The sequence below is a fragment of the Populus trichocarpa genome, chromosome 1 (assembly GCF_000002775.5).
Source record: "Populus trichocarpa isolate Nisqually-1 chromosome 1, P.trichocarpa_v4.1, whole genome shotgun sequence".
In the NCBI taxonomy this organism is placed as follows: Eukaryota; Viridiplantae; Streptophyta; class Magnoliopsida; order Malpighiales; family Salicaceae; genus Populus; species Populus trichocarpa.
The window spans coordinates 16,384,836-16,529,014 of record NC_037285.2 but is presented as its reverse complement, the minus strand read 5'-3'; the positions used below and the strand labels follow the sequence as shown (position 1 = coordinate 16,529,014).

The window sequence follows — 144,179 nt, the reverse complement described above, 5'->3', positions numbered from 1 at the left end:
AATTTTAATAATTAGAAATCAGTTTTGATATTTATCCTTTATAATAAGATATCATTCCATTAATAATCTCAATTTATTGAAAATTAATCTTTTATAACTTCTCCATAGAAAATACCTTTTCAACTGTAATAAGTATTTTCTTAAAACAATCATTTTAGAGTCTTCTCAACAAACATGTTTTTAGTTTTTTTAATAAATAGGAATTAGTTTCATTTATAGTTTTTAAGAAGAGATATCTCATTCCATTAATTATCTCAACTTATTAAATTGACTCTTTTATAACTTCTCCACAAACTTTATATATATACTAGCTATATGCCCGCGCGTTGCCGCGGGCATTGCTGCGTATATAATATTATATAATAACATTAAAAACGATAAACTTATAATATAAAAGTTTAGAACTACAATATAAAAGAGTTTGTTTTGTAAACATAGGTTACATCTTTTGGTATATACATAGTGTCACAAAAGATGACAAAAGAGTGCTAATTATACAATTTGTACATCAGTGCAAAATAGAGGGATGTTGAGGTGCAGAACGAAGTGAAATCCCTCCTTCGAAATGAGACATATCATTTTGTTGCTAATCTTCCTGAAAAAAATAAAATTCGCAAAGTAATAAATAAAATGATGAAGAAATTAAGTCATGCATTCAAAAATTTCAGCAAATATTATGGAAGAATAAATGCAGCAAATCAGTAAAGAAACAATTAAAAATTAATATCATATGCTGTAAAAATCATTGTAGACATTAGAAAAAAGGAAGAGAAGACTTGGATGTATAGATAAAACATACATACATATATGTACTTGGAGAAAGCGAATGGGATGAATGATAAAACAATTCAAGTAGATGTAACATAAACATTTAGATGAAAACAATGAATATCAGAAAATGAATCATTATCAGTAACAACCCTAAATTTTTTTGTCCTAGGTGTTTAATTTGTTTAATGTTTCCACTTATAAAAAGAGTAGATGAAGTATGGGAATTTTTTTTTCATATCGCCGAAATTTTTAACGAAATTTTGGCAGAGTTTCCCCTATATCGGGAGATCCCAAGTTATTTATAACACAACCTGCACACAATCTGAGTAATATTTCATCCATAATCACATCCATTTTCAATACAATCAATTGCATAATTCAATCTAGAATATGTTAAGGATTATATTCATTCCTAAAGTCCATTATAAGATATAGTAAAACAATTAATACACAATTTTAACAATAATAAAAACAATTTAGGCAATAATGTCAATTGCAGAAGAGAAAAAATCATCAGTGTGCATCTATAAGAAAAAGAAACATCAATCATCAGTGTATTATGCCTTTTTAAGTAAGTTTAATAATAATCATGCATCCTCAGTTGCATTGTTCAAAAAATTCAAAGCTAATCATATAGTATATATATTGAATGTATCATGCATTTTGAATGAACTTCAGTAACAAAAACTAAGAATGCATATGTGTTTTAAGTAACAAAAATTAAGAATGCATAATTGGTGTGCAAAACGACCTCTGATGATGGAGAAAGGTTGTTTTTGTTTCTTTTAGTTGGTGGTTCATCTTCTTCATCGAGAATGATTGATTTCTGTTTTAGATGACTGCAAAATTAAGGAACAGAGAATATTATTTTATAAGGAAGTTTATTTATAGGGAATGCAGGTGATGCATGAAAGTAAAGGCATGAAATTGTTTAGCAATGATTAAAAGTATTGAATATGAGAATATAAATATATGTGTAATAAAACGAAACTTACATTTTTTCTGAATGAGGATCGGTGAAATCTAAACTTTTCTTAGCCTTTAGGCGGTAACTGTCTTCTTGTTGTTGAGATGGTGGAGTGCTGTCAGGTGGTGTTATTGGAGTAAGCGTGTCCGCTTGAACTATTGATGAGTCTTCAATAGTAATGGTTGTAGGAGTGGTTGAGGACCTAGCACGAAATTGTTCTGATTGAATCTCTGAAGACTGTTTGATGCCTTCGTCAAAAACATTTGTAACAAAGATGTCACATCTGTTGATTGCTGATTTATAAGCCCCGAATCGTAGTTGAAAGATTTTCATCTTGTTCAATACTTCAGTCATTTGTGGTGGGACTGTATAAGGATCAACATATTTCTTGTCATAAACCAGATGATGTGCTGAGGCGTTGAAAAAGTTTTCAGCAGTTTTTCCAGATAAGAAGAAGTTTGTGACATCTTTGTCATCAGTTACAATGCAGTTCACTTTAAACCTGCACCAAGACATCAATAGTTATTTGTAATGGAGTAAAATATAAATGTATTAATTTCATGAAGAAATAAATCTATACGAAACAATAATGTGGGCATTGATTTTTTTTACGATGGAATTGGTGCAGAGTCTGGAGTTCCATGTTCAAAGCATCTGAGGTTGTCTGATGGTCCTGAGAGTGTTTTAGTGCATTTTGGGCATGTTTTGGACCACCACCCATTAAAGAGATCATAATCAGTAATAGATGCCATGCAAGTGAATCGCATATTCTGCGTTGATAAAAGCAGAAGTGAGAATAGAAATTAAAAAATACAGTTAAAAGAATACGCATAAGCATCAGCAATGAAACCTTATGTTGATGTGGATCCATGCATAAGATCTCTTTAATTGTTTTCCGGTTTTCATTTATTTGTTGATCCAATGACACAACAGCATTCAAAGATGGAGGAAGTTTATGGACATCATGCGGCACCTGGCTATAACTGAATTAAATAGAATTTCAAATAGTTAACAATAAATATTTATTGCTTAAGCAAAAATGAAATGGAAAATTTTTTTAGAGTAAGAGGGGTTTACAATTGCTTATATGGCAGAACTTCTGGAATATTTGGATTGAAATACCAAAGTGATGCAGCAGTCCCAGTTAAATTTGCTGCACCTGAATGCAAGTAAGAGAAAAAGAAGTAACAAATATGAATGAGAAAAAATTACAATTGGGCAACAAAGCCAAAAATGGTTTGATGCCATCGTATTAAAAACAACACAGCAAACCTCGGAATTCTGTAACTCGAAACCCGGCAAAGACAACAATTATGGGAGATTCTTGCGCATTAACGATATTATCATCAAAGCTTCGAGCAACGTCTCCCCATAAAGTAAGTCGGAGATCTTCTCCTCTGTTTGAAACTTGGAATTTTTAGATAAAACAATGGAAAACATAAGTTAGAAATGCAATTTTAGCAGTGGAAATACCTTATATTCTCAATGATGAACTCTTTTTTATCTTCAAGTCTGTGACCTTGAACTAATATCTTTTCAATTGGCTGGATTCCTTTAAGTCGACCCAGAACATCTAGAATAATTGAAAGGTTAGTGAAATAATGCATTTTTTTGCCATTTTCAATAAAAAAATCTTTGTCATACCTGTAAGAACTCTTGATCCTCTGCCTTTGGTTAAGACATGTGCAAAGTCAGTGAGGTTGAAATGGTATCGCGGCACATCATGTTTAACAGAATCAAGATGCATTATCTTGGTATCAGACTTTAAGTCAATAATTGCCTCATGATCAACAACAATATTAGCAGCTCGATTTTCGTAGGTGTAGAAGTCTTTAATCTCAATATAGGAACCTTCGATTATGTTGAGACTGAAAAATTCTGCATCTCTTGCTTTGGATGATCCTTGTATAGCTCCGCTCTACGATGCAAAAATGTGTAGAAAAACAATATTAGAATTATTAAGACATGGTTGAAATTGATGAATGCTAATAAGATAGTGTATTTAATGGAAAAAGAAATTATGACAACATGCGAAGAAAATCTAAATACGGATGGTAGCGTATTTAATGTAATTTATACATGGAAAGGAATTAAGATGATCTATATATATATTCTCAAGGAAAATTGTAAGAAAACAAACAAACATATATGCAGAGAAACATATGATTATAAATTATAAATGATATCAAGTTAAAAGTAAATAAGATGATGAACTTTATAGAGGACATCTAAGTATAAAACAGGAAAAATTGTTGAGTAAATAGTGTGTGAAATTTGAGAACCTGGTGGTCAACCAAAAGACAGTTGAAGCTACTTGTGTGTCCATTTTGCATTGGCATCCAAACACGACAAACTCTGGCTTGGATCAATGGATAAAAAAGATATTTCTTGATATTTTTCAAAGGCACCGCCATCAATCTGCAGAATAAAAGCAAAAATAAGCTGATGTGGATGATGAAGGCAATATTAAAATAATGCGCATACATCTTTAACAAATAACAAATAGGTTGCAAAAATTAAAGAAGATGCACATAAATGAAAACAAATAGCTGAAAAATAGTTGACAATATGGATATAAAAGAATTAAGCTAGAATTGAAGAAATTAGAAATCATTTTGAATGGGAAAAAGACCTTTGGGCAATAAATTGAGGACATCTTTGTAGACAATATTTTTAGCATAATCAAGCTGTTTTCCTTCTTGGTCACATGAAATGATTTTTAAACCTTTTTTAGATGTAACTCTTGAAAGAGCGACATATAGTTGGCCATGTGCAAAAACTTGCTCCTTTAAGAAAACACCAACAAATTTTAATGATTGTCCTTGACTTTTATTGATTGTCATAGCATAGCATAATCGTATTGGAAATTGTCTTCGTTTGATTGTAAATGGGCATTTGTCATCATTAATTGGGAAGATGATCCTTGGTATAAAAACTCGGTCACCAATGTGTGAGCCTGTTATAATTTGAGCTTCAATAACTCTATCAGCAAGTTGTGTGATGATTAGTCGTGTTCCATTACATAAGCCTATCATTGGACTCAGATTCCTCAGCAACATAATTGGCGCTCCTATTTTCAAAGCAAGAATGTGCGAAGGAACACCACTGAACTCAAGTTGGTTTATAAATTCCAATGGATATAATAAGTTTATATTGTCGTTATCACTGGAAGATGCATCAACAGAATCATTGCTAAGATAAATGCGTTGAGGACCATGTGTAACTCCAAGTATGAAATTATTGATTTCAGTAACAGTAATGTTTTTTGGTGTGATAATAGCTCTTTCTTTAAAGTAAAATGGTTCAAGAGCAGGTTGTTCAATGCTGGGATAAATAGCTGAAACCATAGCTTTAATTGGATCACCAGAGGTATGTAGTTGCAAATCACATGGAATTTTAATCAAAGATTCATCAAGTTCATCAAAAAAAGGTATATCACAAAGGTCTCCGTCACCTATTTTAAGAATCCATTTAGCAAATGTTTTAATTTCATTGATTTCATCTGAACCAAGACCAGCAATTGACAATCTCATATTTTGTTTTAGCAACATGATTTCAAATTTTGGCCAGAGTGGTGAACTACTTAAGGAAGCATTAATAATATCTTCTTTTGTTCCTCCAGGTATAACAGGGAGAATTTGACGATAATCCCCACCAAGTAAAATAGATTTCCCACCGAAAGGTTGGTTATGATTGGAATGACCAGTTTGGCCCATTATATCACGTAATGATCTATCCAATGTTTCAAAACAGTAGCGATTATTCATAGGAGCTTCATCCCATACAATAAGTGTTGTCGTTTCAATCAACCTTGAAAGATGAGTATTTTTTTTTATTTCACATGTTGAGTTCTCATTTATAGCAAGAGGAATCTTAAACCTTGAGTGAGCTGTGCGACCACCAGGGAGCAGAATAGATGCGATTCCTGATGATGCAACAGCAAGAACAATTAACCCTTCTGATCTAATACTATTAATAAGTGAATGCCATAAAAAAGTTTTCCCTGTGCCACCATGCCCGTAAACAAAAATAAGAGATTGTTGATTTTTTGAAATTGATTCCATAACTCGATCATAAATTTTCTTTTGGCATGTGTTAAGTAATGAAATTGATGCTTCATTATTGCTTCGAAGTTCAGAAATATCATAATTGAGTTCTTCTCTAAGGAGATTATTTCTAATTTCAGACATCAAACGATCATTTGGCAGTGGTAAATTATAGTCTTTGAGGGATGTTGCCAAGGCATTGAAAAGTTGTTCAAGTTCATAAAGAACATAATTTTTAAGTTCATTATCACTGAAATGAAGATTATGTGGGGAGAAAGATGATAGCTTGATTCTAATGTCGTCATGCATTGTGTGCCAAAATTGATCAAGCAAATCTTGGGGGTTAGCAATTTGACAAAATAGAGTGACACTGACAAATAGTTGCCTAAGTTGTGAGGAGGAAGCAGTTAAAACAGCTTCTGAAAAAGCTTCAGCCCATTCTTTGCCATCATCAAGGAGACCAAGTGCTTTGCAGGCGAGTTGAAAGGTTGGATAAACAATACCAGAGACACAACGTAGATATTCAAAGCTTGTAGCTCCTTTAACATGATTTAAAAGCATCTTTAAGAAATACAATTCGCCAGCAGCAGGATGCACATATGTTATACGTCCAAGTGAAAAACCTCTTGTTCTGTAAATCCATTCTTTCTGCCTAGCATCCCAAACATATTTGTTTGGAAATTGCGAGTAATATAACTGTGTTGCTTCAACATCTTCTTTGTTCTGATCAAACCATCCTGTGAGCATTGTCTTATTGAGACCATTTTTTCTTAAAACAGAAGATAAGTTTTGATTTCCAAAGAAAACAACAGAATGTTGCATTGGCAAATGTATTTGAAGTCTTTCAACTGCTGGGTTTCTTGAATGGATTGGAAATTGTAAGAGTCGCCATACAGCTTCATAAGGACAAACAAATCTACAATTAAGATAAGCCTGAATCTCATCGTTTGTTTGACCTTGAATAACAGCTCGACACCTATCAGATCCTTTGCTAACATATTTGAAAAGATATTTTATGAGCATTGATTGGCAACAAATTTCAACATTAACATGAGCATTATAACGGATTAGAAGCTCTTTGTTGTATGGGACAACATAGGAATTAGAGAGAGCAATTCCATTTTTCATAACAAATGACGCAGGGAAATTTCGTCGCTTGTAAAACACAAAGCCATTTTCACCGAAAACCGTTGATTGCTTAAACTTTTTAGGGAATTTTTTTGAACATTGATTTCCCTTCATACATTGGGCTTTTGGGCTAGCAATTCCGCATGGACCATGCAGCATAAATTTTGAAACAATTGCATAGCAATGAGGATCATCTGCTTTGTTTGGCAGTTCAGCCGAAATAACTGAATCGACATCCTGAGGTGATCGAAATTTGTATTCAGAAGCTAGCCAAATCAATAAATGAGTGTGCGGCAAGCCTCTTTTTTGGAATTCAATAGCACAAACATCTACAAAGTGGGAAAAGAAATTTTAAAAAAGACTACATTGAATAAAGACAATAAGAGGAATATAATAAGTACAGAAAAATACCAGCAATTGTTTTCCCGAAGGGCTGTCCTGATTTAATGAATGAAATCATATCATTAAGTTTGTATCGAAATACTCTTCCAATTATGTCAGGTTTGTCTTCAGCTTTATAATTTCGGCTTTTTTTAATTTCTCTTTGAATTTCAGGCCAATTGACATTGCAAGTGAATGTAATAAAAAGGTCAGGATTACCATAATGACGACATATAGCCATTGCATCATGATAATTGTTAATCATGTATCTAGGGCTTCCAGTTAAAGAAGAGGGGAGGATGATTTTTCCAGTACTTGAACCATTAACATCACCTCTTAAAACTGCGTCTTGGACACCTTTATAAGATTCAGTTCTCAGATTTTCTTGGTTTGAGCGAATGAAATCAAGGCGTTCTTGTTCAACATTCATAAATGCATCAACTAAAAATTGTTGATAAAGTCTTCCGCCTTTGGTAAGTGTACTACTATCTCCTAATCTTTCTTGAATGACATAAGCATAATATGCTCGCATTGTAACTTTTTGACGTTTTGAAGGAGTATAATGCTCTTGATTTGTGAATAAAATGTCAGTATGATAGCCATCTTCACCATAAGGAAATAAGAGTGGATACTGAAGAGACATAAATTTTGGATGCAATTTAGAGATCCTGCGGAGATTTCTAGAATAACCTTCAATAATAATATCTCTATCAGTTTGTGATTCTCCAATATCGCCAACAATTAAACCACATACATCATTAGAGGAAGGATCATCATATTGCTTTGAGTCACCATCTCTTTTCCCAATTAAACGAAGTTTGAAATTCGGGAATTCATCATTGTTAAGTCTATGTCTAACTTGACGAAACAATTTAACCAATGCATTGGAAGAATCAAGCATGTCAATAAGTTTGTTGACAACATTTTCATCTAAAGATGATTGACAATTATCATTATTAAAAGGGTGTAGTCGATTAGCAATTTCATTGTCTGTGTCAAAGATGTATAGTTGTGCAAATCTTGGTGATTCAGCATCAATTGGTACTAATGATCCCATAAGATGATGACATTGTCCATTTATTTTAAATATATATGGCCCTGGTTGAGAATTGACAGTATGATCAATCTGCGCTCCCATTGAAGTGAAAGCAAACATTGAATTATAAGCACGAATGTTATGCCGGAATTTGATGGACAATGAACCTTTGTCAGGATTTAAAAGATCATCTAGAAATTGAGGTGTGTTAGGAGCAGCAGGCAATTGGATTTTGCCATTAGCACAACATGATGTAAAGGAGGGGTTTTTCTTTGATGAACGTGCCAAACGCTCTGCATGCCAAAAAAGAGCATTGCAATGGTGACATTTCCATGATTTATCACCGAAATCAAGGGGTTTAACCAAGGTTCCTGAGGTGAAAAGAAATTTGAAAAAGAAAAAGAGGATTAAAATCAAAAGAATTTAGAAACTAAATCGAATTTAAAGAAAGGATTAAGAATGTTGAAATAGCTCACGTTTTCTTTTTTTTTGATAAGAAGATTGACCGATGATATTATATTGGTCAGGAATCATTGAGGGGACATTAATTGGCTGATCTTTAGCTTGACAGTTTGATACCAGAGAAGACAAATTGTCTGAAGACAAAGGAGTAATAATATTTGCATGTTCAGTTCCATGACTTTTTGATCGTAAACTTGGTCCAGAAGACGATGAGGCAATTGTGGAGGAATCTTCGTAATGAAAGCCAATATGGGCATCACGATGAAAAAGATTTTGGTGGGCACTTTCAATATCCAAAGAGCTAGAAACGCCAACAAAACTCTCATCCATAACAGGATAGATGTCATCCGTAACAGGATAAGAATCATCATAAAAAATAGCCGTTGGATAAGGATAACATTGTATGTGATGGTCGGGTTGTGGACGTTGGCGCCGACTTGTCATGATAAAGCCTTTAAGTGAAAATTGATTTTGAATGCAAATGTTAGAAAGGAAAAAACAATATAGAAAGAATAAACTTGTGCCAAGGTATTTATGAGAAGTTGCGTTAACATTTAAGGGGAAAAATTATGATAAAAGTAAAGCAGGCAATTTGATTTAAAAGTTCAACCTAAACTATAATTGCTACAGAAGAAAAGAAGGTGCAACCCTTATTCAACCAAATCATTCAACAGAATATAAAAAGGTAAGCATAAAAAGAAGAATGAAAGGCATAAGAAGAATGATATTGAAGAAGCGCATGAAAGAAACAAACCTGACTAATAGCCCAGCAAATTTTGTAGGGGAACAGATGAGCGTCGAAGCAAAAATCGTCACAGGCAACAAATGAACCCTTAAAGTAACTTTGGGAAAACAAATTTGCCTGAAACATATGAAAAGATGCATTAAGAAAAGCGAAATCAACATTCATTTGTAACGAAGATAATACAATGAGGACTTTATATTTGAAGACAAATAACAACGAAAAACGTGTGAAATATGGGTATGTGAAATGTAAAAAGAGTCAAATTAAATGAAGAAAAAGCAAATATATATTAATGTAATAGGAGAAAACAAACAGTGCAAAGGATAAAACAATCAAAGATTATTGAGAAGGAAAACTTAGATGCATGTTCATAGAGAGAGGGAAAAATGAAATAGATAGAACTTGTGGTCTTTGTTAGCTAAAAGTGGAAGAAAGCATATGCAGCAATTGTTTTGATAAATTGATGAACAAAGACTTGTAACAACAACTAATGAAATCCATAACGATAAACTTTTTTTTTATATGCCTAACTACTCCCAACAAATTTGATTAAAAAAGATTTCATGGTAAGCATAACCACTCCCAACAAATTCTCCTAGCAAATGGCAGTCTTCCATGAAAGGAAACATAATTATCTTGAAATATATAAGCACCATGTTTGCAGCAAATTGACATTCTAAGCATGATGTTTGTTCTTGTTCTAATGCTGCAGTTTGAAATTAGTTTATTAAAACTTAGTGTGTTTTATGGAAGCTTATCTTCTATTTATCTATCTGCTTTAGAAATTTCATTTTTCTTGCTCTATGTTTGTCGAATTCATCCATGCTATGTCATATTAATCTATTTGTTTAGAAGAATGTGTTTCTTGAAATTGCTATTTGTATTTTGCAATCATTTCTTGTTTAGAAACATTTGGTCCACTTTGTGATATGTCTGACTAAAAACTTCCCCTTATTTTTGGGCTAGAGCATCATTTTAGGAATTTTGTGTTTTTCTGTTTGGACTTTGGACTACTGGATAGGTTCTTGATGTTCTATAACCTTTCTAAGGGATATAGATGAGCTACTTTAGGGTGTTATATTTCTTCCTTGGCCTTCTATTATTTATTTTCTTTATTTGTCACTGTAACAATAACCTGTTAGCAAAGACAAATGGAAATATAAAGGAATTGCTATAGAATTAGTCAAAATGAGGATGGTTGATGAAGGAATCATGCACATGAAACCTCATGGAAGGATTGCAGCCAGTGGAATGATTTTTTTGTTGGTTAATTAACTAAGATGATGGGTTGCTATGAATTTGATTGACCTAAATGAATTTGATTGGTCTGAATTTATGCATTCTTTTCCTCCATGATATAGCTTCCTAATTTCCTATTTGTAGGTACACAGCTTGAAAGTTTTAAAGTATTGCCAAGCTTCTTAGTTTTCCCACATATAGAAACAGCAAGCACAATTTCAGCCTTTCCACTCCTACATAGAACCGTCATATCTGTTGCCCTTTACAGCATCTACAGTGGCGATTAATTCGAGTTCATCCATTTCTTCTGGTGATAGTTTGACAGACAAAGCCCCCATATTCTGGCTGAAGTTTTCGATCTTGGTAGTTTCAGGAATTGGACAGACATCATCACCCTGGTGGTGTACCCAGGTCAATGCTAGTTGTGATGGGGTGCATTGTTTCCTTGCTGCGATTTTATTAACCCGCTTAAATAATTGTCTGTTATGGTCTAGATTTTAAGCTTGGAACCTCGGCTGATGCTGAGGCGATTGAAACACAAATTTCAGATGCTAAGCTTATAACAACTCATCGAAAAGGAAATTATCATTGATGTACGGTTTATGCAAGGCATTCCATATGTATTTGTATCATGTCCTAATTGCTCGCTGTAAGATAATAGGACAAAATTTTCCATAATACAGCAAAATATCAAAAGCCAATATGCATATTCTCTAATTACTCATCATGATAATGTATGCTATGCAGGTTCTATGGGTGCAAACATTGGAAATTGCCTTGGTATAAAGTGTGTGGGCAGACTTTAAGGAGCCAAAAGCATTGAATTCGGACTATCAGAAAAAGAGGTATTCTACCCATGAGCTTGTGTTTCTCCAGACCTCCGTTTAGTGCATAACTGAGAAATCAAAAGATTCGAGCAAAAACATTACGCATGCAAAATTCTTTGTTTGGACTTGGGACAAACAAAAGCCCTTGACTAATTGTTTTATTTGATTGAACCTGTTGCAGGATCTTCAATTACAACACCTAAATACTATGGTTTGCAAGTTGTAACAGAATTGACAGGTTAGAAAATGGGAAAATAGGCTTCGGGTGGGTATTAGGGTGTGTATGGATTAAGGTTGTGATTTATAAGCTATCCAGGTGCTATTTGAATCAGAATATTGAATCAATTTAAGGTGGAAAACATATTTGTTGGAATCAAGCAACAATGAAGGAACTACTAACTAAAATCTCATGATCTCAAAGCGGAACTCTCCAAGTAATTCTTTTTTACAGAGTTTGACTGCAAACCATTCCATAAAATGAAGAGGCAGAGTATTATGAGGCCTGTAAGTTAACCAATATGTAACCCACCAAAGGAGAAGATAAAATTTATCACATTCCTTTTTTTTCCAAACTATAAAAATTTTATGCTGGCACAATTGATTATTTACAGCACATGTATTACAGTGAGCAACTTGGTATTCACAAAGAACAGCAGCAACGTTTCGGAAGTCACCCTCTGAAAGATTCTCAACCAACTTAGGCCCTGATGAAAAGAATCCCCGTCCTAGAGGACTGTACACAACAATTCCAGTGCCAAGTTCTTTGAGAAATTAGAAGATAAAGATCAGAATTTGCATGTCTAAGCATTCAATAATCATTTTAAGGTTTTATTTATTTTGATCTCCAAAAGAAATTAGTTTTTCTGACAACACAAATCAGCCTAGAACTAAGGGTCAAGTTCCTAGTAAGTTAAAATGATCTTGGTTTTTTTTTAATAGCATGGTTGTTAAGTTCATTATGTGTATTAAGAAATTAGCATAATTTGATTTGCTTCTATATGTTATTTCCAGAGAATGAGGAGATTCTATTTGCAATGAAGCAGTTAAAAGATGAAAATTAATTTTTTGTTCAGTATACAATAACTGGTTGCCAAAGGAAAGCTAAAATTCTGAATATGTACGTTGAAATTTCAGAAGGATGCAATAAACCTTAAGAAACATGCATGGTGGGAGGTGTTTATCCCATAAAAATCAATGAATGAAATAATTTAGTCTGTTTCTAGCTTAGTTGTGGGTTATGAATTTGGACATTTGTTGTCCAATGGGTTAAAATGATGTTGGTGGTTTTTTGAGAGGATGGTTGTCAATCCTACGATTTGTATTAAGAGATTAGCATTATGTGATTGGTTTCTATATATTTTTTCTCTTGCTAAAATCTCAAACAAAATTTGGGCAGAGTCTCCCCTATATCGGGAGATCTCAAGTTATCCATAACACAACCTGCAGACAATTTGAGTCAGATCTCATCTACAACCATATCTATTTTTAATACAGTCAATTGCATAATTCATTTAAGAATATGCTTAGGACCATATTAATTCCCAAAGTCCATCATAAGATCTAGTAAAACAGCTAAGACGCAATCTTAACAATAATAAAAACAATCTAGGCAACAATATTAATAGTAGAAGCCAAAAAAACATCAGTATGTAATTATAAGAAAAAGAAACATCAATTTTAAAAAAACATCAGTATGTGATTTTAACTTCTTTAACTAAAGCAACGCATAACACTTTTGATTATAGTTGAAATTCAGATTCATTCAATAGTGTAACTATCCAAAGCATCTTTAGAGTTTTTATATTGATGTATTATGGCAACCTATATTTTAACATGCAACAAATTGAATAAAGTAGAAACTAAAACAAAACTTAACAGCAAATGTTTTATACTATATGTCTAACAAATTTCCTAGTTATATATTTTTATACTATATGTTAAAAAAACAGCAATAACTCTAAAGCAATATGGCTATAATACATCAATGAAGTCTAATATGGCAACAAAATGTTCATTAAGAAACAGCTAAGGCGAAAAATGCAAAATCTGACCAAAACATATTCGTAATAGAAATTCCCAGTGCCACAACGAAAAATCAGCAAGCTAACTGTTAAATTTTTCGATTATGAGCACAACAAATTCCAAGCTTTTTCAAGATTCCCGTTTAAAACTTGTTAAATATGGGCATGTGAAATGTAAAGAAAGTGAAATTAAATGCAGATAAAGCAAACATATATAAATATGTACATGCTAACAATCGAAGATAAAGTCTTAATAAATAATGAACCAAAGTCTTTATGTTGATGTATTATGGCAGCAAAGAAAATGTGGGCGGCAAAATGCTTGATGAAATAATAATGCAAATGAAATCTCATGGAAGGATTGAAACCTATGGAATGATTTCTATGTTGATCAATTCGCTAAGATGATGGGTTGCTATGAATTTTATTGATCTAAATGAATTTTATTGTTTTGAAATTATACATCCTTTTCCTCCATCATATAACTTCCTCATCTCCTATTTTAAGGTAAACTTCTTGATCCTATATGTTTAACAAATTTCCTAGTTATAATTATTTATCCTATATGTTAAAAAAAAACAGCAAATCACGCCAAAGCAATATGGCCATAATACATCGATGAAGCTTAATATGGCAACAAATTGTTCATTAAGAACCAGTCAAGGCCAACAATGCAAAATCTCAACCCAAACATATTCCTATTAAAAATTCCCACGGCCATAATAAAAAATCAGCAAGGTAACTGTTAAAATTTTACGCAGCTTGGATTAAAAACTTTTTTCAAGCTATTAGTTAGCTAATGTTTTTATACAGGCTATATTATAAGAAACTGAAATATTTGAAGAAGTTATATTCTAGGTAAGTTTTAAAACATTGATTAATGAAGTGTTGATTCTAGGTTCAAACTTTCTCTAAAAATTGTCCTAGAAAAAGTCTTTTCTATATTATTCTGTGAACCTATAATCAACACAACATTAATGTTGTGAAATGTTTTTAAAAAAGATTCACATCGTTGTAAATAAAACCAAATATAACACGGTGGGTTTCTTCCTACCAAACAATACAACAACTAATCAATTTATTATTATTATTGGCTACGGTGGGTTCCTTGCTAGCAATTTCATTCCTAGCAAACAATAATTAATTTATTATTCTTCTTAGCTACTGTAACATTCTCTTTCACATCTCATCTCATAACACAATTCTACTGCGGCTTTATTATTTTCTGAAATCATATACTCTTCTGTGATCTCTGTTTTTTATCCAAAAGTGTCCTAGAAAAAGCCAACTAACCTCAAAAGTAGAATGACCAACACAAAGGGTGAGTCTTTGCAGCAATTTGTGAGATGCAACAGGCCAGAACCTCAAGAAAGAAGAGTAAAAGAAATAGGATCAATTACGCAAGAAATCCAAAGCAGAGCTGAGAAGAAAAATGGAAAGCAAAAGAAGGTACCAGACGAAATGAAACGCAAGAGAAATATGCAGGAGAGGAAACAGCACAAAAAGCAAAGATAAACATTAGGATTAGAATGAAAAAATTACTTAACAGAGGAAAGAAGGCGGTGCAGTCTACTGAGGCAAATATCATAAGAGAAGAAGTTAAAAAAAAAGCATGTCACCCTGCAAAATGCACAGACAAATTAATTAATGTGAAGTGACATGGGGCAACAGGAGTAATTGAAGCAACGAAACCAGATTGGAACAGTAACAACTATCGAAGAAAGCAAAGCAACCGGAAAAAAAATTAAGTGATCAGCCGAGAGCAAAAACCAACTCAATAATCAATTCATTTTATGTTAAGCTGTAAACCGAGAGCAATGATCCCAAATCAACACAAATTAAGCTGTAAACCGAGCAGCCGTGAGCCAAACAGCCCGTCGTTCTCTCTGCCAAAAACAAAGGAACTGAGCAGAGACATGAAATGAAGAGAGTGAGAGGAAGAGACGAAAACAGGCCCAGAGAAGAGATAAAATGCACAGACTCATTAAGGGCAAAATCGCCCGGGCACTGCCACAGTCCACAGTGCATTCAGTCTGTGTGTACAGTGCAAAATGCCACACCATTTATTTGTTTTGTAATATATATATATATATATATATAAACACATACATGAGTAATCATTGTAAGTAATCTTACTAAAAAATCTACAGGCAATTTCATAAATTTAATTTATTAATAATATTAAATATCTTTTTGAAGGATTATATTTGAGAAGCTGCCCGCAACGTGCTGTTCATCAATTAGTGTGTGTGTGTGTACATATATAATCCACATGGGAGTAAATGTAATAATATCTGCACACCAATTTATGTCGCAGGTACTCGAATCGACCATATATTAATTAACCTGCTGCATCATTTTCATTCAAATTGTGGGCCTGCTGATGTTGGAATTGCATTGTTGTAAGATTTTCTTAAGTAGTCAAAGGATTATTGCCAATAATATCCTATGATCTTCACTGTTGCATTATCATTACATTGAATTCAACTGGGACAAAAACAAGTTTTGTTCTCTGTTAAGAATTTTTCCATGCTACAAGGTAACAAATCATATGTTCCAAAATCACATGGCCATCATCTGCACTTCATTCTGTGCTTATCCTTTATACGTACTGAATATATATATATATATATATATATATATACCGATGAACGTGCTCTGGAGATCGCATTCTAATGTAATTTTCATTTCGAAAACGTAACCATTTTTTTTATTTAAAAAAAGGCTCCATTATTAATTCATGACTTAAATTGTACGTACTTTAAAAAAATAATATCGTGTCCTAACGTACAAAATGTAATTAAAGCATAAAATGTAGGTTGAGCACACAGGTAAGAAGGTGCATGAGAGATCTTTGATCTCAGAACATATAATTGTTGGTTTTGATTATACACAAATTTATGAAGATTCTTCGACTGAAACACACACTAGATCGATTAACAGTGTAAGTGTACACATATTTAAGGATTTTCTTGTCACTTGTAGATTACTTTCGAAATAACAGAACGCCCTGTCTTTTCATCTTGGAAGCATGTGCACAAAGTGCAAATAAGCAACCTCAAAACACAACAGAAAGCAGCTCAAAACATAGATATCATATGACAAGTGTGGGGGTAAAAGCTTTTGCCAGTAAGCCTTTCGAATTATTGTGGAATTGTTGGGACTACTTAGATTTGGTGTTTTTCCTTTTGCTCGCTTGCATTATTGCACTTATAAAGAGAAAGCATGACAAATACTGTTATCACACCCTAATCCTACCCTAACTCTCCTATCTCTCAAAACAATCACAATGTACTGCCCCAAATCAAGGAAGGTGGTATTAATATAAGCTTGTAGAAAACCATTAATTAGTTTATGGTCTGAAAACACAAACCGCCAGCTTTTCTTGCCCCACTTTATAATAAAGGTAAAGCAGCGAATAAAAAAAGAATACTAAATGAATGAAAGAAAGAATTGAAGGAAAGAAAAGGAAACATATGCAGAGCTCCTTAACCCCACATCTCTATAAAAATTCTTTGAGGACTCAGACTCAAAGTTTCTTCAGCCTCATCTGAGAAAGCAAACAGGACACTCAAAGCTTTAAGCAAAGGGATTTTATGGGTGCCTAAACAAGGAAATTTGACAAAGTGATCAAAGAAAGAGAAGTAAAAAAAAAAAAAGAGCAAGGGGAATTTTCTTTTGTTTTTATGATTCTCTTTTGAAGCATGAATTGAAGTGTGTTTTTTGCAGAGGCCAAGCTCATCACTGCAAAGCTAATGATGGCAGGAAACCCTAGCTGGTGGAGCATGCATCCACCTTCACAGCAAACTTCTGCTTTATTATCTTCTTCTCCATCTATCTTTCCCTCCCAATATGTATTTGGATCTTCCTCATTCTCTTCGAATCCTTTGCCTGATAATCAAGAGCTTCCACTGTCATGGAGCCAACTACTTTTGTAACTCTCTCTCTCTCTCTCTCTCTCTCTCTCTCTCTCTCTCTCTCTCTCTCTCTCTCTCTGCAGTTCATCTTGTTAATATGTAACATGCTACACTTAATTCATAAGTTCATTTGACTTTTTAATCCACAATTCATATTTCTTTTTTGTTCTCATACTATTTTTCTTATCTCCCTTTTTTCTTGTTTGATTAATCTTCTCCTTTGCTTGTCCTAAAAATTCAAAGCCTTTCACATAGTACATGAGCTAATTTCCAAGGATTTTTTTTTATCTAGAAATTTAACTCCTTACTCCTTATTCTGTGTGCGTGTCTTCTTTGGAATTTTCCTTACATATAGCTGACAGTCATGCTAATGTTTACAGATCATCTTGACTTGGGAGTTAATCTTTCAATAATTTGATTACTTGTTTTTCAGGGGTGGTTCTTCAGGAGATGAAGATAGGTACGGTATGAGTCAATTTCAGGCTAAAAGGTTGGAAAATTGGGAAGACCAAATCTTAAATCCATCTCCAAGTATTTCTGTAGTTGCTGATGTAAAGCAAGAGGTTTCCCACAATAGCAACTTATATGGTCATGGGGATGAAGACTTTCAGGCACTTAGGTCCCCAGCTTGGCCACAAGTGATGCCAGGCTCTTCCCCTAGGTCTTGCGTCACGAGTATAAGTAGTACTAATATATTAGACTTCTCTTACAACAAGGCTGATGGGGCGAATCAGCATCCCGATCAATCTTCCGAGGTAAGATATATGAAGTCGCCATGTTTCATAAAATGTGATCAACTGCTCTGCAATGAATAATTATCATGACATGATCAATTGTTCAATCATATAAATTCCAGCCAGCTAGCCTGCTTGGTGATTTATTCATCTGGGTTTCTCTAATTTCTTCTGTTTTGTTCCTTTTCTGCTAGTGTAATAGCACCGCCACAGGTGGAGTATGTAAGAAGGCTAGGGTTCAGCCCTCTTCAAGCCAACCTCTCAAGGTGACAAGACACACAGCATCTCTCTCTCTCTCTCTCTCTCTCTCTCTCTCTGTATGTGTGTGCGCCTGCCTGCCTGTGTCTGTGGGAGTTTAGTGTCTTTCTTGATTGTCTATTTCTTTGAGCATGTGTGATTCTTCTGCTATGTTTTATCTATTAAAAATATGATAGTCTTATATATATATATATATATATATAACCTAGCTAGTGCTCTATAATTTACTAATATATATTTTGTTACCACGGAGTCAGGTGAGGAAGGAGAAGTTAGGTGATAGAATCACAGTTCTTCACCAAATGGTTTCCCCTTTTGGAAAGGTAAACCATCCCCTTCTTGATCTACAAACTAAACAGAAAGAATTGGGCAAACAGTTTTTTCTTTTCTTTTCTATGTCAAAACTCATAAAGGAAATTTTTTTTTTCTTTTAAATTTTGCACAGACCAAACTTCTCTCTTTTTTACCCAAAAAAAAAAAAAAACATCGTCCTTTATGTTTAGTGATTTGGCTCTAGCTCTATTTAACATTAAAGGATAAAAAAGATGACTTGGGGTGTGGTGATCTGTTGCTCTTTTGCAGACTGACACGGCTTCTGTCCTGTTAGAAGCTATTGGGTATATCAGATTCCTTCAGGGTCAAATTGAGGTGATGTTTCTTCCACATCTTACTTATACTCTCTGCAAGCAGCTCAGAATCAGTGAGGAGCATGCAGTTAAAGTGTTCAATTATTCATTCGTTCTCTAACCTTTCTTTAGTCATGGAAGTTACAAAATCTTATTCTCTCTTGTCTCCTCCATGCACCCCCCTTGATTTTTGTAGGCTCTTAGCTCCCCTTACTTGGGCACTGCCTCACCAAATATGAGGAACCATCAACAATCTGTAAGTACCTATACATAACTGTTCCTCATTTCCCAATGCAAGACCAAGATCCCCCCCCGCTCTCTCTCTCTCTCCGCCCCCCCCCAGCATGCATATGACTGACTAGGCAAGTGTTGCGAATCGTGTTTAACTAACGAGGGGAGGAATTTCTTGTTAGGGTCAAGAAGAAAGAGTTAGTGCATTTTCTGAAGACATAGGCCAGGTATTGCTTTATTGGATCCACCACCTCTATAAAAAGCAACTAGGATGGTTTTGTTAAGTGGAAAGAAAGCATATATGCAAAAAAACTTAACAGTATTTTAACATTCATAAAATAGCAATGAAAGAACAAGGTTCTTAGCTTTATGCACATCTATCTAGTTAAAAGCATAATTTGTGACTACTTTAGAGTTAATTATTAGTTGGGAATCAAAAAAGGGCTGGGAAAGATGGATAATGTTAATATTTTTTTCCTTTTCTTTAATTTTCCATTCAGCTGTTGAATGACATCTGCTTGAAAAGAAAAAGGAGATCCTAACCAGGCACTTATTTTTCTCTGTCTAATATCTTTATGCTAATTAATAAACTTAATTTCCCCTTATTGTGCATTAATATACTATGTTTTAGTCTATATATTACTTCGCAATCATCGCGATTATCCTCCTCATTATGACTCTTTAATTATTGGTTTTGTACAAAAGCTGGAACGTCAAGTTTACATACCTTTGGACATTGGAATTAGATTGCTTGAAGAGCTTGTTTATAAGAAAATGTCATTAATTAATTAGTACCTTCGCTTCTTTTTCTTTTTTTTTCCCTCTGAACTTTATGTGTATATATGCATTTGATAATGTCTGCAGGATAATCAAGATAACCCAAAGGATTTGAGGAGTAGAGGACTGTGCTTGGTTCCTCTGTCTTGCACTCAGCACGTTGGAAGTGACAACGGCGCCGATTATTGGGCTCCGGCTATGGGAGGAGGGTTTTAATGGGTGCAATATTCCAAGGCTGATTCAAACTTTCAAAGAATGATATAACATCATGAGCAATCACTCTGCCGCAACATTCCAAGGGTAATTGCTCATGATGGTATGCAATTCTAATTAAAAATGGCCATTAATTGTTTCTGAACCCTCTAGCTAGCTAGTCTCACCCTTTCTGTCTGTTGATGTTTTCTTCGAGCTATGTTATAGAGCTCCATGAAAATTGAAGTTTAATTAGCATTTTTCTTTCATCTCAAAATGCTTTATCCAGGATTGGCATTCTTTCTTCTTATATTATTGAAGAATAGAATGGTTTCTGCCGCTATTTAATGTAACTTGTTTTCCTTGATCGTTTATGTTCTACTTAATTTCTCATTCCCATGAAGGACTTTGGAAGCTTACAAAGATTTTTCACACCCATGATTCTGAAAAGATTAATCCCACAGATTCAAAAATCCAACAAAAACATTGTTGAAAAAACTAACAATAATTTTTAATATTTGAAATGATAATTAATGGCTATACCTACAAATTTTGATATTAAATAGTCTGTCAATAACTAATTAAAATCAACATGAGATCTGAAAATTGTAAGAATTAACATAGAAAATTAAAATAAAAATAAAAAATTGGATAGATAAAAAGGGTACAATATTATGGAAACTAGAGCTATCACGAAAGGATATGCATGCATTTCAAATCACTAAAATGGCTAAGAAGTTGGCCTTTAAAGGCAATTTTAACTTCAAAAATAGCTTTTGATAGCCTTAACGGGCCTCTGGATAAAAAGTTATGGCATATCAAAGTTATGGTATTCGTTTATAAAAGGGCATTTTCAAGTTGTGTCCTAAGTTGATTATAAACAAAAATTATTTATATTTTGACTATAGATAAATTAAACCAAAGTAAAAGGAATTAAATAAAAAAAATACATTTCTTGATAAGGTTTTTATATTACTGCACATTCACTGTAACATATATATACATCTCAGCCACACCTATCTTATGGTATGCTAGTGCTTCGATCCCTAACATACATTTCTTGATAAGGTAGTGAAAATCTTTACCGAAAATGTGCTCCTTTTAGGTTGATTGAAGTGGATTATAATTGTAGAGAAATTGAGGTTCTTGTACAATGAAAAACCTGCAAAACAAAGAGAAGTCCCTTGAAATGATAGGGCAATTCTTTGATGCTTAAGTTATTAATAAGAAAAAAATGCCCTTTTATTTTAAAATAAAGTTTGAGGGAAAACATTAATAATGATAGAGGAAAACATCCTTAGAAGGTTGTGTTGTTCGTGTTTATAAAATAAAGTTTGAGGGAAAAAAAGAAACATGTTGCTTGTCCAGCGGGATGCACAACCACTCAATTAACAAGGGATGCAAGGTTAATGGAGAGAGGTGATATAGATAGAAACAACACAACAAGCACAAGGAAATTATAATTATGTTGAATAGGTCCCATACAAAAACTTTATTTTGAAATTTTATTACTAAATATTTTCTCTAATAAAAAATCTGTATTACAACTTTTTTATGCCGCTTATATATTAGGAAAACAAATTCTAAATAAAGATTAAAAAAATAAAATAAATAGAAAAAAAATTATATATCAACTAGAAAAATATTGCAAATCCGAAATAGTAAATTTTAGACCTTATTTGAAAGTCTTCCTGACCTTCAAATTACTATAAAATTTTAACCCTATAAGAAATAAGGCTTTTAAAATCTCTTGATAAAATTTTAGCTCAATCTAATTGTCAGATTGAAAGTTATGTCCATTAATATAAAGTTGGTTGTTAGGAAAAAAAGAAACAATTTTCTATATCAGTCTCTACAGGTTGTAGAATACTTGTTCTTGATTTCAAATTGCTCTAATATCAAATGACACCGTAGAAACAACATATAAGAATAGCAAGAAAAATAACACAGGATTTTGTCGAATAGGGTCACTATACAAAATTCTATTTGGAATTTTATCATTAAATATTTTCTCTTTAGGTAGTTTAATGAAATACAAAATACAAAACTCTATTTATACTAGTCATATGACCAAGCTGAATAAGAAAAAATAAAATTTCTAAACTGAATGATTCTTGAAGCAAATAAAAAAAATAACTAAGAAAATAAAATTTCAAAACTAAATATGAAGAATAAAAACACCATAAATAAAAATTTTTTCTAAAATAAATAGGAATAAAAATAACTAAGAAAATAAAAAGCTTTTCCTATAATTCCTCATATATCAGTTTCTTGAGTTAGAAAGAACTTGCCTTCGAGTTCAAATTATTCTTACATTGATCTTATGGAATTCCAATCAAGACTCTCCAACCCTTTTTTTTTTTCACTTTAGGTGTATAATAATTTTAGATATTAACATCAATCCTTTCTTATTAAATTTCTCATAAGAAACAACAATTGATAAAAGATTTCTCTTCCACTACCTTCATAAAAAAACAATAATTGTCAACCGCAAACTTGCTTCCTCAACACATAATGTATGCATTTAACCATTGAACAAATCTATCTTTATGATGATAGTAACTTGTAATAAAAATGATCAACATAACTTAAAATAATATTTTTTTTGTTGAGCACTTTTCATATTCTCTTTTCATTCAAACTCCTAACTTATCAATAAGAACACTATTGATGACATCATCACTCACATCACTATCATTGTTTATGCTATCATTATTGTCATAATTATCATTGAAATAAAAATTATAAATTAGTGGAGAAGACCAATTCATGTCTATCTTGTTATAATTAGAATCACCAAAATCTCCATGATACTTATCTTGATTTAGAGGTTGATTCCTCTAATCTGGCTTTTAAATGGGTTTTCTAGTCTAGCCATGAATCCATGATCACACTTATCATGATTCTCTAGTTTTCTCTTCTTCATCTTTGCTAAACGATGAGATAATTCTTTAACTTGCTTCTGCAATTTTATCATCGTTAATTAACAAGTTAACTCTACAATATATCCTTGCAAGTTTTTTTTATCACTAGTTTCTGAATGTCTTTTTTTCAAGAGATAATCTCCTCATCCCCTCTTACACAAGCATGTCTAGTTATGTGACCACTTTTTCCATCCATGATTATTTAACAACATACAAAAACAAAACCATTAGGATTTGTTGGGCTCTAATATTAATTGACATGGATGAAAACAACATAAAAAATACAATAAGCACAAGTAAGATAAAATTATAGCGAATAGAATCATCACATAAAAACCTTAATTCAAGATTTTATTACTAAATACTTTCTCTAATCAAAACTCTATATTACAACTATTCTAGGCTGCTTATATATTAGGAAAAATGTTCTAAAAAAGATAACAAGCACAAGTAACATAAAATTTTGTTGAATTGGATCACTACACAAAAAGTCTTATTACAAATTTTATTACTAAATATTTTCTTTTCAAGTAGTCTACCTCTCTATGAGTAGAAAACCTGATCCTGGATATAGAGGACTTGACCATGTAGAGAAGGTGCATGCTTATTCAAGATTTAGACCTATTAAGTTTTTTTAAGAAGTTTAAATTTAATGTATCGTCACTTTTATATAACATAAATTAATTAATTCATAAGAAATAAATGCTAATGATTTTGAGATCCTCTATCAACTAAAACAAATACAACTTATCAATACTTATGTTTGATAATGAAACTTACCATAAAGAAAACAATAAGAAAAAAAGAGATTAAAGCATTTTTTCCCCTTTTTTTACTTAATTGTTTGGATTTTTTTTACCTAGTATAATTGCTAGCAAAAAATAGGGGAAAATAGTATGAATGACTTCCACTTTCCGTTCAATGTATATTTGTTCCTAACAAAAAGTGTGCCAAAATAAAGTGGAAGAACAAATAAAAGCTCTTTCATAATCATCCTGAAATGATTATGAAAAAAAAATGGGAGTAAAATTAAGTTCTAGAGGGTGTTATAAGATAAAAGAGTGAATGAAGGAGAATGGATAAAAAAAATTAGGAATATTTTAGTTTTTTTATTATCAAATTTTAAATTTAGTGTTGACCTGATTAATAAGGTGTAATTTTAAAACATGGATACAAAGTGTTATATTTTTTACAATTAAACAAATATATAAAGGAAAGAGAGTCTAAGTTGAATAAAAAATTCTTCATACCCACTTGATATTTATAGGAGTTGAATATCATGAAGAGATGAGCATGCAATCACTTCCTCTTACGTGGACAAAGAAAGAAGAAAAATAAACCATAACAAGTCTATTTATATTTTTAGGGGTATTTGGCGCTACATTACATTATTTATTTCTTCTGCATACCCAATTTGTTTTAATTTTTATGGGAGATTTTGGTGTCCTTCTTTTATTAGTTTTTGGGCTTTGCATTTCTAGGAAAGAAGAAGTTGGCAAGGGGCTTATATTCACTTGTCTTGGTGGTCAAAAGTGCACACATTCTCAGTGTTTTGGGGGATTTTTGTAATCCTTTTAATTTTGAATGACAAATAATTTAGATGTAATTAGATTTTTTAATTCACTAGGATGATTACTTTTTTTTTAATTTTGTATAATTGTTAATTTTATTGCTTTATTCTAATAATGATTGATATTAGTGGGAAAACTGAAGTTTATAATGCTTCTCTAGACTATGACTATGTGATGAGTTCTAAAATCTAATATGCTTAGGAATAAGGCTGACGTGTTAGATAATTAACTAATCTCTTAGTTCAAGCAATCTAATTCATTCTCCATAGGTAAGGTATTCAGGGACTTGATATGGAAAGCCTAGAAGGTTGGCAACTGGTAACATCTGATGTCTGATAAGCCAGGTAACCAGTAGTTGATAGCTGTAAAAGGTCCCCTTTGATGGACATGGGGACTCTCCGATGGTAAAGAGAGAAAGTGCAATAATATTCTAAAGAGAGATGTTTTAAAAATATATATGCAGTAGAGAATAAAAAGATTATGAATCTTTGACTTGAAGAATTCATGGTGTATTTATAGCCCCTAAATCTTATCTTTATTGTCGAGAGAAATGGGTGGAGTATAATTTTATCATTTTGAAATTTTGAGTTATATTATATATAAAATAATACATATTAGATCAATATAAAATATTGAGGAGCCTGGACCCAAACGCATTGAGCTCGAGGCGTGCTCCAGAACCCAAGCCCACGAGGGAACTAGGGTGCACGCCCACGCTAGGTGTGCACCTTGTATGGGCTCTGGCTTCTTGCCCGAGCCCATGCTCCTTAGGTGTTAGGCACTAGCTACCATATCTGATCCCAGTCTCACTGGCCTTCTATTGTAATTTGGGCTGGGGATACTAAGCCCGAGCCCAAAGGGTGTTCTTGTTAGGTCTATTTTGGGGAAATATTTTTGGTCCATTTTGGGGTTTTTTTTAGGTTCATTTTATTTGGATCAATTAGCAGTTCCACAAGTCTTTATGGTATTAATCCGTAAAGACTTGTAAAATTACTCGATTACCATAACGAGTTCGTTGAATTTTTGTTTTACGAGAAGAGGGGTTCAAACTCCGGGTAATAAACCAAAGAGCCTTTGTGTAAGGGTGTGCAACATATTTGAAAAAAACATTATAAGTATATAAAGAGGAACTATGAAGGAACCCATACTTAGAAAAAAAAATTAAAAGGGTGAGGTGAGATATAAATGACTTCATGCTTAAAAAAAGTTTTAAATGGCTGGTGGAAACTCATGAAGAGTGAGTCTATACTTAGAAAAAATTTTAAAAGGGTGAGGAGAACCCAAAAAGGTTGGTGTTAACCTATGAAGGGTGACCCTTGGTGATACCCATACTTATAAAACTTTCTAAAGAGCAGAGGGGAAAATCCATAGAGGGTGGTTTTATTGCACCAAGAAAACTAAGTTCATCTCTTGAAGAGTGGTTGCACTATAGTATGAGAGGTATGTAACCTCTCTAGATGACACGAGGCATGAAAGCCCTTAATTGAAGAAAGGTCTCACAAAGAGTGGGAGGTCTGTAGCCTCCTTGATGATGGCATAAGGGTTTAGGAGCCCTTAAAAGGTCTGTAACCTTCTTTGTAATGGTATAGGGGCTTAAAATCCACTTACTGAAGAATAGTCAATGGTGTGGTGAGATATATGACCTCTTTAGGATGGCATGGGAAATGAGGGCCCCCCACTTGATAGTAGTGCTAGTTTGAGACTGCATTAGAGAAGTGGAAAATCCAAGATCAACCCCTGACGAATTAGTAAAAGGCTCCTAGGCAATACTTAGAGAATAGGGATCTCATATCAACCCTTGGTGAATTAGTGAGAGGCCCCTAAGGATCACTTGAAAAAATGAGATCGCAGATCAACCCCTGATGAATGAGAGGCCCCTAGAGACCTGAAGAATATATCAGTATGATATTACAATAGAAAGTGGGGGATTTGAGATTAACCCTTGACGAATTGGTGAGAGGCCTTTTGGCATCACCTGGAGAATGAGGATCTTAGATCAATATACCTGATGAATTGGTGAGAAGCCCCTAAGAATCATCTGGAGAATAGGGATCCCAAATCAACCCTTGGTAAATTATTGAGAGGCCACTGGGCATCACCTGGAGAAATAGAGGATCCCGGATCAACCCCTGATGAATTGGTGAGAAGACCCTCGGTATCACCTGGAGAATAAAGGATATCAGAGTAACCCCTGATGAATTAGTGAGAGACCCCTAGGCATCACCTGAAAAAAAAAAGAGGATCCCGGATCAACCCCCAGAGAAGTGGTAAGAGGCCCGTAAGCATCACTCGGAGGATATGGGATCCTGGATCAACCCTTGAAGAATTAGTGAAAGGCCTTTAGGCATTACCTAGATAATATGGATCCCAGATTAACCTTTGGTGAATTGGTGAGGCCTTTAGGGAGATCAAGTCAAACCCTACCTTGGAAAGTATCCGGAAGCCCTCACTAGAGATCTATAGATAGGGAATGTATGTCAGAGATACATTATTTTTATTTCAAAAATAAACTTATATTTCTATTTAGGATTATTCATCCTAAAATGATCTGAGTGATAGGTACAAGAAAGGTTTTTAGGAGTAACATGTCTTGGAGGTGGTGCCAAAGTGTTTGTTTTGACTACCCTGATAACTTCAAATGAGTGATCCTTATGATACACTAAATCACCATGGGTTAATCCCTCATGGTTCTTCCTTGAGCTTTTATTTCTACTAGGAGAATGATTTCACTTGGAAGATTCTTGGTTGTCCATATAATAAGGAAGGGCTCTATGTCGTAGCAAATCAGCCTCTTTCACTCGTATATGATTTTTCATTACTTTTTTCACTTTGAGCAAACTTGTCTCTGGTAAGGCATAAAGTTTTCTCTATATGGCATGTTCTCTTACCCCTCTTATCAAGGTCTCTAAAACTACTGGCTTAAGCATTTCTTCCATCTTATGCATCTTCCCATTGAACCTTTTAAATTATGATTGTGTAGACTCGATCTCTTGTTGGGTAACACTAAATAGTTTCGTGGAGCTTTTCTTAGTGGGTATGTTGGTGCTAAAGCATGCCACCAGTTTAACACATAGGTTATTGAACCCATCAATGGAATTTGGCTTCAAATTATTATACAATGCATACACAGACCCTTAGAAGATTGTAAGGATGATTTTGCACATTTAGTCACTATATTGGATGACCAACTCTGAGCTATCGTGTATTTTCTATACATGCTCTCTTAGGTTAGCCAAGCCATCATAATTTTCTTGACTTATTTTTATGGAAATGTAGTTCTTAGGGAGTCCATTGTTCAATACTCGTTTAGACAAGGGAGAAATCCTTCATTGATGGGGGTTGTGGTCATTCTTCTGAGTATGCTCATGTATAGATCTTTTTTTAGTCCTTTATCTATTACCCTCGTGGGAGCCCTAAGAGTTTGACATGGAATGATGGTTACAGTAACTGGTGTCAATCTTACGGTAGCTAGGGGGAGGACGTTCGGAATATCGGTTCTAAACATGAGTATCGTAATTGCGCAAACAACCCATTAAGGGACTCCTAGGATTGTTATTATGTTTAGTCTCCTTTCAGTAGTGTAATCATCTATGAGCACCTAGTGCAGCCGGTGGTGGTGGTGTTGAGGCATTGTATGTTGCCGAGGGTGTCAAGATATGATAGACTGGCAAGGTCTAATTTTGACCTTGGGTTGCCAAAATGATCTGAGTGAGATGTTGCACTTGATTGGTGAGTTGTTAAAGATCTACCTGGGTAGAAGTGTTCGTGATAACATGTAGATTTGTCATGTATCCTGACCTAGATGTGTCTTGGTTGTGTACCATGGAATGGTCTGAAAATGTCAAAAACAAGTTTTAGAAACTGATGGTGTTTTTTTATCAGTTTCCCATATACGATGTCAATTAATGAGTCCTAAAATCCAAGATGTTTAGGAATAAGGCTGATAAATTGAATAATTGATTGATCTTTTAGTTCAAGAAATCTGATTTATTCTCCATAGTTAAGGTATCTAGTGATTTAATATGAAAAGTCTAGAGGGTTGGCAACTATAGCAAGTGATGTCTGATAAGTCAGGTGCCTGGTGGCTGTAAAAGATCTCCTTTAATAGACGTGGGGACTCTCCAATGGTAAAGTCAAGAACTTTATAAAGAAAAAAGGTACAATAATATTCTAGAGAGAGATACTCTAAAAATATATATGCAGTAGAAAATAAAAAGATTGTGAACCTTTGACTTGAAGGATTGGTAGCCCATGAATCTTATCTATTTTTGTGAAGAGGAAGGACTAGAGTGTAAAATATCGAGGAACCTGCGTGGGATCTCGAAAAAATCTCTGGTGAATGTTGAGCTCGGACCCATTAGAGATGAAAAATAGGTCGAAGCACACTACCTAGACTTAAACATTTTAGACTCGGGGTGTACTCTTGATCCCGAGCACGTTGGGCTCGGGCCGCGTTCTCGATCCCGAACATGTTGGGCTTGAGTGTAGAAGCCCGAGCCCACGGCAGTAGCCCGAACCCAGGCTCCTTGGGTGTTAGGCGCGAGCTATCATGCCCAAACCCAAACTCCTTAACCCCTTTATTGTATTTTGGGCTTAGGATATCAAGCTCGAGCCGAATAAATGTTTTTGTTGGATTTAAAGGAGTTTTTTTTTTTTTTTTCTATTTTGAGAGGTTTCTGTATCCATTTCATTATGCGTTCATAATGCTTTTCTAGACTGTAACTAAGCAGTGAGCTTGAGCATATTTGGGCTTTGTTGCACCAGGTTCTTCGTGAACATGATCCACAAGGGCGAGATGTTGAAGTTTTTCACCGGCATCTGTACTCTTCTGGAAATGTGGGTCCCACCTCTAAGGGAAGTGTGGGAGCGGAGCTGGCTGATGGCCTTGTAATCAAAGAAGGGGATTATAAGCTGGTGAAGACTTGTTTAAGTGCATTCGTCGCTACTCATCTCCATTCATTGCTTCGTACCGAGGGAATTAAGAGTTTAGTAATTTCCGGTAAATGCAAATTTCGGGACTCATGAACCATCTTACTAGTGTATTTTAACGATGATTGTTGAGTACATGAGATTCGAGTGATTTCTGCATGATAACAGTTCGTGATCCCTTAAAATTGTTCATGGAGGGGTTCGAACTCCGAATTGCATTAGACAGACTGTCTTTGATGCAATAGCTGTGGACTACCAGCCTGTCACTGTCATCTTTTTTATGCCACTGCTGCTGCTACACCTGACATACATGTTGGTATGTATTCATTGATAGCTTGAATACTAACTTATATTCATTTTTTATGCTCTCTAATGAATGTTTTCAAGAATTTACTACTATGTTGTTAAATGATTGGAACAACCTTGATAGGATAAAAAAAAAAGGACAAAAGAAGAAAAGAAAGGGAAAAGGAAAACCTTAAAATCAATAAAGCACAATAAGTTGGCTCTCCATTCTTTTGAAACTGTGGATTTGAGAATAAGTATTGATTTCCTGAAGCTCGGTGGGGTCTCATAAAGAGTTCAATATCTTCTGCATTAGGAACTGTACCATGTAAGCTCGTCGAACATGCTGTTTGCCTTATCAGATTTATTGTCCAAAACTAAGAAATCATTTTGAAGGCAATAAGTATCCTTGAGACTTTTATTCTGGTTCTTGGAGTTTGGTACTATGTTAGGGTATGTATAGGCAAAACATTATTGTATCAGGCTTCTTTTGCCTCAACAAACAAAATGGATACTGAGAAAATGTAGGACTGTAGATGGTTGTTATCAGAGCAAGGGTTGTAGAATTTGGTGATTTAGGGACTTAGAAATGGAAGACGGATGAGATATGCACATGAAATAAGAGGTAAACATGATAGAAAACCACTAGCCTCATGCTATGAGTTTCAAGGAACTACTCTCTGAATGAACACATCATACTTTCATGAAACAAAAACCGAACAGCTGAATTGTTCATTAATTCACTGAGAATTGGAAAAAAATTGTCTCTGCTGGTCCCTTGTATAAATCTTAAGCTGGTTCATATCACCCTGGTATTTTAAGATCAAGGATGACAAGGGAGTTTTTATTCATTTCAGATCTTGTACTCCTTTGTGATGTTAAAAGGAATTGGAAGTAAATATGTATCAGTGAAGCTCCGTCTTGGTGGCTTTAGCCTGAAATTTGATGTAGTAGAATTTGCAGTGCACTAGGGAGGAGAGTTCAAGTCCATATATATATTTGTTAGCTGTCCTTGCTGGTTGTTCTTGCATTGGAATCTACCTTGTGCATTCAGAGTAATTGTGCTTGAAAGGAGCTATTTGCGTGTTGTCAGTGTAATGCAATCTACTGCAAAAGAGAAAAAAAAAAAAGTAGCGAAATATCCACTCTTAAATTTGCGTTCTCCCTATCATTGAGCTGTCAATGAATGGAATGGCAGGCTAATGCCTATCTGTGCTTGCAATAGTTAGCATCTTGCAACCGAACCATTAACTTCTGCTAAGCTAAAGCTTCTATGTTCTGCACGGTGTTTACAACATTATCCTGATACATTTACCCTGACAGTGCATGATATTAAACGCAAAAAGATTCTTAGAAAAAGCTCATTAATGGACGGAATTCTTCATTTCATTTTACATTGGTTTTGAAGAACTAAGATGGTGGTGGGAACGCAAAACACACACAAACACTAGAAAAATCTTTTTTTTCTCTCTTCCTACGTTGATAAAATGTATTTCGTATTGTATTGATTGACTTTTAGAGCAATGCAAGCTCAATTTCAGACTCATATTTATCTATTATATTTCTGGAGGTCAAAAGTAGTGTCCAACTTGGCGCCTACTATTACATAAAAGACATGGTTTGAAAAATTGAGATATTGAAGTTCCCAAAGGAGTACTTTTTCTTGTCAGGTCTGACAGATTGTAATGGATTATAACCTTTTTTTTTGCATGCTAGCTGTTATCTTTCTGTTGCTGATGCCACGGATTTCCGCATGAAAAGGATTATCTCTGATTGGTAGGCGTTGTTTTTCTTTAAAAAAAATATATTTTATTTGAAAATATATTAAAATAATTTTTTTTATATTTTAAAAATTATTTTTAACATCAGCACATTAAAATGATATAAAAATATTAATTTAAAAAAAATTAAAAAATTATTTTTAAAAAAAAATATTTTTAAAACACAAAAAACAAGCAGACAAAGAGCATAGATGAATGGGTTTGCTAATTGGGTTGCCAGGCCTGTTTGTAAGGTTTTCTTCACTCTCTGAATGATGCTCAAAATCTTTCATTGAATTATGCTGTTCATAAACAACGATAAAGCTATGAGCATAGATGAAATTAACGGTCAGATTACAGAGACAGACCACTGGGGTTAATAGCTTATAAAGCTATTCTCTTAGCTTTCATATTGTTGAAAATTAAGAAATATCAGGAGATTATTGAAATTAACAATCACTCTACATCAAATAAAAAAATAACAATCAGCTAAACCCTAACAAAAAAAAAAAAGAATAAATCAGCTTGTAGTAATAACAAAGGTCTGCCTGATTAGCGAAGCTATAATTATAGTAGGTTATGAAGGCTTACCAGATTATTTAGAAACATTATGTTAAAAGTTACATTTTACTAATCTCTATATTAATGTGGATTCAATTTTTCCATTAGAACTTTAGTTTATTCTAATAAATTAACTCTCATATTAATATTTTCTAAACTAATGGTGTCGAAGTTATATCAATAAAAATTAATTTAATGAGACTCGTGTTATATACATACAAGCTTTTAGTCTCTAAGCTTATGCACTGAAATATAAGATTTTACCTTCTATATACACTATTAAATTTGAGTGTATGAGCTTGGAAGTACTAAAATCTTTAAAAATAAAAATAAAAATTAATTAGTGTTTTTTTATTATTGACGAAAGATATATTTTGATTTATTTATTTTTCCACATTAGATCTAAATGTAAATTATTTTATAAACATGTTTAGATCTATCAAATCTAACAGTTAATATCAAAGCCTATTATAATACCTTTTCCTTGATATCTATATTGATATATCTGTCCAAGAATTTTTTTGCTCAAATAAATTAATTAATTTGCTTATTTATATTTGTCATAAAAAAATTTAATGGTCAATTTTTCTTTATTCCACAATGTTTTATCTGCCATGAAAATTTTAGGAACAACCTTAGTTTCCAAACTGAATTAATGATTAACTTGAGTTTATTTATTGATTGAAAGTTTAGTTTATGGTGGAATGAGTTTCAATAATTTTCATAAATATGATGCCTAGTAGCAAAGGAAATAATTGTCATCAGCCAGTAGCGTAGGAATAAATTGAAAACTATTGGTGCCATTGTTTTTATGCTTTGTATAATTATAAATCATTAGAATAACTTATTTCTAATCATTCAATGTTTGTGGCTATCACTTTGATTTTTTCACGTGGTTTATTTCCATGGCTTTATTTTGTTTTCTTTGGTGTTTCCTTTATAAATTAGGAAAAAGTAAAAATAAATTAGCATGTTATTTTATGTTATATAAAATTATGTCTTAACTTAATGTCTAGTGATATGAATAATTTTAAATAATTAGGGATTAGCCACAACATCTTTAATTAAATAAAATTATATATTATGCTATGTTAGGATCACATAAATAATTATAAACATTAATTATAATTATAATTAATTATGCTAAATATAATAAATATTATCCCACATAAATTTGTCATTATATTTATATAATTGATTAGAATAAAATATCAAATTATTTGTAGAATATACCCACAAGAATTATAAATTAAATACATAATTTGATAGTTTTATTGTAAGGTTTAGGATAGAATATTAAATTATTCTCATAATATATACCCACACAATCATGAATTAAGTGCATAATTTGATAATTTTGTCATACGATATATTTGAATCTGTTTCAATTAAAAATTTAGCCCATAAGTAACTTTTATGTCATTAGATTCAATTTTAGCATGAATTACATTGGTAAAGCATGAAATTTTATTTCTTCCTCGATTTTAACAGAAGCATGTATTTTAAATTTGTTTTTGCAATTATACAACCTACTAATTTCTTTGATGTTTATTATAATATTCATGATCTAAAGGATGATAACTATAAAGTATGAAAAGAAATAATTCTCCTTTATTTAGGGTGGATGGACATAGATTATGCAATTAGAAAAGATGAACCACCTACAGTAACTAACATCTGCATTTCAGAGGATATTGCTCCTTATGAACGATGAGAGCGATCTAATTACCTCAATATGATGTTATAAAAACTAGAATATTCATTGGTATATGTGGTTTGGTTAATTACATAAGAAAGTCTGCAATTTGCTAAAAGCAATTGATGATCAATTCGTCACTTTAGATAAGGCACTAGTAACTACCTTAATCATGAAGTTCTCATCCATGAGACTCACAAGTGTGAGAGGTGTGCACGAGTACATCATGCATATGAGAGACATTGTGGCTCAATTGAAGAATCTTGAGGTTGAAATGTTAGAATCATTCCTTGTGCACTATATCATGTATACTTTTCCACAACAATACGGACCCTTCTTGTACAACACATATAAAGACAGACAGTCAATCAATAAACTCATGACCATGTGTATTAAGGAGGAATGGAGGTTGGTAATGGAACTAGGAGAAAATATAATGCTAGCAACCCGAAGGCAAGACAAAACTTAAGCCAATAAAAAGGGGAAAGGTAAAATGCCTCCTCAAGCTGACATGAAGAAGGAATCCACGTGTTTCTTCTATAATAAAAAAAAAAGACACATGAAGAAGGAATGTACTAAATTTCAAAAATGGCTTGAAAAGAAAGGTATTCTAATCTCATTTGTTTGTTATAAGTCTAATATGGTTGATGTTAATTATAACACATGATGGATTAATTCTGGCTCTTTAATCTATATTTCAAATACCTTGTAGTGTATGTGAAACTTCATTAATTTTTTTGAAACTTTCAATTTATTTTATAGATATGATAGTGCTGGAAATGGTATTTTGTCTAATGATGTTTATTGCATTAATTTACACAACAATGACACTTATAGTTCAATGTATGTTCATACTAGCATTAAAAGATATGTTATTAATAAGAATTTCTCTATGTTATAGCACTAGAGATTAGGACATATCTTTATAAAGAGAATTAAGAGATTAGTAAATGATGTGATACTTAGTACTTTTGATTTTACTAACTTCGAAACTCGTATGGATTGCATTAAGAAAAAGCAAACCAACAAGTCAATAAAAGGTGTCAATAGGAGTTCATACAAATTAGAAATTATTCATACTAATATATGTAGTCCAGACATAGACTCACATGATTAAAAATACTTCTTCTATTTTATAGATGATTAAATCACGATATATATTTTTACTTGTTTTATAACAAGAACAAAGCATTAGATACCTTTAAGATTTTTAAGACTCAAGTAGATAAACAATATAGGAAATAAATTAAGATTGTGAGACCAGATAGTGATGGAGAAAATTATGGCAGATACACAAAGGATGGACAAACACCTAGTCTGTTCATAAAGTTTCTTTAAAAAAAAATAGGATAGTTGCCCAATACACCATACTTGGTTCACCATACCAGAATAGTGTAGTAGAAAAAAAAATCAAACATTATTGGACATGGTACGAAGAATGCTTAGCAACTTCAATCTGTCTAAATCCTTATAAACTAAAGCACTAAAGACAATAGTGCACATACTAAACTGAGTTCCAATCAAGGTTGAACCAAAAACACCATTTAAGTTATTAAAAGGTTGGAAACTGATTTTGTGACATGTGCATGTTTGTGTATGCCCGTTTGAAATAAGAATTTATAATCCATAAGAAAATAAGTTGAATCCAAGAATCATTAGTGGGTATTTCATTGGATATGCTGAAAGGTTTAAAAGGTATAGATTTTATTTTCCATCTCATAAAACTAGGATTATGGAATCAAAAAGTACAAAGTTTCTTGAAAATGACTTAAATAGTGGGAGCGATCAAATCAAGAATATAGTTTCTAAAAATGATCATTCAGAATCACAACCTTTCAATAAAATAATATTGTTAACAGCATCTCTCAAGTACAAACTAGTGTTGAACAACCAATCATTGAAGTTCCATAAGTTGTTGACAACATTCTAGTAGATTAGATTGTTCAAGCATTACTAAGAATTTATGAACAACTAGTTGAACCTATTACTTCTTAAAAAGATAATGGTACAACATTGAGAAGATCTACTAGAACAAAGAGATCAATCATTTCTAATAATTATGTTGTGTATCTAAAGAATCTAACTATAACATTGGAGCCAAAAAAAATCCTAAATCATTTTCATAGGCTATAAGTTGTAAGGAATCAGAATTCTGGTACAATTTCAAAAAGAAAGAGATGAATTCTATGAAAAGTACCAGAGTATGGGATCTTGTTGAGTTACCTATTAATACAAGAGCCATTGGATGTAAATGGATCTTTAAGATAAGGATAAACTTATTGAGCAATATTAAAAGATACATGGCAAGACTCATTGCTAAGGGATTCACTAAAAAAAAGAATCAATTACACATAAACTCTCTCTCATATATCTAAGAAAGATTTTATGCATATTATTTTGGCATTAGTAGCACATTTTAACTTGGAAATGCAATAATTGGATGTGAAAATTGCATTTCTTAATGGAGATCTAAAGTAGAAGGTTTACATAAAATGACTTGAAGAATTATCCTCTAGTGATGGTGAGTATTTGGTATGAAAGCTTAAGAAATCTATATACGGTTTAAAACAAGTGTCTCGACAATGATACTTTGAATTTCATGATGTAATATCTTCATTTGGATTTGTAGAAAACATCATGGATCAATGTATATACCAGAAAATCAGTAGAAGTAAGATTTTTTTTTCTTATTTTATACGTGGATGACATTGAATTTGCGACTAATGATAAGGGTTTTTTGCATAAGGTGAAACAATTTCTCTTTAGAAATTTTGACATGAAGAATACGAGTGAGGCATCTTATATCATTGGCATTAAGATTTATATATTCTGATTTAAAGGCATTTTAGGTTTGTCTCAATAAACCTATATCATAAAAGTTTTAGAGAGATTTTGAATGAAATATTGTTCACCAAATGTAGCTCTCATTGTAAAGGGTGATAGGTTTAAAACCAATGCTCGAAAAATGATCCTGAAAGGAAAAAATAAAGAACATTTCATATTCTTCTAGTGTAGGAAGCTAGCTTGATGTATGCTCAAGTCTATACAAGGCTAGACATTGCATTTGTTGGAGGAATATTGGGATGATATCATAGTAATTCATGGGTAGACCACTAGAAAGTTATAAAAAAAGTAATGAGGTACCTTTAAAAGACCTAAGACTACATGCTATGTATAGATAAGCATACAATCTAAAAGTAATTAGCTACTCAAATTCAGATTTTACCGGTTGTGTTGATTCACATAAATCAATATTAGAATATATTTTTATGATGGTCGGTGGAGCTGCATCTTGGAGAAGTGCTAAGCAAAATTTGACTGCTATGTCCACTATGGAAGTTGAGTTTGTTTCCTTATTTGAGGCTACTGCATATGGAATATGGTTAAAGAGTTTCATATTTGGGCTTAGAACCATCGATTCTATTTCTAGGCCATTAAGAATATATTATGATAATTCAGCATCTGTTTTTATGCCTAAGAACAACAGAAGTAGTAGTCGAAGTAAACATATCACATTAGTACTAAATTGATAATCACAAATCTTTTGACTAAAGGCATGCCACTATTTAAATTCAAGTATCTTGTAGTGAAAATGGGATTTGGTTCCATTATGTGATTTTAGTTGTATGAACTATGTTATTTTTAAGGAAATTATATTTATTGTGATGTATTCTCATATTTTTGTGAATCTTAGTTTATTTGAGAAAATTCATTTATATAGGACCAAGAATAAATATAGGGTTGATAAATTATATGCATTGTAATACATGGAATGTAATGCTTGTTATTAAAGGACTTATCTTAATAACCCATGCATTTGTTACCTAAGAAAGTTAAAGGATGGGGGTCAAGTTAAGACATTGAGTTAAATGTATGGACCAAATGGGAGAATGTTAAAGTTACATTTTACAAATCCCTATTAATATGGATTCAATTTTTCCATGAACTTTAATTTGGTCCAATAAATTAACTCCCATATTAATATTTCCTAAATTAATGGCATCGGAGTTATATCAATAGAATTTTAAAGGGACTCTTGTTATATAAATACAGGTTTTTGGTCTATAAGCTTACACACTGAAATATAGAATTTTACCTATAAAAATACACCATTAAATATGTGTGTGCTAGGAGAGCTTAAAAGTACCAAAACCTTAAAAAACAATTCATGAGTATTTTTCATTAATGGCAAGAGGTATATTTTGATCTATTTATTTTTTTGCATCAAATCTAAATGCAAATTATTTTAGAAACATGTTTAGACCTATTAAATATGTTGCACGTGTGCGGCGTCGCGACGATCGTCTTTTTGGATCAGGGTTATCGGGATAGTTATGGGTCGAAATGACAAGAAAATTTTGTCCTTTATTAGTAGAAAAAAAGTCACCACCTAGTATTATGGTCACTAGAAAATCTAATGGTCTACAAGAGTCTGAATAAGGGGACTAGTTGTGCAAGGGAAAGACGTATCACCCCTAGTGCACCCTGTCTATGGTAAGCTACTTTGTTGTTTGTGCTAAGTCGCATTTCTATCCGTTAGTCTATCTAAGGTCTAAGAAAAGCCCTCCTCAGCAATGAGTTTCTTATCTCATCAAATTAAAACCTAGTCATTTTAAAGCCTAGAAAAGTATGTCTAAAGTTTAAGAAAAGTCCTTCACAGTAAAGAGATTCTTATCTTATTAGGTTAAAACCTAATTATCCTAAAGGCCAAGATCAAAAGGTTTTTATTTGAAATTTTGATCAAATCCTAATGAATAATTGCAAACTTATTGTCATACCTATTAACTAATTTTTTTGTATTTTTTTAAGTATGATGAAAATGCAATTTTAATTTTTTTATATAAAAATGCATGAAAATTTTTTAATCTAGCTATATGCACACCAAATAAAATATATTTTTTGTTATGTTTAAATGAGGAAAAAAATTTAGAAATTTTTTGGAATTTCTAAAAATTTTAGCGAAAATAGGTATTCTTAATATCGGGTCAATATCTTACAGTATAAGTCTACAACCCTATTATTAAGTGAAATCCTTTAAAGGAAACATATTTCTTTGTTTTTGAAATAAAGGATTATTTTTAGTTTTTGAATTTTTTAAAATATTTTTGGAGGAAAAATCAGGTATTTTTAATACTAGGTCTGTGTCATACAATACAAGTCTACAGTTTGATATTGAGTAAAATTGTTGAAAAAACATACGAGGGACCTAAAAATAATTTCACAATGGTCCTTGAATGTTTTTAGATATTTAAGGGTCTGTTTGGCTAGACACACAAACATAGACAAATTAAAACTAAAAGAAAAAACTTAAGGCTTGTTTTCCTAACACATCTTTAGCCTAAAATCATAGGCATAAAAAATATCTTAAGGACATGTTTGGCATTCACCCCCTAAAGAGCCAAACAAGGCTTTTCTTAAGGAAAAAGCAGGGCAGGCCAAACATGACCTTAAGTCTAGTGTTGGACTTGGCCCAACCACATGGGGTGGGTCGTTTGAGCTTGAGGCTCAAGCCCAAAAATATGGGTTGGGCCCCCTCATTTTTTTGAGCCGACAAATGGCCCAAATAACTTTTTTTTTAGAGGTAGGTTGGACCAAGCCCAACCATACAGGTTGGGCTAAAGGTCCAGCCCATATAAGCCCAACCATACGGGTTCGGTGGGTTGATCTAGGTTGACTCTGATTTTTTTATCCCTTTTTAATTGAATATTTTTAATTAGGCTTTGTAATTTTTTTAGATTTGTTTTTTATTAAGTTATTTCGATCTCATGACCTGAGTAATAAGTTTGGAAGGTTGACTCGAGCTGATGTTATTTTTTTTTTTGATTGATTTTGTTTTTTAATTTCACCAGTTAACATACAACTCAATCTTATTTTTTATTTGTTTTTTATTTCAATTATATATTTTAATATTAGATTATTAAGGAATTAAGCTTCATATTTATTTTATATAGAGTGATCCCGATCAAATCATTACAACAACATATGTAGTTAGTTGTCATGGTCAGAGATCCACCACAATCAGCTCATTACTGTTAATGGACATGTTAGCATATAATTTTAAAAGAAGAAAAAAAGAAAAGCAAAAGATGTCCACTTCAATTCTGCCCACATTATGCCAGTCTCAATCTAACGCCCTTACTATGCATACCAATTATAGAGGTGAAAGAAGATGCTGATTAATTTATCAAAAACCATTTCTACTTTGGTTTCACAAAACCATCATACTTTTTTCACAATAAAAGGCTGTTTTTGGTCCAGAAAGACTCTTGACTTGGAATTTCTGTTGCGGAAAAACAAATGATATTCTATATTTTCTGTAACCTTATATTGCAATATCTATTTCATTGTATTTACAGGAAAAAAAAGAAGTAGAATTCACAATTTCTTTGAGAAATTCAACGAGGTCACAGCTGTGTGATGACTTCAAATTATCATAGCATTCTCTCCTCCATGAAATTATTGAAATGCAGGCGCCCTAGGGCCACATTGCACCACACGCAAAGGCCTGAATAGAGGGGCATGAATGTCGTTATTCCCTTGGCTTCATGTCTGTTCAATAATGCATCTCAAAAACAGACCCCACCTAAGAGGCTAAGGTTCAGAGAAAATTGACGTGCAGAAGAGTTAGTATTAGCAACATTTATTGAATTGATGAAGTGATTAATTAGGAGCCTTTTCTTCTTAATTGAATGAAAAAGTGAGGAGGGAGGAAACTGTTTTGGTTAGAGATGGGTTCGTTTATGGGCACCGCCATTTTGCTTCAAGAAACCGCTTTCACTTTTTTTTCCCTTTTCACTTTTCTTGGAAATGAAAGCATTAAGAAAATAAATTTCGAAGAATATGTAGAATTGTTTACTTGTTATATTCGTCATTGTCATGGAGCAAGAAGTTTGAGTCAGCATAATATGAGTCAGATTTTCTAGATAATGTTGGTGCAGCGGTCAAATCTCTCTTTTCTCTACGTTTTACCTCAATCCAATTCACACGTCATTTTTCCCAACCACTGTTTTCTATCACAATATAACACATAATGATGTATTACGCTAGCTCAAGGATATGAATAAACTGTTGGAAAATATCAGAGGAATTATTTCAATGAATTTGTCCTCTATGCAGCCCTGATGTAGGTTGGTTAAATTGCCAAGATCTACATGCATCCGTGCGTGTCTTAGGTTGGAGTTCTCATGGTGACTTACATGTCTGTTTGCCTACGCTTCAAGTAGAAAAGGAGAAAAAAACATCATTTCTTGTACATTTTAGCTTGGACGGCAGTTCTCACGACGCAGATAAAAGGCTCTAACTGTACAGAAAAGGGCAGCTTTAACATATTGCATTGCTACTGAACCAATCACCCTACCAGGCTTGTTGGGTTTGTGCCTCGTAGTGTTGAAAAAACAATGTACTTGATATGGTTATGGGCTTGCATTATGGTGGTGGTGCTTTATCAAGTAAAGTTTCTGGTGGTGGGGTTCTATGATTTTGAAGATTTTTGTTATTGTTGAATAATTGATCAAAATGATTGATTTGATTTTGGTTGTAAGATCTTAGTTCTGTAAGCTACAATATGAACGTCCAGAAGATTTTGATTTTAATTTTATTTATGAACTTCATTCAAGTACCGTTCAATTCATGAACAAGTTGCTCGAAGACTAGCGACTAATGAAGGCAGCAGTGATTCGATGGCCGCTCAATATCAGCCTAAGCTAAAATAAACAATTTATTTTGAGCAACCAGTGACGAGTTATTGCACTCTTTCTTTCTGTTTTTTTTTTCTTTTTTAATAAACAAGTAGTAATAATTAAAGGAGCAATATTTAAAAATAAAAATAAAAAATTCTCTGTGGACACAGACTCAGGATATTATGGATTCTACTACTATAATAATTATTTTTTCCCATCATTCCGTTTGAAAGCTTAGATGTTTTAGAAGGTCATTTTGGATGGCTTCTCCCTCCACCACCGAGTTTTTATGCTTCTTTTCCTCCTTTCACGTAATGGAAAGCCATAAAAGCTCATGCTAATTAAGTTTTTTACCACCCTTTCCGAGTTGAGAGATAGTAAAAAAATCAACGGGAGAGATGAGTTTTTCTTTCTCAATATTTTACCACAGTTAATTAGCAAGTGAAAGACATGGATGAAAAGAGGGAGGGTAAAAAAAGATGTAGAAGGTAGGAGACCTGTTCAAAGATATGATTATAACCAAATGACGTGAAGGTACTGATTTAAGGTGGATTTCTCAAACTTTTAAATTAGATTCTTAATTTGGTCTTTGATTCTTTCTATTTATATTAATGTTGAGAAATCTTTAGACCTTTATTTAAGAAAAGGAAGGTAAAAAGAATGGAGAGTGAGAAATGTCATTTCTTTAGTATCTATGTCCTATTAATTGTTTATCATATCGATCGGGTTTATGGAGGGTTTTTTGTACGTTGATGTGATTTTTTCTATTCTAGCCTTTTTTCAGGTCAAGATTCTCAATTTATTTCATGCTCTCATCATCACTGATTTTCTTAGTTTGTTTTTGGTTATTTTGTATCCCTATGTATTTTTTTTTTTCATATATATTCTTATCATTGCTAGATTTGTTGTGTAATCAACTTATTTCATGCTCTTTTCATCACTATTTTTCTCAGTTTGTTTTTATTTATTTTGTATTCCTGGATATTTTTTTTATATTTGTTCCTTTTATTTAATCCTTATTCTTTTATTCCAGTGATTTGATCATGATATTTGTTACATTTGTTGTGTAATCGTTGTCTCTTATTTATTTAAAAATTGTACCGAAAATTACTGGAAAATAAAAATAAGTCTAGATATAATTTGATCACTATGAGCAAATCTAAAATCTTTATATAAAGAGTTAATCATTAGTTCCCAACGTGGGGTGAATGAAATCCTATAGCTTAAATCATATGAGTTTATGTTATACAAGTTGTTCTAACCAATCCTTGTTATTGGGTGTTTGTTATTGATGGTCTTACGATTTTTCCTTTATTCAAAGAGTTGTTTACTTTGATATTATAGTTGGAATTGTTTTTTTCATAAAATATATTGTTGTTTTCTCTAATTAAATGTTACTTTGGGTTTGTTGTTTGATTCTCTTAGGAAAATGATTTAAAACATGGTTTTATGAGATTTCTCACCGGTAGTTCGCCTGGATTACTGTTGGAAACCAAACAATTAGACAACTTGTGGTCTGCGACAACTCAGTCTTTAAAGAATTATTCAAAGTCGAAGAAGATCATATCTGTAAATAATAAATCCCTAAACAATTCTAGATCTGTATTACAGGATTCCAAGAACTCTCGAATAATTTCATTTCATAGTTTTCACCGCGCGTATGATATTCGGGAACCTAACACATGGTAATTGCTATGAATCATCTAATTTTCATGTAAGTAAGGTTCTAGAATGAAAAACTAGCATACATGACCATAGCATAGCATAGGTTAAAAAAGAAAAACATCTTGATTACGTTGTGTTTGAAAGAGTAGTGGATTTGCCCCAACAATATACAACCTAGAGCTACCCATCTTATAGTAATTACTCCACCTTTATTCCTCTTCTTCTATTCCTTGCCACAAAGAAGGATACCCTTACTTAGCCTTTGATCGTGATGGATAGGTTATGGTTACTCAACCACCTGCGCACTTTAAAAAAGGGCACTCAAAGCATTGATGACTAAAGAAATCATACCAGAACACTTAGCTAGATTTCAAAGCTCGCAGACCATAAACATTAAAGGTGATAAGACTCTTCAATATTTCTATGTTACGAATCAAGCCAAAGATTTCCAGATTACACACACACACGTTGACAAGGCCAAGCAACAGCCATAAATTCATCTCTATAAAACAATGAACTTAATTGTGTGCAGACCATATAATAATCCACTTGCACGTGCGCCATTATTAACAACTCTTCAGCTCTTTCCATATATTGGGTATTTGCATCTCCTTGGATTTCCATAACTGGCTTTTATAGCTTGAGACTGGTTGGTTTCATCATACGGTCACTTGTTTGATCAACGAGAATCCATGTTGTTTTCTTCAGAAAGAAGCTTAACATCTGATGGTTCATGAAAATTATCTACACAATGTAGTGAAAGGGTAAGATTTTGTTAACTTAGTAGCATATAATATCCAAAATTTAGTTTAACAAGTAGTATATAAGTCCGTGAATACAATGGGTGTGATTGATGGTCAATCTCCTTATTTTCACTTTTTTTTTTAATTTTTCAATTGACCATGATAACTGGGCTAGATTGCAAGATATTTATTATTTAAACATTTATAAATTATTAATTTTTATTATTATCTTAAAGTCTTAACAACCCTACATGATTTAACCTTTTGGTTTTAGTTCCAAAATCTAAATTGCTTAAGAATAAGGTTGATATGTTGGATAATTAGTTAATTTTTTGGTTTAAATAATCTGATCTATTCCCAATAATTGGACTTGATCAAGTTGTATGAGTCCATTATAAATAAAAAATAAGTTTAGCCATACTATATAGGACAAGCTTATAGAGTCGGGCTCCTCCCCTCAAGAGAGCCTAAGAAGTGGGGTTGCTTTCCAAAGGTGAGAACATGAAGTCGGACTCCTCCTCTAGAATGAGCTCATGGAGTTATTGTGTCAAAGTACATTGAATGAGGTCTTTAAAGAAATTTTTTTAAATCTGTTAAATTTAAGTTTATTATTGAATGTTTTTTTTTAACCCTAATCTCCTTTTAATCAATTCTACTTTGATTATATATTTGTAAAACCGGCATTTGTTTTTGTTTGATTGCGAATTGGTTAATGTTTTAAGTATTACATTTAACCTCTCAAAATAAGGGAAATTTAATTGATAACATACCTTTAAAATGGAAATAAATCCTCTTAAGTAAGGGTATGTTTGTTTTGCATTTGCTTTTATATTTGCGGTGCAAAAAACACAGCAAAGTGTTTGGTAACTGTAAAAATTGTGTTTTATACTATAGAGTTCACTAAAAAATTGAGTTTGAAACGCAGTTTTCATGAAGCAGTTCTTACATGCTTTTTTAACTGAATTTCGTAAAACACTATTTGTTTTTTCGTTTCAAAAGCGCTTTTAAAAAAATTTGATAATTTTTTATTTTTTTCTTTATTTTAAATTAATAGTTTTTTAGTGTTTTTAAATCATTTTGATGTACTGATATCAAAAATAATTTTTAAAAAATAAAAATACATTATTTTAATGCATTTCCAAGTAAAAAACACTTTGAAAAGCAATCGCAACCACACAACTACCAGACATTTTATACATGTTTTTTGCTGCACATAAACTTTAACCACAATATTTACCAAACACTTATCTAAATTCAACTAATTATTCATAACCACACTATTTTACAACTTAATTTTTTAAAAGTACAACAACAAATTACCTACCGCAATGAAAATGTTGAACTCTGCCTCCCTTTCCCTTCAAAAACCAAAGAATGCATGCACCTCCATGTTTATATTGAATTTTGGTGCATGAGGAATGGTCACCATCTCCAACCCAGCTAAGGGATTGTGGATTCATTTTATATAAACACCTCTCTTTTTTGTCATTTCTTTTCAATATGGAATTTTATCCTGAAGGAATGGGACTGATTCTTTAAGAAAGCAGTAAGCCGACGACTACTTTTCAGTTACCCCATATACTAGAAGTGTCTTCTTCGCGGATCCAGTAGTCGAGCCACATCGAGAGGAAAAAGGAACTGCACACTCTGTGCTAATGCTGATTGCTGACTTGATTTGGCTAACAAGTAAAAGCAAAAGGCAGCGTGGACCATCTGCCATTGCAGCCTGCATTGCAGCCTGCCACACGATATCCCTAAAGGGTAGTATGATTGGGTGTACCTTTTATTTTATATTTTGTTTGAGTTTCAGTGCTTTATTTATTAGTAATTATTTGTTAAAGTAGTGAAATTATCCTCTGAAAGAATGTGATAAAGATGTAATGAACTGTATGAAACCCGCGAGCAAAAAGGTGCTAGCTAGCTAGGATCGTGGTATGTTTTCTCTTCAATTATTATCTTGCTTAGAGAATTGCTTCTCTTTTTAGATTAGTTTTTCTGCAAGAAGCCACGCGCTTGGACTGTAGTAATAATTACGATCTACAAATAATATAATGTTTTTCGGATTTCTACCTTTTTCATAGTATTGGAATATATCGTGTAGTCCCGGCTAGTCATTTCAGCTGTCACAACTCACAACTCACAACTCACTTGCAAAGTCATCTATTTTCTTTGTCCAAACTCCCCAGCTTATTATAAACTACGAAGCCCATGGGGACAAGAGATGTTATAAATCACTCACTCTACGGACTTCCTTCTTTGAGGGGGGGAGGGAAAGAGAGAAAGAAAGAGAGCAGGCTAGAGCACTTCAGCAATGGAGAAGAACATGGAAGAGCCCTTGTCAAGCCAAGGGGAAATGACCCACCAGCACACTACCCCCAAACATTCAAAGGGTGGTCTCATTACCATGCCATTCATTATTGGTACGTTTTCTGGTGAATCTGATGAGGGTTTGAAGTTTACTGGATGAACTTTCATGATGTTTAATTAGTCTTTGAATGTTGGGTTTTGGATTTTACTACTGCTGACAGCAAATGAGGCATTTGAGAAGGTAGCAAGCTATGGATTGATACCAAATATGATACTGTACCTGATGAGAGATTACAGCGTGGGAGTAGCGAAGGGGACCAACATCCTCTTCCTCTGGACTGCTGGTACAAATTTCATGCCAATTTTGGGAGCTTTAATCTCTGATTCATACTTAGGCCGCTTCCTCACCATTGGCCTGGGTTCCATCTCCAGTCTCTTGGTACTTTTTTTCTCTTTTCATGATGTTTTTTTTTTCCGATCCCTTTCATTTTCTGGGTCAATATCATCAATTATTTAAAAGTGAGATAGCATGATTGGTGTTAAAACTTAAAAGATGCTAGATGCTTTCATTTCTGTCTTGGATCTCTTAAAAGTGGATTTGCATCACATTCTTTTTTTGCTTACTTGCTTATGGACAACTAGAGGTTCCACTAAATTTCTGTTCTTGGTTAAAGACTTCGCAGCAGTACTTTACAGATATTCTGATACCATGTCTCCATAATTTATTCATAAATGTACCAAAAGATTTCATTTTAGCTTGTTTTCCGAAAGACTTTTTTTTTTTTTTTTTTGGAAAAGTTTTTCCAAGAGATTAATTAATCTCTTATACAGCGTGTAGATAGCTCTTCACGACTGGTTTAAGCAAAATTGGGATCTTAATTAATTGAAATGCCCAGCCCCACCATAAAGTATGATAAGATAGAATATAATTAGACAAGGGAGGATGTCTTCTTGTTTCTGATATCATGTGTGTGTGTACAGGCAGGTCATGTGATTAGGTATGCACCATTACCTTGTTGGCATCCAAAGTTAGAAGCTTTCTTACAAAAATAGCACAGTTGCCTCGCATCATCATCATGTGATTCTTACGTGGATAAAGTGTGCTTGGAAGTTGTATGAGAAAATAAAATAAAATAAAAAACAGCATGGTTTATGAATAATGCAAACTGCAAGTTGAGAAAGAATTCAAACCTTGCTCTATGTAAGGAAGTGTAAACAGTGCAGGGAGACATCGATACAGTTTATTGATCTAGCTAGGATGGGGGACCAGCCTTGGGCTGGCTGTGCCCAACTTATATCATGGTGGGTTCGGCCAGTAGGCCTATAAATTTTGGGATTCTGCCGTCTCTATTGGGCCCAAAATAAAAAGGGTGGCGAGTGGGGGGGATTCTTCTGTTTTTTTTCCTGAATCATAGTGTTTTTGGGAATTTTGGGTCGAGAAAAAAGAGAACCCAAAAGGGACATCTTTTTAAGGGAAGACAGACAAAGATGAAAGGAAAAGGGAAAACAGAAAATTCTGCCAAGTTGAGCAAAGTTGCTATGGCTTGGTGGTCACCTGCACCGCACCTAGCTTTTGTTAAACATAATTTCATTTTTTTTATGAATTAAAAAGGTTTTATTTATGAGCAGGTTGCTAAAGATTTGTGTGCCTGCATTAATTAATTAAGATTGCATATTGTCTCAGACCCCGGATTAGTTACAGTTGAAGCTGTTCTTAACATGGACAACATTTCTAAAATGCATGTGTATTAGCCACTCTCACTCACTATGACCAATTCAGATATCATGTGCTTAGTATTATTATTATACTAATTGAGCACAAGTTTTGGATGATTCAGGGAATGATCCTACTGTGGTTAACAGCAATGGTTCCCAAAGTTAGGCCTCCTCCCTGTGACATAACAACTCAAAGCTGTAAAACCCCAACAACGGGCCAGATGACTCTGCTGTTGTCCTCCTTCGCATTGATGTCCATTGGAGCTGGTGGCGTTAGACCATGTTCCATAGCATTTGGTGCTGACCAATTGGACAACAAATCTAACCCGAAAAATGAAAGGGTCTTGGAGAGCTTCTTTGGCTGGTACTATGCCTCGGCAGCTATTTCTGTCTTGATTTCTCTGACGGCTATAGTTTATATTCAAGATCATCTTGGTTGGAAAGTAGGATTTGGAGTTCCTGCAATCCTTATGTTCCTCTCTGCTTTGTTGTTCTTCTTTGCTTCTCCATTTTATGTAAAGCAAAAACCAAGTAAAAGCTTGTTCACTGGCTTTATACAAGTGCCTGTCGTTGCTTACAAGAACAGAAAACTCGCATTCCCGCCCAGAGACTCTGATGGTTGGTACCATCACAAGAGGGACTCAAAGTTTATTGCGCCAACAACCAAACTAAGGTATAATCATGTCATCATCCTCTTAATTAGCCTTTCTTTTTTGCACATGAATGAAGCATTTACGATTTTATAAAATTTAATGCTACTAGGTTCTTGAACAAGGCTTGCATCATCAGAAATCCTGAACAAGATATAGCCTCAGATGGATCGGCATCAAATCCGTGGAGTCTATGCACAATAGAGCAAGTTGAAGAACTCAAGGCGCTTCTTAAAGTCATCCCATTGTGGTCCACTGGGATAATGATATCCATAAACATTAGCCAAAGCACTTTTCAATTGCTCCAAGCAAGTTCCATGGACCGACACATTTCTTCCAGCTTTCAAATCCCAGCTGGCTCTTTTGGTATGTTCACAATCATCTCTCTGGCAACATGGGTTATCCTCTATGATCGCGCTATCCTTCCCTTGGCATCTAAAATAAAGGGCAAGCCAGTGCAGTTAGGTGCTAAACTAAGGATGGGAATTGGCCTATTTCTCTCCTGCATGGCCATGGTAGTTTCCGCAATAGTTGAGAGCATTCGGCGAAGGAAAGCAATCCGGGAAGGGTATTTGAACAATGCTCATGCGGTATTGGATATGTCTGCAATGTGGCTTGTGCCGCAATATTGCTTGAATGGATTGGCAGAAGCCTTCAACGCAATAGGCCAAACAGAGTTTTATTACTCAGAGTTCCCTAAGAGCATGTCTAGTATTGCAGCTGCACTATTCGGATTAGGAATGGCTGTGGCAAACTTATTAGCAAGTGCTATACTAAGCGCAGTTGATAAGCTCACTTCAAGAGGGGGCAAAGAGAGCTGGGTTTCAAATAACATTAACAAGGGTCATTATGATAACTACTACTGGCTTCTTGCCATAATGAGTTCTGTTAATTTGCTATATTTTCTAGTATGTAGCTGGGCTTACGGACCTTGTGTGGAGCGAGTAATAAAGGTCAGTGATGAGGGGAATGGCTTTAAGGAGGAAGAATTTTCTAATATAGGAGCTATTGTTAAAGACGAAGTATAAGGCTTCGATCATGGAGATGAGTTATCTCTGAAGTTTAGAAGAACTGGCTTGATTTGTTTTCAGTATTGTTGGTGTGATTGAAGTGATGAAATGTATACATACCTACATGGTGTGATAGTGGTTAGGATATATTATCATTTTTGCAATTAGCATAATATATATATATATATATATTTCCTGTGTGTAAAAGTTTACTCTTTATAATCCTATCTTACCATACTTGAACATGCATGTACCTTATCTTTTATATCAAAGAAATGCAGTGTCTTGAATTGAATGATTGAATTTGATCTTGATTTGTGCATAATTTCCTCATTGTATGAATGAAACCAAGTTTGATCGTTACATCATTTGAAAATCAATACAACATGGCCACCTTTCCAAGACCATTGTTCTGTCCCAGTGGCATCTATCAATCATAATTCACACCCCACGTTCATGGTGTAGCTAGCAATGCCAATCGTTATCTCTCTTCTTCTTTCTATTATGAAGAAGGTGTTTGAACTCAAGATGTTTTAACTGATAAATGATACTAACATGAAACGAGTTGTGACTCGTAGGCTCTACGAGTCCTCCTTGTTGAATCATGCGAGACCTGCTATCAAAATTGATGAAAGCAGGAAAAACGAAACAGTTGCGTGGTATGCTTCTGACAGCCACAGACTGGTGAAAAAAATTGACAATTCATGGAGCCACTCCTGATGAACGTCTCCTCCTGTACCTGTACTGACCATTTTGAAGATTAATCAAAAGAAAAAGCGGAGTTATCAGTGTCATACTGAGGAGTAGGCCCTCTCTCTGATTATGACATTCTTCAATTATCATTATTATATTTCCCTGTCATATCTGTAGAAAATAAAGGTACCCACTTTCCGGTGTCCCCTTGATTTATTTTATTTTATTCTTTTTCAACTGATAGACACTGATTTTCATCATCACAGGACCTCCAAGCCACCATAGGCTTTAAGCCCATTTACTCTATGCTTATATTACAATAGAAATATCAGGGTAATCAAAACCCAGCAAAGTGACAGTATTTCTTGTCAAGGCATTCAAGATTACTCGAAAAAAAGTTTAGATATCGAATATTTTTGTATTTGGTAAGCTAAGAATTCTTAAATTTCCAAGAATTTGATATATCCGAGGATTTTACTTTACTTGTAAGATTAAAAATGCAATTCCCTTCTACATCTAATACCAAAATAATTATTCATATCATGTAATTTGTTATTAGATTTATTGTTTTACTTGGAAATCATAATTTTCTAGAGTTAAACTTCATCAAATACCAACGTGAATAATAATTTTTATTTTCAATATCAATCACAAATACTATCACATTTAAATAGTTATATTCCTAACAATCATATTTCAAGAAAACATCTTAGAATTCATGATAGTAACACCTCCTAAAAGAGTAGATTTTATGGACTAGTGATGAAACTGTAAAGAACTCTCGTTTCTCCTTCTTCTTCTTATTCTTCTTTGTTCTTGTTTTTTTTTTTTGTATTTCTATTAAATTAATCAAGTTTTCTGCTCGAGTGATTAAAATAGTACAGCATGTTAAAGGAAGGCAGTCCCAACAGACTAACTACGTACTAGCACCACTGAGTGGTGTTGCAGCTAGCGTAATGATCATGTTCTTCCTTAGCAGTGCATGATCATTTGGCACTTAAGATATTCAAGCACTACCTGTGTCTGTATCTACCAACTCAACCATCATCGCTGAGTTTTATGCCGGTCCACTTCTACCAACCATCATTTCATCACTTGCTTGGGCTGCCAATAATGTTTTGAAAAGGAATTGTAGTATAATATGTATGACCAACTCACTCGAGAAATACAAAGCGGCAAACCGAGCATGAAAGAATATGAAGAAACTGTCCTTGAATGCTGCCAATATATTTGAATGAACTGTCCGTACAAGTTTAAAAGCTGAAAGAGAACTTTGTACAGATAGTCTAGCTAGTGCCAAAACATCTGCAATATGCTCATCTCAATGGAAGAAATGCCTTCCATAATTGACTATCTTTTCGTACAAATGAAGGCAGCTGGACATATATTACTCTTCAAGTTGAAATTGAAAGATCTTAAAGGGAAAATGAAAGAGGGTTTTCTTGTCATATAGAAAACAGATAATGCAGGGCTACACTTGAAATCTTTAATGAGCTGAAACCTCATGAAGACTTGCGAGATTCATGGCAATAATAACAAAATGGCAAGATACAAACATGGTTTCTTCCCACCTAATTAAGCTAAATTCTCTTGATTGGAAAGAACAAAAAATGCATATCAGTTGTAACTTGTCTAAAGTCAGCTTGCTGGCCGTATTTGTATTATTATGCGAGGCCGTCCATTGCTTGCTCAGAGCAACAAGTTCCCCGGTACTTTTCCCTGTAGCCTCATTGACCACTGATGTTATCCGTCCTATGTCCTCTAAAACCTTTGCCTCTAATTCAACTTCTTCCTGCCAGTAGTGAATAAGAAGAAAAGAACTGAAGGAACACGCATTATATTGTTTTCGCTCTAACCTACTTCTCCAAAGTAATAAAAGTTTCTAGCTTTTGTCACACTGATAGAATTTCCTCCGACAGTTTTGAAGATGAGACCAGGGCCCTTCTTGGGTGAAGTTGGGAATTTTGTTTAAAACATGATTAATTAATCATTATATTTTAGACCAAATTAAAAATGAGATATATTTACTTTTGAAGTTAAAATTTTCTTGGGATTTAATCTCTAGAATAAATTTTTTAACATTATTTAAATAAATTATAACTGAATAATAAAAAATTAATCTTAAAAACTCTTGATTAACATGTTACTTACAACCCTTTAGAAACTTCTATCCCAAGTAGGAGGAAGGGAAAAAAAATTTGCTTGTTTTTTATTCCGTGAGAATGGAAAAAATTTAAATTAGGCCAAAAAAATACTTCATGATTTTAGAGAGCAAAAGTCTAAAGCAAAATGAAATTTGTATTTAAACTCATACATGTGCATCGCTCAACCTAGACCTAGGCTTGGTTTCCTGTAAAATAATTTTTTAAACTATAAAATATTATTTTTTATCAACTTAAATTTGGACTTGGGTCTATCCTTGAAGAATTATCTCATTTGTTTGTCCTGCCCATGAATATAAGAATCTGATCAAAATCTTATTTAAAGCAAAAAATATTTAAGTTTAATTATGATTTTATAAAGCGTAATTAATGGAAGGAATTTTGTCGGTTTTGATTTCTAAAATTCTATATAAAAAGGAGTTGAAAAAGAGTATTTCTAGTTGATTTTTTCTGTACTATTTTGGAAACATTTCTGCAAAAGTTTTTACTCCTTTTCCATCCAATTTTCCAGCATATTCCTTGTTTTGAGCTCTGTTTATGCTTTTTGTTTTCTTCATAATCTAGAGTTTAAGTTTAGTTCTTGTAGAGTGTTTACCGTGTTATAATTCATTTCAATTCATTGGACATTGCTTTGAAATGCACCTAAATAAAATGATGTTATTGGAATCATGAAAGGTTTATTGATATCAAATCTTTTACATCAAATGAGAAGAGATAAATCTTTAAGAATAAATGATTAATCCTTACAGTAATAATACCTTTATATATTTATGAGAGATTCAACAAGTATTTTACACTAGTTTTTGTTTAAGTATGATTAGTATAAATATTAGGATTGTATTTCAGTTTATATATTTGCTTAGTAAAAACACTAGCTTTTATAATGATTACAAAATTATCATATTTTTATAATAGTGCATGATTAATTTATAATAGCGCATGATTAATATTATAAACTAAACATCTACACTAAATTGTCTAATTAATTTAATATTTTTTATACAACAAAATAAGTACCATATACTTTGTAATTTTTCCAGCCTTTTTGGAGATACAAGGAGTGAAAGGATGGGAAAAGAGGAAATGGTATTTATTGAAGGTTTACATGGAAAAAGCTCTAAAACTTTTAAGTTTTTACAAAGGGCAATATAATTATTAATTCTAGGTGATTTAGGATGTTAACCAATCACTTCTACAGTAATGTCATGTAAAAATATATAAACAAACAAAAATAAATATAATTAAAAGAAAACGTCTTATAGATAAAGAAAGTGAAAAAAATTTAATTTTTTTTTGTTTAAAATGAATTTTTTTATATATATTTTCAGATTGTTTTGATGTGCTGATATCAAAAATAATTTTTTAAAATAAAAAACTTTATTTTGATGTATTTCAAAGTGAAAAACATTTTAAACCATCACCGCTACTACAATCTCAAGTAATCCCTATAAAAATAAATGTTGAAATCAGTAGATGCTTTGATATGGCCACCATAGGAGTAAATAGCAGCAGCACCCACATAATCTATCAAAGTTGCCATGGCTCCAACATGCGAGTTCCCATCTGCATCCTAACATAATAAATATCACACATGCAAATCACAATATCAGTATGTTAGGATATAAACCAGGAGAAAACAAGAAAGAATGCAAATTCCAACAAATATTCTGTTGAGAAAATTAAATAAAATAAAACCAAAAAATCCTCCTCCTCCTCCTCCTCCTCCTCCTCCTCCTCCTCCTCCCACCTAAAAAATAAAAATAAAAACAGCCCTCTCCTCCTAAACCATCAGCGTAGACCTAAGTCTATAAATAGAGCCAACATCCTTTTTTCTTGTAAAGTTTTGTTAAACCAGATAAGCAAACCTATCTATTTTTATAAAAAATATTTATTTTTTTGGTTAATTTTTTGAAATTCTTTGTAGTTTGCTTGAATATTTAAGTGTTTTATAGCTTTTCCAAATAGAATTTTATTGTATTAATATATAATTTGTATGTTAGGGTTTGTTTGGGATTTGAAGAAGATTTCATTTGATGAAATTGAGTTTGTAATTATAGAAATAATGGATTATTTAAAGGGAACTAATTACATTTGGTCAATTTTATTGTCAAGTTGAAAATTTAAAGAAATTGATTTTTTATGGAATTGATAATAATTAAAAGGTATTAATTTAGGTTGAATAAGTCTGAATTGAACAAACAATGGATAATTAGTTGGGTACTGATTATTTATTGTTAATTTTATTGCTTGATTCACATTTTGACATAAAATTGAATTTGTGTAGAAATGATAATTAGTTATTGGATTATGAATTCATTTTAAATAAAAATTTGAATTTTGAATTAATAGTTACATTATTAATAAATGTTGTCATTAATATTTTATATAGGTTTCATAAGTAATGGATGATCATTTTTATATGTATCAGGATTCTTTTAGAGGGTTGTATAGACAAGATTATCTTAAAGAGATTGAGAGTTTTATTAATTTTATACTTTATAATATGAAGAATTTTAGTGGAGATAAAATTAATATCTATATGCAAAGTGTAAAAATAAAAAATTCCACCATAAAGATATTGTGACGATGTATCTACTTAAAAAAATATTCATTAAGAAATATTTATGTTGGCTTGCACAAGGAGAACCTTGTGTTCCTTACGAAACCATGAAAGAACTGATGGTTGGCTCGACTTCTAGTTCTATCAACATACATGGGTTTACCGAGAATAATAGTAATCCTTATAGGAGTATGGTAATGGCTACAATGAGAATGAAATATGATTATTCAGGTGAAGATTCACGTAACATCCTTTTAAATGAAGAACAAAATGTAGACACAACTAAGTTTTTTAAACTTTTAAAAGATTATGATGAACCATTATGAAATAAGTGTAGAATTCAAAGTAAATTGTCGGCTATTACACAAGTGTTTGTCATCAAGTTAGATTATAAATTAAGTGAAATCAGTTATGATAATATCTTGAAATGAGCAAAAAACATATTACCTAAAGAAAATAAACTGAAAGATAACTTCTATATTGCAAAATCTATGACGGAATCGCTTGTCCTAGGATAAGGAAAAATTAGTATGTGTCCAAACTTTTTCATGTTGTACAATAATGAATATAATAGTTTTATTAAGTGCAAAACTTGTCAGCATACTCGGTATAAACTCAGTAGTGAGTAAAGAAATGACACTTATAACATACAAAAATTAAAATATTTTTTAATTATTCTGAGGCTGCAAGGGTTATTTATATCTTCAAAAACTATTGGGTATATGATATAGCCTCATTCACATGATGAAGTGAATAAAGTCATAGTGCATCATTTTGATGGTGAAGTTTTAGTTTGAGACTCATTGATAAAATTCTCAAATATGTTTCAATGTAAGTCTTAGTTGTGATTGATTTTTACCATATTTGTAGTTTTAATTTTATACTAGTTTGTCGTTAATCTCTCTATTTTATATATTTTTATTTATATGGAATTATGTGCTTTAGAGTAAAAAATTATCATTCAATCCTTGGTTTTTAACTGAGCATTAACCCTAATTAGATTTAGACTCTTGTTATTAAAGAAACCTATTTAGAATCCATTAAATGAGGAAATTAACATTGGAGAGATCTAGTTGACTTATGTACATGTTTTGAGAAAAGAAAAAAGGAAAGTGAAAATTTCCCATTCCAAAAGTTTTAGAATTATATCTCGGTAAATCATGCATAAATTTATTTATAAATATTCAAATGAAACGATATTAGTGGCAAAAGAAAGATAAGAAAGATAGATAGAAATTTTCTATGTATATTGCTAGAATTAAAAGTCGAGTCAATCATCATTTCTTCCATGATTTTGTAAAGAACACAGGGTTTTTCATTTGCAAACCAACGTAAATATTTCTTAACGAATCTTTGTTTAAGTAGATACATCGTCACAACATCTTTATGGTGGAATTTTTTATTCTTACACTTTGCACATAGACATCTAATTTTATCTCCACTAATATTCTTCATAAAATCATGGGATCCTGGCTTATTTTTATTTTATTAATTTTTTAAAAAATAAATGAACGACCTGTCATCTGCCCCTATCTTTTTAAAAGAAAAAAATATAAAAGGCAGACTACATGTCATCTACAAGCTCGGATTTTGGCCACCGACCAGAAAATCAAACAGTAGAAAACCCATTATGATAACCAAAAGTAAAGTAAACAACGACTCTCTCTCATAGCTAGAATATGGTAACCCTCATCTATATCTATCTCTCTCTCTCTCTCTCTAAACAGGGACTGAAAGATAACACAAATGAATTTATATCAAAATTAATTTTTTAAAATTTAAAAGGACCTAAATTATATACATTGTGTTATTTTTAAAGACCAAGGACATGAGTGTATTTTTTTTTTTTTGGTTCTTTTTCTTTTAATTTCATCCTTGATCAAGAATTCAGTCGCAATTAGCCTTTAATTACGATTAAATCGCATAAAATAAAAATTTAAGGACCAAAATGAACTGTTAAAAAATACATAGTATGTCTACAATGTTTTTTGAGTATATGAACAATGTCGGCTCAACAGTAAACACCCCATGCCTTTTAGATTTTTACTTAATTTTTCCATAAATAATGATATTCATGTCACAACAAACCTCAATCAAGATGTAAAAAATATCTCAATGGGAGACGACCTAACATGGCATGCCATGTCATGCTGTCTTGACCTCATATCTAATTTCCTCTCGAGTTAATGGTTTAGCTTGGCAAAGGGATAAAAATGATGCAGTTTGCAAACCAAACAGACTTTGGAAATAGCATCATGTTATTTGGAGCCTAGATATCCTCTTGGATAACAAATGATGATGTGACCATGCTGAGAGCTCTTAGTTGGTTCTAACCTGGTTCCAGTTCAAATAGCTGCACATACCTGAGAGCCTACAAATTGAAGCATGTTTTCCCAATTACTGCACAAGTGTTATTGCTTAAAATCAATCACAATACGAGGAAAACGTCAAGAACAAGTATCAGTGGTGCTAACCGATTTAATTCAAACAGCAGCAGCAACTTGGGAGTCTACTGATTTCAGCACCTCTTCACCCATTTCCTTGCATCCTACTAATTTCTGTATAAAAGTTACCCGTTATAATAAATCAGAAAAGAAGGTACTATACACACACACACACACACACACACATTGTAATCATAAAAATGCATTTCTTAAGAACTTTTTAGGGGCCAAGGTCGAAAGAACTTGTCATGATTAAAATTTTCCTATAATTAATATCAGCAGCAGCTTTTGTTGAAAATAGGCACCTCAAGCCATTTTTGTTGTGAGGGTGCTAAACTTGCAATCAGTTGCATTTCTAGTTAATTTTCAGTAAACAAACCGCCAGTTACATAATAAAAGCAATGGAATGGAGATGAAGGCACATACATTTCCAGCTGAGTAAATATCACCCGTTCGAAAACCCTTATTCAGGGTATCCAAGACTGCATTCTCAATTCTCTTGGCAGCATTTTCTTCCCCCAGACCATACTTCAAAAGCATTGCAGCACTCAGGACAGTTGCCAATGGGTTGGCCTTATCCTGCATATTAGACCATAACACTCCAAATTAAGAGTTACGTTCACCTTCTATCATTTCTTACTTTCTTTCTTTTCTTCATTTCTCTTTTTCTATTTCCTCTTGTTTTCTTTCTTTTTTTAAAAAAATGATATAAATAAACTCAGCATTTAAACTTCAACTCATAAGGGTTGCAAAAGCAAATTCACAATTTTCTTTTAGCATAAAGTAATTGAATAATAGCAAGATGTATTATTAAAGAGAAGAATGAACTCAACCTGGTTAGCAATGTCAGGAGCAGAACCATGTATTGGTTCAAAAAGTCCAGGTCCCTGTGCCATTTTCCAAATAAAAATTAGGTTTAATGTTTTGTCATGTAAAAGGAACACTAAAATTTCTTCAGAAAGGGAACTGAAAGGCACTGCAATAAATTCTTTAGAATGCGACCAAAACTTTGGATTAATTAAAAAGAAGATTTAAGTGATTTTCCATACTGATGAACCAAGACTAGCAGATGGAAGCATCCCAATACTTCCAGTAATCATTGAAGCCTCATCAGATAGTATATCGCCAAATATGTTGTTCGTCACTATTGTGTCAAACTGCAATGTCATTGTCAAACATTGTAAGGCTGCCAATTATCATCAGTTCAACAGCTTTACTTTCCAACCTTGTTCAAAGAGCATCAAATGAAAGTGCAGAGAGTTAATGCCAGTTGGTTCTAAAGGAAAACCTGTTTTGGATTGCGGACAAGCTGCATTGCGGCATTATCAACATACATGTGTGAAAGCTCAACATCAGGATATTCTGCCGCTATAGAGATCACTCGTTTTCTCCAAAACATTGATGCCTAAAATTTTTTTGAAACAATGGCACATTAACTACTGTTTGTAGCATATTTTTGCATGTTAACTACAGAGATGAACATTCCAGTTGAAAAGAAGATGCAATTCCAATTCACTGATTAGTGCCAAATAGGATATTGCAAATTACTATACCATAGTTCCAAATACAAGCATCATCGCTGTGCCAAAAATGTGTCAGGTCGACTCAAAATTTTGTTTTTACAAAAATAATAAAGATGATTAACAGCAAAAGCAAACACTTTGAAAACAGGTTGCATGAGCATAACATTATAAATAAAAAAATTTGGTGCATGCTTTGCTAAACCAATAAAGGTAATAAAAATTCCATAAATGTCTGAAATAAGAGTAAAATGCCAAAAGTTTAAGTCTTGTAACTGGAAATTATAACAACTAACCCAGACTTGTAAGCTGGAAATTGTAATAAGAAACCCAAAGTAGTATCGATGGATATGACAACCATTTCATGAAGTAGGTCGTTGAACTTTGGCGACAATCATATTGGTTTAAGAATCAAACATCAAACTAGATTAATGGAAGTTTTTCTGAGCTCCCTAAACAATAATTTCAGCATATAATAATCATCTGGACATAGCGCGCGCACACGAATAGGATACTATATGATGACCATTAACTACAATGTGCTTGAGACTGCATTGCAATCATAACCAGACTTTGGCAAAAGCATTGTCCTCCATGATTTTTCAAAGCAGAGTTGAGATTCTAGCGTATTCCCCAATACCTCATTCCAAACAAGAGCCAGGCCAATAAAAAAAAATGATAAAAGAAACAAAGGAACTACTCTAAAGATGTGTCGGCCAACTGATGCATGAGCTTTTATGGAAAAATAAAAATTTTCCTTGGTTATTTTAATATCTTCTTATTCACTTTAGGAATTTTATTTTGTCCTATTCAAGAAAATAATTTTTCTCTTTAGTTTTCCTATTTTATTTTTTCTATTCAGAATTATTAGGGTTTTCTAGTTTTCCTATATAAATAATTATAATAGCCTTTTAGTAAATGATACTTGGATGAATAAAAATTAAATATTTTGGAAGTCTTATTATGGTTATGATGTTCTTGGTCTTTGAAAGTTTTTGCTTTTACCAAACCCTGTTGATCTTTTAAATGTTTTGACTTATAACAAACCTGTTATCTTCACTCTTGGTTGGGTCACTAACTGATACCAACGCCCATCATTTTATGCTTAGAAAAACAAGATTTCTCCAACTAACTTCTTGATAACAATGTTGATACCCTATAGCACAGGAAATCAAGCTAATAGATTTAACAGCTGGGAAGTGAGGGGGGGGGGGGGTTATATGAAAGCAAACACACTTGTGGTTTGCAAACAGAGATATTGATTTGGCTCCAAAAATGTTGCAATTTGCTTAGAACATAAAACGATAGCCAAAGTTTTCAAGTCCCATGTGTTACACCATATTTCAGTACCCAAGATGAATTAATATATATATATATATATATATATATATATATATATATATATATAAAAGAAGAAAACAGTAGACTGTCACATACCTCCAAGACATTTGCTTTGTCAACTGAGCAAAGTTTTCCATGTCGCTTTCTAGCAGTCTCAAATGCAACACGTGCAATACGATCAACCTGGTTCAAGATTGTTTTTCATATTAGCCAATCATTTATGCAAAATTCAGAAGAAGCTGCTGGACAGGATAAGAAAGAGGTATCAACTTTCAACAAATGATATTATTTATGAGGCAAGAATTCACTCTGAAAGGAAAAACAAAAAAAAAGGGAGATTCAAATCTTACTATTCATTGATGTAGTGGCTTGACATACCATCAGTTCAACAAATTAGGTGGATAAATCCAGACAACACATCTTGCCAGTAGATTGAGCAAGCACATACATAATATGTGCATATACAATATATACATGTGTGCATGCCTGTATACATACATATGTCGTGTATTTCTATCTTAATATTAATACAAGGGCACCTATAAAACAAAAACCTTTCAAAGGGACCTAAATGATGAACTGCATTGCATACATGCCAGGCCTGAGCAAAATGTATTTCAAATCTTTGTTTCATTTACTAATAAAAAGGAAAGTAGATGCACATCACATACCACAGACTTTTCAAATTAAAGTATGAAAAGACTGTTACTATCAATACCCCTCAACCTTATTTGTAAATTGAACTTAAGTTGGAAGTGCCACCACAACTAGCCTTTCTAACATTTCAGATACCAGAGACATCAGTTCGCAACCTCTTAGTTTCCCAATGTGAAATGATGATCTGATATCTTTGCGCAGATCAACTCAAAAATGGTTAGAGAAAAAAAAATCATCAACAAATAGATTTTAGGCAATGGAGTTACAGATTGGAAAAATCATAGTTATTTACAATTTGACATAAGCATCATTAAATATATCAGGTCTAGTTGGTATTAACTAAACTGTTACCCAAATGTCATGATCTACAGCCTGAAAATTGAAAAATTCAGCAAAAGGAAAAGGAAAAACATGAAAGTAAATAGTAAATCCTTATGTATGGGCTTAAAAATGGGATAGAAAACCAGGCATTAATTAACTTTACCAGTAAGAGAAGTGTATCAGAAATCTACCTCGTATGTAGCATACACCTCGGTATTGAAGCCTATCTCTTCACCATCTTCATTGGTGCCAAAACCCCTTGGCTTCCCAAAATAAATACCTATTTCCAACAACAAAATAAGTTGCATGTTTACTAGAAAAAATGATAAAGAGCCAATCTGTGTGATTCTGATTAAGTTCAAAGAACACTGACCTCCAGTAAGCTCTCTTACAACCATTACATCAACACCTTCAGCAACCTCTTTCTTTAAAGTTGAAGCATCCACTAGCTGAAAGAAAGCACAAGATACAGTGTCAGATTCTAAATGGGGTCAGGCATACAATACCACCTCTCATAGCTATCCATTAATTCCATTTTTCTTTGATAACAAATGCAACATTAGACAGTTACAAGGGGCCTAAAGGTAAGCCAGTCTTGATTTTTTCTCAAATGTTTCACATCCAGTAAGGCATGAATTCATTCCCCAGATATGAAGTTGCAGATTAACTCTTAATCATCCAGAAAAGGGTTTAGAAAGAAAAGGAGGACTTTTATCATCTGATATTCTAGTAAAATTTATAAAACAAAATGACTGGTGCCAAAGATTATCTTTTCTGGAGACAAGACTGATCATATACATTAAAGACCTTGAAAGAGTGGTTATTTAACAATGAAGCATGCTTCCACTTCATATATTGATGTGCCTAGCCTCCTTTTTACAAAACTACATCGTACTCCAGATTACTGTAAGATTTTCTCACCCACACAAAAGGCAAAAGGGACAAACAAACACTACTCCAGATTGATGTAAAACTTTCTCACCCACACAAAAGGTAAAAGGGACAAACAAGCAAACAAACACTTTTCGTATATTTATTTCCGAAACAAGCCAGTTAACATCAATGAATTCTGTAAATCAAAAGTCTGTTTTTTATGGGAAATATTAGTTATGCCCTTAAGACCACATGCAGAAGACAAGAACTTAAACATGCTTCATTTGGATGTTATAGAATCACAAACATGCCAGTGTAATACGAAGCAAAAAAAAAAAAAAGTAAATTAAAATCATATCTAATAAAATGCTACCTGTGGCAAAACAGTTGCTGGCCTCAAATTCGCAAAGACCTCAAGACCTTCTCTAAGCTGAAGCAATCCAGTCTCTGGCTTCAGATGTTTTTCATTTTTATCCCATTTGTACCTTCAAGCCAACACATAACAAAGCAAAGCAATAATTTAACAACAATGAGAGCAATGAAAGAGAAGAGATAATTTAAAAAGAGATAAGCACCCTCCAATGGCTCCAAGAAGAACCGCGTCAGATTTCTTCGCTGCCAAAAGGGTTTCGTCCGGCAATGGAACTCCAACCATATCCAAAGCAGATCCACCCATAGGCATTTCTTGAAAGTTAAATTCAATCCCTGACATATGCAATAAAACAGTTAATTAGGGAAAACCCTAAACCATGGCCTATCAAAATCTTCTGTTAAAAACAGTAGGATAAAAAAGAAAACAAACAATCAAGACTAACCTGGTTAAGACCTGTAAAAAAATAACTTACCAGTCTCAAATAACCCTAATAACAACACATTTCTTTACTTTTTATATCTTTCCTTCAACTTCATTTTATCAGCAACCCGATCCACACAGACATAGACATCAAACTTTAATTTTTATCTCTTTTCTTCTACTTCATTTTATCAGAAACCCGATACATACACATAGACATTGAACTTGATAATCCAATCTCTTTAAGAAGCAATAAACATCTGATGGGCTACTTTAAGACTAATAATCAACCACTGATTCAACTAGCAACCAGTTGAAACCCAACTAAGCATAATATCCAACAGGCCATTAAAAAGTGCTATAAATCTCAATATATAAAGAAATGACAGGAAAAATCTGCATTGATGACTCCTTTAACCCAATAAGTACATTAATAAAAGTGTACATAATGGTGAATTAATTAAGATTAAAGTTTCAATTTTCTTCAAACAGAAAGTCGAAGAGGGAAGTCGAGGCGCGGGCTAGCAGGTGTTAACCTTCAAGAGACCCAGCAAGGTTGAGTACGTTTTTAGCGACAGAGATGACTTCGGGACCAATGCCATCGCCAGGGAGAAGAGTGATGGAGTAGCGTTTGGATTGCTTGGTGGTGGCAGCGGCGCACCTGATTCTGCTTGGTCTCAGGGAGGCAGGTTTAAGAAGGAAAATGGGTTTGATTGGATGCAGCGCATTAATCTGCATAGAGGAAGCAGAAGCAATCATTGGACAGTGAAAGAGGAAGCAACGACGCTACTGTAGTGGAAGAGAAGCAGGAGGGTTTTGTTTGGCCTTTGGGTCGGCTGGAAATGAAATCGTGATCCTGGGGAAGTAAAGAACCCGCTTGTTTTTTTTTCATAAAAATATTTTTAAAAGAATTTAAAATTTAAAATTTTTATTTTTTATTATTATAATATTTATATGTTAAAAATAAATTTTAAAAAATAAAAAATATTATTTATTGTATTTTGAAATTAAAAAAATATAATAAATAATTCTCTTAACCCCATTTATATTAAATTAAACAATTAATAAATATATAAATAAGCATATTTGATCTTCTCCTTTTTCAATCGATAATTTCTCTCTCTTTCTTAACACAAATCAAACACAAAAATCTTGTGAGGATATGAAATTATTGGATAAATATTTAATCTTTACAAATTATAAGAACCAAATTTTCTGTCTCAAATTGAAGCTTAGAAAGAGCCATGATCCATTGATGTGTCTGTGGAATCCATGATGGTTGGTAAACTTGAAGCGAGTGGGAGATTGGATTTGTCCTCCTAATCGAGGTCCGGTCCGTCCACGGAGAACCGTCGTGTCCCTGAGCAAGAAGACGATTTCCGGCATAGATTAGTCTTCACAAGCCCATCCATCTTATACGCTTGACTGCACCTGTTGGTGGCTCGGACTGGAGTTGCAAGCATGATACATGATTCGAGTACAAAAATTGAAGTAATTGGATACCAAATTATATAGTAAACCCATTACAAAAATTGAGTTGCTATATTAGTGTTGTTGCGCTAAAAACTACTAGCTGCTATTTTCACTAAACTTGTTTGTTTTTTTGGTGTTTAAACTTTAATATTTAAATATTTACTAAATTCTCGTTAATTCGATCAAATCAAGTTGATTTATTAAAAATAAAATTCTTCCAACAATTATATATTCTATATATAAAACTCAAACTCTGTATCAAATTACATGAAACAAGCACTACCACTAATAAGCTTTATTGCCAAAGGGAAAAAAAATATATAGTCGGTTTTTTTCATAGCAATGAAAAGATACTTAAATTAGTTAACTTGCCTAGTCTGTATTCAGGATATGAATACTAATATTAATTTGTGGATATGAACTTTATAATACATATTTTTAATATTGAATTATAAAAATTATTAATAATAAATATTATAAATTAGTTATAAATTTTATTATTTATGGATATAAAATTAATTATAATATAGCTAATAAACAATCGATCAACAATACAACTTACTATAGGTAGAGTGTATTAGGGTGATTATCTTTTCCTTGCACAACTTGTCTCTTTACTCATACTCTCGCATACCAATAAATTTTTTACTCATCGTGATACTAGGTGGCAACTCTTTTAAAATCATAATTTTATGATTAATTCCATAACCCTTCAATTCATGAAGAAAACCTACCATTCGACGCCGTGCACGCCTTGACACCCTTGTTCTTATAGTTTTTTATGGGTGTAATCATAACTTCATAGAAAGCAAATAAAAAAATTATGAAGCCCAAATTTCAACTAACTCAATGTTAAATGATGAAATAAAAAAATTAATTAGAAAAAGGAGGAAAATGACATGAACCAACTGTGATTATTCTATTAAACTCGCGATATACGTCATGAAATTGTGACAAATTTATAGAAAACAAATCAAAAAAATCAAGAAACCCTACTTCTAATATATTTAATGTTGAGTGTTTAAAATGATGGAAAAAATGAAATCCATGAGACTACATAGCCCAACAAAACAAAATTGAAAAAATTACGAGACACAATTACCAAAAACAACCTAATATTAAATGATAAAATAAAAATAAAAATTAAATAAAAAAACAGAAAAAATCAATTGTAAAAGAGATATACAAAAAAAACTTATCGAGCCAATCCAATTTAACCTGTTAAATCTGCGATCTAAATTATAAGATTAAGATAAATTCATAAAAAATAAATCGAAAAACTATGAAACCTTATTTCCAACAGATATAATATTGAAGGTTGAAATTAAAAAGAAAAAAACAAAAAAAAATCCATGAAATCAACATATAACCCAACAAAAAAAAAATTGAGTTGTTGAAAAGTGAAATTGAAAAAAAAAACTAAATAAAAAAAACACAACACTATTTCAATAAATAATATTTATATATGTAGATATAATTATTTAAGCACACCCTTTAATGTTTTGTTAATCAATTAACTAATAAAAAGGAAAACCCATAATGATGCCAAAATAATTAGTACAACTTACAATAAGCTAATGAATTTAATGAAGCAAGAATTAATTAAAACAATAACTAAAAGTATATATATATATATATATATATATATATATATATATATATATATTAGTTAGTTTGTATGCTGGAATTTAATGAAACTAACAATGCCGGCCAATCGTACAAATAATAGTAGCCATCATCAATCAAGCTACGAGTAAAGCTAAGTAGTAATTATGTCTTCAGTAAAGTTTGAAGTTGTTCATGCATTGAAATATCCTTTTGAAACTCAGAAATTATCGTGGATGTTGGCGGTGAAATTGAAAGCTGAAAGATAAAACAAAAAACAAAAAGAAACAAATTAAACCTTCGACATCAAATATCACCATGAACATGTGTCCGTGAAGAAATGAGAGAGGAGGGCAGTAGTGGAGGGAAGTCGTCTTACATAGGATATCCCCGGTCATAAAGGTTTTTTTTTTTTAATTAATATGGATGACCGAATCAGCACAAGCATACCTCGACTAATCTCACGGGCCCTGAAGTTAACAACTATGCAAGCCTCCAATAACCCTGAGATTTATAGAACTCAAACTGGTAACCTTTAAAGAGCAAACCTAAAATCTGACAGTGAGCTACACCCCACCATGAAGTTTCGGTCATTAGCCCAGGTGATGTATCTTGCTGTGGAACGGACTAACCCATGCCATCTCCCACATTTGTGCCAAAGTGCATTGCAACAATACCACCATAGCAAAACAAAATGTCACATAAAAAATAACTTTGCAATCTCTCTAAACCCCCAAAATCATGCATGTCCCTCGCTATATATATCCCAGCAAGTGTATTTTGCGTTTTGCCTATGTGAATGTCATGCTCACACAAGATCTAGTGAGTGTTATGCTTATATAGAGAAAGGGTATCAAGCACTGTTGCTTATCAGGCACCAGCTTATAGGCAAAGATGTCAGCCTTCTTTCTTAGCACGACATGTACGTGGAGTCCACTGCTAGAGACTTTGATTGAGGAGGGGGTTGCTAGTTGATACCCAAGGCAAGGTGGGACTGTTCTAAGATTCTCTTTCCAACAATATTGACTTAGCTCTAGCTTGTAAATTAAGTTTTACATGCATAGATGTGTGTGTGTGTGTGTTCTCTTCACTTGAGGTTTAATTTTGGTATCTGCACAATAAAATTTATCAAACTTCTCTAAATATATCATATCAATAGAAAGAATAAGTTCTTAAAATCACAAAAATTTAATCTCGAATGATATATAATTAATTTGGTTTAAAGATGTCGCTTAAAAAAAGCAAAATGTAAATAACAACTGTGAGCCAACACATCTGCCTGCAAAACCTACTGTAGCATTTTAGTTAATTGTAGATAAAGTTTAAATGAATTAAAACGACATCTGATATCCATGTGATAGCTGTTGTAGTAAATAGATCGGATATTATATTGATAGATTATTGAATATCATCCAGACACATGTTCTTGGGGAGATTTTGGCTCTACAGAAGGTAGAATAGCATATAGCATAATTGCTCACTAACCCGACCTACATCATATAAACTACCACCAGCAACAGATGCAATGCAATAGCCTGAACAATTGATTGCTTTTCATTTTATTTTTAGTCTCATCTGTGTTTCAACGACAGATGAATGCATTTTTCAGTCTAACTCTATATAGATATGTGTGGAATGCGCCATACATCTAATGCTTTGGCCTTACAACAAGCAAATTTATTATTCAGCCGCAAGAACTTTCTTCAACTCCTTTTTGTTTACCTAAATTGACAAGAAAAGGTGGTAATCAGATGAGCGAAAAAACTCACTTGTGTGGGGAAGCATATGGGCAAAATGTCTAGGAACAGTATGAAAGAAAAGCACCTTTCCCATAGCATTACGAGGCAGTGACTCCCACAGAAACAATCGAGTAGGTAGCTGGAAAAATGCAAGAGAAAATGTTAGTTATGAGTTGGGAAAGGTCAAATATTGTTTTCAGCATTTGATGAATTATACAAAGAGCTACATGGATAAATGAACTCATCAAGAACAAGTTCTTCTTGATGCTCGACCATGAGAGAGCAACAACAGTAAAACTAAGATAACTGGAAACCTGAAAAGAATACTGATATTGAACGACCTGGATTTCAAGAGGAAAAAGAAGAAAAAAGATTGTTTGGAAAATCTAAAGCTTTAATAGAAAGGATAAAAGACCACTGGCTGTGTTTGTCCAGCATATGCTGAGAACAGCATTGAAGCTTACAGCTTTTGACATATCAGAATAGGTTAATGAAGCTCTTCTAAACGAAGCTTCTGGTCAGGCTTCGTGTCATGGAAGATAATAAGGACTTGGTGGTGACTTCTAGCGAGCCCAATGATGCATAAATAAGCTCTCTTAAGCTTTATTGAGGTTCCAAATGCAGCCTTACTGACCACCAGTTAAATAATTCAACAAGCTTGAAAACTAGTGAGATTTCAGTTTTTCATCATTCCAAATAAAGACCCACATATTGCGGCAATGACCAAAGAGAGAATTTCTCCAACAAATTGAAACTCCAAATATTTCCTTAGAAATGTGAGAAATGAAAGATGTCTGTTGCAATACCTTGTATGGTGCAAGTTTGTCTTTAGCCCACTCGCGTAGTTCTTCCAAGCTTATAGCAGGCTTTGATGACTCCTCTTGTTTTCTCTTTACTGCGTCCTCTGGCACAATTATAGCACACACAGCATCTCCATAGGTTTTGTCAGGCAAACCCAAAACGCAACATTCTGCAACAACTGGGTGCTGTATAACATAAGGAATTTGTGGTTACAAAATTTCCCCCTTCTTAGAACATATTGTATATTTCTTCTCTATGCATAAAACAATTGAGAGACAGAATGATCTACAGTAGAGTCTGTTTACGACCAAAGAATCAAAATGGAGGATGAAAACTAATTACCTCCAAAAGTGCCGATTCAATTTCTAATGCAGATAATTTGTATCCCCCAACTTTCATGATATCTGCACTTGTACCTGTATGAAACATTAAAGCCTTATGAGCTTCACTTGAAAGGACCGGAGCAGCAGAAGTCTTTCTTATATTCTAAGCCATTGTGGTGCAAACTCGTTTTTCAATGTTTATGGCACAATCAACAAAATAGCAGCTTCCTCAATGACATCAGGGAGTAACTAACAAAACAAATGATACATAGACAAATATTGCTAAGAACACTCTCTCCAATTTGACAATCCCTCCCAAAACCATCGCTAGTGGAGACAGTAATGCTAAAGTTTATATTAGCAAGAGGGAAGAAAGAACTGTTGCACACTATGGAAATCAGTCTCAAAATCAGTTAGGATCTTAGAGAAGTCTTAGTATATATGGTTTAGGAAAGAGAATCTGGTATTAACTATCCAAATTCTCTAGATTATTGCTTTCTAGTTTAGCGTAGGATACTTTCCTATCTAGTATTTATTTCTTGTTTTGAGGGTCAGTAGGTTAGCTTCTCTTCTCTATTTATTGTACAAACATACTGCTGGTAATATTAAGAAAAGAGAAAGACTTCTCTCAAAATTCTTCATGGTATCAGAGCCTACTCCTGAACCCTAATTTGCTTCTTTAAGGCATGGCAGCAGCAGGACAAAGCTCTCTCTCTGAGGTGACCTCACAGCCAGGAACAACCTCTCATGGTAGCCTTTCAGGAGGCACTGAAGGCACATCACACCAAATCACAGGACACAAACTCGATGGATATAATTATTTTCAATGGTCATCATCAGTCATGATGTTTATTTGTGGAAAGGGCAGAGATGACTACCTCACAGGGGATATCATCATATCAAAAAAGAATGATCCCATGTTTCGAACATGGAAGACTGAAAATCATATGGTAATGTCATGGCTGATCAATTCAATGACCAATAAAATTGGAGAAAATTTTCTCCTATATGGAACAAAGGAAATCTGGGAAGCAGCAAGAGAAACCTACTCAAGTTCTGAAAATACATCAGAACTATTTGAGATTGAGGCAGTGTTACATGATCTACGCCAAGGAGAACTTTCTATTACTCAATACTTCAACACTCTCTGCCGTCATTGGCAGCACCTAGATATGTTTGAAATTCACAGCTGGAATTGCCCTGAAGACACAGTCCATATAGAAGAATTGTTGAGCAGAAAAGAACTTTCAAATTTCTTCTTGGGCTCAACAAGAACCTTGATGAAGTAAGAGGAAGAATAATGGGAACCAAACCTCTTCCAAATCTCAGAGAAGCATTCTCTGAGGTTAGATGTGAAGAAAGTAGATAGAAAGTAATGATGGGACCTCACAACTCAGCTCACATAATGGAAGGATCTGCCCTTGCTGCTCGAGGCTATTCAAACAGCAACTATGATAATCGACAGAGGAAAGGAAGACCTTGGTGTGATCACTGCAACAAACCAGGACATGTCAAGGAAAACTGCTGGAAGATTCATGGCAAACCTGCTGATTGGAAACCATCAAAATCAATAAATGACAGACAGACGTGCCAACAATGTTATCTCAGATAACAACCAAGATAAGAACATCATTCTGCCAACAGAAACAAGTCCTTTCAGCAAGGAACAACTTGAGATCTTACAGAAACTCTTCAGTCAGAATTCACTGTCTCAACCAAGTATGTCAGCCTCTGGTTCTGGATCTGGACTGTTAGCACAAAAAGGTAAATTTTCAACAGCCCTTACTGTTAGTAAGAAACACTCAAGCCCTTGGATCATCGACTCCGGAGCATCAGACCATATGACAGGATATGCCACTCTTCTTAATGAATACAATTAGTACACTAATAATTCTACAATCCGTATAGCTGATGGGTCTTCCTCCCAAGTTAAGGGAATAGGCCTCAGCAGACTCTCAAGGGACATGATCCTAAACTCTATTCTCCATGTTCCTAACCTAGACTGCAACCTACTCTCAATAAGCAAATTGACTCGTGACCTGAATTGTGTTGCTAAATTCTTTCCTCATTTGTGTATATTTTAGGATTTGGATACGGGGAAGAAGATTGGCAGTGCTAAGATGTGTTCTGGGCTCTATTTACTCAAAAGTGAGATTCCTCTAAGAAGGCAAACTCAAACCAGAAGCTATATATCATCCAAGGGTCAGTCGACTTTAAATTTTCATGTCAATAAAGATAGTGAAGTTCTATTATGGCACTATCGTCTTGGTCATCCAAACTTCATGTACCTTGAAAGGTTGTTTCCATCCTTCTTTTCCAATAAAAGCTCACAATCCTTCAAATGTGAAATATGTAAACTCTCTAAACATGTTCACAATAGCTATCCCACCATTTCATATAAACCATCACATCCATTTGCAATGATTCATAGTGATGTATGGGGCCCCTCACAAGTGCACAATATAACTGGAACTCGGTGGTGTCTCCTTTGTTGATGATCACACTAGATTGACTTGGTTATTTCTTATGAAAGAAAAATCTGAAGTCAGCCAGATTTTCCAAAACTTCCATACCATGATACAAACCCAATTCCAGACTAAAATCCAAATCCTAAAAACTGATAATGCCAAAGAATATTTCAATTCTAGCCTTAATACTTATTGTCTAAATCAAGGCATTATCCATATAAGCTCTTATGTTAACACTCCACAACAAAATGGAGTGGCTGAAAGGAAGAATAGACATCTGTTGGAAGTTGCTAGATCCCTTATGCTCTCTACTCATGTGCCAAAACAATTCTGAGGAGAAGTTGTACTCACAGCAACCTATCTCATCAACAAAATGCCTTCCAGAGTTCTAAACTTCAGAACTCCCAGCCAAGTCCTTCTACAAGCCTTTCCACACACCAAACTACTCTCTTCCTTAGACCCTAAAATATTTGGCTGCTCAGTGTTTGTTCATATACACCATAGAGGAAAATTAGACCCTACCTCTCTCAAGTGCATTTTTATAGGATACTCTCCACACCAAAAGAGTTATAAATGTTATTCTCTTGTTCTCAAAAAGGTCTATACTTCTATGGATGTCATATTTTTTGAACATAAAGCATACTATCCCAAGTCTGATCTTCAGGGGGCAACCATGAGAGAATATCAGAATTGGGATATACAATCTGATCATGTAATTAACTCAGGAAACAACCAACAGAGTCTTGTCCAAAGTCATTTGAGTCCTTACACTACACCTCCAGCCTCAATCCAATTAGTCCCAGCACCACCAGCCTCAGTCTAATCTCCTGACCAGATTCATCCTACACCAAAACAGATCACAAATCATGACCTTCTTACCTATTCTAGAAGGAAAAAACTTGGAAAGGAGATGGAGCACACAATATCTCTTGCACATGACCAAGATTCAGAACCAAGTCCAGATTCTGCCCCAATATACTCAGGTATGGAAACTTCTGACTATGAGAATACTGCCTCTGTTATTGATGATTCAAATATTCCAATTGCTTTGAGAAAGGGTGTTAGATCATGCACAAGTCATCCCATCAACAAATTTGTTTCATATGAAGGGTTATCACCAACCTATCATGCATTTGTGTCAGCCATTTACAGTGTACAGATTCCTAAGTCTATTGAAGAAGCTCTCAAAGATTCAGGGTGGAGAAAGGGAGTGAGTGATGAAATCAGTGCCTTAAACAAGAATAAAACTTGGGAAATTTCTGAACTTCCACCTGGAAAGAAACCAGTTGGGTGTAAATGGTTATTTACTATCAAACATAAGGCTGATGAAAGTATTGAAAAGTTAAAAGCTCATCTGGTTGCAAAAGGGTTTACTCAGTCCTAAGGAATAGATTATCAAGAAACATTTGCTCCAGTGGCCAAACTTAATACAATCAGAGTGCTTCTGTCCCTAGCAGCTAACCAAGACTGGCCATTACATCAACTAGACATAAAAAATGCTTTCCTTAATGGAGACTTGGAAGAAGAAGTATACATGGAGATTCCTCCAAGACTAGAAACATCCTCCAACGTCAACAGAGTATATAGACTGAAAAAATCACTATATGGACTCAAGCAATCCCCTCGGGCATGGTTTGACAGATTTACAAAGACAGTAGCACAATATGGATATTCCCAATGCCAAGTAGACCTCACACTGTTTGTAAAAACCTCTCCAGAAAAGGAAATAGCAATCCTAATAGTATATGTGGATGACATCATTTTAACTAGGAATTATGAGGAAGAACTGGTGAGACTGAAGAAACTTTTAGCCAAGGAATTTGAGATCAAAGACCTTAGGTATCTCAAATACTTCCTTGGCATGGAAGTGGCACGGTCAAGGAAAGGTATATATGTTTCTCAACGAAAATATGTCTTGGATCTACTAAAAGAAACATGAATACTTGGATGCAAACCTGCAGACACTCCAATGGATTCAACAAAGAAGATAGGAGCAGAAAATGATAGTATACCAGTGGATAGGGGGAGATATCAAAGACTTTAGGTCGACTCATCTATCTCTCACATACTAGACCTGATATTGGCTTTGCTGTCAGTTTTGTAAGCCAATTCATGAAGAACCCGACAGAAGATCATATGGCAGCAGTTAATAGAATCTTGAGGTACCTAAAAATGACTCCTGGTAGAGGCCTTCTATACAAGAAATGTGACAACAGAAATATTGAAATCTACACAGATGCAGACTGGGCAGGAAACATTATAGATAGGAGATCTACTTCTAGTTATTTCTCCTATGTTTGGGGAAATCTAGTAACTTGGAGAAGCAAGAAACAACATGTGGTATCTAGAAGCAGTGTAGAATCTGAGTTGAAAGCTCTAGCTCTTGGTATCTGTGAAGGGATATGGATACAAATATTACTTGAGGAACTTGGCATGGAATCATTGACACCTATCCAAATGCATTGTGATAACCAAGCAGCCATAAGCATAGCAAAGAATCCAGTTCATCATGACAGGACAAAGCACATTGAAATAGATCGACACTTCATCACAGAAAAGATTGAGAAGAACATTGTTCACCTCATCTACACTCCAACAAAATCTCAAATTGCAAACATCCTCACCAAAGCTCTACCAAGAACTAATTTTGAAGAATTGAGTCACAAGCTGGGCATGTATAACATATATAACCCAGCTTGAGGGTGAGTGTGGAAATCAGTCTCAAAATCAGTTAGGATCTTAGAGAAGTCTTAGTATATATGGTTTAGGAAAGAGAATCTGGTATTAACTATCCAGATTCTCTAGATTATTGCTTTCTAGTTTAGTGTAGGATACTTTCCTATCTAGTATTTATTTCTTGTTTTGAGGGTCAGTAGGTTAGCTTCTCTTCCCTATTTATTGTACAAACATACTGCTGGTAATATTAAGAAAAGAGAAAGACTTCTCTCAAAATTCTTCAGTACTCTTAAAATTGCATGCTACTGTTCTAATACATGTTTGAGGGCAGCACATGACCTTTCAAAACCATTAACAGGCAGATCATTGTCTTAGAGTTGTCTAGAAGCAAATATTGATTAGTAAACGAAGGATATGTGGAGAAGATGCTCTAGAAAAGAACTACATGAAATTCAACAGCAGAAGCTGGAGTCTTCGCTATAGAACTATAACATATATCCACGCATGTATGTGGGAAGGGGCACTATAACTTTGTTAATATAATAGTTTGGAGATATAATTAGTAATATATTCAACTGTTAGTTAATCATAAATTTTGTGGCCATTTTCAATGGATTGAAGGACAACTTAGAATGAGAAGAAAGAAATGGAACTGAACCCTGTAATTTATCTACAGCTGAAAAGCATATCCAAATTGGCTGAGGACAAAAGAAAGAAAATTGAAGACCAGCCATTCTAATTAGATAGGAACCGAGCACCAGTACCAAATAATGACCATGTTAGGCATTGCATATTGTAAGAACAGTCAAACTGTGCCATGTAAAATATGCAGCACTAAAAAGGGATAAAAGTGTTCATCTTGTGCAAATAAAGGAAAAAGAAGAGGAAAAGGAAAACATTGGTAAGCGTCAATGTATATAGGAATTTAAATCTCCTTACGTCCCAAAATGACGTAGTAACCATCTTCATCTATTTTACCAGCATCCCCAGTCCTGAAGAAGCCATCATCAGTAAATGAATCCTCAGTTACCTGCAGGATAATCACAAATTAGCAAACTAGTTGGTTAAAATCTAATTACAACTCCATTGCTCTAAATGTTCAATTTTTATCAATCATTAAATGGACCATAGACACTAATATAGCATAAAACTCCAAAAATCATCATATGCACTATAAAGTAATACCATAAGAAAAGGTTTTAAAAAAATGAGCGATTCTTGTAAAAGATATTCCTGCCCAAAACATACAAAGAAATGAAAAGAAATGGAATTGAACATGAAGAGCATAATCTAGTTATCTAAGCCAGTTTATAAGCAGTCAAATGATGTAAATCAACATCATAAATTGAACGAAAGCAGAACTAATTATATGGCTTGCATCTGAGAAATTAGGATCACATTTATATTTACAAAATATTTAGTGCCACATCTACAATCATGGAAACAGCAAGAACAGTACAGAAATTCATTTGAGTGTTGAACATTTCTATGATATGGTTGAACTCTGAAATGAAGCTAATGAAACTCTATGATTCAGGAAACAATGTGAGCTTGACTTGGTCAAGGCTTCTGCAGAATGACTAAATGAAGCTTGGACAGTTGAATTCTTAAATGCCATACAAAATCTCTACATCTGCAAGGAGACAAGTAATTCAACATGAAAAAATTTCTATCAGCTATGTTTTTTCAATTCCATATTCAGAGAAGATACAACATCTTTCTTGATTAGAAAGGTAGAGAAATAAGTATACGAAACTTCACATTGCAGACATCTTTGAAAATATAAAACAGGTTTAGCTATAATAATAGCATAACTCGTCCATATTGTCCTGAATAGAAAAATATGTTGAAAAAAGAAAATGAAATTGGGGATAGCCACTAAGGGAAGAATAATATGAAGAGAAGACAGACAGCACCTGAGGAAGTTTCCAATATTCCTTAAACATGGAAGGACTTCTGATGCAGAGCTCACCCACGCCTGTTGTATCATTTTCATTCTGATCTTCTGCAATTTTGACCTAACAAAAGTACAAAAGAAGATGTTGCTGAGGAAAAGGACTGTGAAGGGTAGGAAAAAAAACCATTTCTTAGCATACAAACCTGCACCCCAGGAAATGGTTTACCCACAGTCCCTGCCTTCCGCACACCTCTTAAGGGATTTGATATTGCCATGACAAACTAAGACAACAAAACCACTACCACAAATGAGAATATTGTAAAACTAATATGCTGTGCACTTTGTAATAATAAACAGGCCAGTTACCTCAGTCATGCCATATCTTTCCAAAAGGCGATGGCCAGTGATGGCTTCCCATTCTTGCATGACAGGAAGCGGGAGAGCAGAGGAGCCAGACATCTGGAAAAAAGGCATTAAGGATTTTATCTTGTGATCATAGTTTTGTTTAATAAACAAAAACTAATGGGATTGGCAGGAACAGTTGTACATTTAGAGAATCCAAAAATCTAAAATGCTATAAGTAGAACAGGTAGTCAGGTAAATTCCAGTCAAGATCAATTAACCAAGGGTCTACTCTCCAGCAACTCGTTCCTATGCATTTTAAATGAAAATAAGAAACACTAGATTTTCCAGGGTACTTACCATCAGCCGCAACTGTCTTGCAGCAGAGGCAGAAGCTGCCTGTTGATCTGAGTCCATTGCTCCATAACCTTGAATCAGTCGAGAGTATATTGTTGGAACCTATATGTTACAAATTCACAAGTCTGTAATAAAACCTTACACTGGAATTTCATGTGTACAATTGTAGTAATCCTAAATTGCATACATAAATACATACATACCCAGTAGGAGAAAATCAACTGCACTATTTGAGGAATTGTCCATACGTAAAATCATAATTCTTGATACGGGCCTGGCTAATTTTATTAAGTTTTTCTTTTCCTTTTTTTTATTGGAATAGGGGCCTAAGCCCAGGAGAAAGGAAAAAAAACTATTTAAGTTTTTTTCTTTGCATCTCTAAGATGACTAGTTCCATGTTATAAGCAGAAGCCAAATAATATGCCTCCTTCTCACTAATAATGACATCAATGCCCAAAATTTACTTAAAAGCAGCACAGACACGACCTTAGCCAATCTGCTACCAAATAACAATTTTGCAGGCCAGGAAATTAAAGAATATAAAACCAAATGACCAGTTGTGAGTACAGAAACTAGCAACCATGATCTAAGACAGTGCACCATGTTCACTATTCAGTAAAAGCATGCAAGATTAAATAAATAAATAAAACAGAAATAGTTAAGTAAGTTAAAAAAAAAAGGGTCTAATATATGCATGCTTAATGCAAACAGGAAACTTACCCCAGTGAACACCGTTATAGCATCATCAGCCTTACTCCCATTAGGAGGATAAGATTCACGCCATCTTTGCCAGATTCCCCTCACACTAAATTTTGGCATAAACTCAACCTTCAACAACATGATTAGATATATTACAACAAAACCAATATTACCAAATGTACTATAATGGTTCAAAAGCAATATGTATGTACATTGTACAGGAACAAAAAAATAAAATAAAAAATTACCGTGGAGCCTGCATAGATAGGGGCAAATAGAGAATTGAAAAATCCATGAACATGTAAATTATAAGTTAAGGATCAATTTCATGTAAAATATTCATATCAACTATAGAAGAAAATAATAGCATTAGCAAGAAGCAATGCTCAAACCATATCAATTGGAAAGCGAAATAGCAAACAAGATAACTGCAATTTGATGGATATGATGTAGCGGTAAACAATTGAGAAATTGATCAGTGGATGAGTACTCCCAAGCTTCTGCCAAAGTTTGAACCTGCAATTGAGCCAAAATTGCACAAAGTCAGCACCAAAATCAAACATTAAATAAGAGCTAAACTGAACTTAAGAAGGAAAATACTATGCAATTTACATGTCTTATCATCATTATGACGTATCAGCTCTCACACATACTAATCCTCGAAGTACGTAATACTACAACTTTTTGGTTAGCAATAACAATCAATCTCTAGAATGTCTGTTCACAATCCATCTTAAGAGATTCACAAGACATCAAGTATTCTTCTACAGCTCAACGTTGACAACTGACATCATTAACTTGTAATTTGCACATACACCATATCTATGATATGAGAACATGATGTGGGGCTGCAAAATTGAATTTATAGGACTACATATTTTAAAAACACATATAGAGTTTAATTTCAGTATTTTAGCTTTCTTATGGAATTAGGACTATCTATAAGGTTTTCCTACTATTATTGGGATTTCTTATTTTTATTTTGTTTGGTGTCTATAAATATGCACACTAACTAGACATTCACTTTTAACGTTAAATATTGATAATCAAGATAAATTGAGTTTTCTCTCAGTGAATTGGTTCTCTTGATTTGTGTTATTGTTGGTGGTTCTACACCGGTCTACTTCACAATCATAAAAGAGAATCGATATCTGATAATGTTCAAGATCAGGGGTACTATTTCAGGATAGGATGCCCAAAATCAAGAGGCATGGGACATGTACATGCCTGTGCAGTGATGCTTTTGTGTGTGTGAACTGCGCCTTTAGGTTTCCCTGTAGTTCCACTTGTGTAGATAATTAATGCTGGATCGTCACCTATATCAATGAAGAGCACAGAGTTCATTGGAAAAATAAGTTGGCAACTACATGCAATGCTACTTCTAAAGCAAAACAGTGAACCATCCAATCTTAGTTGCGTTCTCAAAATTTCTCAAGAAAAGAAGAAGAATAATAACCTTTTTCTAAAGCTATTTCTTCAACTTGTGAATGATCATGTACACTTTCATGTGAAGAAATTCTGTGAACAGACGGAATGAGAGAGAATTGAGCAGCACATTTATCAGCAACATTTTGCATCAACTCCTGATGATCTTCAGTGCTAAGTACCATAGATATCTCCTATAAACCAAATATAAATAAGAGATCCATGAGAATTGGTGCACAGAAAAAATAAAGATGTTATTGAACATCATGCAGGAGAGGATGAAGCAAAAACTATTTCAGCACACTGTTTTCTACCCGCAAATGCCACCAATTCCACCGTTGTTGTACGACATTATGGAACTTACAGAGAAAAACCCATTCATGACCGAAGTCATGGCATCTTTTTAAGGGGAAGAAATCATAAGGATGAACTGTATAAAAACTGCACCAATGTATTGTTTGAAGGATAAGCACACAATAAGATTTTGAACAGAAGTAACACATAGGGAGCTGGATACAGATTTAATGTAATTCATAACGAAAATTCTGATGTGTCAAATGGTCATCTAAAAGTTGAAATATATTCAATTCAGGGGCATACAGCATCATTCATCACATGTAAGAGCTCAGTCTCTGGGTAGCTGAGTGCTAGTGGAACTGCAACACCTCCACTAAACCAAGTTGCTAGTATCCCAGCAACAAACTCTGCTGAAGGTTTAGCCACGATTCCGATTCGAGCTCCACCAAGATGTTTACATCCTCCTACACCATCAGCCTACAGAACAGATTTTCATGTTTCAGGTCTCCGATGTCTGAATATACAATACACAACTTTAACCAAGTGACGGAGATAGAAAGATGCATGCAGCAGGAGTACCAGCATTATAAACTTTCAATATCATTACACACAGCCTCATAGCCAAAGTTGTTGCACCAATTTAAGAAAAACAGTTCGTTCATTGATCCCATTTCAGAAAGCCTCAAATTCAAACCATAGATCACAAACTCTTGTTTTTTCGAAAAAAGGTAAATCGAAAGGTTAATATCTACTCACGGTTTCTAAGCCACTGTTACATAACAGGTCGGATATCTCCCACGCAGATGAGATGAGTTGTTTGTAACTGTAACTTTTATGTTCAGCTCTGATAGCAATGCTATCAGCAGCTGCAGTCCCTTGCCTATAAACTTTCTTGACGACCTCCATAAGCGTACCGGGATGCGACGCTGCAAAACAAACAGCAACGAAAACGTTACCTTAATTTGAACTTCATCTACCACAAAATTCAAAATTCATTTCAGTATCATGTAATCACATGCAGGATTCTTGAGAGAACATAATTGACGGGCACAATTGATATCCATCAAAGCAATGATCACACCAGTCATCCAATAAAACAAACTAAACAGTATCATGAGCTAGGAGTTTCATCAAACAAAAAGCGGGCAAAAACAAAATACAAAGAGATACGTACACGAGAAAGAACGAGAAGAAGAAGAAGAAGAAGCAAATGGTGCGATGTGGGAGGGGAGAGAGAGACGAGGGGGAGAGAGGGTCGCGGCATAGACGATGAGTAGAGTAATAATAAAGAGAGGAAGGGTAGTTGATGATCTTCAAATATTTGGACAGAGCTATAAATGAGACGGCGTTCATTTAGGTGATGGAGTGGTTAAAATTAATTTGATGTGTCTGAAAACTACTCTACAGTCATGTTGATGTAAGCCTGTAATAAGCTTTGGTTGTGTTATGTTTTTTTGTGGTTTTCGTTTTGTAGGAAGTCAAATCCTAAGTGTTGTTTTTTTTAAGGCCGCACGGGTTCAGGTCGGTGGTTGGCGGTGTTCTTGATGCGCTGCCATTACAGTCAGGATTCATCATTTTAATCGTTTGAAGAGTATTTTTAAATCAATTCATGTTAAAATTAATTTTAAAATTTCTCCCACATGTTTGAGATTCAATATCAATTAAAATTTATATAATCATTAATTTTAAAATCAATAAAATTAATTAAAATATACACAAACTAACATAAACATCCATATTAATAAAAATAATATCATAAAATTTCATTTATTTTTATATTTTTACAAATGAATTATAACAAATGTGATAAAAGACAGGGTGAGATGCATTGTATCCCCTCACACTTTTCAAGTCACCATTGTAATGCGGTGACTTTTTAGTTCTTCAGTTAAAATTTGTTTGTTTTTAAATAAGTGTCTTTTCATACAGTCTATTAGATATTATAAATTTGTTTAATGATATTTAGTTGATTTAATATATTTATAAGCAATAAAATAATCAAAATACTTTCAAATGTAAAAGAAAAGGGGTTTTAGGTAGAGACATTTTGATATTTGTATTTTTTTCATACACCGTATAGTTACACATGCATATTTAATTCGTTAGAGCTAGAGATATTATGAACTTTATATTGCATCAAGTGCAAAAATAAACTTACATCATCTCATGTTATTTCTTGATGTTTCCTCTTCTATTTGAAGTGACGTGTGTCATTCAAATTATAGTTATTAAATCCAGCTTAGAAGTTGACCCGGTCAAGAAACTGAGTCTCGAGTTTTATGAGTCAATCCGGAAAAATTAAAAAAAAATATTTTAAAATTTTAATATTTCATATGAAAAAATAAAAAAAAAATTCATGTGAATATCTATACATGTTGTAAATAATAAAATTTAAAAGAATATTTTAAAAAGTTTTTTATCCTACATTGAAAGAATATAATTTTTTTCTTGTGAATATAGAAGATTTCAAATCCCACATTGAAAAGATATTATTTTATCCTTTTAAGTTGAAGTATTTAAACCAAAAGGTTTTCTATCCCACATTGAAAAAACATAACTTTTTTCTTGTAAACATAGAATATATATACGAAATGACTTCAAATCTCACATTGAAAAAATAATTTTTTCTTTGGAATATAGAATATATATACTAAAAAGTTTCAAATTTCACGTTGAAAAGATATTATATTATCCTTTTAAGTTGAAGTATTTAAATCAAAAGGTTTTTTATTCCACATTGAAAAACATAACTTTTTTCTTGGAAATATAGAATATATATACTAAAAAGTTTCAAATTCCACGTTGAAAAGATATTATATTATCCTTTTAAGTTGAAGTATTTAAATCAAAAGGTTTTTTATCCCACATTGAAAAACATAACTTTTTTTCTTGTGAACATACAATATATATACGAAAGAGCTTCAAATTCCACATTGAAAAAATATTTTTTTTCATGGGAATATAGAGTATATATACTAAAGGGTTTCAAATTCCATATTGAAAAAATAAAATATTTTTCTAATATTTATATAGTGAACTTTAAAAAGTATTAATAATCAACTAAAAAAATATGAAAAAAGAGGGGTATAGAAGAAAAACCACATTTAAAAAAATAAAACACCGGGTCTCGCCCGGGTTTGGCTGGGTCGTTGCACCGGCCGGTCTTTTAACAAATCTGGACCGGTCCAGCCACCGGGTTGACCCACCGGGCCGATCCGAATTTAATAACTATGGTTCAAATGTCACTGGTTTATTGCTGATATCCCTTTTTTCTTCTTTTTCCCTTTATTTCTATCCCTAACTTGATAAATACAATTCAGTCCTCATTATTATCGTGTTTCAAATTCAATTTTTTTTTTTTTTTTTTAAGCACCTCAACCTTAATATTAAATAGGGACTTGGCAGCTAGCTATATAGCTACTATTAACAACTTTTTTTTTCGCAAACAAAATAATTACACACGCAACTTAACTGGTACCAAATATATATTAAAGTTTTGAGATTTAGCAGCCATGGGAATCCGTTTGATTCACATGTGTTGAATGTGACATTTATAGCTTAGTATGTGAACCGAAGAAATCGAATAATAAGGCATCAGCAGGCATGCCAAAGTGAATATGACAGAAAATTGTATACACAATCAAGCTTCCTTCGAATATATATATATATATATTTGGTACTACTAAACAACCAGTCACGGGGAAAAACACGCATCATCATCAACCGGTCCCAAGTTGATCAGCAATCCCTTCACATTTAACACCATATTATTTATTGTTGGTTATTGAATATTATACTTACAGTGAAAATAATAAAATAAAATTATTTAAAAGTTTTTAAGATTTCATTAGACAGATCAAGAGTTGTTTAGAAATTTATTACCTGAAAATCTGATATTCTCTAGCTTTAAATAATTTTTTAAATGTTGGGTTGTCGCAAACTACAAGTCGTCTAATTGTTCAGCCTTTAATGGTAATCCACACGAAATTACCAAAGAGAAATATCTTAAATCCTTATTTAGAAGAGAGTGATTATTATGTCTAGAATGTTAACTCTTTATTTTATGACTTACGTAAAATTTTTGTCTAACAGACAACCTTTTAAAAAATAAAAGGCATAGCTTTATATTTATAAGAAATCCTAAAAGCTCTATAAATGAAAAAATATATTTTCCCCTTGAATAATATTCATATATTATTTATGGATAATTTTAGAAATTTAATCAATCAAGTTCCTACTTAATTAATTATCTCAATTTAATTTTTAACTAATGGTTTTTAATATGTGTGACCTATTAAGTTTCTAATATGTTGGTTCAAATATAAATTATAATTCTAAATAAATATAATTAAATAAATCAAATAATTTAATTTATTATCAACTCAATAATTGATTAATTTATATTTGAAGATCAAGTGCACCGTCTAGCCTTTTAAGTGGTTTGACTTAATCTTTTAGTGACCGATTTCTCAGTGTAATTATTATTTATTCATCAATAATGTTTTGATTTAGACATTTTAGCATTAAATAATCTCAAGTTTAAGGGTCATTTATACAACTGTCACGTGAGTCTATTCATAGACACATGTAATATCTCCATCTGAAATTCTCATATGGGTCACTTCAGTGAACATATATTATAACAAGCACCTATATATTAGTTCTAGGTATCCTTTATACTTCACATTATGAGAATAATTGTTTTCTTTTTTTCATTAAAAAAAGCACATAATATGTACTAGTCTCTATGACTCTAATGAATTTCTAATATTTAAAAAAATATCGACCAGGAACATTTTAGAAATAACGCTATGATGAAATAAGAATCTTATAATTATAACAACTTTATAATTTTCTTTATAAATTGTTTTTGTCCCATAAACTTTATCTTTATTTTAGATTCATAAATTAAATATTAGATTCATTAATTTAATATTAAATGAATATTAAAGATAAATTAAATTTTTATTTATAATAAATATATAATTATAATAAATAATGTCACGTATAATAATGTTTCAATACATTTCAAGCTAACACTATTACCCATCGAAGTACTGAGCCGAGTACAAAAGCAACCAGTCAATGGGAAAAACAAGCATTATCATCGACCGGTCCACCTTCTCCACCAAGAGGAATGGCATGCTAAACTTTCTACACCTAACACTGTGGCTGATAATGCTCAAACATTGAAATATCTGCTTGAGAATCCTTTGTTTGAGGATTTCTCATTTCTCTGCATATAGTGAGCATCCTTTGCAGTGATCAATAAAAGCTTGTATTAATTCTGAGAGGTGTAGCTTAACTGGTTATACTCTAGATTTGCTTTTTAGAGGTCAGCAATTCGAGTCTCACAAACCTCAAAGATGGTCGTTAACTTCAGGACCCGTGGAATTAGTCGAGATACGCGCAAGCTAACCTGGACATCCATGTTAATAAAAAAAAAAAACTTGTATTACTACATACAAACAAACATTAGAATCTCTTGAAGCAAAAGCTTAACTACACACAAGCAATGATTTCTTTTGATAAATTAAGAGCTTGTATAGTAGCATGTAGTCAACAATCAAAATCATTAAAAACCAGCTTAGACGTCTCAAAATGTGGTCTAAACTCATACCAGCCCTTCAATATATACTTCCTACCCCACAGTTCAAAATTAGAACAATAAAGAGTGTAGTTTAACTAATAAAGCTCTGGATTTGCTCTTCAGAGATCATCAGTTCGAGTCCTCTAAATCTCAAGACTACTGGAAGCTTACATGGTCGTTAACTTCAGGACTCATGAGATTAGTTGAAGTGCACGCAAGCTGACCTGAATACCCATGTTATTCTTAAAAAAAAATTGGAACCAAAACATTGAAACGGAATGTATAAATTTAAAAGCAGCATTAGAACAATGACATTTTAATCGGGACATCGTCCATGATAATGTTTATACCTTCCTAAGGAGAATTGCAATATCTGCTTGAGAATCTTCAATGGACTGACTCCACACTCGGTGCACCTAACACTGTGGCTGATATTCCTTGCTCGAGCATCTACCAACCGCACCTTCTTCTACTCCTCGTCTTCTTTGCTTTCCATTTTTGTGTAAATATCATCCAACTTAAACCAGCTAACAAAAATCAAATATATAAATAAAAAAACCTAAAACACTTCATTATGGTCAATTTTTAGTGGGGCGCTTTATCAAACACATAGTATGCACCTTCAAACCCAGAACAAACTACTCGAGTTAGCTATCAAGATTAACAAGCCAAGAAAAAAAAAACTCAAATTCAACAAAATGGTGTTCGGTATACACAAATATTGTTTCGTTGACCTAACTTTGCAGCTTAACCCCACAAGCTTAGTAATTTTTTTTATTTAATAATTTGATAAAAAAATAAATAAATACTCGTAAAATTAAGCATCAACCAAATAATTAGATATTTTTTGAGACTACGATCACTTCATATAAAACAAATCAAAACAAATTATGAAAACCAATTTAAGATCAATAAAATATTAAAGCTCGAAATATAAAAAAAAACCAAAAAAGATTCAATCGAAAAAAAATAGAAAAATGATTTCTTTTTTAAAGGAATAATTCGACATTGTTATTGAGATCAACTTTGAAACCTTTTAACCTTACTCCCTATCTAATTTATATTTAAAATTAACCTGTTTGGAAGTTGGCCTTACATGACTTAATCAATTTAACGGGCCTAAAGATAACCTGAATGACAGGTTAAAGCATAATTTGACTTTAAAAAATTTCAAGATGATATATTTTTTATAAGATAGTGATATATTGGATCAACTCGGGTTTCACAATTTAATTTGTCAAACTCGTAACCTAGATCATGGACTCCACAAGGTTTAAAAACATTTTTTTACTATTTTCTATTAAATGATATGATAATAAAAATAGATACTTGTAAAATTATGCACCAAATAAATGTCATGAAATTTTTTTGAAAGTACAATAACTTTATAGAAAGCAAAATAAAACAAATTGCAATGACTAATTCAAAATCAATAAAATATTAAACAATAAAATTAAAAAAAAAACATTTAATCAGAATAAGAAAAAAAAATAGAAGATGGAATTTAAAAAACAAAGAAAAACAAAGAAAAAAGCCACTTTCATCACTGTTCATATGAACATTGAACAAGGTGAGGAAGCCTTTAACTTTTCTAGTATAGTAGTGAACTAGTTTACATGGTTGTGCTACACTACACACTCCAATCAATATTTTTTTTAATATAAAAAAAATATTTAAGCCACATGGATCTATTTGATATTGTTATTAAACTTGTTCTAATGGGTTAACCTTGAAATCTTCCAACATAACTCTTTTCCTAGCCCAGGTTTAAAACTAAATCACATGAGAATTTTCTAAACGTGACCCAATCAATTTGACGGGTCCCGAGATAACCCAAATGACTAGTAAAAAAGGGTAGTTTGGCTTTAAGAAAATTTAAGATGATTTTTTGAGATGATAACATATTAGATAGACTCGGGATTCATGGCTTAACACATCAAATCCACAATCCAGGCTATGGACTCCACTAGGTTTAAAAATTTTGTTTTTTTTTTCCCACTATTTTTTACTTAATTATACGATAATAAAAATAGATGCTTGTAAAATCAAGCACAAATCAAATTTTAGAACATCTATTTGAAATTGCGATAACCTTATAAAAAGAAAATCAAAATAATTTATGAAGATAAATTCAAAATCAAGTAAATATTGAAGGATGAAATTAAACAAAATGGTAAAAAAAGGTAGGGAAATGAAAAAAAAAAGGAAATGCAAAAAAATATCATCTCTTTTACTATTCATATAAATACTAAAAGAGAGAGTTGACACTCCAACTCTTTTAGATATTGATAGTAATTATATACATTTTTTTAGTAATACTTGCTTTCATAAAAATATTATGCTAAGAAAAAGTTGATCATAATTTAATTAGACACTTTTGAAAACAATAAACATTTTATTCTTGATGAAAACTCATCAATATCATAACAAATTTGAAACTTATATTGAAATAAAATAAAATTTTAGTTGAAAGTACTAAGATAATACATAAATAAATCTTAACTAAAAATTATCTTGAATTAAAAGCCACCATACATACATTAGAGTCATATATATTAAAGGAAAGTGTAATTTTGTTAATGGAAATTTACGTTACAACAAATTTGAAACCAAGTCATGTTTGTTTCCCGGAAATTAGTTTTCAGAAAACTACTTTCCAAACTTTCCTGTGTTTGTTTGCCATTAGAAAAGTTGATCAATGGAAAACACTTTCCAGTCAACGGAAAACAATTTCCGGTCAATGGAAAACACTTTCCAGTCAAAGAAAAATTTGGCTTGATTTCTAGGAAAATATTTTCCCTTTAGCTGTGTTTGTTTTCCGGAAAGTGGTTTCCGGTAAACAACTTTTCAAACTTTTCTATGTTCAAACTTTCCTATGTTTGTTTGTCATTAGAAAAGTTGGTCAACGGAAAACACTTTTCAGTCAAAGGAAAATTTGGCTTGGTTTCCAGGAAAGTGTTTTCCTGGAAAATTTGGGTGGAAAACACTTTCCGGAAGTTGTGAAAAATTTAGAAATGTCATTATTAGCTTATTATATCAAATTTGATCCTCAAACTTTTGATTGCTATATATATTTTGTATTGAATATTTATTTTTCAATTTCATCTCTTAAAATTTAATTTTTATATTAACTTTGGTCCTTATTTTTATAATTGCTATTTACTTTTTCCTTATCATTTTTTTATTGAAATTTTTTATCTATCAAATTTGGTCATCGTTCTTTGATTGTTACTTATTTTATTTGAAATAATTTATGAAATGTTAATTATTATTATTTTGATTTTTCATCTTTCATTTTTTTTTAATTTTTTAGATTTGATCTCTATTATTTTGATTATTATTTATTTTATTTGAGATAATTTATGAAATTATATTTTTTTTTCAATTTCATTCTCATTCAACTTTTAATTTGTAAGATTTGTTCCTCATTATTTTAATAAACTTGAGAAAAATAAAACATTAATAAGTTATTTTCCAGCTCATTTTCCATGACATAACCAAACACTGGAAAATGTTTTCCAACTTATTTTCCATTACACAACCAAACATCAGAAAATAATTCACTTTTTCGGAATTCACTTTCCAAAACAAAACTACTTTCCAGCAAACAAACGGGGCAACTTATGGAATTTAATTAAAATAAAATAAAAGTTTGGGTTAATTACAAAAAAAACACATATAGTTTTATCATTTTTTTACTTTACCTCTATATTTTTAGAAATTACAATTTGCATTACCGGTCAAATAAAAATTTCAAAAAGGATACAATGACTAAATTGCCCTCATATTACAAAACAAATAAATGGTGTGGCATTTTGCACTGTACACACAGACTGAATGTACTGTGGACTGTGGCAGTGCCCGGGCGATTTTGCCCTTAATGAGTCTGTGCATTTTATCTCTTCTCTGGGCCTGTTTTCGTCTCTTCCTCTCACTCTCTTCATTTCATGTCTCTGCTCGGTTCCTTCGTTTTTGGCAGAGAGAACGACGGGCTGTATGGCTCACGGCTGCTCGGTCGGGCCAGGATGCCGGTTCGTGGGCTGGCTTCGGGTCGTTCTTGGTGTTTGATGAGGTATGATTTCGCCCCCTTCTTTGCGCCAATTTCTGCTTTCTCTCGGTTTCTTTGCATTGGGTTCTTCGGTTCGTTTTTTTTTTTTTTTCATTTTTTCCCCTCTTCTCACTCGATTCATCTTCTTTCTGGTGTGGGTGTTCAGTAATTGATTGTATTTTTCATTTCTCTGGTCTGGATATTCAGCAATTGATTGGGTTTTTTGGATTGCTCATTGTCTGTGTGTTCGGTCGTTTGTGTGTGTTGGGGGGTGGGTTATTGGTTCAATTAGGTTCGGGTTGGGTTGATCGATGGTTTGGAGGTGGTTCAATTCTCGGGTAAACATAGTCCTTGGTTGGTTTGATTCGGATGCTCTCGGTTTGGTTTGATTGGCTGTTATTTGTGTTGATTTGGGCTCATTGCTCTCGGTTTAGAGCTTAACATAAAATGAATTGATTATTGAGTTGGTTTTTCCTCTCGGCTGATCACTTAATTTTTTTTTCGGTTGCTTTGCTTTCTTCGATGGTTGTTACTGTTCCAATCTGGTTTCGTTACTTCAATTACTCCTGTTGCCCCATGTCACTTCACATTAATTAATTTGTCTGTGCATTTTGCAGGGTGACATGCTTTTTTTTATACTTCTTCTCTTATGATCTTTGCCTCAGTAGACTGCGTCGCCTTCTTTCCTCTGTTAAGTAATTTTTTCATTCTAATTGTAATGTTTATCTTTGCTTTTTGTGTTGTTTCCTCTCCTGCATATTTCTCTTGCGTTTCATTTCGTCTGGTACCTTCTTTTGCTTTCCATTTTTCTTCTCAGCTCTGCTTTGGATTTCTTGCGTAATTGATCCTATTTCTTTTACTCTTCTTTCTTGAGGTTCTGGCCTGTTGCTTCTCACAAATTGCTGCAAAGACTCACCCTTGCTGCAAAGACTCACCCTTTGTGTTGGTCATTCTACTTTTGAGGTTAGTTGGCTTTTTCTAGGACACTTTTGGGCAAAAAACAGAGATCACAGAAGAGTATATGATTTCAGAAAATAATAAAGCCGCAGTAGAATTGTGTTATGAGATGTGATGTGAAAGAGAATGTTACAGTAGCTAATAAGAATAATAAATTAATTATTGTTTGCTAGGAATGAAATTGCTAGCAAGGAACCCACCGTAGCTAATAATAATAATAAATTGATTATTTGTTGTATTGTTTGGTGGGAAGGAACCCACCGTGTTATATTTGGTTTTATCTACAACGATGTGAATCTTTTTTAAAAACATTTCACAACATTAATGTTGTGTTGATTATAGGTTCACAGAAGAATATAGAAAAGACTTTTTCTAGGACAATTTTTAGAGAAAGTTTGAACCTAGAATCAACACTTCATTAATCAATGTTTTAAAACTTACCTAGAATATAACTTCTTCAAATATTTCAGTTTCTTATAATATAGCCTGTATAAAAACATTAGCTAACTAATAGCTTGAAAAAAGTTTTTAATCCAAGCTGCGTTAAATTTTAACAGTTACCTTGCTGATTTTTTATTATGGCTGTGGGAATGTTTAATAGGAATATGTTTGGGTTGAGATTTTGCATTGTTGGCCTTGACTGGTTCTTAATGAACAATTTGTTGCCATATTAAGCTTCATCGATGTATTATGGCCATATTGCTTTGGCGTGATTTGCTGTTTTTTTTAACATATAGGATAAATAATTATAACTAGGAAATTTGTTAAACATATAGGATCAAGAAGTTTACCTTAAAATAGGAAATGAGGAAGTTATATGATGGAGGAAAAGGATGTATAATTTCAAAACAATAAAATTCATTTAGATCAATAAAATTCATAGCAACCCATCATCTTAGCGAATTGATCAACATAGAAATCATTCCATAGGTTTCAATCCTTCCATGAGATTTCATCTGCATGCTTATTTCATCAAGCATTTTGCCGCCCACATTTTTTTTCCTGCCATAATACATCAACATAAAGACTCTGGTTCATTATTTATTAAGACTTTATCTTCGATTGTTAGCATGTACATATTTATATATGTTTGCTTTATCTGCATTTAATTTCACTTTCTTTACATTTCACATGCCCATATTTAACAAGTTTTTAACGGGAATCTTGGAAAAGCTTGGAATTTGTTGTCCTCATAATCGAAAAATTTAACAGTTAGCTTGCTGATTTTTTATTAGGCTTCATCGATGTATTATGGCCATATTGCTTTGGCGTGATTTGCTGTTTTTTTTAACATATAGGATAAATAATTATAACTAGGAAATTTGTTAAACATATAGGATCAAGAAGTTTACCTTAAAATAGGAAATGAGGAAGTTATATGATGGAGGAAAAGGATGTATAATTTCAAAACAATAAAATTCATTTAGATCAATAAAATTCATAGCAACCCATCATCTTAGTGAATTGATCAACATAGAAATCATTCCATAGGTTTCAATCCTTCCATGAGATTTCATCTGCATGCTTATTTCATCAAGCATTTTGCCGCCCACATTTTTTTTCCTGCCATAATACATCAACATAAAGACTCTGGTTCATTATTTATTAAGACTTTATCTTCGATTGTTAGCATGTACATATTTATATATGTTTGCTTTATCTGCATTTAATTTCACTTTCTTTACATTTCACATGCCCATATTTAACAATTTTTAACGGGAATCTTGAAAAAGCTTGGAATTTGTTGTCCTCATAATCGAAAAATTTAACAGTTAGCTTGCTGATTTTTTATTGTGGCACTGAGAATTTCTATTACGAATATGTTTTGGTCAGATTTTGCATTGTTCGCCTTAGCTAGTTCTTAATGAACATTTTGTTGCCATATTAGGCTTCATTGATGTATTATAGCCATATTGCTTTAGAGTTATTGCTGTTTTTTTAACATATAGTATAAAAATATATAACTAGGAAATTTGTTAGGCATATAGTATAAAACATTTGCTGTTAAGTTTTGTTTTAGTTTCTACTTTATTCAATTTGTTGCATGTTAAAATATAGGTTGCCATAATACATCAATATAAAAACTCTAAAGATGCTTTAGATAGTTAGACTATTGAATGAATCTGAATTTCAACTAAAATCAAAAGTGTTATGCGTTGCTTTAGTTAAAGAAGTTAAAATCACCTGATTTATGCAATGAAACTTCGTTGCTTATTGTGTTTCTTGATATAGAATAGTTCCTCATTATTGCACAAGCATTTGATTAGTTTTAAGTAATGGTGATGCTTTTTTAAAAATTGATGTTTCTTTTTCTTATAATTACATACTGATGTTTTTTTGGCTTCTACTATTAATATTGTTGCCTAGATTGTTTTTATTATTGTTAAGATTGCGTCTTAGCTGTTTTACTAGATCTTATGATGGACTTTGGGAATTAATATGGTCCTAAGCATATTCTTAAATGAATTATGCAATTGACTGTATTAAAAATAGATATGGTTGTAGATGAGATCTGACTCAAATTGTCTGCAGGTTGTGTTATGGATAACTTGAGATCTCCCGATATAGGGGAGACTCTGCCCAAATTTTGTTAGAGATTTCAGCAAGAGAAAAAATATATAGAAACCAATCACATCATGCTAATCTCTTAATACACATCGTAGAATTGACAACCATCCTATCAAAAAACCACCAACATCATTTTAACCCATTGGACAACAAATGTCCAAATTCATAACCCGTAACTAAGCTAGAAACAGACTAAATTATTTCATTCATTGATTTTTATGGGATAAACACCTCCCACCATGCATGTTTCTTAAGGTTTATTGCATCCTTCTGAAATTTCAATGTACATATTCAGAATTTTAGCTTTCCTTTGGCAACCAGTTATTGTATACTGAACAAAAAATTAATTTCCATCTTTTAACTGCTTCATTGCAAAGAGAATCTCCTCATTCTCTGGAAATAACATACAGAAGCAAATCAAATTATGCTAATTTCTTAATACACATAATGAACTTAACAACCATGCTATTAAAAAAACACCAAGATCATTTTAACCTACTAGGAACTTGACCCTTAGTTCTAGGGTGATTTGTGTTGTGAGAAAAACTAATTTCTTTTGGAGATCAAAATAAGTAAAACCTTAAAATGATTATTGGATGCTTAGACATGCAGATTCTGATCTTTATCTTCTAATTTCTCAGAGAACTTGGCATTGGAATTGTTGTGTACAGTCCTCTAGGACGGGGATTCTTTTCATCAGGGCCTAAGTTGGTTGAGAATCTTTCAGAGGGTGACTTCCGAAATGTTGCTACTGTTCTTTGTGAATACCGAGTTTCTCACTGTAATACATGTGCTGTAAATAACCAATTGTGCCAGCATAAAAATTTTATAGTTTGCAAAAAAAAGGAATGTGATAAATTTTATCTTCTCCTTTGGTGGGTTACATATTGGTTAACTTACAGGCCTCATAATACTCTGCCTCTTCATTTTATGGAATGGTTTGCAGTCAAACTCTGTAAAAAAGGTCGTTTTGCACACCAATTATGCATTCTTAATTTTTGTTACTTAAGACACATATGCATTCTTAGTTTTTGTTGCTGAAGTTCATTCAAAATGCATGATACATTCAATATATATACTATGTGATTAGCTTTGAATTTTTTGAACAATGCAACTGAGGATGCATGATTATTATTAAACTTACTTAAAAAGGCATAATACACTGATGATTGATGTTTCTTTTTCTTATAGATGCACACTAATGATTTTTTCTCTTCTGCAATTGACATTATTGCCTAAATTGTTTTTATTATTGTTAAAATTGTGTATTAATTGTTTTACTATATCTTATGATGGACTTTAGGAATGAATATAGTCCTTAACATATTCTAGATTGAATTATGCAATTGATTGTATTGAAAATGGATGTGATTATGGATGAAATATTACTCAGATTGTGTGCAGGTTGTGTTATGAATAACTTGGGATCTCCCGATATAGGGGAAACTCTGCCAAAATTTCGTTAAAAATTTTGGCGATATGAAAAAAAATTCTCATACTTCATCTACTCTTTTTATAAGTGGAAACATTAAACAAATTAAACACCTAGGAGAAAAATATTTAGGGTTGTTACTGATAATGATTCATTTTCTGCTATTCATTGTTTTCATCTAAATGTTTATGTTACATCTACTTGAATTGTTTTATCATTCGTCCCATTCGCTTTCTCCAAGTACATATATGTATGTATGTTTTATCTATACATCCAAGTCTTCTCTTCCTTTTTTCTAATGTCTACAATGATTTTTACAGCATATGATATTAATTTTTAATTGTTTCTTTACTGATTTGCTGCATTTATTCTTCCATAATATTTGCTGAAATTTTTGAATGCATGACTTAATTTCTTCATCATTTCATTTATTACTTTGCGAATTTTAGTTTTTTCAGGAAGATTAGCAACAAAATGATATGTCTCATTTCGAAGGAGGGATTTCACTTCGTTCTGCACCTCAACATCCCTCTATTTTGCGCTGATGTACAAATTGTATAATTAGCACTCTTTTGTCATCTTTTGTGACACTATGTATATACCAAAAGATGTAACCTATGTTTACAAAACAAACTCTTTTATATTGTAGTTCTAAACTTTTATATTATAAGTTTATCGTTTTTAATGTAATTATATAATATTATATACGCAGCAATGCCCGCGGCAACGCGCGGGCATATAGCTAGTGTGATATATGAGAGAACCAACGGCAATGACATATCACACTCTCTCTCTTATCTCACTTTGTCTCTAAAAAAAAAAAGCAACAGTTTCCTTCCCTCCATTTGTCTCTTGTTTTCCTTGTTGATTGAAAACTGAAAAATAAGATCAATGTTTGTTTAATCGATACGTATTCTCGTCTCATGTGAAATCCCTCATTCTTCGCCTCTTAAACTCAATAAGGTTGGGATCCCTTTTGTCTGAAACTTAACAATATTTATAAGGTACTAGCTATTTGATCCATGCTCCACCGCGGATCGTGAAGTTTTTTTAAAAGAAAAATTTGAGTGTGCAGGCTATTTTAATATATTTTTTACATAAAAGAATTCAAGGTATAAATTGAAAAACTTATGCAAGAATCTAATCAAATAAATCGATAATCATCTATGCAAATAAATAAATAAAAAGTCATTAATAATAACTAAAAGAGAAACATGAAAAATCAAGATATCAATGTAGATCAAGATATTTGATATTGTAAAATAAGACATTTACTTGTTTATATCTACGAAATTTGTTTATTAAAATCAATAAAAAATAATAGAAATGGAAACACATATTAAACTGATTGAATAAAGTAAAAGGATTAGAATATTATGCAAGGCTGAAAATATTAGAAATATTATTTTAAAATAAATATTTTTTAATAAAATGAAGCTCATATGTATAAAATAAAATAATAATTCTTCAAAATTTTAATACAAACAAAATAATTTTTTTTTTGAAATAAAACTCTATTTAAAAATGGCCTACAAAACTCGTGGTCTAAGTTATGAGATCAGAATAAACTGATAAAAGAAAAATTAAAGTTAACCACAATACCAATCTTTTTTTTTTTAATAATGTAAAATCATAAAAGAAAATGAGAAAAATGGATGTTGAATTATATTAAGTTTTCAAACTCGTGACTCGTGTCATTAGATTGGAAGCACTACAAATGAAAAAACTATGAAACTCAATCCCCAACAAATCTAACGTCGAAGGATGAAATTGAAAAGCCCAATCCTGAATTGGAAAAAATAATATATGACAAATTGTAATTTAAGAAAAAAATTAAAAACATAGAAAAATTATAAAAGGGTCAAGAATGAAAATAAACAATAAAAAAACATAAGGAATGAAATTGAAAAACCAAAAGAAAAGAGGACATACATTTACTTTCTCTAGAATAGAGAGAAAAGAATGAAGAAAAAAAAGAAACGATCGGCAAAGACAAACCACTCATCATCCACCCCAACACACTGAACCAGTAGGAAGAGGACATGGTGACACTTCCAAAGACACGATAAAGGATAGGTTTGGCCAGCAGATGCACCACACGCGCCTCCCAAATGGTGTGGATACCACCCACGTGCTAGGACGTAATAAGCACGCTCCAACAAATTTTTCGAGTAAAACAATATTTCTTCAACTTAAAAATTACCATAATGCCTTTAATCAGCTTGGAAATTACAAAAAAAAAAAACATTTGTGAAAGGATAAAAAAAGCCCCAATTTATATGCCTTGTTGTTTGTCATTTCTAAAGGTAAAAGTGTATTTTTTTACTGTATTCTAAAAAGTGAAAAAACAAGAAAGCTCTTAGTCAACAACTCTAATTTCTTAGACCTCAGGGATAAATAAGTAATTTTATTGTTTAAAAGTTTTTGAAAAGATGAAATAACCCTTATTCAATAGTTTTAGATTTTGTTGATTTTAGGGGTAAATATGTCATTTGAATGTGCAAAAAATCTTGAAAAGACTAACATACCCCTGAATGATTTTAATGACCAATGAGTCCATGGAAAATATCAAATTACCCCACCACCAAGGCTCCCATTTTTTTCGCCCAAGGGCAAAATAGTAATTTTACTATAGCAATCCAAAGTAAACTATATTTAGTGCTACCATGAAAAACTCACGCCCTATATATTTTATCTTAATGCTACAATTTTTTTCTTCATTTGAGATTTCAAAAACTAGTTTTAGTGCATTTTGTTGATAAAAAACAAGGTTATTTCATTACAATATCATGTGTTTTTACTCGATTGAAAAACAATAATCAAATATTTTACTTTTAAAAAGTGAAATCCCGATACTGGAAACCCTAAAAAATCCAATGGTAGTTGTTCAATCAATAAAAATTATACTCTCATAAATATTTTAACTATTGTTCAACCTAATTATGTATGTTTAATCAAAAACCATGGAAAACCCCTAATCTAATGTTGGGGTTATTGTTCACAAAAACATAATTTTAAATCTTTGTTTATAATGTTGTTAATTGATTTATTGAACCCTACCATTAACATTTTTTTTTAACCATTGTATAGCCTAATTAGCTAATTGAGCATGTTTAATTGAGAACAAATAAAAACCTTAATTTAAAGATTAGGTTCTTGTTCACAAAACCTTAAAATTTAAATTAATTGTTTATAACTTGTTTAATTGATCAATTAAACCTTTTTATTAACTTCCTTTCAAAATTGTATAACCTAATTAGCATATTTATTTGGTTTCATTGTGTTATACTATATGGTTTCATGTATAGTTTTATTATGTTATGTTGTGTGTTTCATGTAAGCAGAATAAGGTTTTTCAAAAGACATTTTATACAATATGAATCATAAGTCATTAACTAAAAACAACCTTTCATGTCCCTTGATCACTAGAATAAGATCCACAAAGCTGACCTCATAAGCCAACATTAAGGATGATGTATTTAGTATATGAATCATAATTCTACACTTTGCTCAAAGTTGTTTCCGCGTTGTTAGTAATAAATGATGAGGACTAGCTCAACACCAAAAGTAAACACGTCATTGACCCTTTAAAGATGTCAAGTGGGCCAATTACAAGGGCTATGAAAAAGAACCTTAAGAAGCATTTAGTGGGCTTGTTCAGCATGTTTAGGACAAGATGGACTTAGAGGAGCAAATGACATTTATGGAGTTTAAAGATCAGCCTTTGATTCATCTAATCCAAGTGTAAGAAAAGCCCAATCCATGTGCAACATGGGCCTGATGTGTCCGACCCTATGATAGTCTTGTTTGAGCTAGATTTTTTAATATCACAAGGATTAAAAGTCAATAGTTATTCTCCTTTTTGTGCAAGGTAAATCTAACCAAATCAGATCTTTAATGGGAGAGGATTTTGAGCATTCAAAAGAAGACATTTCCTAGTCCACTAAAGTAGCTAAGGGGGCATATTTTTTTCTTAAGACAAAAAGAATTATCTAATGATTCTCCTAGTTTATGAAAGAAACTAATAAAGTTAACAACTAAGAAGAAAATAATCATTATTTTTACCTAAGTAAAGCAAGGAAACCAAGCTCTACAAGGAAAATCTAGAGGCGACAACAAAGATTTCCAAGTCAGAATTCATTCTCGTAGTCTATTTGGAATTTCTAAAGGCGACAACTAATTATTAAGCTACAAGGAATGATTATGCAATCAAGAGGACTATTTAGGCTAGGAAATAATTTTATGGTAAATAAAACTTTTTTTATGTTATTTTCTTTTTTATTTGTGGTAACATGCTTCAGACCTTTATTTTAATTTTTGTTTTCATATTTTGGGCTTGATTATCAATATTTGGGTTGTTTAATTAAAGGTTTGGATTTGATTGTAAGTTGACTTATTCAAGTCCACATCTTGGGTATTCTAGGGTTTAGGTTAGGTTATTACACATATAAAAACACCTTTGCAACCTAAGTTTCAATTTCATGTTTTTGCTTAATAATAATTCAAATTGTTGCTTCTCTCTTTGTGAATGTGTGAGTGTGGAAATCACACTCAAAATCAGTTAGGATCCTCTAGAAATCTTAGAATATACGTCTTAATAAAAAGAATCTGGTATTAACTAACTAGATTCTACAGATTATTTCTTTCTAGTTTAGTGTAGGGTTCTTTCCTATCTAGTATTTATTTTCTATTTTGATAGTCAATAAGTTAGAATCTATTCCCTATTTATTGTACCAAATACTTCAGTTTATGAAATGAAGAAATAGAAAACTTCTCTCAAAGTTCTTCATGGTATCAAAGCTAGGTTCTGAACCCTAATTTGTTTCTCCAAGTTTCATGAACAAAAACGACATGGTTGCAGCGGGATAAAGCTCTATCTCTGAGGTGACCTCATAGCTAAAAACAACATCATCTGCAAACAATCCTGGAGGCACTGAAGGCATATCACACCCTATCACAGGACACAAACTTAACGACATTAACTATCTTCAATGGTCATCATCAGTCATGATGTTTATTTATGGAAATGGTAGACATGACTATCTCATAGGGGATCTCATTATACCAGAAAAGAATGACCCCAAGTTTCGAACATGGAAGACTGAGAATCATATGGCAATGTCATGGTTGATCAATTCAATGACCAACAAAATAGGAGAAAATTTTCTCCTATATGGAACAACAAAGGAAATCTGGGATGCAGCAAGAGAAACTTACTCTAGTTCTGAAAATACATCAGAACTATTCAAGATTAAGGCAGTATTATATGATCTACGCCAAGAAGATCTTTCTACAACCCAATACTTCAACACACTTTGTCGTCATTGGCAACACCTAAATATGTTTGAAATCTACACTTGGAAATGCTTTGAAGACATAACCCTATATAAAAGAATTTTAGAGCAGAAATGAACTTTCAAATTTCTTCTTGGTCTCAACAAAAATCTAGATGAAGTCAGAGGAAGAATAACAGGGATCAAACCTCTTCCAAACCTCAAAAAAGCATTCTCTAAAGTTAGGCGTAGAGGAAGTAGAAAGAAAGTAATGACGAGACCTCAAAACTCAGCTCTAACATGAAATTACTGCTCGGGGATATCTAAACAATAATTATGATAGTCAACATAGAAGGGGAAGACCCAAGTGTGATCACTGTAACAAGCCAGGACATGTTAAAGAAAATTGCTGGAAGATTCATGACAAACCTGCTGATGGGAAGCCATCAAGATCAACAAATGATAAAGACATACATGCAAACAATGTTACCTCTGATGACAACCGAGATAAGATCACCAATCTACTAACCGAGACAAGTCTTTTCACCAAGGAACAACTTGAGATCTTACAGAAACTCTTCAGTCAGAATTTATTATCTCAATCAAGTATGTCAGCCTCTGGTTCTGGATCTGAATTGTTAGCACAAAAAGGTAACTTCTCAAAAGCCTTTACTGTCAGTAAGAAATACTCAAGCCCATGGATCATTGACTCTATAGCATCAGACCATATGACAAGAGATGCCACTATCCTTAATAAATACAATCATTTCACTAATAATTCCACAACTCGTATAGCTGATGGGTCTTCATCCCAAGTTAAGGGAATAGGCCTAAGCAGAATTTTGAGGGACATGATCCTAAACTCTATTTTTCATGTTCCTAATCTGGACTGTAACCTGAATTGTGTTGCTAAATTCTTTTCTAATTTGTGTATATTTCAGGATTTGGATACGGGGAAGAAGATTGGCAATGCTAAGATGTGTTTAGAGCTCTATCTCCTTAAAGGTGATACTCCTCTAAGAAGACAAACTCATAATGGAATTTATGTACCATCTAAGGGTCAGTCAGCTTTAAATTTTCATGTCAATAAAGAAAGTGTTGTTATGTTATGATACTATCATCTTGGTCATTCAAATTTCACGTACCTTGAAAAATTGGTTCCATCCTTATTTACCAATAAAAGTTCACAGTCCTTCAAATGTGAAATATGTCAACTCTCCAAACACATTCGTAGTAGTTATCCCATCATTTCATATAAACCATCACATCCCTTTGTCATGATTCATAGTGATGTATAGGGCCCCTTATAAGTAAAAAATATAACGAGAACACGGTGGTTTGTTTCATTTATTGATGATCACACTAGATTGACTTGGTTATTCCTTATGAAAGAAAAATATGAAGTTAGCCAAATTTTTCAAAACTTCCATTCCATGATACAAACACAATTTCACACTAAAATCCAAATCTTAAAAATTGATAATGCCAAAGAATATTTCAATTCTGGTCTTAAAACTTATTGTCTAAATCAAGATATTATCCACAAAAGCTCTTGTATTGACACTCCACAACAAAATAGAGTGGTAGAAAGAAAGAATAGACATTTATTAGAAGTCGCTAGATCCCTTATGCTCTCCATTCATGTTCCAAAACAATTCTGAGGAGAAGTTGTACTCACAACAACTTACCTCATCAACAAAATACCTTCTAGACTTCTAAACTTCTAAACTCTTAGTTAAGTCCTCTAACAAGTCTTTCCATACACCAAAATACTCTCTTCTTTAGACCTTAAAGTATTTGGATGCTCAGTATTTGTTCATATACATCCACACCATAAAGGCAAATTAGACCCTAAATCCATCAAGTGTATTTTTCTAGGATATTCTCCACACTAAAAAGGTTACAAGTGTTATTCTTCTATCACCAAAAAGATCTACACCTCAATGAATGTTATATTTTTTGAACATCAAGCATAATATCCCAAGTTTGATCTTTGAAGGGAGAATATGAGAGAATACCATAATTGGGATATAAAGTCTGATTATATAATTCACTCAGGAGATAACCCATAGAGTCCTCCTGTCTAAAGTCATTCCCCCGTGAGTTCTTTTGTCCTAAGTCATTTCCAAGTACCTCCAGCCTCAGTTCAATCAGTCTTAGTACCTCCTGCCTCAGTTTAATCTCCTATCTAGAGTCATCCTACACCAAAAAAATCCCAAATCATGAGCTTTTTACCTATACTATGAGGAAAAGACTTGGAAAGAAGATATAACATATAATACCTTTTACTCTTGACTAAAATTCAGAACCAAGTCCAAATTCTGCTCAAATATACTCAGATATGAAAACTTCTAATTATGAGAATATTGCATCCATTACTGATGACTCAAATATTCCAATTGCTTTGAGAAAGGGTGTTAGATCATGCACAAGTCACCCTATTATTAGATTTTTTTTCTTATAGAGGGTTGTCATCATCTTATCATGCACTTGTTCCAGCCATTAATAGTGTACAAGTTCCTAATTCTATTGAAGAAGCTCTCAAAGATTCAGGATGAAGAAGGGTAGTTAATGAAGAAATTAGTGTTTTAGATAAGAATAACACTTGGGAAATTTCTGAACTTCCACCTAGAAAGAAACCAATTGGTTGTAAGTGGATATTTTCTATCAAACATAAGGTTGATGAAAGTATTGAAAGGTTAAAAGCCCATTTAGTTGAAAAAGGGTTTACTCAGTCCTATAGGATAAATTATCAGGAAATATTTGCTCAAGTGGCCAAACTCAACATAATTAGAGCCCTTCTATCCATGACAGCTAATCAAGATTGCCTGTTGCATCAACTAGACATAAAAAATGCATTCCTTAATGGAGACTTAGAAGAAAAGGTGTACATAGAGATACCTCTAGGGCTAGAAACATCCTCCAACTACAACAAAGTGTGTAAACTGAAAAAATCACTATACGAACTTAAACAATCCCCTCAGACATGGTTTGCTAGATTTACAAAGACAGTAATCCAATATGGATATTCTCAGTGCCAAGCGATCACATATTATTTGTAAAGACCTCTCTAGAAAAGAAAATAGCAATTCTGATTGTATATGTTGATGACAACATCTTAACTAGGACTATGAGGAAGAACTGGTGAGATTGAAGAAACTTTTAGCCAAAGAATTTGAGATCAAAAACTTTGGGTACCTCATATACTTTCTTGGCATGGAAGTGGCATGATCAAGGAAATGTATATATGTTTCTCAACGAAAGTATATCCTAGATCTACTAAAAGAAACATCAATGCTTAGATGTAAACCTGCAAACACTCTAATGGATTTATCCAAGAAGATATGAGCATAAAATGCTAGTATACCAGTTGACATGAGGAGATATCAAAGACTTGTGAGACGACTCATCTATCTCTCACATATTAGACTTGATATTGGCTTCTCTGTCCGTGTTGTAAGTCAATTCATAAATAACCCAACAGAAAAGCATATGAAAACAATTAATAGAATTTTAAGGTACCTAAAAATGACTCCTGATAGAGGCCTTCTATATAATAAAAATGAAAATAGAAATGTTAAAATCTACTCAGATGCAGACTAGGTAGAAGATATTTTAGATAGACGATCTACATCTAGATATTGCTTCTATGTTTGGGGAAATCTAGTGACTTGAAGAAGTAAGAAACAACATGTTATATCTAGAAGTAGTGCAAAATTTGAATTTAGAGCTTTAGCCCTCGGTATTTATGGAGGGATGTGGATACAAAAATTATTTAAGGAACTTGGAGTAGAATCAATAAATCCTATCATGATGCACTGCGATAATCAAGTTGTTATAAGTATAGTAAAGAATCCAGTTCATCATGACAAGACAAAGCAAATTGAAATAGATCGACATTTCATCTCAGAAAAAAATTAAAAAGAAAATTGTTCATCTGATTTACATTTCAACTAAATCTTAAATTACAGACATTCTCACTAAAGCCCTACCAAGAACTAATTTTGAAGAATTGAGTCACAATCTGGGCATGTACAATATATACAACCCAACTTGAGGGGGAGTGTGGAAATAACACTTAAAATCAGTTAGGATCCTCTATAAATCTTAGAATATATGTCTTAATAAAGAGAATCTGGTATTAACTAACTAGATTCTACAAATTATTTTTTTCTAGTTTAGTGTATGGTTCTTTCCTATCTAGTATTTATTTCTTGTTTTGATAGTTAGTAGATTAGCATCTTTTCCCTATTTATTGTACCAAATACTTCAGTTTATAAAATGAAGAAAGAGAAAACTTCTCTTAAAGTTCTTCAGTGAGGGTGAGTTTTCTTTTCTACTTTGGTTCTCTAATAAACCAAATGGACTTATCAAAGAACAACTATTTTCGTGGTGTCATCTTATACTTCCCTTCACAGATTGCTGTCAATTGGGTAGGGGTTTCAGATTCCAATAATGTTGATGTTTAGGTTCAAGGTAATCTCTGTGTCATACTTTCAAACCTGATTTTTTTGCTTTCTAGGAGTTGCATGGCTTGCATGTGGGTTACGTGACTAAGTGCTTATGAGGTTTGCATCATATGGTATCATAGTTTGGCTCCATTAATCATGTTATATCCTTCATATAATTTTGTTTTTCTCTTATTCCACGTCAAACTACTTGTCCCAATCTTCTTCTCTTCAGTTTAGTAGTGGCATTTTTTTAGTAGAAAAAAACATTATTTCAATTTGTTACTACCTCTCAACATATCAGTAGCATAAAATATTTTAAAAAAAGAAAAAATCATTCAAAATATAAGTTTCAGATTATGCTGAAAAAAACTAAACAAAGGGAAATTGGATTAAATCAACTCAGAATTATCTCAAATTTTATATTTTAGGTTACTAGAGTCCTAATCACACTATATATTAAATTTGGGGTCATTTAGACATTGTTTGCTTTAAGTTCCAAATTTAGGTTTTAAAGGGGTTGTTTCAAGTTAGTTTTGCGTTCATTTATTAAAATGACTTGGAATTAACTCAAATTTTATAAACTGTTTAATGGGGTCCTAATCACACTATATATTAATTTTGAGTTTATTTGGAAATCATTTTCTTTGGGGTCCAGATTCGGGTTCAAGCTTGCCGTAACATGTTTACTTTACGTTAGCTTTTAAAACTTGTTTTGTTTCTGTTGATTTCATATCTTTTAGTATGCTATCATAATATTTGGCATATTTAGGTGTTATTTGCATCATTTTCATATATTTCACATATGTTTTTTGTTCGTGTCTTCAAGTCATCCATATTTCGTATAGATTCACTTGTTGCTCATGAGATAGTAATTGTAGTTTCGTTTTTGCTTGTTTTCATAATTTTCTTGCTTCTAGAGTCATATTTACTCATTTGTATTATGCTTTTAAATGGTTCTATTTAGTGCTGATTTCAGTTCTGGAAGAGCCCAAATAAGAAGAGATAAAAGGAAAAAGACATAGCGAGTATATTAGAGTGAAAAACTTGATATTTGAGCAAAACACAACAACCGTGAGGATATTTTATTACAACTAACCAATGTTAGAAAATGTGCAAATAGTGTTAAGAGACATTGGAAGGTTAAAAAAAAATAGGGATGACATTAATTTGAATAATCATGATGTACATGAAGTAAGGGCTGAAAGGTATGTTGAGGTTGATTTTGGTGATTTTAGGGAGGATAATGATGACTCTAAGGATGGAGATTTTGAGGTTGAGACTCTAAAACAAGGGAGAGGTTTTTGGCAACCTAGAAACTAAAGGGATTTTAGGATTAGACAAATAGGCCAATTCAACTAGAGGGGAAACTTTTGTAACAGAGAGAACCATGACGATGTGGATGGGGACTTAAACTCTATTAAACTGAAAATTCCCAATTTCCAAGGTAAAAATGATATTGAGGCTTATTTAGAGTGGGAGAAAAAGGTTGGTTGGATTTTTTTATTGTTATAATTATTTTGTACATAATATGGTGAAATTGGTCATCATTGAATTTACGGATTACATATTGATTTAGTGGGATCAAATTATGATCAGTAGAATGAGGAATAAAGAGGAATAAGGAGCGACCTGTAAAGATATGGAAGGAGATAAAAGTCTTGATGATGAGGTGTTTTGTTCCTAATCACTATTAAGGATCTATATCCGAAGTTACAAGGTTTGACTTAGGGTTTTAAGATAGTACATGAATATCACAAGGAGATGGAGATAACAATGATTCAAGCCAATATTATTGAAGATAGAAAAGTCATTATAGCTAGATTTATAAATAGGCTAAATAGGGATATTTTTAATGTTGTGGAGTTACAACATTATGTAAAGTTAAAGGATATTGTACATATGGCAACAAATGTGGAGAGACAAATCAAAAGAAAAAGTAGCGTAAGACCATTGTTCAATTCAACATCTTTTTCATCATCTTGGAGGTTGAATCTAAAGAGAAAGAGGCTTGCCCAACCGAAGTCCTTACTGATGGGAAAGGTAAAAACCAATTTATAACCTATGTGTAATCATGATATAAAATGTTTGAGATGTTTGGGGAGTGGATACATTGCTTCTCAGTGTCTAAATAAAAGAACAATGATTATGAAGCATGGTGAGATTGAATCTGAAAGTGACAAATCTGATGTTGATGAGATGCCACATTTGAAAAATTATAGTGATGTGAAGATTGCATATCCAGTTAAGAGGGAGGCCTTAGTTGAGTCAAAGAACCAATTCAACTCAATAGCTTAAGCTGCTAGGTGAGGTCTCAAGATATAATTTATATTATTCTCTAACACATCCCCTCAAGTGAAAGCCATTTGAGTTTGAAACTTACACATGCTCACACTATCTTGTGCTTAATTTTTATCAAATTATCAAGAAAGACTGCTTTAATTCTGCCTAGCATCAATTGAGCATCAATTCTACCCAGTCAACAAATTACTATCCAAGTTTAGAATTCTAACTATTACAAATCTTTTCATTCATTGAAAATTATATTCTTGCAAATTTACAGCAAATGTGCATATGTATTAGTTACCTAAAATAGGTTTTGTTTTTGTATATCTTTCATTCAATAGTCAATGAAAAATAGTGTTGGTTTTTCCATTGAAGTCGTGTGTAGCTTAAGTTTTTATAGGTTGTAAGGTGTCTTCTGAATGTACAAGTCAAAGAGAATGATGTATATCATCAAATGGAGAACATCTTTCACACTAGATGTCATATCTAAAGTAACGTATATAGTATGATAATTGATGGAGACAATTATGTCAATGTAGCTAATAATACTCTTATTAGGAAATTGAATTTGAATACTGTGAAGCATCCTAAGTCTTATAGATTGCAGTGGTTGAATGAATATGGTACGGTGAAAGTCATTAAGAAGTTGTTGATTTCCTTTGCTATTAATAGATATTCTGGTGATGTTATGTGTGATGTGGTCCTTATGCAAGCTAATCACTTACTATTGGGGCATTCATGACAGTTTGATAGAAGAGCTATTCATGATGGATTTAGAAATAGATATATTATTGTAAAAGATGGTAAAACCGTCATTTTTGTACATTTATCTCTAAAACAAGTGTATGATGATCAATTAAAGTTGAAAAAAGAATGTTAGGTTAGAGAGAGTGTAAATTCATGTGAGGATAATGGTGAGACAAGACCATCATATTTGGCTAATTTTAAATCAATAATTAAACTGCTTGAGAGTGGAGGTAAGACCCAAAGAGTGAAGAAAGTAAGTTTAAGTGATGATTATTGTGTGGAAAAATTAAGGAAATAACCAAATTTCTACGCAAGAGACGGTGAGATAAAATATGTGTTTTATACTAATAAGCTAATGGTTTTACTTGTGTATAAGAAAGCTTAGTTTAATGCTAATAATATTGATCATGTTGTTCTTAGTATGGCTATTTTTTTTATTGTAGGAGTTTGATGATATATTTCTTGAAGACATTCCTAGCGGATTACCACTATTGAAAGGAATAGAACATTAGATTGACCTTGTACATAGAGTTGCAATTCCTTTTTCTGTTGATGAAAGTGTTAGTTTGGATGGTAATCATAAAGCACAGGTGGTGAAAGAACTCTATGAAAGTGTACGACAACAAATAAAAAAAATGAATCATGTGTATACAACTAAAGCAAATAAGGGGTACAAACAAGTTGTTTTTCAGCCTGAAGATTGAGTTTGGGTGTATATATGTTAAGAGAAATTTCCATCCTATATGAAATCCAAGTTACAACTAAAAAGAGATGGGTCATTTCAAATCCTTGAGAGGATCAATGACAACACTTAGAAAGTTGATTTGTTAGGTGAGTATGGTGTTAGTGTTACCTTTAATGTTTCTGATCTTACTCTGTTTGATATAGGTGATGATTTAAGGTTGAATTCTTTTAAAGAGAGAGGGGATAATGAGGACCAACCCAACATTATGTCTAAACACGTCATTGACCCTTTAAAGGTGTCAAATGAGCCAATTACAAGGGCTAGGATAAAGAAGTTTAAAGAAGCATTGAATGGGCTTATTCAGCACATTCGGGACAAGATAGACTTAGGGGAGCAAGTGGCACCTATGGAGCTTAAAGAGCAGCCTTTGATTCATTTAATCCAAGTGCAAGAAAGGCCCAATCCATGTACAACATAGGCCTAATGTGTCCAACCTTATGACAATCTTGTTTGGGCCAGATTTCCTAATATTACAAGGATTAAAAGTCAGTAGTTATTCTTTTTTTATGCAAGATAAGTCTGACCAAATCAGATCCTTAATAGGATTCTTAGCATTCAAAAAAAAAAGTTTTCTAGTCCACTAAGAAAACTAGGGGGGCATATTTGTTTCCTAAGCTAAGAAGAATTATCTAATGATTCTCCTAGTTTATGAAGGAAACTAATAAAGTCATCAACATCTAAGGAGAAAGGAATCATTATTTTTTTTTTCCAACTAAAGCAAGGAAGCCAAGCTCTACAAGGAAAAGCTAGAGGTGACAACAAAGATTTCTAAGTCAGAATTGATTCTCTTAGTCTATTTGGAATTCCTAAAGTCAGCAACTAATCCTAAAGCTACAATTATTCAGACTAGGAAATAAAACTCTTTTATGTTTATTTTATTTGTTATTTATGGCAACATGCTTCAAACCTTTATTTTAATTTTTGTTTTCATGTTTTGGGCTTGATTATCAGTATTTAGGCTTGTTTAATTAAGGGTTTGAGTCTGATTGTAAGTGGGCCTTATACAAGTCCATATCTTAGGTATTATAGGGTTTAGCTTAGGTTATTATACATATAAAAACACATATGTAACCTAAGTTTTAGTTTCATGTTTTTGCTTAATAATAATTCAGATTGCATCATCTCTCTTTATGAGTGTGTGAGGGTGAGTTTTCTCTCTTACTTTGGTTTTCTAACGAATTGAATTGACTTATCAAAGAACATCTATCTTCATGGCGTCATCCTATACTTCTCGTTCATGAATTACTATTTATTGGGTGGGGGGTTTTAGATTCCAATAATGTTGGTGCTTAGGTTCAAGGTAATCTTTGTGTCACACTTTCAAACCTGTTTTCTTGGCTTTCTGGGAGTTGTATCGTTTGCGTATAGGTTATTTTGCTACTATATAATACATCATGGATCTAAAAGTCTACCACTCAACTTATATTCCTACTTGGTTGCAACACATTTGGTATTGAAAGTATTCCTGGAATATAAAATCATATTAGATGGTTAGAAAAAAATAAAAATAAAAGTTATCCTCTCCATTGGGAATTTTGGTTGTTGGAAGCTAAATATAATTGTGTGAATGTTAGTACACTATATTGTTGCAGTTATAAAGCTAAAAGAAATTTTGAAAAATACAGTTCAATTATAGAAAATAACACATGATCACTTAGACATGCATAGTTTGTTTATGTTATACTATGTTAGTACTTTATTTTAGCCATCCTAATATACACCATGCAAGATACAAAATGCCACATATAGTTGCTCATCATGATGATCCTGCAAATTTTAAAATAAATTATGGCACTAATTATATGTCTTACATAGATATATTATTTATATGTAAGTAAGTCTTTGATGTAAACTTGAAGGGGTCTCAAATAAGAGATGAAAAATGGAATACAATTATTGATGATTCCTTGAAATTACATGTATTTAGTGTACATAAAGGTGAAGATTAAATTCATTTATATGTTGATGTTGATCCTATTGGTGCTCCCTTAACAATGAGATTGTCAAAGTCTTATTTAGAAAAACCAAAAGATGGTAAGCCACCTAGAACCAAATGTCAACCAAATGTCTTGTAGAATACGATGGTATAGTGAAAGAAATAATAGTAATATAGTGGCACAGCTTGTTGTAGAAGAAGATATATATATATATATATATATATATATATATATATATATATATATATATATGATGATAATGTGTTTTGCATTGGTAGTTCTAGTATTGATATGGGTATTTATGTTAATAATGTTATTGGTGATAGAAATGATTGTGGCACTTCTGGTATAAAAGAAAAAAATAAAGATGATGGGAAAGTTAGGGATGATTATGAGGATGAAACAAATAATGATTATATTCCCAGTTATAAAAAAGGATTTGAATTTTATAATAAATCTAAAGATAAGTGGATTAATAACTTAAAAGGTGATGTTCAGTTTGTTAAAACTTTGGATGGTGCATTCGACTCAGAGAATGAATGTAATATAATCAGTGATGATTATGATGCTAATATTATATGGTAATTAAAATTGTTGTCATCACTTGTATTAACTTATGGTTTTTTTAATTTTTTTAGTTTTGTTTATTGTCATTTTCTCGACATTCAATTGTTCTAATTTAATTTCTTGTTTTTTATAGGATTATAAAAACTAAAATATCAAAAGCAAATAGAGTTCTACTTTTTAATTAGGAATATGAGTGTTTGGTTATAAGAGAATTAGACAAGCTTGATTTTGATGAAGATGTAGACCGGTAGAAATTAATGTATTTATAGTGTTTGATAAAGTATCTGAGAAAGATGTTGTAAAGCTGATATGAATCTCTTGATCATGTTGTTAAGCAACCCCCAACAAAATAGATAACTACTCGAAAAGCCAAAAATCATGTTTGATAGAACCTTAATCCAATGATGGACTGTACCTAAGAACCAAAGGTATTGGAAAAAAACTTGGACCCAAATATAACCTTGTATCTAAGAACCCTAATTATGCGAATGACACCACGAAGTCAGTTAGTCTTTGATAAGTCAATGTATGATCTTTGTCCCTGCAAAAAAAGGTTATTTTGCCACAAATAAACAAAAGGAAAACTATTTATTTTCCAACTTACTTCTGAAATTTACAGCTAAAAAACCATCATATAGTCTCCTCTAACTAACTCTAATGGACCCCTTTTGAGTTACAAACTAATGAGCCTAAACTAATAATCAACTAACATAAGTCCAATAATAAAATAAACTCTTAAACAATTTATAATAAGTCAGAGTATACCCAAATTAAAAAATAATTAAATAAAATATGATAATAAAAACAAAGTTTTCATGCAAAAATTCTTCCAGATAGCCCGAATCTTCAATTTTTGCATATTTTTGGCAAATTTTCAGTCCTGACTTCAAATACGTTGCTCTTTGTTGTCTATATAAATTATTAGGCCTACCTTATATGGTTGGAAATCTTGAGATGTATATTTTTCATCCCAACTTGAATAGAAGCAAAATTCCACATGTAGATCCAAATATGTCCCAAACAGTACACAAATGTCTAGTTTGACAGATTTGATAAGATTTGTATAGTAATCTCAACCCTATAAAATAATATGTTTCCAAACTCTATTTGACCTGAAACCTTACCCAAATATAGTTCCATATGTCTAGTATCTCCTTGTAAAATTTCAACTCATTCCCATGTATGGTTTGATAGGTATAATTGATCTCGTAAAACTAGTCAGCAGATATTTTTAAGGTTAAATTTAGACTTGACTTGGTTCGTATCAAAAGCTGTAATATTTCACTTATAATTGCACTTATAACATTAAATCAATTATGATAACATATTTATAATATTTTTTAACTTTTTCATTGATTGAGTTTGCGTGTCAAACTCAACATGTGAAGTGTTATAAACTATATAAATAGTAGGATATAAAGTGTAAATTTTGAACCGGGTTAGTATGGCACAAAGCTTTTAGAAGGTAGAGAACTTTAGTAAACCGGGTTTTGAACTTAAGCAACACAAGCATGCTCACTCGGCTTGTTGTCACGGCATGGGTATTGGCCTTGAGCTCCAATCCCTAAGCCTCAAACCTTATGTTTTAGATCTTGTGTACTTGGGCTTCAACTTGAGTTCACTGTAATATAATTTTTTAACATACGAACAAATAGTCGAAACAATAATTAATTTTTCTCTTTCTAGACAATTTTATTTTCTAAGTAAAATAACATCTAGTTTTTACGGCTAAAACTATCAGGAGAATCAATTCTAGCAATTATAATATTAATTTTGCAACAGTTTTGATTTCAAAAAACATTATAAAAAATAGTTGAAATGGAACCTAAACACCAAAGAGTAGCTCATCAACCTTCTTTCCTTTAATTTTCCAGGGCTCTTATACTTTGTTCTTCCTTTACTCTAGAGCTTAATTTTGTTATTATAGAGATATTTTATATTATATTTTGTAGAGTCTTAATTTTTGTTATTATAGAGATATTTTATATTATATTTTGTTTAGTAGTGCAAAACTAATCGAGGTAATATTATTAAGATTTTGAGAGACTGATTGTAATCATTTTGAGATGAGCATTAAAATTTTAAATATAAATGATTGATAATTTACACAATTAGATCTTCAAGTACTTCAACAAATGTTCTTAAGAATCTAGTTTGCATTTTGTTTATGCAAGCGTACTTTTTGTTTGATCTCATGTATATAATTAATATTTACAGGCTTTTGTTTTGTAATTAAACTAAACATGCAGATTAGATTCTATCACTCAAAACATAATATAAACTGAGCAGTATCAGAATTCTCTTAATTTTCTAAAATAATGTTCTTGAATTTCTGCATTTATCTCGCATGGAATAGAGTCAGCTGCTGACAAGCTAATATATGTAAAGCATATTATTTGTGGGTAGAATCCCAAGTTCTGCAACCTATTGTGCCTCGCTTCAATTACCTGTAGTGGACAGTTTGGAATGTACACCGATGTGCTCGTGAATTATCCTGCTACAAAAATAATAATGCTCCGGCGGTATACATGGGCCTTCTAGAGCGAGCACATTATCTATGTATTTTCCAATTTCTCCACTTCTACCGCTGTCTCCAAACCAGAACAAGGCAAAATTGACGCAGAGGCATAGAAACATCCAACTAAATATCCCTTCGACTTCCTGCAAATCAACATGATTCCCAAGATCAGATTTATCCATATAATAATAATAACAACAATAATAAGAGATCCTCGATTTCAGATAGATTACAGAAGCCAGCCAGAATAAATCCACGTCCTGATCAAAAACCATTTTAGCCATGGCCGGAAATGTTCTAAGAGGTGAGCCATGCTTGAGACACAAAATAGGAAGAATGGTTTAGTTTTTATATCCAAGTTGATCTATTTGTTGGAACAAATAGAATAATCATCCAAAGTCTGCTCATCATGCCTTGAAGCCTACTCCAGGGCATCATTACAGAAATAAGAGCAGCTATGGGTGAAAAAATCATTTTAATCTTCATGCTGAACTATAGGGGGGATAGAAACAATTACATGACAGATTAAACTGAGAGCTGCCCTTAACTTAAAAGGAAAAGAAACATGTGCAATGTGAAGTAAAATAGAGCTATAAAGGGAAGAGTAAATTGTATCCAAACAAAGCCATGATTTATAACACCAAAATGCAAAATATGTGGGTTTCTCAGCCAAAAATACCCTGAACAAAGCCAGCTACTTGTAGGAAATCAAAATAGAATAGAATAAAAAATGAAATAAGTTGCAGTTGAAGTATATAACAAACTGGGTAAAGCGATCCTTTGGCTTCTAATGAAAATTTAAAACTTAGCAATAGCAAGAAGCAAATAGCTATTGTGGATAAACATGGGGGTAAAAGGATAAACATGGTGTCATTTTGATGGTTGAAGATGCAGGACCAAGCTCTCAAATGAACGCAGTTGCCAAGTTAACATTTGTATAAATAATCAAGGCATTTGGAAAGTTGAAAACCATTATGTCAAGAAAAAGCCTTACGAGGAAAGTAGGTCCCATTTTTTAACTTCCATAATAGTTTCTAGCAAACTATCATGGACTAGGTTATTCCAAGCAATACAATTGATTAGCCCTTAAATTATTTTTTTTATTAAAGAAAAAATCTGTAAACAGAAGACTATTCTGGGAAACAGTATGAAAACGATCGACCTTTACTCTGGAGGCATAAGTGCAATCTCAATCTCTTGGAGTGATTTTCCTTTTGTCTCCAACACATTTTTCTTCACAAAAAACACAGCAACCAGACAAAAGCTTCCAAAGACTGTATACAAGACCAAGGGCCCGATTTGCTCCAGTAAACGCAAGAACAAGAGGCCAACAAAGAAATTTATAACCTGTTACAAAGACCTAACTTAATCAGCAACACGATGACAACAAATAATGAGTTTGGATAACTGATACAAGGGGAGACAAGAAAATGACCTAACTTATATACTTGGCACAGATCCAAGTCTTTGAAGCTGGAACTAAAATTTACCCAGACAAAAGAACTAAATTCACAAATCAACAAGAAGAAAACCTAAACTATCTCAAATGTGTTGTGACAAAAAAATTCAGTAATTTGCTTTGATTGAATTGTGTTTGCAGATAATATTGTTCTTTGAATATGACAAAATACAGCAGAACTCTCTCTATGTGGAATCAAACTTCAAATTCTTATATCATTATGCTGGTTAGTCTACTGGAAATGCCAAGATTTTCTCCTCCAAGTTTTAATGTCTAGTCATCATCCAAAATGAGATCAATCTATCAAATTGGAGTGATAAATTGCATAGGTGTAGACTTGGCTGTCTCAATGGCCAAAAAATGAAAAATGTCTTCGGTCAGAAAAATGAAGGACAGCCATGAGAGAATTATCCATTGCCAAGATTTTCTCCTCCAAATTTTACTGTCTAGTCATCATCAAAAAGATCAATCTATCAATTGAAGTGAATAAAAAAAAAATAGTTGCATAGGTGTAGACTTGGCTGTCTCAATTGCCTGAAAGAAAAGGTCTTTGGTAAAAAAAAGCAAGGACAGCCATGAAAGAATTACCCAATGCACGGCCATGCAAATTGCCAGCGCCTTTGCCCTAATCCGGCTTGGAAATATTTCTGATAGTAGGAGACTAGGAACTGGACCAGCGCCGAGAGAAAACATCAATACAAACCTGCACTAGCAGTTTTGTGTTTTAAATAACAGAAATCATGAGGCTTCAAAATAATAAGTTTTCACCTGACAATCTTTATGGAAAAAACTAGTTTCTAAACAACTTATCATTCATATCTCACATGTTAGGAGATTTCCTTTAAGTGTATGCATCTTCTGTTATTCCAATTTTGGTTCCAATATCAACTGATGCTTAATTATAGTATATTTCGTCAAAAAAGTTTCATGAATTCATGCTAAAAGAGAATTGGAGAGTCTGAAAGTAATGACCAAGTCATCATAAGCTTGGTTAATATTTTGGTTTATTCATAATGAAAAGTGATCTTTTTCTCACAAGTTCTGGAGTATAAGGATGACTACTTACAGCAGCATGCCTCCAACTGATAGATACAATGCTGCAAAGCTTGACACAAATGAAGTAGCTGCAGTTGCTTGAAGACCCATTGAGACTGCCTGCACAACAGAATGCATGAAGTATCGATCAAGCATATTGTCACATTCTATTCTGATAATGCAAATCTGTAGCATTAAACTCATAAATTGCATATTGGTACCACAGGAATCCGGTTGCAAAAACAAAAACAGAACTCACAAAGTGCTGGACCCTACCTACAAAGCTCCTATTCTAGCATTAACTTTACGCCACCTTCTGGTCTACGTTTTACAATTCTTGAGTTTTTATTGTCAGCACAAATGGCATCATTTAGTCTACAGTTATTCACTCAATATTGCCATGTAATAAATCAATTCTCCATAAATTTCCAAAAAAGAGGCAAAGTTATAAGGACTACTGCCTGTTATATTTTATTAATTAACTCGTTATCTTCACCTATACGGTTATGATGTTACATTCCACCTTGTTGGTGACTTTCTCTATCAATTAAGAAAACTCTTACTGTTCAAAGACCCAATCACTATCTGTCTATTCCATTGCAAACATACACATGGACCCTGATAAGATTCTATAATGCAATCAGATTAGAACCTGGTGCTTGGAAGTTACAAGTTACACACAGCCTGGTATAAGATCCAGGTCTTGAGAGCAACTACTTCCTGGAAAATGGCAGAAGGGCATGAGACTATCTCCAAATTCTGCTTCCCCACCCCACTTAAATGGGAGAAATGACTGGAAAATGGCTTGCTTGGAAGATCAAAATATGGTTTTAACACTGTTGATACTTGTTTCATGTTTGAACCTAGAATATACCGCTACCAATCTTCACATTATAGACATAATCTTCAAGAAAATAAAATAAATAGCAATTTTCCCACCACATTTTTTTTTTCTTACCATGCCAAAGAAGCTTCCAGTAAGTAGCACCTTTCTTCCCAGTTTATCCATCATAACCATCGCAATTATTGACCCTGAAGATATTAAAAATAGAATCATAATTTCGAAGAGATAGCCAACAATAATCCACAAGTCAATGTCTGGGAGAAAAGCCCTCTCTACCCAGTAAATTGCTAACTCCAACACATATGTTTGCAGAGTCTGAAGGTACACCAGCACTTTTAAAGACGGCTGATGAAAAATAGAATACAGCATTTATTCCAGATAGCTGTTGCAAGGCAAAAAGGGCAGACCCAATGAAAACCACTGCAAATGGAGAATTCAAATGTAATTATTTGAAAGAAAACTAATGTGAAAATATAACTGCAAGTTAAAAGAGAAATGCACCTTTAAAATAGCGACCATAGAGAAACTCTGATAACTTCACTTTATCAACTTCATCTCCCCGGTCTGACTTTGACAATTCGATAATTGCAGATTTGACATGTGATCCTCCTAAAAGTTTCTCAAATTGGGCTTCAGCTTCAGTACTTCTTCCCCTCTGAAGTAAATTTAGGAAAATCTATTATCATTACTTACTAAATTACGTTCTATACAATGGCTAAATGAACCAAGATCACACTGAGTACTCATGATAAAGCTAAACATAACAACCTCTATCTAGCTCTGAACTTTGGTTCATTTACTAAACTTTTTGTTCTACAGAACAACTTTCGAACAATATTGATAACACTTGAATAATTATTTGAAGAAAGAAGCTTGAATGAAATATTTTTTAATATTTTGAGCAATTAACAGAACAAAGTTAGAGTTGCAGAGAAAAACGCCAGTATCAATTGTAATTTACTTCTAGACTTCCCCAGCAAAAGTATTGTTGCGTCAAAATTGTACTCTTTAAAATATTATGATGGCTTGTTCATACAACATGGAAGAAGGATCCAGTTACTTGCATGAAAATAATTAGAGAAGGGGAAAACTGAATTTGATTTCAATACAATTTGAAAATTTGATCCTAAAGCAATAATTTTAAACAACCAATTTTTAAAACTTAAACTTTTTAGAGGGAAAAATTTCTCTTCGAAGTTTTATCATCAAAATTTCTGTTAGGAGTAATGAGTCAAAACTACAAAAAGAGGATGTGACATTGCAAAGGAAAGAAAAGGACAAGAGTCGGCATACTACTTTCCAGCATTTAATATCCAACCATCATAAGAGGAAAGAACCTACATTAAAATTCAAAGGAGCTTCCTAGATTGTGAGATGCAGCCTAGCTCTAAGACCACATGCTAAAGGACCACTTGTTCCAAAATGTTCAACTATTAGAGTATTGTCCATTATTATCTTTGCGCATTTCTTCACATTATATTTGGTAATTAACACTCTATCTTCCCAAATAAAATAAAATCATATGCATCTTTATGAAATTTAAAATTATTAGTAGATTATGAAGATCTAATCACCAATTGTAACCTGTAACCCACATCTATTCATAGATGTCAGATGAATTTCAATGATGATTTTTTCATTAAATAGCTCTTAACAAGCTAACAACAACAAAGCCTTAATCCAAACTTGTAGGGATTGGCAATATGGGTACTTTTATTGAACAAGAAAATGTGGTGTTAGATAACCATGTGTGCGTGTATGGTCACATATAGGCATATTTCTCCCGACTTGGGTGCAAACATCAAGAGGGTGGATCTAAGCTCGACCAATGCAAGCACAAGAAAAAAAATTTGAATTGTTTGATATGCATAAAACTGAAGATCAGATGACCTTTAAAAGCCAGTGAGGACTCTCAGCACAAAACTCCATAAAAAGAGCAAGCATTGCAGCAGGGATGGCAGACACCCAAAAACAAATGCGCCACCTGAGCAGAGCAACGAGTTAATAAGACAACTAATTTGTGTTAATGCGATCACAAGCAATGTACTTGAATGGCTGAAACATATTGAAAGAATTTTTGCAGTGAACAGTAATCTTCAACCTCCTTTCAAATTTTCTTACCAACCCATAGTTTCCTTGGCTGGAATTCCAATAACGAAAGATCCCAAAAGTCCAAGACATGTCGAAATTTGGGTCAAACTCCCATAAGTACCCCTTACATACGCTGGTGAAACCTATTCATTAGAGTGATATATGTTATTCAATCAATAAATGAATGAAAAGCAAACAAAGGTAGGATCCTGAGAAGTTAGCTGGCAATGTATATATCAAAATTATCATTTCTTATACAGCTGTACCTCTGTCACATAGAGAGCCGCAACAGGTGGGCCAATTCCCATCCCAGTGCCAACAAAAAACCTCCCTAGAAGCATACCCCACAGATCTTTTGTTGTTGCACTGCAATTTTTTATTTGATTAGCCTCATTAGAAAGAGTTTTAGACATAATAAGAATTTGGAAAATGAGCCTGAAACAAATACAAGTCCCTATGCATACCTCATTGAAGCCCCAATTATCATTGGTAAAGCACAAAGCTGGAACGCCCTGCGGCGCCCAACACCATCCGCTATCCAGCCACTGAATATAGATCCAACAAATGCACCCCCTAGGCATGTACTTACCACCAGACCTTCAAATGAAAAGAATCCATTAGATTTTTATTTTTTTCCACTAAGGGAAGATGAAACAAAATGAACAGTTTGTTGCATGAAGTACCTTCAGCCATGGTATTCCCACTAAAGCCAAGGTCAAAAGAGATGGTTTCTAGTGTTTCATTAACTACTCTGAATTAATAATACAAAAATATTAGTAAATAATGTATCCAAAATCATTAAAACTTGAGCAGAAGAGCAAAAGAGAATAGAGTTAGAGGAGCACACCCAAGATGATAGCCGAATAAGAATGAAGAAAGAGTTGCTACCAGTACATGAACCAAAGAATGCCTCCAGTGAGGGTTTCCAGCATCTTTGGCTGTTCCAATCGCTAAATGTCCTGCAGCCAATAGCAGATATCAGCCGCTTCATTTATCATCCACAACTTTGGAAACTATATATATAGCAAAAATGAATAATAATTAACAAAGTGCATCGACATTAGTCGTAAAAATTCATAAACTTTATTGCGTAACAAGCATCCTTGCAATCACATATGTTGTGCTTGTAGCTTCTAACAAATAACTAGCTAAAGGAAACGGTGTTTGTGCTCCTAGATCATCAACTAGCTCAATAAAGGTAAATTTATCATGAAAAAAGGGGAGAAACTAAAAGCATGGGTAATCAAATCACTTAAAACAATGTGATTTAAATACGAAAATCAATGCCTTGGCTCTCTCTCTCTCTCTCCCCAACACACACACACACACACTATATATATATATATATATATATACATATATATTTATTGAGTAATGAAGTTGATGAATTAGCATAGCAAAAGTATACAAAAGAACAGGAGAAATAGAGCAGCTTGTGCATTTTTTTATTCTAAATAAGAATATTCACATAGCATCTGCGGTCCCCAGTATGATATATTCTTTCTTATTAGATCACACACACAGCAATATATATATATATATATATATATATATATATATATATATATATATATATATATATATAGAAAGAAAGAAAGAAAGAAAGAAAGAAATGATTAAAATTAAAATACCAGAACTTTCTTCTCTATCATAGGCATTAATAAAATCCCTGGACGAAGCCCGTTTCTTGGTCACCACTGTCTCCACATAACGCCCTCTCATTGCAAGATTTTCTTTGTCTAACACCTGCAAATCCAGATCAGCCCTTTTTATTTTATTTTAATACAGTATCGTATCAATCATCCTCTCTAACTCTATATATTAATCAAGATTCTATTCTTTAAACAAAATAATTATCACAAGTTAAAATAAATCCAAAGAAATAATAATAATAGGATATCGTTTTAGATCTCATTCCTTGTAAATACAAGTCTAAGAAACCAACGCCCATAGAACAAACTCGCCATCTCTTTTTGGTAATCGGAGAAGAAAAGTAGTAGTAGTAGTAATAACAATAATAATAATGATAATGATAATGATTATAATAATAAGAAGAAGAAGAAGAAAGAAAGAAAGCGCAGCAACTTCTGACGAAGAGAAACAGAGTTTGAGAGAGGATGTTTGTGATAAAAAAGAAATGTTGGCTGGCTAAATATTTATATTTAGACGTGGAGACGGAGTGGATTTCGAGAAGAGTACCCTTCCGGTGGCTGTGATCAACAATTAAATGCGCCTTCTGTTCACGGGGAGAGAGAAGGTGAGCGTCCGATTTAGGAGAAACAACCGTTTCTTAGAAAATGAGAGTTTTGACCGAGTGTGAGTAGGCTATAGCTAATGTGCGCGGGTGATGGGGATGGATGCATAGTATAGCGGTGACATTGAGACTATAGCTCCCTCTCCCTCACTCACTGGTTTTTTCTTAAAAGAGAGCAAGCAAATCGAGAGAGACGACACCTGGCCGTTGGTTGTTGGTGGGGAGCAGGATCTGGTGTGGCCGTATTCACGAGATGATAACTGTCCTTGTTCACGTGTTGTTTACACGATAGCATTTGCTAAAAATAATAATAACCATTCAAAAAAAATATCGAGTTTACGAGTGTAATTACTATTTTTTTAAAAGTATTTTTTATTTAAAAATATATTAAAATAATATTTTTTTAATTTTTAAAAAATTATTTTTCACATCAACTCATCTAAATAATTTAAATATATTAAAAAAAATATTAATTTAAAACAAAATAAAAAAAAAATTTAAATTTTTTCAAAAATATTTTTCAGATTAGAAACAAACGAAAGCTAAACCTCATTGCAAATCCACTCAAATATCAATACTGTTGAATATGCTAAACAAGAAATTTTTTAATTCATTTTACAAATTATAAAAAGAATAAGAGTGAGTATTTTTTGAAAAAAAATAGTTTAAAATTATTTTTTTATATTTTTATATTAAAAGTAGAATTAGAATTTTTTAAAATATATTTTTTTTTAATATATTTACAAATAAAATTACTTTAAACAATATCTACGTAAATTCAAACATATTCATAAACCAAAAATAAAAATGCTACATCATTCAAGTAAATCACTTCCCATAAATGCGGTAACGACTACATCGTAACATGACATCGAAAGTTTTCTTGTTGCTTAAGGATTCCGAACAAACATAGGTTTAACGATTGTGTATATATATGTTTGGTAGCTTCCCTTCCCTATCGCATGACTGATCGCTAGAGAAAATTTACTCTCTGCAGTCGTTTCTGATCCAAGCTAATAAGCTAGGGCTAATGTCAGACTTTGGTGACTTATGCTTTTCTACTATTCCACTGGATTTAGTTAAACCAGGAGATGATTCTGTGCTGTGTAACAAGTTCTGCATTGTGGTTGAAGCAAGTTTCATGCCTCCTGTACCTTTTGATGAAGACGATCTTCAAGATGATGAATCACAGCATCTCTACGATGCGGACTGCGATTGGGTGAAGAGAGATTTCCTGGTTGATCGTGACCAGTTATTGCATGACCTAGAAACTTCAAGATTAACCATCCGCAATATCCTTACTGTTATGGATATCCCCGTTAGGGCTTTCATGATAGATCAGGTATTGACTTGTGCTCGTCAGATGGCAAGAAGTGTCCTGCTCTTGGATCGTAAGGTTTTGTATATGAAGGTGAGAGTTGATGTCCCGCCAAGTTTTGATGAGTCTTCGGGCGGCGGCAGCGACGACGAAGATGATGATGATGATGTCTTAAGCTTTGTGCCTGCCACCGCATCGTCTATAGAGAAATTGGAGATTGTGAAGGTTGAATTAGAAGGGTCTGCTAACCAGCCATGCGCAGTTTGTTTCGACCAACTTTTGGTTGGCTGTGAAGCAACTCGATTGCCTTGCTCACATGTCTATCATTGCGGGTGCATACGCAGATGGTTGGAGAAGAGCAAATTCTGTCCGCTCTGTAGGTTTGAAGTTTCTTAACTAATTGATTAGGTTTTTCTTTTTCTTTTTTTGAGAATGATTAGGGTTTATACACGACGAATGACCGATTCGGAATTTCTTAAGAAACAGTATATGCTCAGATTGTAGCAAGCTGCTGTTTCTCAGTTCTGTTGGGGGCATGGCTAATTAGGAATGCTGAGTGTATCTTAAATACTGTTTCTCAGTATTTCTCAGTTCTGAATTCAATGTTCAATAAATGTAAATGGAAGAAGCAAGAAACTCACGCTTGCACAGATCATAAAGATTTGCCCGCAAAAGAACCTTCAGAGCTCAAGCGTTTTCTAACAGTTATAGCCTCCGAGGTTTTCTGTGACTGATCTCATTATTAACCTTATTAGCTTCGTTAAGTTAGAGTGAAAGGTGAAGACTGTAATGAAGAATTTTAATCATCACTAAATAAATCCAAAAATTTATATCATCTTCAAGCTGGAGAAACAAATTTGTCACCTTCGGGTTTCTGCTATACAACAAATTCATCTCAATTACAATATAGTTCCAGATTTCATGAAAAAGGATCTCCTCTGAATATATCGCCGCTTGCCCCCAATCACAAGTATCGAGGGAGAAAGAAAAAAAAAAGGTTCGAACGAACGATAAATCACATCCCCTACAACTATACCACGAGTTTCTATGTAAATGGTAAGTAACACATTTTGTAGTGTCAACTTATCAGGCATTGCCAGAGGATGTACTTGATATTTGGATCTGTCAACAGATTGCAAGCATAAGCACGGAAACAACTAGTGAGAGCGAATTCAGGTTAAAAAAAAAATGAAACATAGAGTAAAAAATCACCACATTTTTTTAGAATGGTACGAAAATGTTTGGGGAAAAGAAGATTGAAATAAAATACCTTGTTGACAAGCAAATTTACTTGCTCTCTGTACATTTCTTTCAAGTCTACAATATCAGCACGAAGTTCCTCCAACTAGAAATATGAAGACACTCAAGATGTCAGGATATAATAAATAACACACAAATTCCACTCGACTATGTTTTCCATTTAACCATATAAGAAAAGGGGAAAGGGCATCAAGAAATCCCACTTCCATAATCACAATATGGAAACCACGGTAGATAGACAGACGTATGCTACTCAAGTATATTTGTTATCAATATATTCTCTCAGTATTTGCATGGCAAGTGGCCAAACATATTCAAAATCTGGCACAGAATCCTCCAGCACGATTTCATGAAAAAACAAAAAAATCAGTCTGAGTGTTATTCTTCCCATTTGTATTGGACAAACTTCATGCTGAAGGCTCTGCTTCACTTTATTTTTCCTAGAACTCTAATCGATTTAGTGCATGCATATTTGATAAAGGGCGGTTTAAAAGAAAGGAAGTGGAACAAGAAACAAAAATCTACAGCACTCCGGTGGACAAATGATTTCTACAAATGTCCACTTTTTATTTAAACAATGAGCACACCATGGAGTGGAGTAAAAATGATCAATCATATTTTGGGGCAAACTTAATTCCACAGACAAAATGCATTTCTTTTATAAGCCAATCAAAAATAAAATTCCTTCAAGGATTCTGGGAACTTGCTTGAACAATTTAAGAGGTTTAGCACATTTCAATTATGCAATAAGATCTCAAGAACATCTACAGAAAATCAGAATTTATTCCTTACATACCTCCTCATCACGTTCACCCATTAACTCCAGGGCAGCAGAGTGCCTTCGCCTCAGTCCATCTAGTTCTGCCTGTACACCAGGCAAAAGAGCAGACTCGGCCCGTAATTTCTCACACTGCAGCGGATCAAAACATTCATTGAACTCAATGAATGACATGGGAAAATATAGAACAATAATATATAGGTAATTACCTATTCTGTGAATGTGACTCACTAAAGAACATGTAGAAACTCACTTGTGATGTCATTTTGACCAACTCTTCTGCAAGAGAATCACGGACAGATTCCATGGATGCCTGGACCGCACAAAAAATGCAAATAATTGATCAGAGCTGCACATGGATGAAATAGAATGAATTTTAAGCATAAACCCAGATGATTGTCCAAATGCAACATATCCACACAGGATACACACTGCGAAAACTCAGCACCAGAATGCACAATACAGCATACAGCATGAAGATATGTGATAACAAGCAATACTTTAAGCATGAAGTTCAAGAAAAAAGCAATACATACCAAACGAGACATATATGATGCAAGTTCACCCTCTTTCTGACGAAGGGCAGATTCAAAAGCATTAGGTGTCATGCTCTTCATGTAGTAAGGATTCATGGTTGCCTCTCCAAAATTTCTCTGTTCAGAAAGACTGTCAGATGTGTCCAGAGATGCTTGCAGATAATAGCTCTCTTCCATGCTGCCCAGGCTGCTAGCAGTGGAGAGCTTTCGGGTTAAATTTCCTGCAAAATTTGCAAAATGTAAAAAATATATGAAAGCAATAAGAAGTTAACTGGTGTAAATTTCCAAAGTAAAGCAGACCATTCTCAAAAGCAGAGTTGCTCCTTGCAATAGGAGTTTGATCAGATGCAGAAGTAGAATGGACGTGAGCTGTCCTTTCCAACTCCAACCGAGCAGCTTTCTCTCTTTCAATTTCCTGAAACAAATCATGAGCTTAAATCACGAATCTTCCAGACAGCATTACACCTTAAGTGCATATGATAAAGTAGGAAGATAGCTTTTGTTCTAGTCTTTCAGAGAAATCTCCAAAACAATAACGAAATTATCCTCTACATAACCATCCAGTTTCATATGAATTCCGAACATGGACTAAATTAATAAACTTCAAATCAGCTTCTATTATGTCTAGATCATCTTCCTAAAAGATTGAAAAAAATCAGGTTCTTGCAGGGAAAATTCAATAACTGAGCGGGTTCGTCAGCTCCGCAGACAAAACATCAATAAGTGCCCTTTCCATGGATTCATTTATTTAGACAACTCAAGTTGAGCATTCACTTCTAGTATTGTCAAGACTGAATTGTGTTTATAATGTGGTTGGCAATAGAAGAAAAACTGAAAAAGAAGGGGAAATCCAGAATAAAAACACATGCAACCTAATTAACCATGATAGTCATGAGTAGAAGGAAACCAAAGGGTGATACCTGTTGTAGAAGTTCTCTGTGTGTTAATGCATCTTGTAACTCTTCCTTGTTTTCCTGCCTCAGTTCCTTAATTTGTGCTTCAAGTTGACTGGCACGACCTTCTTGAGTGTCAGCTTCCTCCTTGGCTGCAAGGTATTCCTGCCTATTTTCAGCTGCTCTCTGTCTCTCCTTTTCGAGGGACCTACTTAACTGTGTTTGTTCGGTCCTGAGACAAGAAATCTGAGCATAACCAATTTCAGCTACAATTCATCAAATAGTTCCATCACTAACAAAAATTTGTTCATAGAAAGATGATGAACCTGCGCTTCAAGAACATTAATTCGAGATAATGTTTGAGACAAGCGTTTATTCACAGATTGCTCTCTTTCCTCAGCAACAGCAGCTTTGGCCTCTGCTTCCTGAAAGTGTAGCAGCTAATAATAAATAGAGATGTCTTTACAAGTTTCACGTGTTATATCATAACAAGAAATAACATTCAGGCACCTGGAGTCGAGAATTTAGAGATCTCTCCACAGCAGCCCAGGCCTCAGCCCTTCTACCTGTTGTTTCCTAATACCAAGTGACAAAGAGTTATAAACAAAATAGCTTGGAACTTGAGGTTCATAAGGACACCCATGGCAACTCTAAGGTAGGGTTCGGTTACCGTTCAGGAACAGAAGAGACAAAGATTGTGGGAATAGAAACATGTTTGGTTAGAAAGACGGAGACATAGAAATAAATATCCAATAGTTTTGGAGTGAATTTATACTTCCAAAACAAGAGATAAAGAGACGTGTCGCTCTTTCCTACCGCCTTTGTCTTTTCTGTCCCGAGACAGTCACCAAATGTTACCTAAAGATGGATGAAAATTATAAATCCACCTGCATGGCTTCAATCTGCCTTAGGAGAGGCCTTGTAGAATCAGGAACTTGAGTAATCAGCTCCTCACATCGACGTTCACTTGCCTAGAGAACACACAAAACTACACATCACAACTTGAAGTAAATAGAGAATAATGCAAAAGCAAAAGTAACTTTACAGCAAGGTAAGACAAAGTTCAACATACTTGATAATATTTTTGAAGATCTTCAATGTCCCTGCATAGCATGTCCTCTCTAAAAACAGCCTACAAAACCAAAAGTCAATTAAGAACTTATGCTAGAGAGTCATTTCAAGCATATCAATAGGCACAAATCAACAATGTTAATACAATTGAGTATAACCTCCTGCTCCTTTCTACTCAAAGTTTGTCTTAATTCTTCAAGTGCCTGAACTAGCATAGTCTCGCGTTCCTCTGCCTCTCTTAGATGACTCTCTAATTCAGTTCTGGCCTCATTATCAGCACGTGCCTCTGCTAATGCTTCAGCCTTCTTGGATGCAGATAAAGCATCCGTATAATACTCTTTCTGGGCTGAAAGCTCTGCTTGGTGTTTTTCTATTGTTTCTTGCAGCAAATTCTCTGTAGTTGTCTTGTCCTTTTTTATACTCTCTACTTTATTCTCTTCCACCTGGAAGTGGAACAAAAAAGTTAATATTGTTGATACAATACAGGTTGATGCCAAAACAATGACCAGAAAAGGTAGATATATGAATTGAATTACATAAGAAACTCACATAAAAAAGGTGTTTTAGCAGCAATTCACATGAAAATCATAACACAAGGAAGCTCACAAAGAACAGGATTTAATTTCCGAGTTTGCAAAGAACATTCCTTCAACTTTCATTTATTTGCAAGCAATATGTATTAGTCGTCCATTCAGATGACATCAGAATCTAAGCACAGCTTCACAAACATTAAAATATTGAATGTAGAATCAAATTTAAAAAGGCCCCGCATATTATCAATGCTCAATCATCTTCTGCAAATTTGTGACAACATATTTGTCAATATCTCCTTTCCTCCTTGCATTTCTTTAATAGCTGTCAGTCTTTCCTTTGTAGCTGTTAGTATATTCTTCTTTAGTTCAGTATATCTTCTTTCTTATTTAATTTCTGTCATAGCTATATATCCCTTGATTCTCTCTAAAGACCTCAATTATTGTCTAGGCCTAGGACTAAAAGGATCTGATTATGATGATTAGATCCTAGAATTAAGGGTTTTGATACTTCTTGATGTATATATATATTGTAACTCTCTTAGTGAGAAATAGACAAAACATTTCAGAATTTCTCTTGTATTATCTTGTCATGGTATCAGAGCCAAAACTCTGAAATCAATTCATCTTGTATCTAGTTCCTTATCTGGTTCTTCTATTCTGTTTTTCTTGGACTTGATCTCTTGGTTCTTGTTTCTAGTTAAATCATGTCTCTGGAACGATCTGAACATTTTCTTGTTCGATTTACTGGAAAGAACTATTCTGCCTGGGCTTTCCAGTTTTAGATTTTTGTCAAGGGAAAGGAATTATGGGGTCATATTGCTGGGACAGTTCCTGCACCTGACAGTGAGCAGGAGAAAGAGAAATATGTGAAATGGGAGGTGAAGGATGCTCAGATTATGTCTTGGATCCTTGGAAGTATGGAACACTCCATGCTTCTCAATCTCAAGCCTTACAAATCCTCTAGAGAGATGTGGGATTACCTGAAGAAAGTTTACAACCAAAGCAATACAGCACGAAGATTCCAATTGGAACTCGAGTTGGGTCAACTTAGTCAAGGCAGTATGTCAATACAAGAGTTTTATTCTTCCTTTGTAAATCTTTGGGCTGAGTACACAGATATTGTGTATGCAAGTGTACCTCCTGAAGGACTTATTGTTATTCAAAGTGTGCATGAGACCAGCAAGCGTGATCAGTTTTTAATGAAGTTAAGGGGGGAATTTGAAGCAATCAGGTCTAACCTGATGAATAGACAACCAGTTCCTTTCTTGGATATTTGTGTAGGAGAACTTCTCAGGGAAGAACAACGGATCATTACACAGGCTGTTTTGGAGCAGAAAGCTCAAACTTCTACTCCAATTCCTGTTGCATACACTGCTCAAGGGAGGTCTAAAGGAGGTAGAAATATGTCAAATGTCCAGTGCTATAGCTGCAAAGGATTTGGGCACATTGCCACTACTTGTACTAAAAAATTCTGCAACTATTGTAAGAAAACAGGGCATATCATCAAAGACTGCTCCATCCGGCCTCCAAAGAAATCTGAAACTGCCTATAATGTCTCGGTTGGTTCCTCAAATACTCCTAGTCCTGGTCAGTCCTCTATTACCCCTGAAATGGTCCAACAAATGATAGTTTCTGCCCTTTCTGCTTTAGGCCTTTCAGGTAACCGAAATTCTATTCCTAAGCCTTGGTATTTTGATTCTGCTGCTTCCAATCACATGACCAACACTGCCTTACCTTTAAATAATGTTCAAAAATATAAAGGCAATCTTCATATTCGTACTGCCGATGGTAATCCCTTGTCTATCACAGCTTGTTGGTGATATTTCAGCCCTTCTGAATACTGTCTTTGTGTCTCCTAAGCTGTCCACTAATCTTATATCTGTTGGCCAATTAGTTGACAACAATTGTGATGTTCATTTTTCCAAATCTGGTTGTTTTGTGCAGGATCAAGTGTCCGGGAAGATGATCGCGAAGGGACCTAAAGTGGGACGCCTATTTCCCTTGCTTCTATCTCCCTCTCCTATGTCAAATTATGTTGCATGTAATGTTGTTCAATGTGATAATCAGGTGTGGCATAGACGTTTAGGACATCCTAATTCTCATGTACTTCGAGTCTTGTTTAAATCTGGTTTATTAGGAAATAAAAATTTGATTTCTTCTAATAATGGTATTGTTGATTGTGCATCTTGCAAACTTGGTAAAAGCAAAACACTTCCTTTTCCATTGCATAAAAGTAAGGAACTGGTTGTCTATTCATCAGGTTAGACCTGATTGCTTCAAATTCCCCCCTTAACTTCATTAAAAACTGATCACGCTTGCTGGTCTCATGCACACTTTGAATAACAATAAGTCCTTCAGGAGGTACACTTGTATACACAATATCTGTGTACTCAGCCCAAAGATTTACAAAGGAAGAATAAAACTCTTGTATTGACATACTGCCTTGACTGAGTTGACCCAACTCGAGTTCCAATTGGAATCTTCGTACTGTATTGCTTTGGTTGTAAACTTTCTTCAGGTAATCCCACATCTCTCTAGAGGATTTGTAAGGCTTGAGATTGAGAAGCATGGAGTGTTCCATACTTCCAAGGATCCAAGACATAATCTGAGCATCCTTCACCTCCCATTTCACATATTTCTCTTTCTCCTGCTCACTGTCAGGTGCAGGAACTGTCCCAGCAATATGACCCCATAATTCCTTTCCCTTGACAAAAATCTAAAACTGGAAAGCCCAGGCAGAATAGTTCTTTCCAGTAAATCGAACAAGAAAATGTTCAGATCGTTCCAGAGACATGATTTAACTAGAAACAAGAACCAAGAGATCAAGTCCAAGAAAAACAGAATAGAAGAACCAGATAAGGAACTAGATACAAGATGAATTGATTTCAGAGTTTTGGCTCTGATACCATGACAAGATAATACAAGAGAAATTCTGAAATGTTTTGTCTATTTCTCACTAAGAGAGTTACAATATATATATACATCAAGAAGTATCAAAACCCTTAATTCTAGGATCTAATCATCATAATCAGATCCTTTTAGTCCTAGGCCTAGACAATAATTGAGGTCTTTAGAGAGAATCAAGGGATATACAGCTATGACAGAAATTAAATAAGAAAAGAAGAATATACTGACAGCTACAAAAGAAAAGAAGAATATACTAACAGCTACAAAGGAAAGACTGACAGCTATTAAAGAAATGCAAGGAGGAAAGGAGATATTGAAATGTACTATGCAACATATGTTGAAGCTTGGTGATCAACCCAATGTCATTCCCAGTGAGGATAATATCATCAACATAGACTAAGAGAAATACCATACCAGTGGTGGTCTTGTAAAAGAAAAGTGATGAATCATATTGACTTTGTGTGAAGGAGAAGGTGAGAAGGAAAAGTGGTCTTGTAAAAGAAAAGTGATGAATCATAAAGACACAAAGCTTCACACCAAAAATGAGAAGGAACACATGACTCAAGGAGAAGGGTTCGAACAACATCAAGAAGATGACGATTCTTTCTTTCAGCCACACCATTTTGTTGTGGGGTGAAAGGACAAGAACATTGTGATATGATCCCATGACTTTGAAGAAAAAATTGAAATTCATTTGACATATATTCACCACCTGAATCAGATTGCAGAATTTTGATTTTGGCAGAAAATTGTGTCTCAACTAAGGCAAGAAGGGCTTTAAACACAGAGAAGACCTCACTTTTAGATCGAAGAAAATATACCCAAGTAAAACGAGTGAAATCATCTATAAATGTAACAAAGTATCTGTAATGTTCATGAGAAATGACAGGTGCAATACCCCATACATCAGTATGCACGATTTCAAAAGTAAGGAATTGGTTGTCTATTCAATCAGGTTAGACCTGATTGCTTCAAATTCCCCCCTTAACTTCATTAAAAACTGATCACGCTTGCTGGTCTCATGCACACTTTGAATAACAATAAGTCCTTCAGGAGGTACACTTGCATACACAATATCTGTGTATTCATATTTTTTGAATATTGTTGTATCAACTTGTATTATCTTGTCAATATCTGCTTAGAAGACTTTCAACAAAAAAAGGCCAAAAAAGTCCAGATACAATAGTCCATCTCATCATATAACGCAGCGTATAGCGAAGATAAAACTAAAGTTCTTGAGCCCTAGGGTAGAGAAATCTAAAGAAAATTCTCTAGTATTTTTTATTGAATATGAATAATAGTCTTGATCTCCATAAAATAAACTAGACATCCCTATTTATATTAGTGTTAAAATCCTTTATAGGAAGGATTCTTAATTAAAACTTTCTTAACTAATAAAATTCATCTAACATTGGGATTTCTAAATAGTAAAATACTAATTAAATTATAAGTCCTAAGCTAAGTAGAAAACAAATAATTAAAATCCAAAATTAACTAGGAAAATAATTAAAACATGAAAACAATAATTCCAAGCTTTATATCAGATGTTTTCGGGTTCTTTTCAGACTTCACCTTGTCAATCTAGTCCATGGACTTTTGGGATAATTGCTCTCTGTCAGTCTCCCCCACTTGAGAAAAACTAGTCCTCAAGTTATCTAGGAGAAATTGAACTCTTCCACCCCAAAGGACAAATACTCCGAATATAATATTGTAGTTAACTTATTCACGAAGTAACATGTCTTTGATATGTGAACTTTAAAATTTAATTTATGGTGCATGTATAGTAAGGAAAAATCAATATCTGATGTTATTTTTTATGTTCATATGAAGTCCACTTGTAATTCTTTCCCATATTTTTTTACTTCAAACTCGAGTTCATCATCTATGTCCTCAATACTTCAACCGTTGTATTTAAAGGAATCCTAAAATAATCTTCAATAATATCCCCAGAAGACTTGTCATAAATTACCAGGTCTTCATGTCCTTGTTTGCAAGATCATCATCATAAAAATCTTCTTCATCATCTCCATCAGGTTTGCATAGACATCCTCGCCATCGAAAGGTTCTTGCTCATACTGACATTCAATAATGATGATTGATTTTTGTCTCTCGGGTTATGGTAGTTTGGCTTGATCTAACAAGGTCCCATGACCTCCATCAAGTTTCCTAATTAATAGAATCCATCTAGCATTAGGATTCTTAAATAGTAAAATACTAACTAAATTATAAATCCTAAGTTGTGCAGGTAAAAAATAATTAAAATCCAAAATTAACTAGAAAAATAATTAAAACAGAAAAACATTAATTCTAGGCTTTATATCAGATGTTTTCGGGTTTCTTTGCAGACTTCTTTTCAGACTTGACCTTGTCAGTATGGTCCATAACCCTTGGAATAATTGTTTTATGTCATCATGAATTCAATGTTAACATAATAGCCAAAATATCATGATAATATTACGTCAGCTACATCACAGTTTAGAATCAAATTACCTGAACTTTGGTCATCAAACCTTTCTTTTCTTCTTCAAGCTCTCTATTCTAGACTTTCACAAAAAGTGAAGATACATGCAAAACATTCATTAGATCAGGAAGGCAAGAGTATTGGGATTAGATATTGAAACTTCAAAGTTCAGATAATCAGTAAGCCTACTAGATACCTGAGCTCTTAATTTTCTAATAGTAGATTCTTGAGTAGCCTGCTTTTTTGAAAGCTCTTCACCTGGAATTCATAGGGAAAATCTTCAAATAAGAAGAGCACATGAAACAAAAACCTCATTGCTCTGCAAACTCCACCAAATTGTTTCCTACCATACAAAAATATTAAAAATAGAGGAAACAACCCTCTACAATTGTTGATAAATCAAGTAGTTATGTCTCAAAACCTTAATCCTGACTAGTCCTACAAACCCTCATAATGCAAAGCTGTTCAACATGCAAAAAATCATAGAGTGAGAAATTATAGTATCTTTTCCTATGAAAGAATCGGCAGAACCATTCATTAAACATGGAATATAAATGTTTGTGTGGCTCTACCTTCAGCCATAACCTGATTAATAATTTCATCCTTTTCCTTCAGAAGAGCAGCAGCATCGCTTTTTTTGTTCTGCTCTCTCCTAAGTGTATCTCTTTCCTTTGTAAGAGCATAAACCTGTAACCAAACATTCCAAGACTATTAATCTCGGCAGTAGGAAATTTAAAGCATTATGATTAATTGCCATCAAAAAAGCAAAAAAAAAAAAAATCAACTTTAAATGCACAGAAAATCTCATCAGGCTGAAACTCAGCATGTAAGTTGCAAATCTTGCACGCTAGCACAACATACTAGCCTACCAAGAGGCATTGGTACTATCCAAAACTTTCAGGCTTTTATTTATCACCTGTATTCTCAATTTAAACCATTTCTGTTTGGTAAATGATGGATATATTATTATGAGTTTGAATCCCGAAAAAAAAAAAAAAAGAGGAGGATAAGCTATCCTCCATAATATGGTACAAAGAATAGGAAACAAAATTAAAAACAAAACTAGACAAGATGCAACTCCAGTCGGCTGAATATGATCCATAGAGACTCCTTTAAGAGATCGTGAAGCAGAATGCTGTTAAGAAGCCAGCAAAACTCACAAAAGTTGCATTGAAAGGAGAGTTCTTAAAATTCTGGAACCAAATATTCCAAATCATAGCAAACACTGTACAAGCATAAAACATTTTGTCCTTCCTCCTACCAAAACCCACTAAATGTATCATCAACAAACCCCCCACCCAATCCAGGGACACCCACTGATTCCAAAACAGCGAAAGCCTCTTCCACTTATCTCAAGAACTAGAGGATGTAAGAAATTACTTTGGAATCTAGTAGCTATAATAGTACAGCATGTGCACATGTGTGTTGCCCATATCAAAATGAAAGGTATTGCAGATAAATGATCAAAACTTCTTTATCTAATAAGTGGAAGAGCCAACAAAAAATAATATCATAAAATTGCACCTTTCTGGGATTATATGGAATATCTAACAGCAAACATTTTTCATCAGGTTCATTAGGAGGCCAATTGGGCTTTATGCAACAGAACATGGGATAGCCTCTCCTTCCCTCAATCCCTCCCCTCCCTGCTGTGAGTGGGATTTGAACCCACGCCACTTGGCACCATCCAAGTGACTTTGCCAGCTAAGCTAGATATATACTGTAGACAGTATTCATGTGCTGATCAATATATGGTTGATAAGTATCAAAGCATGACATCTTAGTTATTACATATACCTCAATTAATAACTGTTCATTCTCCACAACCAATAACTAATCATTCTCTTTTGTTAAGAAATTGCAGAAAGAGTGTGAGTGTGTGTGTGTAAAAGAAAAGGCATGTCATAATTTTCAAATTTTAGGAGCATACCTTTCTTTCAAGAGTTGAAACCCTTTGATGGTATTCCTCTCTCAAAGACTCGATTTCTGCATCATTGGTTTTTCTCTGTTCCATAAAATTCAGCGATAAAAACATCATCAGGCTATAGAGAAAGTAAAGAGAAATCATTATCTTATCAACCAATAGCAATATTTGTAAAAACAAGTGGAACCAGAGATCAAAACAGAATAGAGGAGAGTAGATGAGATGAAGATGTTGTAAGTGAACACATACACACAAAAAAATGGCAAATTATTTTTTTGAAAAAACCCAACTCATGCAAGTTAGCATGCACACGACAATCAATTTTTTGGGTCAAATTATGGACTAAAGAGCAAGTGCCGATGTTATAGTACTTATTATAATATAAAGTTTGCCAAACAAGGGATGTTTTACAGCTAGAAGCATAAAATTCCGATAATGGCTTACACATATAGGTGCTTCAGGTAAATATACAACATCATCGTCAAAAAAAAATACCATCGAAATAGCAATCAAAAAGACAATAAGAATTATTTTAAGATAAAAAAATACAACCCATGTAGAAAATATAAGAACAACCTTTGCAACACAAACTAATTGAACTATCCAGATAAAATGTAATTAGCACAAACCAGATTTTCTTTAAAAAGGTACAAAAAATAACCATTTTACCTTAATGCATACATATGCACAAAGTACCTAAACCAAATTAGCTTGAACGTAGAAATAGTTAAAATTTATACAGACCTTCAATTCCCCAATAACAACTTTCAGGTGCTCATTTTCATTCATCAACTTCGCGATCTCATCAGCCTTTGCCTGGAAGAAGAACATCAGAGTTGGATTTTAGTTTAACATAAAAACTCAAAACAGATTTACAACACATTTTAGTTTAGACAACTAGCACTAAAAATTATCAATTTTGTTCATCAAAAGTTCAGTTGTTCAAAATTTCAATAGTCTTCTTAACAAAAGAAGAGAAGCACAAGCAACCATCATCATTGTAAAGGTACTAATGTAGCCCTTGATGAGCAGAAAGGTGAAGGCGATATGCCTTGAGGGCTGGGTTGATTCACTATGCCAGAACAACCATAATTTGAGAAACATGAGAGGACAAAACTTTAATGAAATGTGAAGCAAGAGCATCAGATTTGACACTCACAAATCACAGTGATATTAGTCCATCACGAACAAGTGTTATGCGGACAGGAGAAAGAAAACATGCTAAAAAATCATTCAAAAATAATAAAAAAATCAAGCAACACAGAGGTTGGTCAAGCTTAGTGTAAAACAATGACAAGACAAAAAAAAAAACTAGTAAAAAACTGGAGAGGATCTTGCTATCCACTATAAATTATAGGGCTATCACGAAGATAAGAATGTTGAATCGACCAGTGAAATATTCTAAGAAAATGAGCAAAGATGTTCCGGTGTATTTTGATTGTGGTATGTATACTGTAAAAAGCTCAGTAAAGACCAAAATTGAATTTTTTGCCCAGCATAAACATATAATGCAGTCCAATTTTGAAAATAAGAGTAGCGATGCATCAATGGGGCTCAGTCTGAAGACTTTTTTTCCAGCATAATATATCTGTGCCATGTAGTAATACCTGAGCTTGCCTTGCAGCACCTTGTAATGCAGTTTCCATCATTTTAATCTCAGTCTTCACCTTCTCTAGTTCAAGCATGGAATCTATAGAGTCTGATATATTCAACCCTGAGCTCAGGCGTTGCTCTTTACTGCCAACTTTGCCATAATTGACTCCCTCGTCTCCTCCTACTGTCTGATCATTGCCATCGTCTACCTTAGAAACTGATCCAGAAACCATTTCTGAAGCCTCACCTGAGGGAGATGCAGTGGACAGGGAGGGTTCACAAGCCATGCCACTCACTTCAGCACTAATTATTGGCTGTGAACAGGATGAATCAACTGCAGCTTCAGCTTGGGTATCACTTGAAGCCTCGGCTCGGTTATCACTTGATGCTTCAGCTAGGACATCATCCGATGCCTCAGCTTGCACATCATCCGATGCCTCAGCTTGCGTATCACTTGATGCCTCAGCTTGAATTGAACTTTGTTCTACAGTCTCCTCAGCTTGTGTCTCTTGTTCATCTATGCTCTCGGCATGAAACACATTATGTGAGTCGTTATGTAAGATGGAAGCAGCCTCGACTTCATCAACCCTGGGTGCTTCTGACTTGATCTCCAATGTATCTGAATTTTCAGCAGGCCCTACCTCTGAAATCTCCTTCCCCTGTAATTCATCAGCTGAATCTGGTATTTTAACATCATGGACATCTAGCTCAGGAGGTTCGACAGCCTTAGGTTCTGATTGCAATTTAGATTCGAGTTCAGCTTTGCCAGAGTCTGAAATGACACCATCTTTTTTCTCAGCAATCTCTAGATGCTCGCCATCTTTTTTTCTCTCAAGCATTTGATTTTCTTCTAAAGCTGTGGTTTGTTCAGTGTCAGAATTTTGTGACTCTTTCTCCTCAACAGTTGATGATTTCTGTGGAGATACAGTTTTCTCTGAAGATTCAACTGTACTATCCTCGCTTTTTTGCCCCATAAAGGACATAACTGGCCATAATCCCGAAGCTGGAAAGCAAAAGGAACGAAGATTCTAAATAAAATTGGTCTCAATACACACAAGTTAGAACATTTAAACAGAAGTACAGAACATGCAACCATGTTGTTCCCTAGTTTGTCATTAAACTTCAGCACAATACAACATATTATCAACTAACTTCCATGCTCTAGTGCACGAAGGTCAACATTCTTGCAAAGTAGTGAGATCAACCACCTATTTCTAATCCACCATTATAACTTAAACACAGTATGCATGAGCTCAAGCATTCCACAAGGTGTAACTTGAACAACTAGGATATTTAAATCTGTCTAATAAACGAATGTAGCCTAATCATTTTACTTGAAAGCTGTAATAAAATAATATAAATAACGAGTAAAAAGTAGTGGTAGTAGTAGGTAAAGTACCTTCAGTGCTGGTACTAGAATCGGGTTTATCTTCGAAACCAAGTGCAGTGTCGAAATTCTTCTCGATATTCTTGACGCTCTCACTGAGCTTATTCACCGCCCCTGCTAGATCAGGGAAGTTCCCTAGCGAGACTTTCCCGCTAAACCAAGCCATCTCTTGTATAACGTACCCCCGAGCACAAAATAAGAACAATAAATCATCAAAATATCGTACCTAGAAAGAAGAACACACACGAAGATCCCATCGGGAAAAACAGAAAATTGAATCTATTTGGTAAGGTTTTGAATCGAATGCGATAGAATCTAACTGATTGAATTATTGAAAATTGAAAGTTTAGCGAATGGAGAGAATTGAACCTGGTTGGGGGAATGCGTTTTTGGGCTTCTTCTTGGAGATTCACGTAATGGCTCTTGGTGGTGGTGGTACAGTAAAGAGTGTTGCTGAGCTGTTGATGGATTTCGGTGCTATTTTATATATATATATTAAAGAACTCTAAAACGCGTGGGATATTCACTGTAGCAGGTTTTTTTTCTTTTTTACATGTTTTTTTTTACTTTTTTTTTTTTACCCAAAATTGATTTCTTTTTCTTTTTTTTGTTTCTTTTTTTTTAAAATATTTTTATTTCAAAATTATCTTTGCTAATTTTTTAAAATATTCAGCTGGTTAAAAATTTAACTATATAGTTTTTTTCTTTAAAACATTGTGGATTGCTATAATATTCTCATACATTGTTTTCTTTTTTTATGATTTTTTTATTTTTTTTCAAAATGATCTTTGTAGATTTTATTTTTTTTATATTAAGTTGGTTGAGAATTTAGTTTTGTAGTTTTTTTATAAAAAAAACAATATGAATTGCTACAGTGTTTCCCCTATATAGTTTTTGTTTTGCTGCAGTGTTTCCCCATATATTTTTTTAAAAAAATTATCCTTATCAAATTTATTTTTTCGATATTTAGTTGGCTGATAATCTAGCTTTAGCTTTCCCCATATGTTTTTTTTATTTTTTTATTTTTCTTTTTTTCCAAAATTGTCATTTTTTACATATTTTCTTTTTTTTGTTTTGTTTTTTTAGAATTATTTTTGTTAATTTTATTTTTTAACTATTGAGCTGGTTGAAAATTTAGTTTTTTTGTCTTTTTCTTTAAAACACTGTAGCTTTCCCCACATGTTTTTTTTCGCTTTTGTTTCCTTTTTTGTACATTTTTTTTTCATTTCTTTTACCCAAAATTGACTTCTTTTTTTTTAGATAGCCTTTGTCGGTTTTTTTTATATATTGAGCTGGTTGAGAGATTAGCTTTGTAGCTTTTTTAAAATAAAAAAAAATACTATGGATTACTACAGTGTTTCCCTTACATGGTTTTTGTTTGGCTAAAGTGTTTCACCCACATGTTTTTTTTTTAAATTATCTTTGTTAAATTTATTTTTTCAATATTGAGTTGGTTGAGAATTTAGCTTTAGCTTTAGCTTTCCCCACTTTTTTTTTCATTTTTTTAAATTTTCCCCATGTTTTTTCATTATAATTATAATTATAATTATTATTATTATTATATTGTATTATATTATATAACTGTTTTTTTCTTTTGTTCCCAAAATTGATTTCTTCTTCTTTTTTTTGTTTCTTTTTTTAAAAATAATTTTTGTTTCAAAATTATTTTTGCTAATGTTTTTAAATATTGAGCTGGTTGAAAATTTAACTATATAGTTTTTTTCTTTAAAACATTGTGGATTACTATAATATTCTCATACATTGTTTTCTTTTTTTTTTATGATTTCTTTATTCTTTTTTTTCAAAATGGTCTTTATAGATTTTATTTTTTTATATTAAGTTGGTTGAAAATTTAGCTTTGTAGTTTTTTTTAAAAAAAAAACAATATGAATTGCTACAGCGTTTCCCCTACATAATTTTTGTTTTGCTGCAGTGTTTCCCCATATATTTTTTTAAAAAATTATCTTTATCAAATTTATTTTTTCAATATTGAGTTGGCTGATAATCTAGCTTTAGCTTTCCCCATGTGTTTGTTTTATTTTTTATTTTTCTTTTTTTTCAAAATTGTCATTTTTTACATATTTTCTTTTTTTTTTGTTTTGTTTTTTTCAGAATTTTTTTTGTTAATTTTATTTTTTTACTATTGAGCTGGTTGAAAATTTAGTTTTTTTGTCTTTTTCTTTAAAACATTGTAGCTTTCCCCACATGTTTTTTTTTCGCTTTTGTTTCCTTTTTTGTACATTTTTTTTTTCATTTCTTTTACCCAAAATTGACTTCCTTTTTTTTAGATAGCCTTTGTCGGTTTTTTTTTTTATATATTGAGCTGGTTGAGAGATTAGCTTTGTAGCTTTTAAAAAAAAATATTATGGATTACTACAGTGTTTTCCTTACATGGTTTTTGTTTGGCTACAGTGTTTCCCCCACATGTTTTTTTTTAATTATCTTTGTTAAATTTATTTTTTCAATATTGAGTTGGTTGAGAATTTAGCTTTAGCTTTAGCTTTCCCCACTTTTTTTTTTTAAAATTTTCCCCACGTTTTTTCATTATAATTATAATTATTATTATTATTATATTGTATTATATTATATAACTGTTTTTTTCTTTTGTTTTTTCTTTTATTTTTTTTAATGAATTATTTTTGTTTGATTTAGTTTGTTAATGTTAAATTTTTTTTATTTAGTTATCAGATTTTCATGATACGAATCTCGGGTTTGATGGGTTAACTTGATTTGACGAGTTATTTTTTTCATTTAGTTTAGTTTGTTAAAGTTAATTTTTTTTCTATTTAATTATCAGACTTTCATACTTTCATGACACGTATCCTGAGCTTGACGGGTTAACTTGGTTTGATGGGTTAACCCAGTTAATTCTAGGTAAACCCATCATTTTTTTTTCTATTTAGTTATCAAACTTTCATGACGCAAATCTCAGGTTTTACGGGATAACCTGGTTTAAAAGGTTGACCCAATTAATTCAATGTTTTTTTTTCTTTTTCTTCATTAGTTTTTTCCTTCCTGTTGATTTTTTTTCTTCGTTTTTTTTAATTAATCTATTTAATTATCACACTTTTATGACACGACCTTATAGCCAGACCCACATCCAGTATTCTTGGGTCCGGTGTTACAGCCAAACTCACTTAAACTTGGGTCATGCAAGTTTAATTTTATTATTAATATTATAAATATTACTCTTAGGTCAGGCGTTGCAGCCAAACCCAAGATTCTTGGGTATAACTTTACAGAAAAACCCAAGATTTTTAAATTTTTATTTTTTTTAATATTTTTTATGCAAAAAAATAACCCGCGGCATCGCGCGGGTATCAAAGCTAGTATATATATATATATATATATATATATATATATATAGAGAGAGAGAGAGAGAGAGAGAGAGAGAGAGAGAAATGGTGGTTTTCAAAAACGAGGAGGGAGGTCGATTTGATTGCTCCCTAATGGTAGTGGTTGTTTTTTAAATAATTTTTTGTGTTAAAATACATGTTAATAATATTTTTTTTATTTTTTAAAAAATATTTTTGACATCAGCACATCAAAACAATTCAAAACGTACAAATCATATTAAATTTTAACAAAAAAAAATTTGAATTTTTTGGGAACGCTTAGCAAACATGTTCTAAATAAACAGTACATGCACTTGTTTTGTTTTTAAAATTTAATTTTTAATTAATATGTTCGTTTTTAATTATTTAATTTAACTATTTTTAAATAATAATTAATATTTGTGTTAATAATTACAATTAAAAAAAATCATTATTACTTTGCCTTTTGAGTTTCAAAATCACATTTAAAAATATTTGAAATTTTTTTATTTTTTTAATTAATTTTTTATATATATTTTTAAATCTTGATATGTTGATATCAAAACTAAATTTTAAAAAATAAAAAGATATTATTTTGATGCATTTCTAAGCGAAAAACACTTTAAAAAGCAATCGTTACCACAATATCAAACAAGTTCTTAGCGTAGCCAACTAAATTTTTTTGTTCGTGTTATGCTGTAGAGCGGGTCAATTTTTTTCTAATATAAAAAAAGATATTAAAACAATAATAACTTGAGAGAACTCGGTTTAACTTGATTAGCCTACAGCTTGAAATAGCACTAAAAGAAGGAAATTACAAAAAAATAAATAGAAAGCTCAAGACTCAATAAAGCTAATTTTAAAGGATAAATTGAAAAAAAAACTTGAAAGATAAAAACTCGAGTCAAACCAGGTTCACTTTACTAACCCATAACCCGCAATATGTAGGGGTGAGCAAAAAAACTGAAAAACCGATTAAACCGAGAAAACTGGAAAAAAAATAACCGAAAAAACCGAACCGTAAAAAAAAATCGATTAGAATTTTTAAAAAACCATCCAGTTCAGTTCGATTTTGGTTTGATAAGCCTAAAACCGAGAAAATCAAACCGAACCGGTTCAGTTTTAAAAAAAATACTATAAAAGCCCTTTTTAACCCCCGCAAAAAAAGAAAAAAAGAAAACCCTCACAAGCCACAACTCTCAAATCTCAATCTTTTACACTCTCGGCTAATAAAAAAATGAATTCTCCATCACTTTGGCCAGATCTAGACTTCTAGTGTAGGGGAGCTGTTAGATGATGAATGCCCTGAAGACTTTATCAAGGGCCTTATTCTTTCTGTTCGTTCTTTGCTTCCAGTTGAGCCCCTTTGTGGAGGAATGTGAAAAGAGGAAGCTCTCAGTCTGCCCTTGATTCTTGGCCCTTGTTCCTTTTTATTTCGTTGTTCTAATTCTTTGTTTGCGGTTTTCAGAAATCGACTTCGTTTGCTCACTCAGTTCTTGGAACATCTTGTGAGTGAGGGAAGCCAAGATGTACATGTTCACAATGCTCTTGGTAAAATATCATTGATAGCAATAACAACCCAGAACACTTCCTCAAGATTTTTGCATGGAACGCGAAAGAGATAGGCTACTATAGGTTTTTCTGGTTTTTATGTTAAAAAAACCGATCCGGACCGAACCGAAACCGGTTGGTTTGAACCGGTTCCGGTTCAAATTTTTCAGTTTTTCAAAATTTTATTTTGGTTACTTTTTTAGATAAAAACCGAACCGAACCGAAAATGATCACCCCTAGCAATATGAGATTGGAATAAGAAAATTACTTTAAAAAAATAACCTAGAAAAAAGGATCAAAGCTAAATAAATAAATAAACATGAAAAAAAACCCCGAGTCACACAAGGTTAACCTAATGAACCTGTAACCCAAGATAACTCTATAGAAAGAAAAAACATAAAAAATAAGAAATCTTAAGATCCAATAGTTCAACATTAAATGATGAAATTAAAAAAAACAAAAAAAATATTGAAAAACATCCAGAGAAACCCTTGTTAGCTTGATTAACACGCAACTCGGGATAACCATAGAGGAAAGAAAGAGGAAAAAATAGAAAGTTCAAGACCCAATAACCTAGTGTCAAAGGATAATTTTTTTTTAAAAAAAAACAAAGTTAAATCGAGTTAATCTTCGAAATTAAAAATTGTGGTTATAAGACTGAGATAACCCTACATAAGACAAAAAAAACTTGAACAAAATTCTTAACCATCAAAAAGAAAAAAGAAAACAAATAATAATTAAAAGAATGAGGATCAAATTTAGTATAAAAATTAATGAAAGAAAATAATAAGGGACTTAATCAAAAAAATAAAAGATAAAAAGATAACAAAAAAAAGCAATTAAAAGAATCAATACCAAAATTTGATAAAAAAAACCAAATTAATTAAAAATATTGAGAGACAAAATTGAAAGAAAAAAAAATTAAGAAAACGATAAAAAAAAATTAAAAAAATAAGAAACAAAATTGGATAAAAAAACAAATGAAATAAAATGTGGAGGAAATAGTTGAAAAAAAAACAAATTCAGAAAATGATAAAAAAAAAGACAATGACTCAGTACAGAAAAAAATAAAAATAAAAAATAAAAAAAAAATACAAAGCAAATAATGACCAAACAAAAGAAAAATGATCCAAAATTGAAAGACAAAATAAATAGGAGGACATCATGATTTTTAGCTAACCTGACATGAATTATAAAGTTGAGAGAGAAAATATGAGGGGGAGAAAAAAGCCAACAGCCGTGCAAACCGTCATGATTTAAGCAACTCGCCTCACTTTATAAGCTCTGCCTCTACTAGACACTTCAGATGACATGGTAGTTAGAAAATTTTGGTCACTAAACAATATCGCATGCGCCACCCGAAAGACGTAGATGACATCCACTCAATAGCGTATGTTCCACATGCACCAACAAATTTTTATTTTTTATTATTATTTTTATGAAAATACTAATTTGCTCCTAATCCAAATTGTGAATAACATAAAGACCATGAAAAAAAAATACCAAAATACCCTTTTGACTCATCCTTTAATTTTATTGACTATAAGAACAATGAAGTAATTGCACTATTTCTATATAAAAAAAAAATACACAAAAGTCCTCTTAGCCTTTCATTTTTTGTTGCCTTCGTCTATGTAAAAAATATAAACTATTAAATTGTGTCCCAATTAATGTGCAAATGACCTATGAGTTTCATGAAAAATACCATTTTACCCCTACAAACAAGGTAAAAACTAGGGGTGATCATTTTCGGTTCGGTTCGGTTTTTACATAAAAAAATAAACCAAACCGACATTATTAATTTTAAAATTTTAAAACCGAAACCGGTTCAAACCGACTGGTTTCGGTTCGGTTCGGTTCGGTTTTTGTTGTTCAAAAACCGGTAAAACCAAAAAGAAAATCTCGGTGCCCAGTGTCCACAAACTCCAAGCAAATCTCAGTTTCTGTTGTTCACGAAAACAGATCTGCTCAGTGCCCACAAACTACAAGCAAATCTCGATGTCCAGTGCCCATAAATTACAAGCAAATCTCGGTTTCTGTTGTTCAAGAACACAGATCTACCCACAAATTACAAGCAAATTATAACTTAATAATAATAATAATAAAAAAAACAAAAACCCACAAGATGCAGACTGCAGAGATGAACTTGAAATGGAGTTAGAATTTTAATAATCAAAAAGTCATCTCTTTTTTTATCTGCCCAGCCCATGTAGTTTGATTAGAGTAAATGTATTGTTGATGCAAGGATGAACTTAAAGAGATGAGATGAGAGATGAGAGATAGAGAGAAAAGGAGGAGGGGCTACGGGGAGATGAGAGGCATGGAGAAAAAAGGGAAAGGGAGGGGGGCTGTGAAAAGAATCAAAAGATGATGAGAGGCAGGGAGAAAAAGAGAGAAAAAAAGGAAAAAGGAAGGGGGGCTGTGTGAGAAGATAATGAGAGGCAGAGAAAAGAGAGGGGGGGCGTCAACTGTACTTTAGGTCTAGGGTTTTTTCTATTTATACTTGGTTTTTTTTTTTTAAATGCTGGAATGGT

At 32.9% G+C, this 144,179-nt stretch overlaps 11 protein-coding genes across 19 annotated transcripts; 5 read left to right on the top strand and 6 right to left on the bottom strand.

Moving 5' to 3' along the window:
- Positions 1 to 1,762: 1,762 nt before the first annotated feature.
- On the bottom strand, positions 1,763 to 2,609 carry LOC127905469 (uncharacterized). Its single transcript, XM_052453906.1, has 3 exons — positions 2,589 to 2,609; positions 2,351 to 2,508; positions 1,763 to 2,240 (listed from the first exon to the last, which is right to left on the bottom strand). Exons 1-3 carry the CDS (start codon positions 2,607 to 2,609, stop codon positions 1,763 to 1,765), a joined length of 657 nt encoding a protein of 218 aa, XP_052309866.1.
- A 202-nt stretch (positions 2,610 to 2,811) lies between these two features.
- LOC127905468 (uncharacterized) lies at positions 2,812 to 9,235 on the bottom strand. Its single transcript, XM_052453861.1, has 7 exons — positions 8,836 to 9,235; positions 7,324 to 8,622; positions 4,675 to 7,241; positions 3,383 to 3,656; positions 3,212 to 3,311; positions 3,011 to 3,135; positions 2,812 to 2,897 (listed from the first exon to the last, which is right to left on the bottom strand). Exons 1-7 carry the CDS (start codon positions 9,233 to 9,235, stop codon positions 2,812 to 2,814), a joined length of 4,851 nt encoding a protein of 1,616 aa, XP_052309821.1.
- Positions 9,236 to 16,993: 7,758 nt separating this feature from the next.
- Positions 16,994 to 20,726, top strand: LOC7475081 (transcription factor bHLH68). 5 transcript variants are annotated; one of them, XM_024599445.2, is made up of 9 exons: positions 16,994 to 17,267; positions 17,353 to 17,557; positions 17,974 to 18,295; positions 18,469 to 18,540; positions 18,790 to 18,855; positions 19,115 to 19,246; positions 19,355 to 19,414; positions 19,572 to 19,616; positions 20,254 to 20,726. In XM_024599445.2, exons 2-9 carry the CDS (start codon positions 17,379 to 17,381, stop codon positions 20,380 to 20,382), a joined length of 1,005 nt encoding a protein of 334 aa, XP_024455213.1. In that variant the 5' UTR covers positions 16,994 to 17,267; positions 17,353 to 17,378; the 3' UTR covers positions 20,383 to 20,726. The 5 variants fall into 5 exon arrangements, with proteins under 5 accessions (XP_024455213.1, XP_024455206.1, XP_024455218.1 ...); XM_024599438.2 differs by having other exon boundaries at positions 16,996 to 17,557; XM_024599457.2 differs by having other exon boundaries at positions 17,020 to 17,557; positions 19,115 to 19,180.
- A 7,561-nt stretch (positions 20,727 to 28,287) lies between these two features.
- On the top strand, positions 28,288 to 30,121 carry LOC18094771 (probable inactive nicotinamidase At3g16190). Its single transcript, XM_006369135.2, is given in 4 exon segments — positions 28,288 to 28,317; positions 29,618 to 29,852; positions 29,980 to 30,056; positions 30,059 to 30,121. Coding segments are annotated over 4 exon segments (405 nt in total).
- A 16,228-nt stretch (positions 30,122 to 46,349) lies between these two features.
- LOC7470568 (protein NRT1/ PTR FAMILY 1.2) lies at positions 46,350 to 50,157 on the top strand. Its single transcript, XM_002299683.4, has 4 exons — positions 46,350 to 46,591; positions 46,700 to 46,917; positions 48,317 to 48,867; positions 48,957 to 50,157. The coding sequence occupies exons 1-4, from the start codon at positions 46,483 to 46,485 to the stop codon at positions 49,870 to 49,872; spliced, it is 1,794 nt and encodes a 597-aa protein (XP_002299719.2). The 5' UTR covers positions 46,350 to 46,482; the 3' UTR covers positions 49,873 to 50,157.
- Positions 50,158 to 57,280: 7,123 nt separating this feature from the next.
- On the bottom strand, positions 57,281 to 64,091 carry LOC7470567 (3-isopropylmalate dehydrogenase, chloroplastic). 2 transcript variants are annotated; one of them, XM_024594475.2, is made up of 12 exons: positions 63,755 to 64,091; positions 63,001 to 63,130; positions 62,799 to 62,910; positions 61,926 to 62,001; positions 61,744 to 61,832; positions 60,671 to 60,757; positions 59,002 to 59,118; positions 58,763 to 58,870; positions 58,547 to 58,600; positions 58,140 to 58,292; positions 57,744 to 57,827; positions 57,281 to 57,669 (listed from the first exon to the last, which is right to left on the bottom strand). In XM_024594475.2, the coding sequence occupies exons 1-11, from the start codon at positions 63,975 to 63,977 to the stop codon at positions 57,753 to 57,755; spliced, it is 1,224 nt and encodes a 407-aa protein (XP_024450243.1). In that variant the 5' UTR covers positions 63,978 to 64,091; the 3' UTR covers positions 57,281 to 57,669; positions 57,744 to 57,752. The 2 variants fall into 2 exon arrangements, with proteins under 2 accessions (XP_024450243.1, XP_002298230.2); XM_002298194.4 differs by having other exon boundaries at positions 57,281 to 57,640.
- A 3,569-nt stretch (positions 64,092 to 67,660) lies between these two features.
- LOC18094769 (probable CoA ligase CCL8) lies at positions 67,661 to 80,787 on the bottom strand. 2 transcript variants are annotated; one of them, XM_052445779.1, is made up of 17 exons: positions 80,495 to 80,787; positions 80,077 to 80,246; positions 79,624 to 79,797; positions 79,055 to 79,217; positions 78,826 to 78,914; positions 78,046 to 78,114; positions 77,847 to 77,900; positions 77,620 to 77,727; positions 76,903 to 77,001; positions 76,567 to 76,659; positions 76,404 to 76,481; positions 76,220 to 76,321; positions 75,243 to 75,333; positions 69,179 to 69,252; positions 68,842 to 69,021; positions 68,121 to 68,174; positions 67,661 to 68,018 (listed from the first exon to the last, which is right to left on the bottom strand). In XM_052445779.1, the coding sequence occupies exons 2-17, from the start codon at positions 80,224 to 80,226 to the stop codon at positions 67,977 to 67,979; spliced, it is 1,620 nt and encodes a 539-aa protein (XP_052301739.1). In that variant the 5' UTR covers positions 80,227 to 80,246; positions 80,495 to 80,787; the 3' UTR covers positions 67,661 to 67,976. The 2 variants fall into 2 exon arrangements, with proteins under 2 accessions (XP_052301739.1, XP_052301737.1); XM_052445777.1 differs by lacking the exon at positions 80,495 to 80,787 and adding an exon at positions 80,336 to 80,471.
- Positions 80,788 to 112,190: 31,403 nt separating this feature from the next.
- LOC7475078 (probable plastidic glucose transporter 3) lies at positions 112,191 to 120,329 on the bottom strand. The gene is made up of 15 exons (XM_002298192.4): positions 120,065 to 120,329; positions 119,497 to 119,611; positions 118,713 to 118,824; positions 118,549 to 118,616; positions 118,330 to 118,462; positions 118,132 to 118,231; positions 117,896 to 118,008; positions 117,665 to 117,758; positions 116,276 to 116,429; positions 116,051 to 116,194; positions 115,889 to 115,962; positions 114,962 to 115,050; positions 114,484 to 114,598; positions 113,599 to 113,783; positions 112,191 to 112,579 (listed from the first exon to the last, which is right to left on the bottom strand). Exons 2-14 carry the CDS (start codon positions 119,585 to 119,587, stop codon positions 113,601 to 113,603), a joined length of 1,470 nt encoding a protein of 489 aa, XP_002298228.1. The 5' UTR covers positions 119,588 to 119,611; positions 120,065 to 120,329; the 3' UTR covers positions 112,191 to 112,579; positions 113,599 to 113,600.
- A 663-nt stretch (positions 120,330 to 120,992) lies between these two features.
- On the top strand, positions 120,993 to 122,057 carry LOC7470565 (E3 ubiquitin ligase BIG BROTHER-related). Its single transcript, XM_024582430.2, has one exon. The coding sequence runs from the start codon at positions 121,150 to 121,152 to the stop codon at positions 121,831 to 121,833; it is 684 nt and encodes a 227-aa protein (XP_024438198.2). The 5' UTR covers positions 120,993 to 121,149; the 3' UTR covers positions 121,834 to 122,057.
- Positions 122,058 to 122,227: 170 nt separating this feature from the next.
- On the bottom strand, positions 122,228 to 137,281 carry LOC7470564 (golgin candidate 5). Of its 3 annotated transcripts, none has more exons than XM_024582404.2 (20): positions 137,150 to 137,281; positions 136,793 to 137,006; positions 135,408 to 136,396; positions 134,545 to 134,616; positions 133,807 to 133,881; positions 132,449 to 132,563; positions 132,073 to 132,134; positions 131,906 to 131,953; positions 126,134 to 126,418; positions 125,977 to 126,036; positions 125,792 to 125,875; positions 125,415 to 125,480; positions 125,231 to 125,329; positions 124,932 to 125,150; positions 124,312 to 124,426; positions 124,012 to 124,232; positions 123,729 to 123,788; positions 123,494 to 123,607; positions 122,708 to 122,782; positions 122,228 to 122,559 (listed from the first exon to the last, which is right to left on the bottom strand). In XM_024582404.2, the coding sequence occupies exons 2-20, from the start codon at positions 136,944 to 136,946 to the stop codon at positions 122,524 to 122,526; spliced, it is 2,949 nt and encodes a 982-aa protein (XP_024438172.1). In that variant the 5' UTR covers positions 136,947 to 137,006; positions 137,150 to 137,281; the 3' UTR covers positions 122,228 to 122,523. The 3 variants fall into 3 exon arrangements, 2 of the variants coding, with proteins under 2 accessions (XP_024438172.1, XP_024438175.1); XM_024582407.2 differs by having other exon boundaries at positions 136,793 to 136,948; positions 137,150 to 137,269; XR_002977058.2 differs by lacking the exon at positions 122,228 to 122,559 and having other exon boundaries at positions 122,705 to 122,782; positions 123,685 to 123,788.
- LOC112323614 (uncharacterized) lies at positions 126,923 to 128,673 on the top strand. The gene is made up of 2 exons (XM_024582417.2): positions 126,923 to 128,167; positions 128,453 to 128,673. The coding sequence occupies exons 1-2, from the start codon at positions 127,405 to 127,407 to the stop codon at positions 128,488 to 128,490; spliced, it is 801 nt and encodes a 266-aa protein (XP_024438185.2). The 5' UTR covers positions 126,923 to 127,404; the 3' UTR covers positions 128,491 to 128,673.
- Positions 137,282 to 144,179: the final 6,898 nt, after the last annotated feature.

Bases quoted from the DNA above. Each gene is read 5' to 3' on its own strand.
- LOC127905469 (XM_052453906.1), bottom strand. From the start codon at position 2,609: ATGGATCCACATCAACATAAG. The intron at 2,509-2,588 runs GTTTCATTGCTG...TTATCAACGCAG, and splicing joins TGGATCCACATCAACATAAG to AATATGCGATTCACTTGCAT. The intron at 2,241-2,350 runs GTAAAAAAAATC...GTCTTGGTGCAG, and splicing joins GACTCTGCACCAATTCCATC to GTTTAAAGTGAACTGCATTG.
- LOC127905468 (XM_052453861.1), bottom strand. From the start codon at position 9,235: ATGACAAGTCGGCGCCAACGTCCACAACCCGACCATCACATACAATGT. The intron at 8,623-8,835 runs GTCAATCTTCTT...TTTGGCATGCAG, and splicing joins TGACCAATATAATATCATCG to AGCGTTTGGCACGTTCATCA. The intron at 7,242-7,323 runs GTATTTTTCTGT...CCCACTTTGTAG, and splicing joins CTTCGGGAAAACAATTGCTG to ATGTTTGTGCTATTGAATTC.
- LOC7475081 (XM_024599445.2), top strand. From the start codon at position 17,379: ATGATGGCAGGAAACCCTAGCTGGTGGAGCATGCATCCACCTTCACAG. The intron at 18,296-18,468 runs GTAAGATATATG...CTTTTCTGCTAG, and splicing joins ATCCCGATCAATCTTCCGAG to TGTAATAGCACCGCCACAGG. The intron at 19,247-19,354 runs GTTAAAGTGTTC...TGATTTTTGTAG, and splicing joins GAATCAGTGAGGAGCATGCA to GCTCTTAGCTCCCCTTACTT.
- LOC7470568 (XM_002299683.4), top strand. From the start codon at position 46,483: ATGGAGAAGAACATGGAAGAGCCCTTGTCAAGCCAAGGGGAAATGACC. The intron at 46,918-48,316 runs GTACTTTTTTTC...TGGATGATTCAG, and splicing joins GTTCCATCTCCAGTCTCTTG to GGAATGATCCTACTGTGGTT. The intron at 48,868-48,956 runs GTATAATCATGT...TAATGCTACTAG, and splicing joins GCGCCAACAACCAAACTAAG to GTTCTTGAACAAGGCTTGCA.
- LOC7470567 (XM_024594475.2), bottom strand. From the start codon at position 63,977: ATGATTGCTTCTGCTTCCTCTATGCAGATTAATGCGCTGCATCCAATC. The intron at 60,758-61,743 runs GTAGATTTCTGA...ATCTTGAACCAG, and splicing joins AGGTGTATGCTACATACGAG to GTTGATCGTATTGCACGTGT. The intron at 59,119-60,670 runs GTATGTGACAGT...AAAAAATTTTAG, and splicing joins ACAAAGCAAATGTCTTGGAG to GCATCAATGTTTTGGAGAAA.
- LOC18094769 (XM_052445777.1), bottom strand. From the start codon at position 80,435: ATGATACTGTTTAGTTTGTTTTATTGGATGACTGGTGTGATCATTGCT. The intron at 76,482-76,566 runs GTAACTGGCCTG...TTGTTGTCTTAG, and splicing joins AAAGATATGGCATGACTGAG to TTTGTCATGGCAATATCAAA. The intron at 68,175-68,841 runs GTATTGCAACAG...GCATTTTTCCAG, and splicing joins ACAAACTTGCACCATACAAG to CTACCTACTCGATTGTTTCT.
- LOC7475078 (XM_002298192.4), bottom strand. From the start codon at position 119,587: ATGAGAGGGCGTTATGTGGAGACAGTGGTGACCAAGAAACGGGCTTCG. The intron at 118,617-118,712 runs GTGTGCTCCTCT...TTATTAATTCAG, and splicing joins TTATTCGGCTATCATCTTGG to AGTAGTTAATGAAACACTAG. The intron at 114,599-114,961 runs GTAAGTAGTCAT...CTGCTAGTGCAG, and splicing joins TCAGTTGGAGGCATGCTGCT to GTTTGTATTGATGTTTTCTC.
- LOC7470565 (XM_024582430.2), top strand. From the start codon at position 121,150: ATGTCAGACTTTGGTGACTTATGCTTTTCTACTATTCCACTGGATTTA.
- LOC112323614 (XM_024582417.2), top strand. From the start codon at position 127,405: ATGTCTTGGATCCTTGGAAGTATGGAACACTCCATGCTTCTCAATCTC. The intron at 128,168-128,452 runs GTAACCGAAATT...TGTTTTGTGCAG, and splicing joins TTCTGCTTTAGGCCTTTCAG to GATCAAGTGTCCGGGAAGAT.
- LOC7470564 (XM_024582404.2), bottom strand. From the start codon at position 136,946: ATGGCTTGGTTTAGCGGGAAAGTCTCGCTAGGGAACTTCCCTGATCTA. The intron at 125,330-125,414 runs GTGCCTGAATGT...CTACACTTTCAG, and splicing joins CTCTAAATTCTCGACTCCAG to GAAGCAGAGGCCAAAGCTGC. The intron at 123,789-124,011 runs GTATGTATTGCT...TGTGCGGTCCAG, and splicing joins CATCATATATGTCTCGTTTG to GCATCCATGGAATCTGTCCG.